General features: G+C 44.9%; 1 protein-coding gene and 1 long non-coding RNA gene across 11 annotated transcripts; both read left to right on the forward strand.

Annotated features, from left to right (window-relative positions):
* The first annotated feature begins 8739 nt into the window (after positions 1-8739).
* On the forward strand, positions 8740-106314 carry UFM1 (ubiquitin fold modifier 1). 10 transcript variants are annotated; one of them, XM_074986936.1, is made up of 8 exons: positions 8740-8854; positions 8942-8998; positions 10472-10529; positions 16918-16957; positions 17719-17751; positions 87410-87430; positions 95174-95278; positions 95501-97312. In XM_074986936.1, coding segments are annotated over exons 1-8 (381 nt in total). In that variant the 5' UTR covers positions 8740-8852; the 3' UTR covers positions 95566-97312. The 10 variants fall into 10 exon arrangements, with proteins under 10 accessions (XP_074843037.1, XP_074843047.1, XP_074843092.1 ...); XM_074986946.1 differs by having other exon boundaries at positions 95513-97311; XM_074986991.1 differs by lacking the exons at positions 95174-95278; positions 95501-97312 and adding an exon at positions 106271-106314.
* Positions 43558-48450, forward strand: LOC142009247 (uncharacterized). Its single transcript, XR_012644393.1, has 4 exons — positions 43558-43711; positions 44449-44624; positions 47689-47833; positions 48166-48450. It is a non-coding gene; the product is annotated as an uncharacterized LOC142009247 (long non-coding RNA).
* Positions 106315-144179: the final 37865 nt, after the last annotated feature.

Here is a 144179-nt window from a genome sequence, read left to right on the forward strand (position 1 = left end):
CCTAACCATGGACGTCAGGGAATTGACGCAGAGATAAATTTAATAGGAAAGGCTTTCTGTATATTTGGATGAAACTACTTTCTTGAATCAAATCATGGAACATCTCAAAAGTGTGATCATACAAGGATAATCTTTTGCATTTGCTGGGAACTGTAAATGACCCACTAGGGCCCCACATACAAATGGTTCCACCAAGTTCCCTCCCAGCAGCCATTCCCAGGGGCCCACCAAACAGCAGTAGCTATCTGTGGAACCTCTAAAGCAGTGCCACTTCCCCCATTAAGATTTAGTGGGGGTATTAATATTACAAGTCATAGGCATGGGCTTGTGTTTTTATTGTCCATAACCTGTCCTTGAATTTTATTAAAAACACCCAAGACAAAATTGTAACCTTTCCAGAAAATAAAAGCAGGTTTTTTAAGAGTAAATATTTACTTAGAAGTGAGAATATGTGATGGGAACAACTGGCAACAAAACAACCATAAAATGTGAACCTGGTTCTAAACTTACCAATAGCTACTCTTCCTATATAACAAAGTAGGCTTTCTTACCAAAATCCAGGGTATTGGCAATTTGGCTGGTTTCACAAGTACTAGGATCCAAACATTCATGAAAGTATTCTCCTCCATCAAGGGGTTTTTCTGCATGAATGTCTCCTTCTTTTGTGGGAAACCTGTCTTCTTGTAATGTTCCTCTTTCACTTTCATAGGCTACGTCTACATGTGCCCCAAACTTCGAAATGGCCATGCAAATGGCCATCTTGAAGTTTACTAATGAAGCGCTGAAATGCATCTTCAGCGCTTCATTAGCGTGTGGGCGGCTGCGGCGCTTCGAAATTGACGCTCCTTGCCGCCGGGCGGCGCGTCCAGATGGGGCTCCTTTTCGAAAGGACCCCGCCTACTTCGAAGTCCCCTTATTCCTATGAGCTCATGGGAATAAGGGGACTTAGAAGTATGGGGGGTCCTTTCGAAAAGGAGCCCCGTCTGGACGTGCCACCTGGTGGCAAGGAGCGTCAATTTCGAAGCGCCGCAGCCACCCGCATGCTAATGAAGCGCTGAATATGCATTTCAGCGCTTCATTAGTAAACTTCGAAATGGCCATTTGCATGGCCATTTTGAAGTTTGGGGCACGTGTAGACACGGCCATAAAGTGTCAATCATTAATGGTTGTTTCTGATATTTTTCAACTGATAATTTTGGAAGTGAGCAGGGCTGGATAACTGAGCCTTGCATCTCTTCATTGGCTACGCAAGGTAGGATGACAACTCTCCCTTGCCCAAATGGACATCAGTGGGACTTTTTTAACGCAAGTTCATAAAAAACACCTTTAATATAAATACATTATTCTTTAAATAGTGCCTGTAATTCCACTTCACAATGGTTATGAACAAAGTTAAAAGTTAATTTTTCTAGATACCTTGCATTTTATTCTTTACGGATAAATATCCTGTAAGATGTTTGGTACAGTGAGTTTGCCAGGAATCAAAAATGAATCAAAATAATTTAAAAATTTGAATTTAAAAATTTAAAAATTTGATTAATCAAAATAATTTAAAAAAATGAATTCAGCCAACCCTAACTGTGCCTGATATGATTAAACATTACAATTATTTTGTTTGATTTAACAAACTATTTTGTACAATATTTCTGAAACAAATGAGAGAACTGTAAGGATAATTTTAATAATGTTTTGCTAAATAAAGATTACTGAAGGTGTATTTATTCATAAATAATGTTCATAATTACACAAATGAAAACGTATTCTTTGGCTGTGTCTACACATGCCCCTCCCTTTTGGAAGAGGCATGTAAATGACACAGATCGGAACTGTTTAATGAGGCGTTTATATGAATATTCAGTGCCTTATTAGCATGACAGCCAGTTGGGCTTCAAAAGTGCTGCTTTTGAAATGTAAACTGGCCATGTAGACTTGGGCACTTCGAAATAAACCCCAGACTTTGAAATTCCCTTATTCCCCAAAACGAATTGGGAATAAGGGACTTTTGAACTCTGTGGTTTATTTTGAAGCGCTTGCGTCTACATGGCCAGTTTGTGTTTCAAAAGTAACACTTTTGAAACATGACTGGCTGTCATTATGCCAATGAGGCACTGAATATTCATATCTACCTCATTAAACAGTTCCAATAAAGGGCATGTGTAGACACAGCCTTATGTTTTATCTTCATTTCTTTTGATTTTGTCTTATTTTGAAGAAACAAACATTTTGTGCAAGGCAAATTTTTAATGTTCATATTTAAACATATACACGCGCTATTTTGTATTTGCTCTGATTTTTCTATGGAAGGTGAAGACAACTTTTTACCCGCCACTTTGTGTTCAGAATACCAGAATACCCTATTGTAAAGAATAACTGGGGAACAAGTTCATAAAACCAAATACTTAATTTAACTTCTCAACATTACAAAAAATGTTACATCACTTTCTTCTTGTCCTTCAAACAACTGAACAGTAATTTTTACAACACATTTAAGGCAACAGAATATGAGGACATGCTGACTTGTACTTTAATCAACATTACTTTGATTACGTTACATTTCTTCTTCCATTAGGAAAAACAGTTCATATAACTGGTCAGTCATTAGATTAGTGTTTTTTTCAAATTGAGGGTTTGCCATATTGTTATTGTTATAAAGAGTAAAAATAAAATTACACTCTTAAAAGTGCGTTTCTCCTCAGCAAAAACATATAGTTTCTAAACCAATGTTATTTCAGATGACATATAAGCTAAAAACTGGGGCTGAAGTTTTCAAATAGAAAGGTACAGCTGCATTTTTGAATCTCCACGCCATGGACCACATTCTTTCCTGTGGCCAGTTAGGGAGCTGATTAGGATTTCATGGTTTTGAAGACTGGTCTCTACTTGTCTTGTCTTGAATTTGATCTTCTCTAACTTTTGCCACTTGTGTAATATTTTAAATGGACATGGTAATGATGGATGATACGTGTTGCAAAACTCTGTTACTCCATGTCTGAAATGACCAACGCACCTAGGTTGTTAAGGGAGGTATTATAGGTGGTGCAAAGCCAAGCCCCACCTGCAGGCCCACCTATAGTGGAAGAGAGCCAACAAAGGGAGCAATTGTGCTGGGCCCCAGTGATTCAAAGAGGTCCGTTGTTCCTTGTTGCTGCCCTGAGCCCTTTAAATTGGCCCCCGGAGTGCAGCACGACATGATCTGTGCAGCTGTGTGTGTGGAGGGGGGGGGTGGGGGAATGCACTATGCTTCAAGCTCGTCATATTACACCCCACCCCAATGTCAGTTTCCTTTTGAACCATGTTTCTTCTGTATGCTTTCTTTCTGCTTAGATCTAGCAAAGACTCCACTACAGCAAGCTATGACAGATTTAAATTTGCAACACTTCTGCTGCAATCAGTTTGGAAAGCAGTTAAGTGATAATAAGCAGCCCAATCTGCAAAGACACAACTCCCAGAAATCAGCCTCACAGTCATAATAAACTTGAAGGCCAGAAGGACTCACTAGTACCAAGGCCAGTGGGCCAGTTACAAACCAGCCAGTCCACACTCCTATTTTGGGGTGGTATGTCGCGCTGCCTTTGCATTCCAATCTCCTCTGATGATCAACACATCTTTCTTCAGTATCTCCTCCACCATCTGTGTCAAGTCTTTATAAAATAGCTCAGTCTCTTCCTCCATACTGTCCAACGTGGGTGCATACACCTGAATAGCTGAGATGTTGAACGGTTTTGCTTCGAATTGTGCAACCATCATTCTTGCACTGACTGGTTTGTAACCTGTCAGCCGATAGCCAGGTGCGGGTGCCCCAAGAGTCTGCTCCACGGAGGCAGCACGACTCAGCGCCCAGCTTTTACTGCACCTTACCACTGACCAGGCTGAACATAGCCAAACCGGCTAAGGTTCTTTGTTTGTGTTTGGCCAAGTTACAGCAACTAGGAGGAGTCAGGCTGAAGCTTAAACATGGTTACTATTTATTACAATGCAGAAATGAAAATCTTAATGGTTACAGAATTATATAAAGTCTTAATGGTTACAGTTGCAGGAGAAGTTAAATAAAATCTTAATGGTTATACTGCTATTGCTTTATTTGCTTAGTTACTATAGTAGGATGATACAAATGCATGTCAATTAGAGAAAGTTACCCATTTGAGGACCAGACGCCTCAGACTAAAGAGCTCTTACTATTAAATGTGCACAAAAAAAAACATTGCAGGTATAATTCTCACCCCTGCATCCTTCAACTCTGGCGTAGCCAAGGTCATTCACTGAATCCCTCAGGAAGAACTGTACGAGGAAGGGGGTCCCCTCGATGCTCGGGAGGCAATAACCTTGCCCGACCGGCAGGCACAGGAAATTGGAGCTCAGTTAGAGTAGGCTGCCAGGCCGCTCTTTATACCCCTTGGGGCACATAGGTTCTTCCTTATCTCAAGGTACCAATTGTACTGGTTCGTCTTTGTGACGCCAGCGCTTACAAGGCAGTTACACTTGTAAGGACAGAGATAACTAAATTTACAGAAACGGGGCAAACTTTCACACAGGCAGTAAAGTTCCCCTCCTGGGACCAAGTGTGGGCAGATCAACTATCGATGCCAGCCAAGGGCAGCTTGAAGCCCCGAGGCCGACAGCTCGCCTGTTAGCCCCCTTATCTGTATTCTTCAGTCCAGGGTCATGCTGACATAGCACATCTGTGTTTGTGAGGCACCGGACAGTGTGCTCTCAAAACGTTCCAAGATTGTGCTGTTTCTTTGTGCTGTGTGCTCTGAGGCACCTAAGAGGGGCAGGCGAGATGGAGTAGAGCAGGGGGATTCTGTCTGGCTACATAACCTAATAAAGCTCTTCTAGCTGTTTTGCTAAGAAGGAATCCAACTCCTGCTTCATGCCTCCTTTCATTTCCCGACCAAATGACTCCACAACCGCATCTCTCTCCTGATCCCATCCAATGCATCTCTGCCAGTCCAAGTATATCACACTGATATCTTTCCATTTCCTTCTGAAGCAGCTCTAATTTTCCAGTTGCCCACAGTGTTCAGACGTTCCATGTTCCAATGGATGGCATATGTGTTACGTGTAATTTTCGTTCGATAGCCAACTTATCAACCCAACCCCGACCGCTCAATTGGTATTGCAGACCTTGTTTATCTGGGCGACGTCTGAGCCAGCATCTTTTAACATTTGGTTTACTGGCATCAGATTTCATTCATACTGTTGTTTGACGGTCAGCGCATCGACACACATGTGCAACCCTCCTCCTTCATCCAGACTTGGGACTGGCATGAAGCTCTCAGTGGGAAGGTGGGAAGATATAATGAAGGTTGGGAGACAGTTATGGGAAGGTTTGGATATGAAGAAATGAACGAGGCGAGAAACTGTTAGACTTTGCTACAGAGCATGAGATGGTGATTTGCAACATGAGATTCCAACAAAAGGACTGTAGGAAGTGAACATGGCGATCGAATGATGGGAAGTCCAAGAACTTGATAGATATGATTTTGATACGAAGATGGATAACATCAGTACAGCAGTGCCAAACTTTCCAAGGAGAGGATATAGACTCAGACCACAGTCTAGTGATCGCAAACATCAAGATAAAACTCAAAAGAAAATGTAAGACACAGTTAAGAAAAGAAGAGATGTGGCAAGGCTATGTGAGGAAGAAACAGGGAATGCCTACAGAACAGCGCTCACAGAGAAGATTAAGAATATCACCACAGAAAAAGACCTAGATAATAGAGTCACAGGAATAGCCATCACTTTTGAAGAGGCAATTGAGCAGACTGTTCCAGAAGAAGAAAAGATCAATAAGAAGTGGATTACCCAGAAGACACTGAAGTTGGTTCAAGAGAAAAGAGCATTGAAGATCAGAAGAGATGTTTCTGAGATGGCAGAACAGTAATATAGGATGAAATGCAATGAGGTAAGGAAAGCAGCCAGAAAGGATAAGGAGAAATGGTTAGAGGAGAAATGTGAATATATTGAGAGGTATTATGGCAAATGTAAGACCAGGGAGGTGTATAAAACAATTAGGAATATTAACAGGAAATAGCAACCAAAGCAGATAGCGATCAAAGATGAGAACAAAGAAGTGCTCATGAACAGGGAGAAGATTGTGCAGCGATGGACAAGATATTGCACTGATCTATAGAAAGCACAGCTGGACCCAAGTGTCTCAGAGAGACTGACTGGAGAATTGAAGGAGATATCTCCCCCAAGCATCGAGAGCAAGACCAATATTCAAAGGAGGAAGTACAAAAAGCAGTGAAACGACTAAAGAATAACTGAAAATGATAAGATCATGGGAGAGATGATCAAATATGGCAGAGAAAGCAAGATTCAGGAAATACACAGACGATGTAATATAGCATGGAAAGAAAGGAAGGTGCCTATGGAATGGACAAGACCTGTGCTATTGACAATACCCAAGAAAGGAAGTACATTGGAGTGCAAGACCTATGGAACGATTGCCCTAACAAGTCATCTAGGTAAGTTGTTGATGATGATCCTGACTGAAAGATTAAGATCGCAGATAGAAGAACATATAGCAGACGAGCAAGCAGGGTTCAGAAAAGACAGAAGTACCATACAGCAGATATTGGCACTAAGACTGATAGCAGAGAAAGCTCGACGAAAGAACAAAACGTATACACTTGCTTTGTCGATTTTCAAAAGGCATTTGACAGTATAGATCAGAAAGTGACTTGGGCAGTGTTGGAGTCATATGGAGTGGATAGCAGACTAATACGGCTGCTGAAAGATATCAATGATAATGCGGAGGCAGCGGTGAGAACATGCGGGGAGTTGGGAAGTTGGTTTAAAACAAGTAGCGATACGAGACAAGGGGATCCAATATCGCCAAGTATCTTCATCGTGCATCTGGAGAGAGCGATGGACAAGATCAAGGAAGAAGTTGAAGGGATATCTGTGCACGGTAAAAGAATTAACAACTTGAGGTTCGCGGATGATATAGTTATCATTGAGGAAGATGAGGAGAAGCTAGCGAAAATGGTGCGGGTGTTAAATGAAAAAGGGAAGCGGCACGGACTGATTATGAACATCGATAAAACAAAAACAATGGTGTTTGGAGATAAGGAAATAGGAAGTGTGGACGGTATTCAACTAGAAAATGTAGGAGCAATGAGGGATCCTGTGGCACCTCATAGACTAACAGAAATGTATGAGCATAAACTTTTGTGGGCAAAGACCCACTTCGTCAGATGCAGGTAATAGAAATTTGCAGAGGCAGGTATAAATAGGCAGGCCAGAGCAAGGCTGGAGATAACGAGGTTAACTCAGTCAGGGAGGATGAGGCCTACTACCAGCAGTTGATCTGAAGGTGTGAACACCAAGAGAGGAGAAACTGCTTTTGTATTTAGCTAGGCATTCACACCTCCAGATCAACTGCTAGTAGTAGGCCTCACCCTCCCTGAGTGAGTTAACCTCATCTCCAGCCTTGCTCTGGACTGCCTATTTATACCTGCCTCTGCACATTTCCACTACCTGCATCTGACAAAGTGGGTCTTTGCCCATGAAAGCTCATGCTCATACATTTCTTTTAGTCTATAAGATGCCACAGGACCCCTCGTTGCTTTTGCAGATCCAGACTAACACGGTTACCCCTCTGATACTAGAAAATGTAGAGAAGTTCACATATCTGGGGAGCAACATCATGTATGATCTAGACTGTAAGAAGGAAATAGCGACTAGAATAGTGAAAGCAAGAGCGAGTTTGAAGGCAATGGATAAGATCTGGAAAAGAAAAGCAAGTAGCTTAAGAACAAGCTGGGCATCTTGAAAACGTGTATGGAGCAGCATGTTGTAGGGATGTTAGACATGGGAAATAACGAAAAATTTGAAAAGAAGAATATTGATGTTTGAAAGGAGTTGTTATAGAAAGATTCTGAGAATAGGATGGATGCAGGTCACCAATGAGGAATTATATAGGAAGATACAGACGAAAAAGAACCTGCTGCAGAAGGCTATAAAAAAGGAAGCTACACCTATTTGGACACATTTGCAGAATGAACGACGAACAAAAAATCAAGACCCTAGTATTCAGCATAATGCATGGTTCGAATAGGAGAGGCAGACCCCCACAAAGAATGGACAGATGTAGTAGATTGGTGCGGAGCTAGTCTATAGAAACCAAGCCACTCCACACTGGACAGGGAAAGATGGAAGGAAATAGTGTGAGAGGCATCTGACGCCAATGGCTGCTGAGCCCACGGTTATTGACCATGACGATGATCACGTGGTACTGCCATGCAACCCCAGGCGGGTTGAGCTATCATCAAACAGGGCCCGCCAGCAAGGAGCCCCACATTATGTGCGAGTAGTGCAAACGGGCCCGTTACGTGCCGGAAAGAACCGGACTGTCTGCTAGTCCCCCCTGGCCCTCCGCGCAGCGAGGCCGCCGCGTGCCCAGCCCCAGCCCCTCCCCACTCCCCTCCGCCACCCAAACGGCCCCGGCGCCTCGCAGCCCCTATACGCTACCAGCCAAGCACAGGCGCCGAGGGGCATCACTGCCCGCCGATGGCGAGGGAGCCCAGGTCACCCCACCCCAGCAAGGGACCCGCAGCGGGCGTGGCAGGTCCCCGCCAGCCTCGGAAAGCTCGTGGCGGCCCCGCCCACGCAGGGCGCCGGGTCAGTGCAAGGGGCGGGGCCGGGCTCCGGGCGGGCCTCGCGGCGGCAGGACCCCCCATAGCTGTCTCCCCAGTGCCTGATGAGCTCCCGCCCAGCGGCAGCGGCGATTCGTGCAGGCGGGCAGCAGGGTAGCTTGGGGCGGGGCGAAGGACCGGCCGGCGCCGCGGCGGCTGACGTGTGCCTGGGGGCGGTGGCGGAGGTACCTGGGCCAGGACCGGATCATGTGAGTGACACAGGGACCCCCCCCCCTCCAACCTTGCCTGCGCCCCCCTGTCAGCCCGCGCTAACGCTCTGCTCCTCTGTTCCCCAGGTCGAAAGTCACCTTTAAAATCACGCTGACCTCGGACCCGCGGCTGCCCTACAAAGTGTGAGTGACCCCCCCCCTCCGCCTTGTACGCATGCGCTGCTACATCCCCTCCCCTCCCCGCCCGCCTCCCAGGCGCACCCCGGCAGTCACCCCTCTTCCGCCCCGGAGCAGCCCCCATACATTCTGTTCTCCCTGTCGCTCTGCCCCAGGTACTGCCCTCCCGCCCGTGAGCATCCTATGTTGCACCCCGACGCCCTGTCTCTTGTGTCTCTGGGCATTGCCCCCACTCTGCCCAGGAGCACCCCACAAACCTTCTCCCCAGTCACCCTGTCCCCGGTCTGCCCTGCACATGAGCGTTCTCACCCCCTCTGTCACCTCCCGAGCCAGCCCGGCCACTGCCATCCCAGCACGCAGCACCCCGTGTCTCTCTTACCCACCCTTCCCTGTTCCAGCGGCCTCTGGGCATTGTCCCCACCCTGCCCAGGAGCACCCCACAAACCTTCTCCCTAACCACTTTGTTCCAGGCACTGTGCCTCCACCCATCAGTCTTTGTGCTACATCTCCATTGCCTTGTTCATGGCACAACACTTCTTTCTACATCAGCCCTTCAAGTCACTTTGCTCACACGCGTTGGTTCCCTACACAGTCTCTGCAATGCCAACACAAACTGCTTACTCCCATTAGTCCCTTGCTATTGACTCATCCTGCCCATAGGTACTGCTCCTTATCCCCCAACTTCCATGGGTGCAATGTCATATATCACTGCCTTGCTCATATATAACGCTACAGATCCACCTGCCTGCTCCTGTCTTCTGATACTGTCTGCAACCTTCCCTGAACTATGTGTCCAATCCACGTGATTTGCATATAGGCACTGCTCTTAAACCTATGAATGCTGCTTCCTCCCACAGTCCTTTCTGTCCATGGAGGCACTGCCTTGTGTCTAGAGTCACAGAGTTTAGTGCAGAAAGAGACCACCAGATCATGTGAAACTTAAGAGACATAGTTAGATCAACGTAGGGTGAACACTGTGTTGCTTACAACATCCTAAGTGGCCTCTGGAAGATATTATCCACAGTGCCCACTGTGACCACACTGGGCATTGTTTTGAATTCTGCTGCACTGCAGTCAGGTACACAGGTGAATGTCTGTTGTCCGTCATCCCCTCCACCCCAGAAAAGCCCTGTGAAGTTTTGATCTTGCTTTTCCTGTTAGTTTGGTGTGGACAGCTCTGATAGCACCTGCCCAGCTTAGGATGGAACCAGCATGCCTATAAATAGTTTATTTCAAAATAAAAACTTGAGCTTTTGTGTGGGTGTGTGCGTCTGTACATGCATGCAATGTACTACTTTCCATTCTGTGTTTCAGGCCCTCATCTACCAGGGTGTGTAAGTACTTGCTTAACTTAAACTACATGAGTGCTCCCAATGATTTGTAATCAATGTGAAATCGTAATCAATAACTTTAGAAACATTGGAATTTGTCTCTGATGTGGTCTAGAAATCATGTTCTCCATTAACTCTTCTTTTTTAGGTTAAGTGTGCCTGAAAATACACCTTTCACAGCTGTCTTGAAGTTTGCTGCAGAAGAAGTAAGTGTTGTTTCACAATGTTAACATCAGTAACTAAAAAGTTAAATTACAAGACTCATAAATTTTTGTGTGAAATTATAGATATTGGATAGTACAAGTTATGTTGAAAATTTGCTCTAATTGAAAAAGCTGCTTGGAATTTCATCTAAGCAGTTATACATTTATTCTTTTTTTAAAGTAATATCTAATCGATAAGTAATTGCATGGATGTAAGTTATGTATGATTTATACAGAGAGAGAGAGAAGGTTGTGGGGAAAGAATAGGAAATAAACATTGAATTAATGAAAAAGAGAAGCCTAAAAGCAGTAGTGCTGAATTCTAGTAGAGACTGTGGACAACAAAATGTCATTAGCTTTTCTCTACAATACATTCAATTTATTTTGGGCTGTATACGAGGAAGCGCCATTTCACAGTTCAGTAGGGAAATAGTGTGTCTACTTGACTTTGATGAATCTATACCTGAACTATTACAATATTTTGAGCATTTTTATTACTCAAGGGAAGGTGGTAGATTGGAGGGATTTCAGAGGAAATAAAAATGATTAAGGGGCTAGAGGAATGTGAAGAGAAAGGTGTGTAAATTGATCAGTAATAGCTAAGGTGGGGGCATAGTTTATAATAAGGATGTTAACAGTTAACTGGTTAATCAGTAAGTCTCACCTTAAATTTATGAGCCTTACTGGTTACAGTTAACTGGTAGGGGCTGGAGCAGCCCCTTGCGCACTGTGAGAAGGGGGTTGTTCCAGCCCTGTGAGGCCACTGCAGGCAGGGGTGCTGTAGTCCTTATGCACACTGGCCCCAAGAGGGAGAAAGTGGGGGATGATGGCTGGATAGGTTGCTAATGGCCCTCCTGCTGCTGACAAGGGCTACTCTGTCTGGGCTGGAGTGCAAGCCCATGGGCAGGGAAGCTCCATCTGGCCTGTGCCTTGGGGGCACCACCAATCCCTCCAGTTTACCACCAGTCCCTCTAATCTACCACCATTCCTCTAGCCCAGCCTGGAGCAGACTCTCCCCGCCTCCGGTAATTGGGTAAACCTACCGTTTAACCAGTGAACCAATAAACAGGATTTTACATCTCTAAATTATAAGTATTTTAAGGATATAAACTCCAAGGAGGCATAGAGAAGGATAGTCCAGGGGGTTAGGATATCAGTTTATGATTTGGTAGACACAGGTTCAGTTCTTTGCCTTGCCAGAGACTCTCAATGTTAATGGTTAACTGGTAAGCCTCACCTTTAATGGGTAAGGCTTACCAGTTATGGTCAACCAATGGGAGCTGGAACAACCCCCTGGCTGCTGCGGGCAGGGGTTGCTCCAACTCAGGAGGGCCTGTTGCAGGTATGGGGGCCCTTCAGCCCAGCCAGAGCAGCTCTCATCTGTGGTGGGGGCGAGTCCCACTAGTTGAAACTAATGTGTATTTATATACTTTGGTTTGTGCCCTTTGGAATCAATGGGAGTCTTTCTATTGACATCATTGGGCTTTGAATCATCCCCTCTGTGTAGGTTTACAACCTAGAGGGATAATTACAACTGTTTTCAAGAGGCTTAAAGGGAAAATGAAGAATAGTCGTCATAGTGGGCTCTTTTGTATCCCACATATCATTACGGTTTAATTATATAAATCCACTTAGCACACATAGAAGAAAGTGTTATATTTTTAAAAAATAGATTTTAAAAGTATATATATATTTTTTTTTTGGAAGCTACTTTTCATACAGTATGATGATATTTAGCTTTCACAGGCTAGTACAAGGATCTCTTGAGAGGAAGAGGAAATAGTGAAATGAAAGAGAGAGAAATAAAGGCAGTGTAGTAAAGGAGGTTGCTGTTTTTAGGAACCCTGCCTCATTTGTTGCGGAAGTTGAAGAGTAATGAATAATACAGGGAACTGTAAGTAGCAAAATGATAGTGTGATGGTTAAAGCAGTTGGACTCTACTGCTTCTGCCACAGAGTTCCTATGTATTGCTATTATGCAAATAATTGAAAACAAACCGTTTTGGAGGTGGTTACTAGGTATCAGTTCATCATTTTTTGCATGCCCAACTTGAGATCTTGGGTCTCTTTCACAAAAATGCCAATCCCTCACAACTGTGGATGAAGTCCAATGGAGCTGTGTTTGAATGTATAAAGTGGTGTAAAATGTACATTCAAAACTGAGGTCCTAGACATCTCAGGTACCTAAAATTGTTGGGCAGTTTTTACCTCTGTATTTCTGTGCCTCAGTTCCCCATCTGTAACATGGAGATAATTCCACTCCATCGCCTCACAGGGATGTTCGTAACGATAAATTAATTTTATGAATCACTCACATATGAAAGTGAGCAGGGGCATAGAACAAATTCATGAAGATCTCTTCAGAGCAGGGTTTCAATATTGTTCATTTAAAGAGGTCTATGGCCATACGTTATATAAAATAAATTAATATAAGGTATTAAATAGCTGTTAATTAACTTAAGCATTGTCCAACCAGTGCATTACATGGTAAAAAAAAAATAAAATGTGATGGTGTAATCAAACGAAATGTAATAATGTGTATGTGCAAGGGAGTTCAGCTAAATTTGCATTGGAAACTTTAACTGACGTATTTCCTCTCTGTTGAATGCTTGTCTTTGCGGTTTGAATAATGCTTTTTAAGTATTTTTTGTGTGTGTGTGTGTGTGTGTGTGTGTGTGTGTGTGTGTGTGTGTGTGTGTGTGTGTGTGTGTGTGTGTGTGTGTGTGTGTGTGTGTGTGTGTGTGTGTGTGTGTGAAAGAGAGAGAGAGAATGAATTTGCCGATAAATTTCTCTCTCATTTTCAGACAGCAGAGTACTGTTGAGATAGGAATTTTGGATTCCATTTCAAGCTCTGGAGGGAAGTCTGCTTTAGCAGGATAAGATTCATCTTGTCTTCTCCCTAATGTGACTCCTTATGTCACTGCGTCTCCAACCTGTCCTGTCTGTTCCCTGTCCCTGACTCATTGCTGCGCTCCCACTTCTGATACTTAATTAATCTATCTGTGCTCCTGCAGCTTCTCATTCCAGGCCCGGTTTCTTGTCCAGCCAATTCTACTCTATCCCTCTGGCTTTTTTACGCCAATTCCAAACTCTCCATCCGCATATCCAGTTCCATTCCCCATGACCCAGTACAGCCCCACCCTCTCCGTTCTGTCTGTCTCTCTCCTTCCCAGTGACATCCAGGTCTAGTTCCCTTCCCTTAAATATGCCTTAAATATTGAGTCTGTTCTGGTATGGCTCTGGTCTGAAGAAGTGGGTCTGTCCCACGAAAGCTCACCTAATAAACTATTTTGTTAGTCTTTAAAGTGCTACTTGACTGTTTTTTTGCTTTGATAGTATATAGACTTGGCACGGGCTCCCTCTCTGTTACTTTCCTTCCTCATGTTCTTCCTCGAATCTCAGTTTCCCACCCTGTCCCTTGTCCCAGAATGCCCGGCTGCCTTATCTCAATTCCTTTACCCAGCCTTTCCAAGTTCTTTCCTCGCAACCCATCTCGTCAGATCTCTCTGTCCTTCCCTCAACATGCACACTCTGGTTCCTACACCCAGCTTCCTTGTCCCACCAGTTCCAGTTCTTCATTGTGTGTTATCTCAGCATCTTCCCACTTCAGTTCCCTGTTCTAATCTTTTTTTTGTTTAATTAGTTACAAACTAGCCTTCCTTTCCTCCCAACTAATTAAAGCTTCTCCCTTCCCCAACTCATCCACCCACCTTCTAGTTCAAACTTCCTGTCCCTCTCATTCCCAGTCTCTCTCTCTCTGTCTCTGTCACACACACACAAACACGCGCACGCGCGCACTCCCTTGCTCAAACAGTTCTGTTTTTCTGTGCCCCTTCCAGTGACAGTCTTGACAGACTACTTATGTGACTCTCATTCACTTCCTTCCCAAGTCAGCCTTCTATGTGCTGCGCTTTTTAATTTGACAGTTTTTCTGCAGATTTTATATTAATATGCTGTAGTTTGAACTCCTTGCTGCTTGTCCTGCTCTCTGTGACAAGAGAGAGCAACTTTTCTCTATTTTTAGTGGCAGACTTTCAGTTATTTGAGAACTGCTGTTATGCTGTGTTCCCCTCCCCTTAATACTTCTTTTCCAAACTAAACATACCTAGTTACTTCAACCTTTGCTCATGAGGCTTGTATTGCATCTTTTTGATAGTGTTTGCTGCTCACCTCTGGATCTTTACTAGTTTCTCCACATCCTTACTCTACATAGGTGACCGAAATTGGACACGGTATTCCAGCTAAGGCCTAAGCAGTACCGTTACTGTCTGTGACTTGCATGTTATATCTCTGTTAATGCAATCTAAAACTGCCTTTTTTTTTTTGTGTGCAACTGCATCTCATTATTTTGGTGAGTCACTCTGTTGTGGTTGTGATTCACTGCAATTCCCAGATTCTTCTCAGCAGTGCTGCTGTCAAACCAGTTATTCCCCATTCTGTATTTGTGTATTTGTTTTAATTCTTTAATTGTAGCACCTTACATTTGTTTTTGTTGATCATTTTGCTGTCTGTAGCCCCGTTCTCCAGTTATTCAAGATCCCTTTGAATTTTAGCTTTATCCTCCAAAGTTTCACAAACCTGCCTAACCCTCTTTTGTGTCGTCTGCAAATTTTATGCTCTCTATACATCCAGGTCATTCCAAGCCCACTTTTCTACTGCTTATTTATTAGGCTGTCGTGTGAGACTGATCAAAAGTCTTGCTAAATTCCAAGTATATTATGTCCACCAAACCAGTTACCGCGTTAAAGAAGGAAAACAAGCTGGTTTGGTATAATCTATTCTTAATATATCCATGCTGGCTGTTAATGATACCCCTTCATTCTCCTATTGTTCACAAATTGAATGTTTTATACATTGCTCTAGTCGCTTCCAAGGTATCGATATCAGGCTGACTGGTCAGTCTGTAGATCCCTCACTCCTTCTTTTCCCCCATTTTAAAGGCAGGGACTATGTTAGCCCTTGTCCAGTCTTCTGGGACCACTCCTGGTATTGATGTGTTTGCATATATTATTGTCTGTGTTTACCCAAATTTTAGATATAGAACAGGACTCAGATTAAAAAGAAAAAAAAAAGGGGGGGGTATGGATGTGACCTGAATTAATATGACTTTCTCTGGTAACTTCTGTTAATCATTTTCCACACCTACTATTTTCTCCTGTACCTTGAAGTTAAGCATGATATGTGGAAGATCACTAGAGTCCAGAAATATTGCTACTGGTTCAGATTCTTCGAAAATTGAAGCTTGTGAATAACTTTATGGACCTATGTGTTTACAGGATCAGGATGTTGAAGTGGAAGCTCTTTGAGGCATTCCATTCTGTCTGGGACCTGTAGAAAGTAATATCTCGGTCTATCAAAATGCCTGTTTTCACTGTATTCTGTTAATATAGCAAAATCAGTTAGCCTAAAGTGAGTGTTGAAATCTGAGAGACTTTTGAAGTACATTGAAAATGCAGAAAATACAGAATAGAGATTATTTTCTGTCAGACCACTTGCAACAGGTTTTTTTTTTTAATTTTTTTAAGGGCTTAACAGTTTGAAAAGGTGTGAAGTCCCCCACATAAATTTTCCCAGTACCAGCCCATCCCTGCCTAGCCCTAGGCCAAGTGAGGCAGGAACTCTGCATTGTGATTCTGCTTATTGTGATCTTAATCAATGTTACTAAATATGCACACAAGTGATTTTACAGTTGCTCATTCATTGAAAAACACCATAGCTCTCAAGACTAGGAATGTGTACCTGTCAGATTTCAGACTTTGGCTATTTTTGCTATAGCCATGTATTTAAAAAACATTACTTTTAGCCACACACTAAAGTCTTACAAATGCTTATGCAGATGCTTAATTTTGTGCACTTGAATGGTACTTGAGTGAATTCAATGAGACCACGTGTGCACATAAGTGTTTCAGGGCTTTATTGGGCCATTTTTATTCCAGAAGGTTCTGGTATCTATATGCTGCTTAATTTAGTTTAAAAGAAAATATAAACCAAAATTGCATATTTTTTCCAGAAGACTATGCAAATTAGTAGTTAATTTTTATCAACATTTTGGTGCTGCTCTATACTGTATTATCAGAAATAATTTTCTGAATTTTTCAGTTAGCATAAATTTGGCATTAGTTCCAGAATTTTTTCCATATTATTGTTTCTAATTTAATGTTTTAACGTGTTGTACTTTATGTTCCTGTGTAACCTTCTAGTGCTTAGTAAGGTTTGATTATAAACAATTATTTTGATAGTCCTATAAAAAGTCAAGAGAATTTTTTTGCATAATTATTCTTCATACAGGTCTCACCAGGTAAAATTTCAACTGACCTTTAAAGTTCACTGTAGTATTTTCCACTTTGTTTTCAGTCTTTCAGATTTATTTGTTGTGCTTTTGTTTCCCTTAGTTCAAAGTTCCTGCAGCAACAAGTGCTATTATAACAAATGGTAAGAATATAATTTTTATATTGTGGGGTCACTTAAAATGTATTTCAGAGAAGTATAAGCGGGTTTTCTCTATAAGCTAACCAGCCTACAAATGATGAGCTACAAATTGATACTGACCATAATATGTCACTGTTCTATGTAATGCTGATGCAGGCAGTTTTGCCGTTGACATTTTATTGCTATATGAGGTTTATTCTACACCAAACCTTGTGGTTCACTATGCTGAAATTTTTATTATCAGCTCTGCGTAATAAAGCTGTAAGTAGTAAAGATGACAATAGGAAATTAATAGACTGATTTAAGAATAATTATAATATATTGCTTAGAACTTTGAAGATTTTAGATTCATTTTAATATAAATTCACACTACAGGTTGAAACTCTCTTATCAGGCACCTTGGGACCTGACTGGTGCCAAAGGAGAAAATTTGCTGGACAACTGGAGGTCATTATTTTCTAACACATCACCAACACTTCCACTGCTTACTGGGCTCTTAGAAGATATTTGGGGTAAATTAGAGCTAAATAACAGCACAGAACACTGAGAGCCAGGGCTAGTGGCTATGAAGAAACTTTAGGGGACCACAGGAAACTTGGCTACACCCATTATAAGTGGTTATCTGGCTAAGTAAAATCCTGCTGGATTACGGAGTTTGCCAGATGAGACAGTTCTGGATTAGAAAGGTTCAGCCTGCACTAGATACTTGAATCTGGTTTCATTTTAGGCCCTAAAATAAATGTCTGCTTTTTACTTTTTCTTAGATGGAATAGGAATAAACCCTTCACAGACTGCGGGTAAGTAATTATTTATGGGGAAAAACAAACAAAAACCTAAGTTATATTTTTATTCAGTTATGATGCACCACTGTGACCCACTTATGTTCTAATCTAGTTATGTTACGTTTTAACAGCTTTTCAAACAGTATGTACCAAAAGTACTAAATCATGGTTGAAAACTGCATCCAAAGCCTCATGTCAGACATTATGAATATCATCTAAATTACCAGTATATTGTTTATTTAGATCTGTGAAAGGAAAGCAGGTGCCTAGCTAATATTCCAGGTCCCTCTCACAAATTTTATATATATATGTATGTATGTATAATTGTACAGGAAGAAAAACTCTTGATTTCCCCTGTAAATCACCCAGCAATATTTACTACTTCAGCGGTTGTGCTCTGAAAGTCAACTGATTTAAAGCTGATTTAGACTGGGCAAGGGAAGCGTTCCGAAGGAAAGGGATTTCACAGATTTCCCTGCCAGCAGTCTGCTCTGATTCATGTGGAGGGGGATCCAGTTCACGAATCTCTTCTGAGATCAACTGTTGCAATGTGCTAGAGAAGGAGAGATGGTTGCTTAAATCGGAAGATTTGAAGTTGTCTTAAAATCAACCCATTAAACTGCACCTGGAAATGCACAGGCAATACGTACAAATTTTGGACCCTTGATTGCATGTGCATGAAAAGACACTCCATTTACAAAGCAGGCTGTTGCATTCTGCTCTGACTTACCCTCCAAATAAATTTAAGGAGTAACCATAAGAGAACATTGCAGTAGTCTAATCTCCAAACGACAAAAGGCACAAACTTTTTTGGTCACGTCCACTTTGGAAGTAACTACTCACAATCTTCTAAACTGACACAAATCATAAAAGTGGTCTTAGCTACTGATGAACAATGATCATCAAATGATAATTAGGAATCAAAGAAGATTTCCATGTTGCATCCATGAGCACCAGGTGGTGGACGCACAGTTTCAGTAGGGAGAACGTGTGAATTGTCGTATCTTCTCATTGCTTTCCCCAGCCTTCCAGTGCCATCTCCTTCTTATCTGAATTGGGCCTCTGCCAGATCTAATTCATCCATGCCCCATTCTTTTCCAAACTTTGTGGAAGATCCCACTCTGTTGGGATCAAAAGACAAAGAGAAAAAATGAAGCTGGGAGTTTTCCTTGTACGAAAGATACAGCAACTCTTTCTTTCTTACTAAGGCCCCAGTCACACAAAAGACTTAAGCACGTTGCTGGTCAGGGTCTAATCCACTAACATCCTCATATATACACTGAACAAGAAGAAGGAGAGATTAAGAAGACTGAGACTTTTCAGCTTGGAAAAGAAACCACTAAGAGGAATATTGTAGAGGTATATGAAGTCTTGACTGGTATGGAGAATGTAGAAAAGGAAGTTTTATTTATCTTTTACTACACCACAACCAAAAATAAATATTTCTTAACACAACACGCAGTCAAACTATGGAAATCTTTGCCAGAGGATAATGTGAAGGCCAAGACTACAACAGGGTTCAAAAATAACTACTTCATGGAGGACAGGTCCATCAATGGCTATTAGTCAGGATGGACTGTGATGGTATCCCTCATCTCTGTTAGAAGCTGGGATTGTGTGACAGGATTGATCACTTGAGGATTATCTGTTTTGTTAATTCCTTATGGGCACCTGACATTGGTCACTGTTGGAAGATCGGATTCTGGGCTATATGGCCTTTAGTCTGACCCAGTATGGCAGTTCTTACGAGTTACATCTTACAGAATCTAAGGTAGCTGGTAAAGATCATAATGCAGTCTGGATTTTTGAACTTCACTCATCACCACTAACTAGTAAGTCATCTTATAATGCTACAAGAGCAATACTATAGTTGACAAGGGGCAAATAAACCAGACGTTTAGATACTGAGAGTTCTCACTACAATTTTCTCATGAATTTAGCTGCAAAAGTAAAATTAAATACAGGGTGCAGAAGCCAGATTGTCAGTCTCAGATGGTGATTTCCTAAATACTCTCTGATGCTGCTGAGCATTGGTGTTACGTTACCTTTACGCGTGTTAAGTCTTTACTAGCATGAGGATCTGGAACATTAACTGATATTTAGTCTCCCATGCTTCAGTTACCATGGGTCATACGTAAACTTAAATGACTATGACAAAACTGGTTATCACTAGATACAGTATCATGTATATACCTCACAGAGAGGGAGCCGTGCTAGTCTATATACTATCCAAACAAAAAAGCAGTCAAGTAGCACTTTAATGACTGAAGAAGTGGGTCTGTCCCACAAAAGCTCATCTAATAAATTATTTTGTTAGTCGTTAAAGTGCTGCTTGACTGCTTTTTTGTTTTGATGTATATACCTATTTATCAACAGCGAGAACTCCTTTTTTTTACTAATTTAATTTAAAAAGCTGTTCGTTTTTAAAAATTTTCTTAGATAGAGCAGTTATTTCAGTCTTCCAAAACTTCAGAATATGAAGATGCATTGGAAAATCTAATGTTATCCTTGTGGGTCTGAGGCATTTCATGAGAAAACAGTCCTTCCATGCATTTTCTTTTCCTCCTGTAATGGAAGGCTGGCTGAGAAGAGTGAGCTAGAGCTCTGCCACGCCACTTGCAGCAGATAGGGTGGTTGGTACTGGCTGAGTAAGCCCAAAATGGAGAGGTAAGTAAGGAACAGCTGCCAGCCTCATTAGTCACTGGGCTACATAAGCCTGGCAAGGAAGGAAGTAGAGAGAGAGGAAGGGGCGGAAACATGGATTGGAAAGCTGTGCTTCCCAGCTAGCTGCAGGAACCAGCAGTCTCTGAATAGACTGTGCAGAGCCTTTGTATATAGCAGGTGGTAGGAAGTGACATGGACAATAAAGGGCACAGGTGAGGATCTCTGACTTGTTTGTGGTTGAAAAGGGAACCAAAACTGAGGGGCCCTGTGTGCAAATTCGTTAAATCTCCCAATCGTAACACCAGTGTTATACATTTTTACCTCTTTAATCCAGCAGCCCTGAAAAACAGGGTATTTGGTGGGCCAGAGAGGGTGCTGTGGGGTCTGGGAGTGAGCGGCACGGAGGTGGAGGGCTCACCTGGCACCCTGCTTCCAGGGCACAGATAGCTCTGCACTCCCTGCTGTTCCCAGGCACTGTCTGCCACTGCTATGGGAGCCATGGATAAAAGCCTGAGGAGATGTGTGTTGCTGCACTGCCATTCTCCTGGCTGGGTGGTGAGCATAATGGCAGCATGCAGAGCCACTTCCTATTCCACCTGTCAGAGTTTGTACCACAGGTATTCCCAGCTGAGGGACTCCGGGAATACGAAGGTTCAAGTGAACTGCCAAAATATAATCCCTCCTCCTTCCCCACATTGATTCTGTGCTGCCTCCATTTTGAGAGGGTTGGTAAAGGATGCAAAGCAGGATTTAAAGCAATCCAAACAGCATTAACTACCATACAGATTTCTGTTTGTAAGACTCTCTGGTTTGGGACAAACAAGCTGCACCTTTATAAAGAAAAAACTATTGTGTTAATGGTAGAGGCAGGGAGAGAGGTGCAGGAGTGAGTGATGTCTGTAAGGGGGCAAATGGGGGCCTATTAAAATAACATTTGTGTAGCTTTTGTGGGATGCAAGGTGGCACAAATACATTTCGTCCAGATTAGCAGGCTAAGTCTTCAGGGTATCTGATTCGTTGTTCAAGCTCTAGTGTGTTTTGTATATACAGTAAGCTACTTTATTTTCCTGTTTACTTTGGCTTTGTGAATAGCATAAAATAATGGTAATAATTGTATAAAATATTACGGGGTTTTTGTGCTTCAGTAGTGTATGCTTCTGGCAAATCTCTTAAAAGTATATGCTTGTGGCAGGACTGTGAAGCTAGACAAATAGAATGTTTTAAATCACAGCTGCTGTGCCTAAGTGTCCCTGAGTTTGAACTTCAAGGGAAAAAGGTAAATTTTGCTCCATTGTAATGATAACTTGGACAAGTGTTAAAGATTTTGATCTGTGTCATAAAAGCAAGCGAGTGATATTGAAGATTCAAGGAGAGGGTTTGTAACAGGCATATTATCACACAAAAGTAACAAGAGATACGTGCCTTAAATATTTGTCACATGTAAGTAGATTTTTTTGGGGGGGAGAATGGAATTGAAATTTGTGCAGAAAGTATCCTGTAAATATTAGATATTGTCTCTTACTTAAAATTGCATTCTTTTACTGAAAAGCATGTCATTATCAGCCTGCTATCCATTTAAATGGTGATTAAGTTTGTAGAAAAGATTGTTTTGTTGCTCCATCATATTAGTAGTTTGTAGTCTCAGTGTACTTGTGGTTGTTTTTTTTTTGTTTTATTGGATTTGAACAGCTACCCAAAGATTGGATGGTGCTTCTGAAACAAGAGACTTACTTTCACCCCTTGTTTTTCAGTGTTTTCTGCCTTGGTGTGTGTGTTTTCTGATCTCCTCACCACTGCTACCACACCACTTTGTGTTCCCTTATCAGTTGCTTCCCCTCCACTCTCCTTTTACTTTTTCATTTTCACTTCTAGCCTCCTGCTGTTATTCTCTGTCATTCCCTGTCCAGACATTACTCTCTGTTTTATTCTCTTTCCCTGCTTTGGTGCATCTTGTCCTGATGTGTGTGAGTCTCAAAATGAAATTTACTGCATTCCTGATCTCTGAAATTTTGTCTGCAAGTTCTGAAAATATTGGAAAGTGGTCTTCCTTTTGCTGCCAGCACAATAGAATTGACTGCTTAGAGAGAAGGGAAGAAAGGAGGAGGAAGAGAAGCAAAAATTGTATCTAATTTTCTGTTTTCTGAGTTATAGATAAGGAACTGCTGAGAGGGCTTGAGGATACATTTTAGATGTAATATATAAACTAGAGGAGGGAATCTGTTTTTCTCTTCAGTATGTTAGTCAGGAAAGAGATTAAAAAGAGTACATATGTAAAAAAATTATCTTATAAATGTTTGTATTCTATTGGTTATGTTTCTTTAGGAGATAGTAGATTTTTCTTTTCATTTACAGTTCGAGCTGGTCATAATTTTTAAATATTAAAAAATGGAAAATGTTTTGACTCAGTTTTCACATTAATTTCTCCCTCTGGGCCAAACAAATATAAAATCAGTCAGAATATTTGGAAAAAGGCAACATTTCAATATTGCCCAATTTCAGCCTCTTGCCTGCAATATTTTTCATAGTTCTGTTTATGAACTAGGAAATTACCATATGATTATGATAAACAAAACTGACTTTTAAGGCACATCAGGCTTTATTTTTTTTTCGCTTTGGTGACATCATTACAGGGCAAAGTTAAGGTTCTTTGGGTGCCTTAACTGCCCAGACACAATTATCCACTCTTACCAAACAGGTATTACTTAACTTTAAAAAAAAAAAAAAAATCTTTCCAAAGAAGTGGCCCATTTTGCATGTTTTAAATAATATAAGCACATACAAATACTCAGAATTATTGAGGTGGAAATGTTCATGTTGTGTGGAAATTAGTGTGTTAATGTCTGAATAAATTTAAATGATGAAGCAGTCAGAGTTGTTATCTGTTGTAGTATTGTGCATCTCATTTGCTTTCACTGATAGCTCTGATATAAAAAAAATGCTTGCTTTATGGAAAAGTGGAAAAATAAACAGGTTATTGGTTCACTAATGTACTGTGGGGGTAGAAAATATTTCACTTAAAACGTGTCCTATTTGAGTAGCAATAAAATATGTTTTTGGAGTGGGGGCTTATACATTCTAAGAAAAGGGAATATTTTCACTGGAATATGCAGATACAGTGTTAATACGACCATGTCAAGAAAACTTTTTTTTCCTTTTTATGTCATAAAAATCTATGAGAACTTTATTTAATTTTTTGACAGCCAGCTAGACAATGCTACTTGTGCTACACTGTTAAATCTCACTGCTGTGCATAATATATAGGATAAAAAAAGCAGACATAGCAGGTAGTATTTTGAGGCCTTGAAAGCATATTGTATTTGCTTTTTATTCTTTCATTGAATTGTTGTTGTCATTTTTAAAATCCATGGTGAAACTGTTAATTTATATTGTTATCTAATGAACTAAATATCTAACCTTGTGCCTGGCATTTTTGTTTTAAATTGCAAAGTGATCATTAGACTGTGTGCATATGTGGGAGGAAGTAGAAAATACGAAGCATACAGTCAGTTTCTCACGCATAAGAAAAATTCTGACTTAGTAATTGAATACTGAAACATGATATTATTTTTCTTAAGACCTTATACTTTTCAGTAACTGATTTTCTGAAAGAGCTCATTGATATTTAACTCCTAGGTGACCAACTTTTTCTTTTCTGTTTAGGCAATGTTTTCCTAAAGCATGGTTCAGAACTAAGGATTATTCCCAGAGACCGAGTTGGGAGCTATTAATATTTACTGAATGGTTTTGGAATAAGTGAAATCAGTATGCTAAAGAATAAAGGGTCATCTTTATTCTGGAATTCTCCAGTAGAACTAATGAATCAGCTTGTTTTAAAGTTACATTCAGTGACTTCGTGGGATTTAAAAATTAATCAAAAACAGAGATTTCATTTTCTTTCTGTGTTAACATTAAATCATAGGGTGACCTGGTTCTTAATCTGCTAGCAGAAGTATGTTCTGGTGTAATTCTGTGTTCGTGAAAGCAATATGGACCTCTTTTCTTTTTAATAACAGAACCTCTCAGGAAATGTTATTGAAAACAAAAAGGCAAATCTTGTTAGTAGAAACTTAAAACTCTTAATTCGTAAATTAATAATAGAATCCTGTGTTTAGAAGTTCATTTTGTCAAAGAAGAAGCTGTATTTGATTTTTAGAAAAGGAAACTATTAGGAGAAAATTCTTTCTTACTGAAACTAAACAAAATAATATAGGCCCTGCATTATATATAATGTACATTGTCAAGGAAACAGTTTTTCCACAGTTAAAATTTTGTGCTCAAATAGAAGGGGTATCTTGAAAACTTGAGACACTTTTGTTTCTGCAGTATGCAGAGAACTTCTAAGAAATGTAAATACTTGGCTACAATCATAGGCTAATTTAAGAAAAATAAGTGTACTTCTGTTAAATCTTCATTTGAGCTTTATTGGTCAAAATAGCTTTTGCAAATTTTCACTAACATTTTAAACAAAGTGTCCTAAAGTGAAAGGTGTTGTAAATCACAGATCATGGGAACCTGATGCACCACGTGACGAGGATTTATTAGTTGAATACTATGTTCCTTTATCAGCAAGCACTGATTTTAGGAAAAAGTCTGTTTGTTGCTACTGTATGTTACTTGGGGAACAGTGTTGGAATCACTTGCATACTTTTATGTTCAGAAATTAAGCAATTTGTTCATAAATTGTCTGAAATTAAATTGTTACATGGACTTTTGTTGGCAAAACCAGTTCGTCTTGTTTTGACACAATGATATACTGTAGTTTTCAGATACTATGCATTTTGTCAAACAACTCATTATTGCATTTTCTGTCCTCTTACATTGTAGTGTATTGAGGTTGAAAAAATTGAACAATAAAGTATAGTGCTTCATAAAAACAAATATTTGTCATGTATGTCTTTATTTTATTCAGAAAACAGACCCCAAGAGGGTTCAAAAGGGTGTCGTGGTAGCTGATACTATGCACAAGCACCTGAGTTCTTTCTTAGTGGAGATAAAGAAAAGTGCATGTGCTGGCCCCCACGTGTTCACAGCTGAAGGAGATATACAGGGTCCTGCATTTTTCAGCTCTATCTTGCCTGCTTATATTTTGCAAAAACAACAAAAAGTCCTATGGCACCTTATAGACTAACAGAATTTTTGGAGCATAAGGTTTCATGAGCAAAGATGAGTGATGTATCTGACGAAGTGGGTCTTTGCTCATGAAAGCTTATGCTCCAAAAAATATGTTCTTCTATATGGAGCCACAGGACTTCTTGTTGAATAGTAACAGAGGGGAAGCCGTGCTAGTCTATACACTATCAAAACAAAAAGCAGTTAAGTAGCACTTTAAAGACTAGCAAAATAGTTTATTATTTTCAGACCCATGATCTGAAGAAGTGGGTCTGTCCCACGAAAGCTCACCTAATAAACTATTTTGCTAGTCTTTAAAGTGCTACTTGATTGCTTTTTGTTTTGATAGGACTTCTTGTTGTTTTTGTGGCTACAGACTAACATGGCTACCCCTTTGATGCTTATCTTTTGGTTTCCCTTTAGCAGAGTAAACAGTGTCCTGGGAGAAGGGGAGGGAGAAAAGATATTTGGAACAACTTGCATTCGTTCATCATTTTCCTAATTAGATTGTGGTAACAAATTGGAAATCATGCACTTAATACCTTGTGATCAATATACGCTGAAATTTATTTTAAACTGGGTGATCCCTATTACAATAAATTTTACAGTAGGTTGATTTAAAGGGCAAAGTGCATAATTTCTATTAATCTATTGCCACAATATAATTAGATTGAACGGAATTAATTGCTTCTAATTTCTATCCTCTTGACTGTTTGGCTGGATAGCTGAAAATCACTTGTTGTCAGGGCATAAAAAACAGTTTTTCTAATTAAGAAGTTTCCTTGTCTGTATGAAGTTCAATGTATCTTAGAGCCTCTCAAATTCCATGGTCACTTAGGAGTCTTCAGGATTTTTTTAATGCATAACATAAAGGGAACTAGGCTAAAATAAATTCAAGTGATATATACCATTTATTTTATTTTAAATACACTCAGGTTATGCCTGACTACTTCAGTATGTGCGAAATGGTTTTGGAATAAATGATCATGCTAAAGAATAGTTGGTCGTATTTACTTTTGGGCTTCTACAGTACAACTAATTAATCAGCTTGTTTTAAAGTTACTTACAAGATTTCGTGGGATTTAAAAGTTAATAAACAGATTTGACATATTTCAAATTGTGAATAAGAAAATTGAGTAAATATTGTGAAAATGATCTCAGCAACTTGAAACAATGAATGGCCACTTAGCATTGCATGTATGTATTATTGCAGTACATTCTTTCAAACCTGAGAATAAATCTCCTTACCATTAAAGCAAACAGTGTGCTTGCTTCAATAGTAAAAGGCTTTTAAATTCTTTCTGGGTGCATAATCTGATTTGATGCAGTTTTTGTTCATTTTTGTTCATTATGGTGGAGTGGAGAAAGATACACAGGGACAAATTTTCAAGGGCTCAGCATTCATAGTTGAAGTAAGATTTTTCAAAAGGAAGTTAGTATACAGTTCAGCACTTTTGGAATCCAGCTATTTCTGGGAGTTGAACTCTTACTAAAATCTGGCTCTCATGGATGTTGAGGTTTTTTTTGAGAATCTGCCCCTTGATCCAAAGCTTACTGAAATACTCTCCTTGACTTTAGTACATGCTAGATCACTCCTTTTGATGAACAGACACAAAGCCAATTCTTGGGTTGGTTGTACTGAGTAGATTTAAATATTCTGGCGACTATACATTTTCAGTGTAAAAGATGTGATTTTTTGTGGCAAGTCAATGTCAGCACCAAAGTTATTTGTAAAGTTATTTGTAAATTGATGCAGAAAATTTATTTCTAGTACCCATGCGTTATTAAAACTCATCAAACAATGTTACTTGGGGATGAACTGTATAAATACAGGTAGGTTATGAAGCAATTGAGCAGTGGTAATCTCTTAAAATTGCTTCTGTCAGTAGTACTTCACTTGCTATTGCCAGTAGTGCTGTCCTTGCTGTTTCTGTCTCTTACTAGTGTTCCCATGCCACAGAGTCAAAATCTCAGTGATTAGAGCACTGGCCTTGTAAACCTCAGGTTGCGAGTTCAGTCTTTGAGTGGCCTTTTACAGGCCTGGGACTTCTGTTAACTTAGTGCAGGCACCTCTACAGTTTGAGCTAAAAGCCAGTTGCCTCTCATCTTAGGCTGTAGAGGATACTCATTCTTTCTCTGTGACGTGGTCTAGGTGCCACTGTATGGGATGGTGAACCACACATAGGTGTGTGGGTTACAATAGGTCCTGCTGTGAGTGCAGGGACCTGGACTCTATCTCTCAAGGTCTCTTCCGGTTCAGTGAGATATGTGTAACCGGCCTATTCAGCCTGTGGAGTGATCTTTGATCTTTGTGGGTGGGGGAAGGGTTTATGCGCTCATTGCTGGGAAAAAAAAAAAAACAATATAAAAATTGGTGATGACCGCTCCCAGTGTTGGACATTTTCTTAGAAGAAAGACAGATTTTTAACACTTGCATCAGTTTTGCCCCTGCCACTGCAAAGGATATGAGCTACAGTCAGGGTGCTAGGAGAGATGCTGTTGGTCTGACTAAAGAGTAGTATTGGCCATCAAAGATTACAGATGCTGCAGCAGCCTTTCATGTGGCAGCTTGTAGGTGGTGAATGAACTCAACAGCTTAATGGGAAAAATTAAACTAAACTCTTGGATCAGCCTAATATTACTGTTGAGGTCACATTTCAACAATCTTGAGAACATGTTCTCTCTGGGTGAAATTCACACATAAGAGTGTCCACACTGGGTCAGACTATACTCCCATCAAGCCTGGTATCATGTCTTCCAATGGTAGCCAATGCCAGGGGCTTCAGAGGGAATGGACAGAACATGTAATCATCAAATGATCCAACCCCCTGTTGTCCATTCCCGGGTTCTGGCAAACAGAGGATAGTAATACCTTGCTGGCCTATCCTGGCTAATAGCCATTGATGGGCTTATTCTCCACATCTACTTCTTTCTTGAACCCTGTTATAGTCTTGGCCTTCACAGCATCCTCTGGCAAAGCATGCCCAGGGGATGGGAGGACAGTTCAAACTCTATGATCTATATTTCATGGCTATAAATAAGACGTGAGTGATGCATACTCCTTATACTAGTGCGTTTTGTACAAGAGTAAACTTGATTGTCTGCTCCCAACTCCCATGAGGCTGAATGAGCATAAACCTGGCACCTGAGAATGGTCAACAGTGGGATGGAACACTTGATGATTAACAATGTTGTTCATTCCCTCTGAAGCATCTAACATAGGCCACTGTTGAAAAAATGGGGTGCTGGGTTAGATGGACCTTTGGTCTGAACCGCTGTGGTCATTCTTATGTTCATAGCATACAGGTATTGTCCTATCTGTTCATTTACAGTTGGATTGGAGTGTGTACAGTGTAACAGAGTACATGGAGCTCTGACAGGTCCAGCTTAAGCCAGAATTATAAGCAGAACTAATTTTGCATGTCATTTCTTCATTCTGTGTCTCTATTCAACCTTACTCTTTTCCATGTTTGCAGTAGGTTTGACAACAGATATCAGCTGTCAAATTTTACATTTGGGTTTGTCAATTAATTTTTTAAAATGTATTGCTACCCAGAAGCAAAAAATAAGTCACTTCAGTAGCAGAAGAGCTACATTCCTTTTACTTTGTTTTTTCTGTGTATATTCAGATGCTTTTTCGACTTTCAGGGTACGTGTACATTTACTGGAAGATCGTCTCTTTCAAGGTTGATCTTCAGGGGTTTGATTTATCTTGCCTAGTGGGTACTCCTCATTTTCGCAAGGAGTGAGGGAGGTCAACAGAAGTGTTTCGCCCATTGACCTCCCTCTGTGTAGATGACCAGAAAAATCGATCTTCAGTACCTCGATTCCAGCTATGCAATTATCATAGCTGGAATTACGTATCTTAGATCAGTTTTTAGGTCTGGTATAGTAGACCTGGCTTCAGTGACTATAAGGGCCCTGAAAAGGAATGTGAAAAGACCGAAATACACATGGATACTTGACACGAGTACAAATAGTGAACCTCATGCATAATGCTATTTTTTTTCCACCAGAGAGCAAATTGTAACCTCAAGTGTGAATAACAGGACAAAGGGAGGAATCCTCTTGCTCATGGCGTGGAAAGATGACAGAGTTGTTCTGTAACCACTGCTCAATCTTTGAGCCAGCCCTAATTTTCCATTTCATATAAGTGGTAGAGGTTGAACCTCTCCAATCTGGAACACTCTCATCCAGCAAATTCCGTAATCCATCGTGATTTTAGTTAGCCGGACAACCACTTATGGGTGTGGCCGAGTTTCCTGTAGTCCCATAAAGTTTGTTTATAGCCACCAGTTCTTCCTCTCAATGTTCTGTGCTGTTATTTAGCTCTGTACCCCTAAATGTCTTCTAAAAGTCCAGAAAGCAGTGGAAATAGTGTTAATATGCTAGAAAATATTGACCTCCTTTTGTATGGCAAATATTCTCATTCAGTATTGGTCAGATCCCAAGGGTGCTGCATAAGAGAGGTTCAACTTGTAGTATATAGATTCAAATGGCAGTGGCTCCATGATCTTGCTCTCAAATAACTGTTTATGGACAAGCCACAAGCCTGTGAACTGAAAAAAGCATGATGGCATGGATGAGCTGTAGACCCAGAAATCTCTAAATGTAGAAAATGGAGCTGCTGTGTTGACTGCACACACAGGAAAAAGAGCAGGATTTGTGCTGATGGGATTTAGCATCAAAGGCTGAATACTAATAATGAATATTACTTGAAGGATGCAGTGCATGTATATCCTAAAGAAGACTCAGACAGACATGGGGACTCTCAGAACTAATGAAAAATAATTGTGCAGAAAGTGCTCTTTACTTGGTTATCCTTTCCCTGTCTGTATTTAATCAAACCTTAATGCTTGAGGAGGAAGGTGAAAGTCTCCATAATGCATCTTGTTAACTGAGCAGTTATGTGTATTTGGGAAAGATTACTTCCTGTTCTCTGTAGGTCATCATCTGCTTAGCTTGCATGACTACAAATATTAATATGGGTCATAAATTTATTCAGCTCTTAAAAAACTGACTATAAACCATGCAGGAGAAAAACTGTGCAAAGAGTGCCTGTCTCAACTGCTTTAATTAAACTTCTTGCATAGGTACCCAGGCAGTAAATTAATTTGGAATCTTATGAACATATCTGTTCAGTCAGTTAATTTCTTGCATTTTGCGTTTCAAGAGTTCAATCTTTATTTGTTAAGGTACTTCCTTTTAGTTTATTAAATGCTGCATTATTCATTATCAGCTCCATTTCATGCCATTTTCTGTCCATTTACCTTTTTATTTACATCTCTTTGGCTTTATATTTTCAGTAGGCTTCCTCTTTGTATTTATTCCCTTTCAGAATCTCCATTATTGGTATAGGCTTTAACTCATTCAATTTTTTTTTGTAGTGCTTTTATGCCCTCTCCATTCCTACCACCCACATGTACCCTCCTTTCACAGCCACCTTTTTATTTCATGCAGCGTAATACAAGTACCGTGTTCTCTCAGGCTTTCCTGAACTTCAGTGTCCTCCTTGTCTGTTTTGTTTTTTACGTTGTTGTTGTTGTCTTAGGCTGCGTCTACATTCTCACTTCCCTGTCAGAGGTGGAATTGTAATGAGGCAATTTGAAGCACCCTAATGAGGCACTAATGTGCATATTCAGCACCTCATTAGCATAATTGTGGCTGTGTAAATTTCAAAGTGCAGACTTCGAATTGTAGATTGGCAGTGAAGATGAGGGCAGCTTTGAAATAGGTGCCCCCCCACCCACATTCCCTTACTCCGATCTAGTTCTGTGGGAGTAAGGGAATGTCAAAGCGGGGCGCTTATTTCGAAGCTGCCCCCACCTTCACTATCAATCTGCAATTTGAAGTCTGCTCTTTAAAATTCGAGTGACTGCCATTATGCTAATGAGGTGTTGAATATGCACATTAGTGCTTCATTACCCTGCTTTGAATTGCCTCATTACCATGCCACCTCTGACTGGAGAGGTGAGTGTGGAGGAGCAGTCTTAATTCCAAATTTCCTGCAGCAGCATTTGTCGTCGCTTTTTGTAATATTTTTTTTCTTTAACGTAGATCTTCTCTTGCATTCTCCAAATTGTTTCATGACAGCCATGATTGTGTTAGTGAAAAGGCTCAGGGTTGAATGGTATTTGTGTTTATGGGGTGGGGGTTAAGGAGAAAAGAGTCTGGGAGACATTTTCCTCACTCTGAGCATTTGGAGCACATTACAGCCGTGTCTACACATGCACGCTACTTCGAAGTAGCATGCACGTGTAGACACGGCTGTAATGTGCTTCAAATGCTCAGAGTGAGGAAAATGTCTCCCAGACTCTTTTCTCCTTAACCCCCACCCCATAAACACAAATACCATTCAACCCTGAGCCTTTTCACTAACACAAGCATGTTGGGCGCTATTTCGACGTTAACATCGACGTTAGGCGGCGAGACGTCAAAGCCGCTAACCCCATGAGGGGATGGGAGTAGCGCCCTACTTCGAAGTTGAACGTCGAAGTAGGGCACGTGTGGACGATCTGCGTCCCGCAACATCAAAATAGCGGGGTCCGCCATGGTGGCCATCAGCTGAGGGGTTGAGAGACGCTCTCTCTCCAGCCCCCGCGGGGCTCTATGGTCACCGTGTACAGCAGCCCTTAGCCCAGGGCTTCTGGGTGCTGCTGCGGCAGCTGGGGATCCATGCTGCATGCACAGGGTCTGCAACCAGTTGTTGGCTCTGTGGATCTTGTGGTGTTTAGTGCAACTGTGTCTGGGAGGGGCCCTTTAAGGGAGCGGCTTGCTGTTGAGTCCGCCCTGTGACCCTGTCTGCAGCTGTTCCTGGCACCCTTATTTCGATGTGTGCTACTTTGGCATGTAGACGTTCCCTCGCAGCGCCTATTTCAATGTGGTGCTGCGCAACGTCGATGTTGAACGTCGACATTGCCAGCCCTGGAGGACGTGTAGACGTTATTCATCGAAATAGCCTATTTCGATGTCTCCACATCGAAATAGGCTACTTCGAAGTAGGCTTCACGTGTAGACATAGCTTACATGTTTTCAAAATGGGAGGTTGGAAACATTTTCCATTAAAATGTTACCATTCTGGGGCCATATGTCTATTTTCCTGTCAGTCTCATTGTTTCAGGTCATTGATCATCCAGTAGTCATTTCAGGTCAGACATATTTATTCAGAAGTGTAGTTCATCTCATATGTGTAACTGAGCTTAATTTATTTTTCAGGCAATCTATCCAATGGGAATAGGGTGTTTTCCATTTGGAGGGTTTAAGGATCAAATCATGGACAGTCAAAGCCCATTGAAGTCAAAGTACAGATTACCAGCGTAGAGCTTTGGCTTAGGCGCTAATATACCATATGTCTTCATTTACAAGCCAAGTAGTAACTACATGTTGTGGGGCAGGATAGCCCAGTGGCTTGAACAGTGGCCTGCTAAACCCAGGTTCATGAGCTCAATGCTTGAGGAGGCTGCTTAGGGGTCAGGGAGAGGGATAGCTCTGTGGTTTGAGCATTGGCTTGCTAAACCCAAGGTTGTGAGTTTAATCTTTAAAGGGGTCTGGGCCAAATAGCTTAAGTCCACTGCTAGAAATTTAGGCACCTTTTTGGGGAACTTTTCTTAAGAAGAGTAAGCAACCATCATTGGATACTACTACTGCATTTTAAATCTTTGATTCTTCAGACACTAGCAGGCAGCAGGCTGCTGCACAATAAAGCAAATGGATAAAATCACAAAAGGACTGTGGCCCATTTGTCATTATTAATGAGTGAGGTAGCTCTGTTCATCATAGGTTTTTTGTTTTTGTTGTTAAACTATGGCTTTATTCTGATCCTAACTAGGGGCTATACTCTGTGTTTACATTCAGATAATTCTGGAGATTTAGCCAAGGATTGTGTTAGATGAGGACAAGCCCAGCTTCCTGGGTAAGAGACAGTTCCAGACACACCAGGTTCAGTGTGATTCTGAAAGCAGGTGGCTTGATTTTGGGGTTTTTAACAAATGTTTGCATTATAATAAAGTGCAATAGACCTAAATATAAAAGATGCAGATACCCTAGGAAGCTCCCAACCACTTTCTCTATTAATATCACACTAGAACAACTTGTGCTCTTATGCCCTCTGATTGCCCACTCACAAATACCATTTCATGCTTAAATTCCACTCTTTTTATAAAGGTATACTTCCCAGCATGCTCTGCTGTGGTAGGTGGCCATTTAAATCCCAAAGAAAGGCTAAATAGTAACTTTTATATTCCTGTAGCTGTATATTGTATGTTCCAGCTCCTTTGCCTCCACCTGTGGGCATAATGGCTCATTTTTGTTTGTTTGGTTTCTTGCTATCTCTTCAGCAGTGCCTATGGCTTTCAAAGTGACGTGTAAGCCGTTTTTAAACCGTATTATTCCATACGTTCACCATACACGATAATCTTCTCACTAATCCCCCATTGTTCATAGCTGGTGAAACAACATGAAGTGAAAGGGAGAGGAAAAGATAATAGAAGAGGTTTCGTGTATCAGAATAAAGAAGTGTGCCCAGCACTTCATAAAATCCGCTTTGACACAGAAGACTCTACAAGAACATCTTGGGTGGGTATTTAGTTCAACTAAATGACACACCCTTAGAGGTAGAGAGCTGGGCTAGTTTCAGCTGGTAGGAAATCCAGAAGAAGAAGGGATGGGTTGTGGAGGGTTCAGCCCTCTCAATCTGCCCATCCACTTGAATCCACAGTGGAAAACCAGCATTATTAGATACAATATAGTAACTATGGAATTATTTGGCTTGTACCAGAGGACTAGACTGTGACACCCAAATATTTATTGCCTCTGTTTCCTTGGTACTGCTTGCAAAGTGAGATACTTCTTACCCTGAGTAAGAGGAGCAGAATATAACCCTCTGACATCACTGAACCTCAACCCACCAGTTTAATGTAGCATAAGATGCAAAGTTGGCAAACCTTCAAAGGTGAGGAAGCTCATACATACAGGAGACCTGTTGAGAGGTTTTCATGGGACAAGAAAAGATCAGACAGTCGTATGTCTTCCACTTCTGTGCCTCACATTCCAGATACTCTTGAAATGAGTGTCTTCGGTGCACGATGGAAGGAGCTCCATGATATCTTTGGGTTTACTTTATCTGCATGCTCATGAGCCATACTTTAAAAGCATGTAAATTTCAAAGATTGTTCTACTGAGGTGGTCCAAAGATAGTGGACCAGTCAGCAGTTTACTTGTGCGGCCATTTAGGAAAAACTCAAATGCCACCCAGCTGATTAGTAGAGAAACCACTGCTAGGTTTTGTGCTTCTACTGCTGGCGTACATTCACACATGGCTTGGTGCACAAAAGCATTCCATACATAGATGCAAAAAATCTGCAGACAGCTGGAAAAGATTAGAGGGAACATTGGTCCAGACAATGTGGATTTGTAGAATATCCATAGACCATCATTTCACGTTAGACATCAATTCACATTGTATGTAGTTGTGCATTGCTGGCTTGCTGAGTGGGTTTTCTGTGGGGTATGGAATCACAAGGGGTGAGTGATACAATATCCCAAGGCTGTTTATGCATATTTCTTCTGCTTGTCTTTGTTTATGCAGAGAAACAAAACTCCAAACAATATAGAAATATTAGCCTAAGATGACAGAGGCTAGGGCTAAGTTTATACTGGGAAAATCAATCCTTTTGAAATATGTAATTCTAGCTACAGCATTTGCATAGCTAGAATTGTCGTATCAGAGTCAACTTACTTCCCAAGAGAAGTCTGAGCCTCTTTAGTCTCACATAGATATTCCTTAGTTGGCACGATAGTGTGGAGTGCAGGAGTTGACGGCCAAGCCCACAAAGGTCAATTTTGCCACATCTTCCCCAGGCACGCAAAATCAAACTGCCAAAGATCGACTGCAGCTTATTGATCGTCCAGCAAGTATAGACAAGCCCTTAGTCTACACTACCAGAGAAAGAAAGTTGACCTAAGATACACAACTCCAGCTATGAGAATAACATAGCTGCAGTCAACATACTTTAGATGAAATTCCTTCAGTAGCCCCACTGTGGGAGGTCTATGGGAGAAACTTTCCTATCTACTTCCTTTACTCCTCACAACCTGGTGGAGTACTGGGGTCAACAGGAACTCCAACAGTTCATTTAGTGGGTCCTTGCTAGACTCATTAAATCAAACCCTGGGAGATCGATCTCTGGATTGTCAATATCCGGGTAAGTGAAGACAAGGCCAAAGGGCTACTCTTCATCTGCAAACTGACATAAACCCTTAATCAAGGGAGATAACGCAGCTTAGAGGAATATAAGGGCTGAAACTTGCGAGGGTCTCCATGTGGAAGATGGTTGACACTGGGTAAACCTAACTTGTTTAGACCTTGTATAGGTTTTCTCTATAAGGTGTTTGTCTTCAGACAAAGATACTTTACTTGTGTGAAAGGTGGTTGGGCTCTGAGCTTCATTGTCAAAGCTGTTGCGAAAGCAAACTTCAGGTGCAGGACTAGGTTCGTGTGTTGGGCTAACCACAGTAAATTTCAGGGGAAATGCTGCCTAAATCCCTAGTAAGGTAGTAGTGGGATGTTGGTTGCTGCTTACAGAGAGTTGAAGCCTGAGATTTAAGTGAGGCATCCCTTGAGTAGACCATAGGGGCTTACCGATACAATTACCCTGAAACTGTAACTATGTACATCACTAAAAACACCTGGAACGCCCTATAAAACCAGTCTGAATTAAAGGAAATTATAATACCAGAAGATATCCTCAGATCTTTCTTGGAACAATTTCCTTCATGGATAAAGCTTCGTTACAGCCAGTCTTTAGGAATGGAACTTGTATCATTCTGGCACAATATCAATCATGACTAATGGGAACACTAAGGAACTCATTAAATAAATAAATGACTGCTGAATTATAAAGCATCTCATATGAAGTACTAGAGACTGGAACAGTTCAAGCATAGATAAAATTATGCTAAGTACAGAAACTAAAAGGAACACTATCTTCATGGAGCCATTATAAATTGGTTTTCTAAGTGAATCAGTCAACAATGGTACAGCCATATTAGACTCATACGTACTTGGTGAGCTCTGTCTTAGCCATTTAGTTAGAAATATTTACCAGTTATATACTGAGGGCATGGCTGGTCTTTTTCATCGAAAAGCAGATGGGAAGGGAAAAAAATCCTTTCTAATACTTAAAATTTTAAAAGAAGACCCCGCTGAGTAAGTGTTCCAAATGTACTAGTTTTTTTTTTCCTTCATAAAAGCAGATGAATGCATAGGTTGCTTGTGCAAGATGCTGTTGGAAAGCGTTAAGATCTTCCATTATTGCCTTGGAAATGTTAGGATTTATTTATACAACGCAGTGTCCCAGTGTAAAATAAAATTACATTCATGGTGTTCCTAAGAAAAAGCGAGGCCAAATAACATAAATCAAAACTTACTGATTTATTAGGTCTATTTTCCATGTATGGCTCTGCGCGTAGCAAAGAGCAGGTGAGGGCTTAAATGAGAGCTTAGTGCTGGAGCTTACTGAGAAGGCAAACGCCTTAAATGGATGCAAAAACAGTACACCTCTATTCATTCACTTGTCTCTTAAAATCATAAATTCTACAGTTCGGTGCTACAGAACAACAGTTATAAGCGGGAAAGACATAGCAAGAAGGAGTAAATCTGCCTTACAGAAAGCAAATGTAACCCCAGAGGCACCGTGACAAGGGAGAACAAAGTCTCTACTCTGAGAGACAGTTGGCTTTTAGCTTGTGTGCTAGAGCACATGCCTTTAGCCCCGAAGGTCATAGGTTCATTCCCTCCTGCACTGATCCAGGTCCGTGGGCCTTACACAAATACAGTAAACTCTATTTTACCTGGTGTTAAGTCAACTGATGCTCTCAAATAACCGGCCCTGCCACCAGGCGCTATCCCGGCACCTAGGTTTCTTCTGGGGGATCTGTGCTGCTCGCAGGTGGCAGACGGATCCTATCCTGCTGGAGCCGTTTATGCCATTTCCTCTCCTTAAGCAGGGGCAAGTGCTGGGACATTGGTGGGGAGCCAAGATGAGGCAGCTGCATCCACCGCTCCCGATATCTCCCTGGGCCTGGGCTGTGGAGGCTCCAGGGCTGCTTGGCAACTGCCACCAGTGGGTGGGTGGGGGTGGGAAGGGGAGAGAGCCACCCCACCATGTGTCAGCCTCCCAACACAGCAGCCCAATCTAGGGCTGAGCCGCTGGGGGCTGCTGGACCCCCGTGAGAGGGCAACAAGACGGGTGGCTGGAGCATGGAGTCAGCACCCCTCCCCCCGACCTCCCCTCTCCACCCCATGGCAGCATAGTCAGGAGCCTGAGTCATTAAGAGCTGCTTCTGTCCAGAGGGGAGTGGGGGGGGATGGGTGGCCAGAGTCCAGACAGTCAGCCCACCCCACCCCACCCAGACCTGGCCTGAGCCCCTGGGGGTGCAGAGTGGGCTGTGTGGATGGAGGTGGTGCTCCAGGGGCCAGGCTGCTGAGGGCTTCAGGGAGGGGAGCAGTGCTGTAGTGCAGACCCCGCTCGGTGAAGGGATCCTCTATGTTATCTGTAATGTTTTAATATCCAGCCACCACCCGGTTCCAAGGCTGATGGATATGGAAGTTTACTGTATCAGGAAAAACCTCCTGGTTCAATGCATTGTTGCTATGAGTGGCTGGCAAGCTCGCTCCATATCAGCAAAACCAGAATGAATGTCGGTTTAGAAACATTAAGGCTTATTAAAAAAATGTTTCCCTGTAACTGAGAGATGCAGAATAGTTCCAGCTGGCATACTGTGCGGCACATCTGAAGCAATACTCATAGGGCTTTCTGCTTCCACTAAAATACTTGTATTCACAGACATATTCATCTGTACCAGGAGCACAATTTTGATTCATTCCCAGAGCAGGTCCACAGAATCATAAAATCCTAGGGCTGGAAGGGACCTTAGAGAGTCATTGTGTCCAGACCCTGCCTAACACCGTATCAACCCCGACCAAGTCATCCCAGCCAGGACTTTGTCAATCTGGGACTTAAAAACCTCTAAGGATGGAGATTTCTCCACATCTCCAGGTAACGCATTCCAGTTCTTTACCACTCTCCTAGCAAAATAGTTTTTCCTTATATCCAATGTACACCTCCCCCTCTGTAACTTAAGACCATAGCTCCTTGTTCTGTCATCCATCACTGCTGAGAACATCCTCTCTCCATCCTCTTTAGAGCCTCCCCGCCTTCAGGAAGCTGAAGGCTGCTATCAAATTGCCCCTCAGTCTCCTCCTCTGAAAACTAGATAAGACCAAATCTCTCAGCCTCTCCTCATAGGACATGTGCTCCAGCCCCCTTAATAATTTTCATTGCCCTCTGCTGAACCCTCTCCAATGCATCCACATCCATGTTGACTACTCTTGATCACTTCCCCTGTTCCAAGTGCATCCCTGAGGCTTCCTTCCATGATTTTTATGGGAATTGAGGTAAAGCTGACTCATCTATAATTCCCTGGATTGTCTTTCTTTCCTTTTTTAAAGATCAGCACTATATTTGCCTTTTACCAAACATTCTGGACCTTTCTGGATTTCCACAAGTTTTCAGAGATAATGGCTAAAGGCTCTGCAATGATAATGGCCAATTCCCTTATGTAATTCATGAGTGCTGAAGGAGTTGGGGAATGTGTCTTCCAGAGATCATCTGCATGAAAATACAAAGGTGTGCATGTGTAATGCCTTGTAAACAAAGCCTGGCAGGAGCAGGCAAAGCAGTGAGGTTTTGTCTATTGTAAACAACATGTTGTAAAGTCACAGTTTATGCTCTCAACCAGTGTAAGAATTGTGGAGTCTCAACAATGCTTGAAGTTTTGTGGGGGTACAGGGCAGTCATCACTACTATGTAAGATATGGATTACAGAGAGCTCCCCCCTCAAAGCATTGTGACAGTGAAAGGGAGGAGGCATAGTGGTTGAACTAACTGGCCTTTTGGCTACACAGCTGTGAGACTGGTTTGACTAGTTCTCTCCTCCCTGTTCAAAGGTAGACCTAAAGATGGGTCTATAGCTATTTGTGCGAATGCACCTTGGTGGACACTGAGCTGCTGTTGGTAGGCCCAGAGTTGAATGCCACTATGAGCTGAAATCACTGAGAGCTGGAATCATAGGGTTTTGCCTACAGCAAAAGCCTGTAAGACAGCAGCAGGCAACCAGCAGAGGACCGGTGGGAGGAGGAGCGGGCGGCTGGTAGGCACAACCGGTGGACGGCCGATAGGAGGAGCAGTGGGAGGCCAGCAGGCAATACCAGTGGACAGCTGGTAGGAGGAGCAGCAGGCAGCCGGCAGGAGTGACCAGCAGGCAGACAGTGGGGCAGCCGGCAGGGAGCAAGTGGAACGCTGGACCAGGATAAAGGTGGCATTACATCAGGTTCAGTGAGGGAATGCATCAGGGTGATGTGTCAGGGCCTGCACGGACTGGACCGAGTTGTAAGTGGGGCATTTGAAAGTGGGGTATGAAGAAAGTTTGGGTGTGTGGATTGGCTAGTTACAGTGTTGGACTGGTGAGCCTGAGAGGCAAAGGACTGTTCAATCCATTTGAGCTGGGACAGTTATGTGATAATTGGTTATGAACTCTGGGTGGGGTATTTTCCCAAGCTTATGCCATCTGACTTTTCTGCCTCTTTCATTAAAAGTTTCTTTTCTACACTCAGAAGGTGCATCTACACTAGCCGGCTACTTCGAAGTAGCCAGCACAACGTCGAAATAGCACGTCGCGTCTACACACGCCGTGTGCTATTTCGACGTTGAAATCGACATTAGGTGGTGAGACGTCGAAATCGCTATTCTCATCCGAAGATGGGAATAGCGCCCTACTTCGACGTTCAGCGTCGAAGTGGGGCGTGTGTAGACGATCCGCGTCCGCTACTTTGAAATAGCAGGATCCTCCATGCCGGCCATCAGCTGAGGGGTTGAGAGACACTCTGTCTAGCCCCTGCGGGGCTCTATGGTCACTGCGTGCAGCAGCCCATAGCCCAGGGCTTCTGGCTGCTGCTGCTGCAGCTGGGGGTCCATGCTGCACGCACAGGGTCTGCAACTGGTTGTCAGCTCTGTGGATCTCGTGCTGTGCAGGGCAAGTGTGTCTGGGAGGGGTCCTTTAAGAGAGTGGCTTAGAATTTTCCTAGCCCCTTATTTTGATGGGGAGCACTTGTGTGTGTGGACGCTCCACATTTCCTCCCGGGGTGGCTCCTTTCGATGTTCCCCATCGCTGCTTCGATGTGGAACATCGACAGTACCAGCCCTGGAGGATGTGTAGACGATACACGTTGAAGTAGCCTATTTCGATGTCCTTACTTCGAAATAGGCTACTTCGACGTAGTGTGCTAGTGTAGACATAGCCAGACTGTGTGCTTGCGAGAGGGGAAACATTGCCTCTCCGAGGCGCCCAGGGGTGTGTGAATTTCCCAGGCTACTGCCTGGGGGCTCGAGCCAGTTCTGTGTGAAATGGATGAAAAGGAACCCCTACATGTTGAACCCAGCCCTAGTTGCTGCTGACTGCTTCTGGCAGAACGGTTACAAATACAACATGAGTTGGTAGATACTGATACAGATACAGTCCGTCTCAGGGGTGTCCTCTTTTTTGATAGTTCAATTACGGTAACTCTAAGCTTGTCCCCTTAGCTCTTGGAGATTGACCCAAAGAGGTCATTTACCTGATAGGAAGCTTTATATGTTATGAGCGTTCAGTCTGTATTTCATCTTGCTTTCTGTTAGTGGAACTAATTCTGCCCGCTTCTAGCTCCACTACATTTCCTAAGGCCTTTCACCTGTTTGGATGGCCTAATGAGATTTTCATTCAGAAGTTCACATTATCCTCTTTATTTTCAACTTCAGTATTCTAGATAGGCTTGAGACCTTTCCTCTCTGCTTTATTATTCTGCTCATGAGCACTGCTCCTTTCCATTCCAGCTGCATTATCTCAGGTTTTTGTCAGCCATTTCCCTTTATTTACTCTCATTTAATTCTCATTTGAGAAAGTTAGAATTTAGGATTATCTAGGTTTTCCTGCATTGTTGCTTTTCACAAAATCGCTCCTTCTTCATTGTCACATACTCATTCCATGCTCTGTTTCCACAATACTTAGTTAAAATCTCATAAAATCTTTTGCAGTGAACTTACCCTTTTCCTCCTCCTAAATCCATTTTGTCAACTTCAATTGTTTTCCTTCTTCCAAACTATTCCCTGTCATATTGAATCTTGCCTGCAGTTGGCACCATTCATTATGATGATATGTGCGTATTTATATTATGGGCAGGTTCTGGTAGCGCCATCTATTATTTAGGTTGCCTGACACTTCCCATTACAAGACCCTGTTTTCAATTGTTTATAACTTTACCAGACTTTAATTGTTTAGTCTGAAAGTTTCTGTACCAGCTGGTTGCCTCCCGCTGTGTTTAGAAAGCTTCAACCAAAATGGTTCTGCTGTTTCTGAGAACAAGGGAAAAATACCTCATATTGCAAAATAATACGCAGGAGAAAAAGCTGTATTTTGTTTTCTTTAAGAGGAGATCAATCATGAAAGAAGATTTAGTGACACCATGCTTTGTAGGAAGGATGTGAAATTTAGCATGATGGTGGCTTTTGTTTCAGACGTGTGGCTTTTGCTGTTCCTGTAAAAATCTGCCCAAATTTGGTCAAGGTATAAGCTTTGGAAAAAATCTGAATTTGCATATGCTCAGAAGATACTTTTTAGGGTAGGTCTACACAGCAAAGTTATTTCAAAATAACAGCTCTTGTTTCGAAATAATTTTGCTAGTGTCTACACAACACAACTGCTATTTTGAAATAATTTCAAATAGTGGTAGGCTTATTTCAAAATTGGTAAACCTCGTTCTACGAAAAATAGCACCTATTTCAAAACAGTTATTTCAAAATAGGTGCTGTTAAGACAGGCCATGTCTACACTAGCAAGTTCTTTCAAAAAATCAGGCCCTTTTTTGAAAGAACATGAGGAATGTCCACACATAAAATGCACTCTTTCGATCCAAAATCAAAAGAACATGGCTCTTCTTCTGGAAGCTGTCTTCTGCTCCTGGGTCAGGAAGAGCACCTGCTTTTGAAAGCTCCTTTCAAAATAAATGTCGGAAGGGTAGCTGTGTTAGTCTGTAGCCACAAAAACTACAAGAAGTCCTGTGGCACCTTATAAAATAACTGATATTTTGGAGCATCAGCTTTTGTGGGCAAAGACCCGCTTTGTCAGACATTGTGTGTGCAGATGCTCCGGGATCTCTTTCTTTGAAAGAGCAGTATTCACTTCACCGGATTTTTCGATCCCGGGCCTGTTCTTCCGAAAGAGCCGGGGACTGTGTGGGCACTCTCTATCGAAAGAGCGGATCAATCTTTCAATCTTCTTTTTTTTGTGTGGACATGATCTTTTGAAAAAAGTTTTTCTGGAAGAGATCTTCCAGAAGAACTTCGTTCAACAGATCGGTATAGTGTAGATGTAACCACAGAGCCTATTTTGAACTACGTGCTATTTTGAAATGCATTTTGTGTGTAGCAGTGTTATTTTAAAAAAACTATTTTGGAATAGCTCTTCTGGAATAGCTTATTTCTAAATAAGATTGCTGTGTAAACATACCCTTTAGACTGTGTCTACACTATCAAGGTTTTTTTTTAAAAGCTGGGCCTTTTCCAAAAAAAACCATGAAGTGTCTACACACAAAAGGCACTCTGTTGATCTGAAATCGAAAGAACATGGCCCTTTTTTGGGTAGCCCTCTTCCTCTCCCAAGTGAGGAAGAGTGACTTTTTCTGAAAGATTCTTTTAAAAAAAAAAGTGTGGGTGCTCTGTGAGCTCATCTTTCGAAAGAGCAGTCCTCATGGCACCAGCTTTTCCAATCCCTGGCCCATTTTATAAGTTTTATTAAATTTACAGTCATCCCAGCATATAGAAATTCTCGACAGACCTATGCACAAGTTACAAATATAGTTATACTCACATCCTTGACAACAATGGTAAGGGTCTGATGGGTTTCTTATGGCTTGATCATCACTAGCGGGATGGTTCCTTCTGGAGTCTTTTAGAGGGAGCTCAATTTTCTCATTTTGGGCACACCCTTTTTTAATGTGCGTCTATCTATACCCACATTCTGTACACGTCCATAACAGTGCCCATCCTTTTTTCTCATAGTGGTCCACATCCACTGGAAATTTAATAGACCCAAATTTTCTATAGGCTGGGTAAGTTCCCTTTATTCTCATTAGTGTTGGCACATAACTTGTACCCTATGATTATGACGCATGTCTGACAGGGAAGTCTTTATGGCATTTTCATGATCTAATATTAATTTTCTGGGTAATTTATTATCACTAGGCACCTCTTTTGCCATAATTTTAGGGCATGAGATTATTTTCTGGTCCCTTGTGTGATCATTTCTTTTCTCCAAGGCCTAAAATAGCTAAGCTAAACTCCTTAAGGCTTTAACCTACAGCTTTTTCCATTTTAGCTTGTCTTACTCATGTTTAAAACATAGTTTCTATAAATAGTAAACTATCTTATACTTTTACTACAGGTTGAACCTCTCTAGTTTGGAACTCTCTCATCTGGCAACCTCTGTAATCCAACATGATTTTAGTTAGCTAGGTGACCACTTATCATGGTGTGGCTACATTTTCTGTGATCCTGTAAAGTTTGTTTACAGCCATCATTCCTGGCTCTCTGTGTTCTGTGCTGTTATGTGGCTATAATGTACCCCTAAATGTCTCCTAAGAGCCCAGTAAGCAGTGGAAGTGTTGGTAATGCTGCTAGACAATATTGACCTCCCATGGTCCAGCAAATGTTCTCATTTGGCACCGGTCAGGTCCTGAGGGTGCCAGACTAGAGAGGTTCAAACTATGTAGAAGATTCTGGTGTTGCTTGTGTCCTTAACTCTATTATTTTTTGTTTTTCTTCATTTAAATCATTACTCTGGTGTGAGGCTGGGGATGAGGGATTCAGTATTCAGGCTGCCCCAAGGAGAGAAGATTACTCCAGCCCTATCTCACCATAGCAGCTTGGGGCCAAGTGAGAAGTACCTCTTCATGGTTGCTGCAGCGCCAGAAGGCAAGCAGAGGGAGGGTGCATGCCCTGAACCAGCCCCTTTTCACCTGCCTGGTGAGTCTTCTCTTTTTCTGTATGGTTTTATGAGAAGCAATCCCATTCCAGGCACATCCCATTTTCCTGGCACAACTAAACCCTTACGTATCTTGCTTCCCCTTGTTGCCTCACTGTGGTCATTATACAGTATAACTGTCTTTGTTTTACAGTTCATATCCCCTGCTGTCCCCATGGGATTATTAGATAGCAGACCCCTCTCTTTCTGTTTTCTGAGATGCAGTCTCATTCCAGGCACTTCCCATTTTCTTGGCACAACCAACCCTTGACCTGGCTCTAAGTTATGGAAGCAGGAAGCTGTATATCATATTTGGTGGTCCTGGCTCTTACCGTTTAGAGCAGGGATGGGCAACCCACATCTCTCAGGACACATGCAGCTCTTTGAGCCATTACATACGGCTCCTCATAGCTGCATGCCAAGAGTGCTTGTCTGCCACTCTACCCATGTGCCACAGCGCTTGGTGGGAAAAGCACGTGGTGGCAGCAGCGGTGGTGGCAACGGTGGTGGCTTTGGTTGGTTGGTGGCATTGAGTTAAAGTTGGGGAAGGGCTGGGGGTGCCTGTCTCTAGGAGAAGGGGAGGGCTTTGAGTTAGATCCAGGGAGGGTGGATCTGGGTGCGCCTGGATCTGGGGGAAGGGGAGGGCATTGTGTCACATACTATATATTTATTTTTATCTATCTGTCGATACATAAATGTATAATACATATCTCTTTACACTCTATCTATGTGGCAGTTTGTCCCTAATTGGTTGACCACCCCTGGTTTAGGAGGAGCTGTTGAACATACAAACCCTCTCAAATATACAGTAGCTGAACCTACAAATTAACTCAAATTAGCATACCATGAATATTTATGATATAACAATCATATCATCACACAATAAGTGAAAAATGACTAAACTCATTGGCTACACTTCACTCCCAGTGTTGGTTGTGTAATTGGTTGTGTATCTGTATATACTTGCCAACTTTCTGCTTTGTGCTTTCTTCCATGCCACCCTTTTTACTTAGAACCTCCTTTCTGTCTGGATGAATCATACACCCTCATCCTAGACACCTTTCTTAAACACACACTTTCTGCAATCCTCCTTAAGCAATAATTCACTCACAAGCTCTGTTAAAAAGAAACCTGGAAAAATGTTTTTAAAAAATAATTGTAAAAATAACAAAAGCCTGACATTCCTTCCCCTTAAATTGTATTGTTAATTTAGGCTGAAGTTACCCATTACATATCCTGGTTTATCCAAATCAGAGGATGTGAGCCATATAATAACTGTGAAGGACCAGACTTGATTTAGGTAACACCACTGGAAAGTCTCAATAATCCAATTATTACATTTTATTTTGCAGAGAAGATTATGTGCCCTGGTTATTTTGTGTAGGAATAGCCTCATTTTGTCTAATTTACGCAGGAATTGTCAATCTGCGCCTGAAAATCCAGATTAGCTCCTATTTCATTGCCTCTTTACCAGACACTTTTAGTCTCTAATGGTCTCTGCAATATAGAGAATAACCTGAATAACTCTGACTCAAATTAGTGGCTGTATGTAGAATACTGTATCAAATTACTAGCTGACATCCATTCTCTGTCACTTTCTCCAGTATGGCAGTTTGCAATAGTCTGATCATAGCAGTAAATAGTAATGCTAGCTGCATTCAGTAGCACTGAGGACTTTTTAACTGAGAGGCCCCACACAAGGATCAACTGACAGAGGAATTCAGTTTGTGTGGGAGGTTTGTACTGACAGGAGTAGGATGCTCAGTGAGTACTGTAGTTAGTGAACTAAAGTAAAAACCATCACAAATATGTAAACCTTACCTGCCAACTTAAAGATGCTTCACTAAAGCTCTGCAGTGTTGCCACCTCGTGATCTTTATTATGCATCTGTGAGGAGGCATCTGGCCCTCTGAGACTGTCTTTTTATTAAATGCTACAGTCCTCAACAGCAACAGTTCTGAGGCAACACAACAAAAACTGAATAAAAAAAAAACCAGACTATTGCTGTACTACATCATACCGCTACAGACCCTTCCAACTTCCAAATTCTGCTGCACTCTCCTCTTCCTCTGTCCTGATTTCTACCAAATAATTTGGCATAATAAATCTGGATCACATCCAGCCTCTGCTCAGGGACTCTGGCATACCTCCGTGATCTTTATCACCAGGCGTGAGAGAGAGGGGGGCCCTCTTGTGCTCCTGTCTTGTACTCCCTAGCTCAGCCTGGTTCCGTTGCTCTTCCTGCCCTTCTGTGGAGTTCATGACAGCCACCATGCTCGGCAGTGGCTGCCTAAATCCTGTGGCTGCTATAGCTGTACATCTCTTGCCTTCTCCTGGGTCATCTTCCCCAACCTCTCCAAACTACTGGTCCTCCTGAACCCCAACGTGCTCTCCATCTTCTAACCCACTTGCCTCTCTCAGAAGTCGTCTGGTTTACAGGCCCCTTTTCTCCCTAGGTCTTCTGGGCTGTCCCAAACATAACCAACTCATAGGGTGTGTCTACACTAGCCCACTTCTTCGAAGAGGGCTTGGTAAGTGTGGTACCCAGAGGCACTGAGACCTCATACTAGGGCGAGTGAAGTCTCTGCTCTACAGCCTTGGCTGAGAGCCAGCTGGCCTTTAGCTCACGCAGTACAACCCAGGGCTAACCCTTTGAATCACAGGTTCAATCCCTGGTGCCGGCAACCTGGGTCTGTCGGCATTACATAAGTACGCAGGTCAGAGGAAGCAAATGAGGTGCTGTGATGTATATGCAGCAACTCATTAGCATAATGGCTGCTGCAGGATCTTCAAAGCTGCTAACTTTGAAGCACTGACAGGCAGTCTAGCCCCAGGTGCTTCAAAGTACCCATGCAACTTTCACGTTCCCTTTATGTGAGTAAGCATAGGCCTTAGAGCTGCAGAATAGTCACAGAAAATCCTGATTCAGCAACCATCTTTTGCCTCTCCTCCGAGTCCACAGCTGGAATTCAGAAGGAGTCAGAGGCCTAGAAATACCTGTGAGAGATTCTGCATAGGGGCGTGAGGCAGTTCAGCTTCATCTGAAAGTAGTCAAATCTTTCCTAGGTGCAGATGCTTCCCTGCCTAATTAACTGCCTCTGAGATATTCAATGACATAAGGACCTGAGTTACAGAGGGATTGACAAGAAAAGGATCCTGTCAAGAGACTGGTGAAAAGCTGCCAGATAATCCGGTCATCCAAAGGAGAACTGTAAGTGGTGATGACTATTGACTAGTGAGTCAAATGTGCTTTGCCATAAAAAAAAAAAAAAAAGAAAGAGGGAGAAGCAGAGGCTGAGGAATCCTACAGAGGTAAGATGTAGCTCCAAGATCAGGAAGGGACTGAGAAGAACTGGCTCTAGTTGGCCCAAATAAGGGCTCTGATGTGGATTCAGTGCATGGGCTGAGGTCCCCTAAAGCTCCCCCAGACCAAGCGTCAAAAAAAAAAAAGAACCAAAGAATGGCAGGTGCTGGAGAGGAGTCTGAAGGCCAGTGGATATTTGAGTTTTATATTATCTGGACTTTTCTTTTAATCCCTGAAAGGCGAGTGGACTGAGCAGTGACCTGGCCAAAAGGATAACTCGCATATGTGCATAGGCTGTTGTGGCACCAGCACAATTAAAGGGGATGCTGGACTGAGAAATCCAAGCAGATGGCAGCACTGGAGAGGCGAAACAGGATCTCATGGTGTTTGGGTTTCTTTTCTCAAAGCCTCAGCTATGACAGTCTTGTGATTATGTGAGACTCCCGGCTTTCATTTTTTTAGGAAGGCTTTCAGCCCTCTTGATTGTAGGGAGACACTTTAAAAAGTGTTCCCAAGAGGCTCAAAAAAACAGCAAGTAAATAAAGATCTCGAATCTATTTGTTTTTTTCTGGTTGGTTGTTTTTGAAACCTCATTTTGGGGAGCATGTTTTCTAGGTTATCATTCCCAATGTATCCACAACAGGAGACATAGACCTCCTGCTTTTGTAAAGAATTGGTCGAACACCACAGATTTATCTGGTGCTATGCATAACTGAGCCAGAGTTAAAGGATTTTGTCACAGAATCACAGAATCATAGGGCTGGAATGGACCTCAGGAGGTCATCCAGTCCAGCCCCCTGGCTCCAAGCAGGATCAATCCCTACCAAGTCATCTCAGCCAGGACCTTGTCCAGCTGGGACTTGAAAACCTCAAGGGATGGACAATCCACCACCTCTCGAGGTAACGCATTCCAATGCTTCACCACCTGCCTGGTGAAGAAGTTTTTCCTAATATCTAACCTACACCTTTCCCTCTTCAACTTCAGACCATTACTCCTTGTTCTGCCATCTGACACCATTGAGAAGAGTTTCTCACCCTCCTCTTTAGAGCTCCCCTTCAGGAAGTTGAAGGCTGCTATGAAATCACCTCTAAGTCATCTCTTCTGTAAACTAAACAAGCCTAAATCCATCAGCCTATCCTCATAGGTCTTGTGCTCCAGACCCTTAATCATTTTTGTTGCCCTTCGCTGAACCTGCTGTAGCAAATCCACATCCTTTTTATACTGGGGGGACCCAAAACTGGACACAATATTCCAGACGTGGCCTCACCAGTGCCGAATAAAAAGGAATAACTACTTCTCTAGATCTGCTTGAAATGCTCCTCCTAATGCACCCCAGTATGCTGTTAGCTTTCTTGGCTACAAGGGCACACTGTTCACTCATATCCAGCCTTTCATTCACCATAACTCCTAGGTCCCTTTCCATCGTACTGCTGCTGAGCCAATTGGTCCCCAGCCTGTAAAAATGTTTGGGATTCTTCCGCCCCAGGTGCAGGACTCTACACTTCTCCTTATTGAGCCGCATCAGATTTCTTTTGGCCCAGTCCTCCAATTTATCGAGGTCTCTCTGGATTCTCTCTCTACCCTCCAACATATCTACCTCTCCCCCTAGTTTTGTGTCATCCGCAAACTTGCTGAGGGTGCAACCCAGTCCCTCATCCAGGTCATTAATAAAGATGTTGACTAACACCGGCCCCAGAACTGAGCCTTGCGGCACTCGGCTTGAAACAGACTGTCATCCAGATATTGAGCCATTGACCACTACCCGTTGGGCCCGACCATCAAGCCAGCTTTCTATCCATCTTATAGTCCAAGGATCCAATCCATATTTCCTTAACTTATGGACAAGAATGTTGTGGGAGACCGTATCAAAAGCCTTGCTGAAGTCAAGGTATATCACATCCTCTGACTTCCTCATGTCCACAGAGCTTGTTACCTTGTCATAAAAGCTAATCGGATTGGTGAGGCAGGACTTGCCCCTGGTGAATCTATGTTGGCTACTTTTGATCACTTTCCCCTCTTCCAAGTGCTTCAAAATGGATTCCTTGAGGATTCCCTCCATTATTTTCCCAGGGATTGAGGTAAGGCTGATGGGTCTATAGTTCCCTGGATTGTCCTTCTTTCCTTTTTTAAAGATGGGCACTACGTTTGCCTTCTTCCAGTCATCCGGTATCTCCCCCGATCTCCAAGAGTCTTCAAGGATAATGGCCAAAGGTGCAGCAATGGCCTCTGCCAATTCCTTCAGTACCCTGAGGTGCATTAAATCCAGACCCATGGACTTGTGCACATCTAGTTTTTAGTTTTATAGATAGCTCAGAACTTCTTCCTTCCCCACAGATGGCTGCCCTCCACCTTCCCATGCTGCATCATCTATCAAAACAAAAAGCAGTCAAGTAGCACTTTAAAGACTAGCAAAATAGTTTATTAGGTGAGCTTTCGTGGGACGGACCCACTTCTTCTGAAGAAGTGGGTCCGTCCCACGAAAGCTCACCTAATAAACTATTTTGCTAGTCTTTAAAGTGCTACTTGACTGCTTTTTGTTTTGATAGTGTATAGACTAGCACGGCTTCCTCTCTGTTACTGCATCATCTAGGACCATCATTGGGAAGTTGACTTTGTCCGTGAAGATTGAGGCAATAAAAGCATTGAGTACTTCAGCTTTTCTTGCATCATCTGTCACTAGGTTACCTCCCTCATCCAGTAATGGCCTCACACCTTCTCTGATAACCCATTTATTGTTCACATGCCTGTAGAAACCCTTCTTGTTACTCTTCACATCCCTTGCCAGCTACAGTTCCAATTGTGCTTTCGCTTTCCTGATTACTGCCCGGCATTCTCCAGCTGTACGTTTATACTCCTCCTTAGTCAACTGTCCACGTTTCCATTTCTTGTATGCATCCTTTTTGAATTAAGCTGACTAAGGATTTCCCTGTTAAGCCAAGCTGGTTGCCTACCATTTTTGCATTTCTTACTACGCAGCGGGATTGTTTGTTCCTGTGCCTTGAGCAAGACTTCTTTAAAATACTTCCAGTTCTCCTCAACTCTTTTCCCCTTCATCTTCATTTCCCAAGGGATCCTGCTCATCTGGTCTCTTAGGGAGTCAAAGTCTGCTCTTCTGAAATCAAGGGTCTGTATGTTACTGCTCACCCTTCTTCCTTTCGCCCGGATCCTGAAATCTACGATCTCATGGTCGCTGCAGCCCAGGTTCCCTCCCACTTCTGTTTCTTCTATTGTTCTTCCCTGTTTGTGAGCAACAGGTCAAGTTGCGCATGGCCCCTGGTCGGTTCCTTCAGCACTTGTACCAAGAAGTTGTCCCCAATAGTCTCCCAAATCTTGCTGGATTGTCTGTGTGCTGATGTATTGGTCTCCCAACAAATGTCTGGATGATTAAAGTCTCCCGTGAGAACCAGGGCCTGTGATTTGGAAGCTTCACTAAGCTGCCTGAAGAAAGCCTCATCTGTCTCCTCTCCCTGATCTGGTGGCCTATAACAGACACCAACTACAACATCACCTCTGGTACTTCCACCTCTAAGCTTAACCCAAAGACACTCAACTGGATTTTCTCCTTCCTCATACTGGAGCTCTGAGCAATCATACTGCTCCCTCACATAGAGCGCAACCCCTCCTCCTTTTCTCCCGTGTCTGTCCTTCCTAAACAATTTATAACCTTCCATGACCGTGCTCCAGTTACGCGAATCGTCCCACCAAGTCTCTGTTATTCCAACCACCTCATACTTTGACTGTGCCAGGGCCTCTGATTCTTCCTGTTTGTTCCCCAGGCTTTTGGCATTAGTGTACAAGCATCTTAGAGAAGGGGCCAATTGGCCCACTTTCTCCTCTTCACCCAGGAAACCCACTTGACTGTTCCTACCTCCTTCCCCACTTACCTCCAGGCTTGTGTCACCTTCCCCCAACAAACCTAGTTTAAAGTCCTCCTCACTAGGTTTGCAAGCCTGCCCGCAAAGATGCTCTTTCCTCTTTTAGTGAGGTGGATCCCGTCTCTTCTCAGCAATCCCTGTTCACAAAACAGAAGCCCATGGTCAAAGAAACCGAATTCTTCCCTGCTATACCACCTACGCAACCACGCATTTACCTCTGTGATTCGACGATCCCTCTGTGGACCCCTTCCTTCCACAGGGAGGATAGACGAGAAGACCACCTGTACTCCGTATTCCTTGATCTTTCTCCCGAGGGTTACATAGTCTGCCGTGATCTCATCAAAGTTGTTTTTGGCTGTATCATTACTTCCTGCATGAAGTAGGAGGAAGGGGTAATAGTCTATTGGTTGAAGAATTTTTGGCAGCGACTCTGTAATATCCCGAATTCTAGCTCCAGGCAAGCAGCAAACTTGCTGGGATTCTAGGTCCAGGCGGCAGATGGATGCCTCCGTCCCTCTTAGGAGGGAGTCCCCAACCACCACCACTCGTCTTTTTCTCTTAGGGGTGGTAGTCATAGAACTCCCATCCCTAGGACTGCGCATCCCAGGCCTTCTAAACTGTGGGGACTCTTTCAGATACCTCCCAGGGATTGTATCAGCCCCAGTTATCTTCTCTGCCATATCACCTGTGGAGAGAGGCTGAAAGCGGTTACTTAACTCCACTGGAATTGGAGCAACTGGAACTGGTCTTCTCCTCCTGGAGGTAACATGCTCCCAGTTCTCCTCCTCGTTTTGGGCAGCCTGGTGTTCCTGCAGTACTATCTGTTGCCTTCTATCCAGAAAGTCTTCACCCTCTCTGATGGCCCTGAGGGTTGATATTTGTGCCTCAAGTCCTTTAACCTTCTCTTCAAAAATGGCTACCAGCTTACACGTGATACAGAGAAAATCCTTTCTATTGTTCGGGAGAAAGACAAACATGGCACATGACATGCAGGTCACAACAACAGACCTCTCACCAGCCATATCGCTCTCCATTTTTTCTCTTTTTCAGAGACCTCTTATTTGTTTCTAGTGCCGCCTTGAAGGGCACAAGAGAAACACCGTATAAGAAAGGTGAAAACAGGTATGGGGCTCCTCCCAAAGGCAAACTCCCAGGCAAACTCCCTGTTACCTGCTCCTGTTCGCTGCTCACAGGGTTCTCTGGGGCTGTCTTCATATAGAGCTGCTAGCTGGTTAGGCCCGGCTCAGAGCCTTTGCCTCCAATCTAATCAGCCCTTAAAGGCCCACCTGGAAGGAAGCTCTCCCAATTCACACATAGAGGAACTGCAGTGAGCTCCAAAAAAGCACAGAAGGAATAATTTCTTCTAGTTAAGTACTCAGCAAGGAATAGTAGAATAAAGAAAACAATGTTAATCCTACACATTATTCTCTGGTCCATTTCACTGCAGAACTCCTGTATCTTACCTGCTGCAAGAATTCCTTTTGTCCTGCCTTCCTGCTACAACTTAGAACAAACAAACAAAAACTCAGTGCACTGAGTCTGGATGGGCAGGGTGATGCTTACCAGTTCCAGTCCAGCTGTACCTCTCATCACATCTTGAACGAGTCCTACCATTTCCAGGGCACAATACCCACCATCCAGAGACACCCATGCTTTTTCCATCATGATGCACTTGCCTGTTTCTTGTGAGAGGAAATGATGGGAGGATTTAGGGGGAGGGCCTATTTGTGATGTTCTTTGTTTTTAGAAACAAGAATGAATATATCATTTTTAATTTAATAATGGCAAGCACATTGGAATCCAGAACCTCCTGTTCACCAAAGCATGAAGTTCACTCGGATCTCTCTGCAATCCAGAGCCTGCCTTTCAAGCTGGATGATCATGTTTAGTCTCTACATCCTTTATATACTAACATACACTCAGTGCACCATTTGAGAAATGACAGAGAAACAGAGTCATAGCCAATTCCCACATCCTGCTGAAAGCAATGCAATTTAGGCCATGTCTTGACTATGGGCAGGATCAATGGGCAGCGATCGATACATCAGGGCTTGATTTATTGTATCTAGTATAGTACCATCGAGTACTCTCCTGTTGACTCAAGTAGTTCACGAAGCGTAATCAGAGTTGATGGGAGACCATCAGCTATCAATTGATCACTGTAGAGATTCTGCAGTGAGAAGTATTTCGACTTCAGATGACGTTGCATATCTTAGGTCAATGACCCATGGTAATATAGACCAGTTGTTCCCAACCTTTTCAATAACGTGGCATGCTTCAATGAGACAAAATATTTCACGGCACACCCATTTTTTTCAACTGCATTTATTGCTCATAAATGTCATATTTACTTACATTTACTCTGGAAACAGTCTTACTACAGAGGTAAGCAGCATACAAGCAGCTAAAAGAAAGATCACATGCATTAATATTTCAAATCCAGCACAGAAAACACCATCTTCGACAGCGAGCACAGACACATTTTCAATATCTGCTCGACACCCTGCTAGGAATGTTATGTAAATTACTAACTACTGAAAACAGGCTCCCCTCACCACCATCCCATTGGAGCTAATGATGTGTCATTTAAACCACTTCCCAGCTCCAACAGGCTCCTGCCCTCCTTCTTGCAGCAGGGAGTAGGGGAGGGCTCACCACCAGCTTGTGTGGGCTGGGAAGTAGCATTTCAGCTGCCTCCCAGTGCAAACAGGGTCCTGCGTGGTTGACATTCCCCTCATGGTGGCTCTGCAAAAAGCCACTGCAGGGGGCGGGGGAAGAATTGACAAACCCCACACCAGCTGGAACTCGTGCCTTGCTGCTTAAGGCCTGGCTGGCACAGGGTTGTCAATTTCACCACCATGGTGGCTCTGCAAAGAGCCAAGGTGAGGGGAAATTGACAAAATTTTTCACGGCCCACTTGGACAGTTCTCACAGCACACCGGTAATATAGACAACAAAGCTAGTTTCAATTGCAAGTCTGAACTGTCCCCCTCCCCCAGAACTGGTGGGAACGTAATGGCTAATACTGTTTCAAAAAGTGAATCCAAAAAAAAAAACTGGCTGGAAAGGCAGTTTAGAATCTAAAGACATTTACAGAAAAAAAAAAATCCTTTCCCCGTTGTTTTCCCAGTTCTTACCCTTCTGATTTAAACCTGTAGCTGTGATGGTGTTTTCTAATCACACTGCAAGTGCGTGCTGTCACACTGTCCTTCTTTTCTGGTGTAGTACAATAATTAAAGGTCTTGCTTGCCCCTTATAACATAAAATAGCAAAAAATGTTGACTCTTTGAGCTGAATGACCACCCAGGAGGAAAAGGTCCCCTTACTCCTGCAGGTTACCTCTACCCCCAGAGACTGTGAGGAGGAGGTGTGGAAGAAGCAGCTGTTGCTGGGCTGCTACTTCTTCCTGTCTTGGTGAGAAACAATTGGGTGAAGTGATAGTTCTTGGGGTACCGAGACTGGTAAGTCCAGCAGGAGGGAATCTTCTCCCTGCTATCAGAGTGTCAGTTCCCTAACGCCACCAGCCTTTCAGGTGCTCAAGTACTCTCCTTCTTGACTATGCGAGCCCTGTCTTTGCCTTGAAGTCAGGCACCACTGCCTTGAAGACAAGAGAGGTGCCACAACCTCCAACTCCCTTTGAATTTTTTTGCCTGATCTATCCGGGCTCTGATGCTGGCTATGCAAAGAAATCCCAGATTCTCTCTTCCCCAAAGAATGTTATATGTTTGCTTTAAATCACCATTTCTGTAAAAAATCACACCACACGTATGATAAAATAAAGCATCATTTAATAAGGTAGAGAGTTTCTACTCAAGAAAGAGATTATAATGCAAACAAAATAAAATACGACCTGGTTCTACAATTGTAATGATACGCTTTTCTAGATAATAAAACAGTTTTCCTTCCAAAATTCAGTCTGCTGCAGAATTGGCTGGCTTCACAGCACCCCTGAATCAATTTTTCAGTATCTCTACTCCACAAGTGTCTCCTCAGTGAAAAGTTGAAAAACTATTTTCTCCACTGTGTTATACAGACAAAGACTTTTGTTTCTATTCTGAGGCACAGCAGAGCCTGATCTTGTTGTAACGGTCCTTTTTTTTAACCTGCAGCTGGTTTTGGGGTTTTCAGACATCAGGAACGGTAATGTACAGAACCCTGTGGGGGAACACTTCATTCTCCCTGGACACTCAGTGGCAGATTTAAGGGTGACAGTTCTGAAGCAAAAAAATTTCAAAAATCAAATGGAGAGAGAAATCTCTGAGCTGCAATTTATTTGCAAATTTGACTCTATTAACCATGGATTAAACAGAGACTGGAAGTGGCTCGCAGCTTTCAAAGGCAGTTTCTCAGCTCTGGGTGCTAATATCTCACCATTAGACTCTGACAAAGGCTCACATCCCCCTGTCTGATCTGACTTGTGTTTTTGTCTTTTCGTAAGTGCTGTTGATACTGGGCCATTTCCACCTTGCTAAATAGACCTTGTCAGCTCTGGCCCTCCCTCTTACTGGGACCCCACTCTTTAAATACCCCTCTGAAACCACGCCACCACTCATGCATCTGGTGAAGCGGGTCTTTGCCCATGAAAGCTTATGCTCCAAAATATCTGTTAGTCTATAAGGTGCCACAAGACTTCTTTTTGTTATGGTTTTGATCGTTTGCAGTTGACTCTGCTGGTTTTCCACTGATAGTCTTATTAAGCAAAATTCAACAATGGAGCCTTGAATTGCATTACCAGCTACACAAGGTACAGTGGCAAGTTCCTCCTTCCTGAATGGGCCATCACTGAAACACATTATACCCTAATGACTTATTTTTACTCCATGTCCATAAAACATATTTACAATATGATTATCTTATTCCTTGAATATTATCCTACACCCAGTCTTGTCAAGTTAAAGTTTTCTGTCAATACCTTATGTTGCATTTTCCTGTAAGATGTTTGGTGTAATGAATTGATTGGGTCGGGGTGAGAGTTGTTTGTGAGGAACAGGGAACCCTTTGCCAAGGGGTCTCGGTGTCACGTAGTTGTGGAGTTCAGTCCACTCTTCCAACATGCCACCCAGATCAGCTGAGCTAAGTTGGTGTAAAGAAGAAGGTAAACTGTGTCAGGCAAAGCACAGATGCAGTTCCCCTTGGAGTAAAGCAGTCCGTGCTCTGTTCCTGGGGCAATGGAGCTTTATGCTGCCACATCATCAGGCTGGATAGCAAGCCCAGGTCTTTATAATTGCCATGTTGGCACACAACATCCATGGTGTTTCCCCTTTTCTCCAAGTTATTAAACCACTTTAGCCCAGATCTGACATCAACTGATGTCAAAATTCCCTTGAAGAGTCTGTGCTTTACCATTACAAAGAGAGCTCTTGATTAAGTAAAGCGTGCAGGATTAGTCCAGTTTTCATTACAGTATCATTTTCTTCAGAATAACCTTCTCTAAAGAAGGTACCATAATCATATGGACAAAGGAAAAAAATGCAAATGGGGGAGGGGAACACAGCAGAAACTGTGGCACAACTGGAACTTTTGTCATGTGTACAAATTAGTTGTGTAAGCCATGTACTTTAAGCTTCCCTTGTGTGGTAGCCTGAGATGGTAAATCAATGTTAGGTGTTACATATACTTACAAAGCCTTCATTTTCTGGACGTGATTATCTAATGAATATTTCCCTAATGCTTCCTTCCTTGAGTCAAACATTTTAGCAAAGAAAGGACAGGCTGGAAGGGGTTCAGGGTATTGCAGAGATGATAGTAAGGCTCAGAAATTGTTAGAACTTCTCCTCTCATCAGCTAAGTTTCAGAATAAGCACCTGAAAGCCAGGAACCTTTTTTCTGATTGAGGCCCCCTTTGGGAATTACCACTTTTCCACTTTTAAAAGCCACATGAAATATTCATCACTTCAAGCAATCGGCTTTGCCAAATAATTTGCATTTTCTGGAGTAGGTTTATTTTCTGCCCATTTGTCAGGGGGAGAAGAAAGGATGAGAGGGAAGCCATATTTCAGTGTAGTTGAAAACAGTTGTGAAAGGAAGAGTCAGTCTGGTTCAGTGAAAATGGCCCTCGGGGAGAAAAGGTGCAAAGGCAATTTACTTCCACATCCACTTTTGCTAAATGACCAACATAATAGAAGTGTCAGTGCAGTGCCATGTGACAGAAATGAAAACAAAGACAACTTAATTGAGACTCCTGTGAGGAAACCCACAGAAAGAGAAGGGAATGCTTCCCTGAAGAGAACAGTTAATGTGTTGACTGGGCTTGGAAAGTACAGTCATGATAAAGGCAGGCAGTACTTGCTGCCAGGGGAGATTGGCTTTGGAGGCTTGGGAGTCAGGGGCAGTAAAACCATTTGCGGAAGGCAGCAAAAATGGGGCTAGGAGCAGGATAAAAATGCCTAATATTTTTTTGTGTAAAAACTCATAGGGAAATAACACTTTGTTTGCAAAGAGTTCTCAGATCTCTAGTTGAAAAATGCAATATAAAAGCTGTCTGAAGTAACCTAATGGTACTTTGAGATAGAAGAACACACCTTTAGGATCAGGTAGTCAGTGCACTGTCATTTTACAAATAATTGTGCCTGCTTTTTATCTTATTTTGTTTCATTTTGCAAATGCTGGGGAAAAAAGGAGGCTGAGTCTGTATCTCCTTGAAATTAAGGAACTCTCCATAGTTTAAAAGCTAATTCAGAGTGTGATTGAAATCCCTGAAACTTCAGAAAGAAGGCTGAAGCTCAGTCCACTGTGTAAGTTAGCATTACAAAGAGCTCTGAGTGGTGGGATAAAGATGGTGATCAAGATAGTCTGACATGTTTAAAAAATCTCCATGCATTTAGACAAAAGCAAAATATAGCTCAGTAGGTGTATAAGGAATCTCTATGTACATAGACTGAATAAAGTTCAAGGAAAAAAAGAAAAGGAATAGGAAGTGCAACATGAAAGGGGCATACATAGGGGTAGATTAAGATCTAAAAGAAACCAGGGATAAAAGAAGACCTATTAGATCATCAGTTTCCTCCGTCTGCAAATGCTGGATCGGTCTTTACAACATATTTATTAATTGTGTGTAGTATGGTGGGCAGTGTCACAAACAGATCCCCTCTCTTGGGAGATGGTTCTGCAGCTTGTCTCCTAAAACTGAAGCCACCCAGCCCACTCGTTCAACAAACATGCTGCTGTTGCATGTGTTGACATATTCATGGGTTTGTCATTACTCAGTTTTGGTATTAAAGGCGCTCATTCGTTTTACATAATTAGGAAGGCAGCACCAGTGTTTCCTATAAGCTGAGTGCTCAGGCAGCCAGCCAGGAGAGATTTGGGTGCTGCCCAGCTGATTAGAAGAGGACCAGCATGTGTTTCTACTGGTGGTGTACATCCACACCTTCCTTGGTGCCCATAACAAAATTCTTCCTGCCCATGGATGGAAAAAATTAGAGGGAACACTGGGCTGCATCACAGGCAGGATAAACCCAGTAAGATACTAATTCTAGCCAGATGTCCAGCAACCTAGCTACAGGGTGATTCCTAAGGAACAGCACCAACACACACTTATGTAGTGATTCTTCTAGACAAAGTTAACAACCCAAGAACACCAGAACGGGGGTCAGCAGGTGCTTGGGAAGGAAACAGTGAAGCAACTTCTGAAACATGATCTAGAGAACAGTCCAAGTGGAGCACTGAACTTGGAATTGTGGTTGCAAAGCTTTGCTATTGCTTTAGGAGACCAGGAACTGTATTCAATACTGTGATTAAAGTATGGTTCGGAAAGACATACTGTATCCTCTTCAGACAATGGTTTCTGACCCAGTGAAGAATAACTCACACTAGAAGACTTTTTTCCCTGAGCACTCCAAAACGGTGAAACGCTAGCTTGATTGCCCATGATTTCAATCCTGGGAGTTTTCTTTTTGTTCAGTTGTGAAAGAACAACCGTAACCTTCTCTTTAGAGTTACAAACATTTCATTCCTAAAGTGTTCAGAGTTCTGAGGTTCTTTTGCCTTTTCGTTGTGATCTGAGGAGAAAACCTGTTATTCATGCAGGCAATTTTGTGCATGGAAAATATTTTTACTGTAGCACTAGCAGAAAGCAATCAGCATATTTTGGGCCTTCAGAAGTGATCTGATTAAAGTGATCTTGTTATGCTTTGACAAATGAGTCTTGATCTCTATCTTAAGCACTGTGCAGTCATTTTCCACTAAGATGACTTTAGGGGCCAGTATGGGGAAAGAAGGGATGGCTCTTGAACAGTGAGCCTGGTGGATGAGATTTGGACTGAGTGATCAAAGAAAGTGAGACTGGGGATAGAAGCCTGAGTAGTATAGCCTGGGACTTTGCCGGCAAGGTGATGAGGACCGGGATAAGGAGTCAGGGGTAGGAAAGATGGAGCGTAGGGTAGGCGGAATCAAGCTTGGTGGGAGGAAATGGGCAGATGAGAGTGTACCCACTAGGGCATGTTGCCCTCCAGAGCCTGGAATGGAATCCACCATTCCTGAGTCTCACCACTGCTCTGCTGTCAGCAAACATCTGTGAGACCCACTGGCAATTATGTGTCTCATCCCTCTCTAGTACTGGTCTACGTAAAGGATGACAACCTATTACTGCAATCAGCTGCCCTTTTGGTATACAAAGTGCTATATAAAAGCCTGCATAGTCTGAAAAATCAGGTCTAATCTCTTCAAACTAGGCACCCAAAATTTCTGGATAGTTTGACTTTTCTCTCTTTATGTCTCAGTACTCCAGTCACTAAATGGAAATAACCTCTCCCTACACCTTGCCAGGTTTAGCATTTGTGAAGCAGTCTGATACAATAATGATGAGCACCACAGAAAAGCCTGTTAGTCTATCTACTCCTTGGCTAAAAGCCTGAATTGAATATCCTGTCTGGGGAAAACCTTTTTATCCATGGAAGCCAAATTTGGGTTCCTTGGGCGTGTAAACTTGTGGAAAACACAGCTTGGAGTACACTGTTATTTTCTTCGTCCTTCAGTTCCAGCACCGTTAAAGCTGAAGGCAATATGCCATCAACTCCCTCTTTCTCAGTTATCTGATCATGCTATTGGGACCAAAAGGGGCAGTGTTTTAACGTTGGCTGTATACAGGCTGGTATTTGCAACCAGTTCTTACTGGTATGCCAAATTGGCCCACCCTACCCCACTTCCATCTCTGACCTAAAAAAAAGTCATAGCTTTCAAACAAGACACACTATTGCTGTAGTAAGTCAGGTTGTAATTGATTGTTCTCATCACCTCGCTGAAGTCATTTCAGCCTGGAGATACAGTAGAAGTAGACCTAATTGCTTTACTACCTCAGAGTGGCCTTCAGCAAGCAGTAGATAGGGTAACAATTACTGAGGTAGATGTATTTCAGCATTTCCAAACCCAGAGTGTAGTCTTCTCTTTTACACCTGGCAGTAACTATTCAGCCCCATCCTTCACACCTCAGCTATATATCTTTTCAGTAATGCAAACATTGCTGACAAACTCAATACGTCCGTGCATTGCATATGCCCAGAAAGCTGTGAATTGGAATAGCAGCCGCTGTTTTGGTTTTCATTGGCTGTGAAATAAAGACTTTAGGATTAGAGTAAGTCTAAAGCATTTCAGTACAGGTCTGTCTCTGCGCCATGAGCTTTGGCATGCCTGAATTTGATTCCAGTCTGGGACAGATGTTTTTCGCTAGCTGCACTGAGTAGCTGCTGTTACCTCCTGCAGCCTTTTCTCCAAGATAAAGGATGGCATTCTCTGCTGTGCAGGCTGGAGAGATCTAGTCCTAAAATATACGCTCTTGTGAGACAGCCCTTTCTCTGGAACTAATCTTCCCGTGCTACCCAGCACATGGAACATGTTGCTGCTTTTGTTGCAGAGTTGTAGTCAGAACTGTACAAATAATTTTTTTTCCAGTTGGCTAAAGGTTCCAAGCAAATCTGAAAAAAAAAATCATTTGAGCTTAAAGTAGCTTTTTTTCACCCAAAACATTTCATTTTGAGTTGTTTTAAATATTTTTAATTCTTAAATAAAGCAAATAGATTTTGAATTAAAAAGTGACTTTTAAATGACGACATGGAATATTTTAATTTTTTGAGAAATTTTAAAAGGTTTTTTTCCCAGCTGAAACAATTCAGTGACATCAACACAAATTCACAAGTTTCAAATGTAAATCTGCATTTTTCAGTGAAACAATTTCCAGATGAAAAATTTTGCTCAGCACCATGTTGTGATGCAGGTGGCGGCCAAACTGAGCCTATAGAGTTGGTTCACCAGACTTAAACACAGCTAAATTGAAGCAAGTACAGATTGATGCATTATCATTAACCTCACTCTATTCAGGATAGTGGGCACTGAAATCACAAATAACTATATGCGCCAGTATCCTAGATACCTTAGTGGTCTACTGGTGTTAGTCACAATTCACCCTGGATCTTTCCATATTCAGACAACATGATTTTTTTTTTATTTGCTATGTTCTCCACGCCCCATATTACAAAGAAGCTAGCAGCAATCTCATAAAGAGTGTTGTGAGAATGATGTCAAGGACATAATTGCTTTAAATTAGCTGCACCCATCTTTGTACTGTGTCGGGGGGAGGAGGAGTTAAATTTCACATTCACATAAATAGTTTTTTTTTTTAAATTTCCATTCCTTGGGAAAACATTGCTTTTAAATCCTTTAGCTTCAGTCTCACACGAATCCCACTAAGCTCAGTTGCTTATCTGTGTTCAGAGTGCATTGTGCTGATTAAATCCTGTGAAACATTGCATGCTTTATAATTACCCTTTGTATCCACATTTCTCCTTCCTTTTATCTCTTGCCCATTTAACAGCATTTTAATCCAGTCCTATGTAAGAAAGGAAAGGTCAACAGAAACTTCAGCTATGGCAACATAAAAGTGATTCAGATAAAGCATCGAGCCACAGAAGCCTCACCGCAATCAAAGGCTGTGTCTACACTGCAACATAAGCCCAAGGTCAGAGGGACTTACATCTGTGAGCATCCACACTCCTTGGTGAACCTACACTTAGAATGTGTGGACGTGGGCTCCATGCTTGGGATCCGGTGTCCACGCTGCAATTCACAGACCTCAGTCAAAGTACCAGATTCCAGGCTTCCTAGCTCCCTGCCCAGCAGTGGCTACTCTAGTCCCTGGTTTGTGGTGCAATGCGGGAAGGTTGAGTGTCCATCCGTCACATTACAGGAAGTTTTGGCAGCCCACCAACACACATCCTACTGAATGCCCCATTGCATTCTGGTCTGCATGCTCCTGGCAACATGGAGGGGTCACCATCTGAAGAGCTTCTCTTGCTTGGGCTTTTACTTGTGTTTCAGGCAGAGTGGACATTTTGGCAGCCATTTCTAGCCTCCTGAAGATGCCTGACAGAGGAGAGGGGCGGGGCTTGAGCAGAATGATGAAACAGACGTGGCAGGCTCAAACTGGCTGATGCTGCTGGCTCTGGAGCCCTGAGTGGCTCCTCAGAAGATAATATGCAGCTTCTGCCAGGAGGCACCTTTGGGGAAAAAATGGTGGGTGCTCGGCCCCCACAGAAGCTCCATCAGACCTCCTTCTCTCTCCCTCTCTCCTCCCACTCACCATCAGCACCGCCCCGTCCCTCCCCAGGCCTCCCACCCATCTCAGTCAGCTAGGTCAAAGCACTGAGGAAGGTCTGAGGGAAAGGGAGGAGGAAGGATGCAGCCAACACGCAACCCCCTCCTTACCCCAATGCTTCCTCTCCAGCACGATCAGCTGTTACGTGGCATTGAGGAGGCCGAGGGGGGAGGGGAAGGAGTGAGGACTCAATGCACAGTCTCCTGGCTCCCTCCTCCATTGTCTTCTCCTCCCTTCCCTCGCATCCTGCCCTCTGAGTTCAGCTGTTTTGTGGCCAGCAGGAGGGTTGGGGTGGGAGAAAGCGAGGAGCGAGGACATGGCTCACTCAAAGAGGGAGCTGAAAGAAGGGAGTTGGGGGTTGGAGACTTGGTGAAAGGACGGGCGTGGGGAGGGGTCTGGGGGAGATCCAGGGGTCCAGAACCCCTTGGCTGGCCTGTGTGTCTCCTTGGATAAAGCACACCGTGACCAGCTGATATGAACATTTTTAATCCAAAAATTTCATACACTATCTAACAATGGAAGGAAAGTGCAAACAGAAAAGAAATATACAAATGGAAGTCAAGGCTTCCAAAAGAAGTGGAAGAATAAGTACTTTTTCACTGTATATAAATATAGGTTGAACCTCTTTAGTCTGTCACTTTCCTGTCTGGCAACATCCATAATCCGGCATGATTTTTAATTAGCCAGACAACCAATTATTATGGGTGTGGCCAAGATTCCCATGGTCCCATAAAGTTGGTTTACAGCCACCTGTCCTGGCTGTCAGTGTTCTGGGCTGTTATTTATCTCTGAATGTCTTCTAAGAGCCAAGTAAGCAGTGGAAGTGTTGGTAATGCTGTTAGGCAGTATTGACCTCCTGTGGTCCAGCAAGGTATCTTGCAAATTGTCAGTACTGCTCAGGATCTGAAGGTGCCAGACAAGAGAGGTTCAGTCTGTCTAAGGCCATGTGTCTTCTTTGCTAGAAGTGTGTATCTCAGTTCAAATCTTCCATCTTGCTGTGTCATTTTGCTTAGAGCCATTCACGTATGGGTCAAGAATTCCCACAAGTTTCTGAACTGCACAATTTCAAACTTGAAAACTTGGAAAAAAACAAACAGATGTTGAAGCCCAGGTCTTCACCAGGTTTGCCAACCCATCACAGACTGTAACGTTAGCCTCCTGTTATAGCCTGGCACATAGCCCACACAAAAACCTCTGCTCTGCAGGCCAGTTTATGAAATTGTGCCACGTTGATTTGATTTAAATCCTCTCATCAGATAATGAGAATCTACAGAAGGAAATGTCTTGCCTACAGCTTCCATGCAACACAATAGAATTCAGAAATTCTGACCTAAATAGTGACTCAAATCATAACTCTACTTGCAACTTCAGTAGTGTATTTGTACATCAATTTTGGCTAGGTTGTGCAATGTACGGGATAAACCTCAGTTATCAGTATTTGTCCACACTGTGTCTGATGACTGTAGAAGGAAAAACTCCACAATATTGTGTCACTGAGGGACAGAATGTTGTTGATCAGCTCTAAAGGAAGCATTGATGTTAATTTTGAAACTTCTCTTCCATTTCCCTTTGTAATAGATGGGGGGAGGGGGGTTGCCCACATGGGGATCTGGAAATGAATTAGTAGGGCTTCATAAATCTGTTGAGCGCTTTCCCAAATTTTGGACATTTCACTGTATCATTCATTGGGAGCAACTGGTATCTAAAAATCTCAGATTTGATCCTGTGATGAAACATGTCTTGCACACTGAATTTCATTCACTCAAATGTACTATATCATAGACAGTTTCAAAATCTCATTGAAGAACTGGGTGAGGACAACCTCCTTGGTGGTTTGCCATTTCACTGTGCAATTTGGTGAGTCTCAAGAGGTAAAGTTATTTCCCATTTTTGAGCTCCTGTAACCAGTGCAATTACTTATGGAGGAGAAACGCAGAATACACGCTAGTCTTACAAATCCTGAGTGAGTTTAGATTTTGCATTTCTTTTCAACATACTGCTGCATTTTGACAAACTGAACTGGATTAGGAAGGAAAATTCCAGTTTCTGTCTGATCTAGTGCAAAACATATTTATGTTCATGAACAAACTGCAGTTGTTTCACAGACTATTGCTTTAGAGCATGGGTGTCCAACCTTTTGGCTTGCCTGGGCCGCATTGAGTGAAGAGGAATTGTCTTGGGCTGCATATAAAATATATAATATAGTTAATGTATGTAAATCACATAATGTTAAAAGTTTACAATCTTGTGGGGCCGCATTACTAGCAGTCCAGGGCCGCATGTGGCCCGTGGGCCGCAGGTTGGACATGCCTGCTTTAGAGAGAGCTGACACACTTCTTCAGTCTCACAGCTTCAAGCCAGCTTAAAACAGATTCAGCAGAGCCCCTGAAAACAAGCACAGCTAAATCTGGGAGCATGATTAAATATCTTAAGAATAGTTTTAAGGAAAGATTCCAAGATTTGCATTTAAAAAGACTTCAAATCAGTTTTCTGGCTGACCGTTTTTGTGCTGAAGCTGATTGTCTGAAGCCTCCTTTAGTCACTGATGAAGCAACATCCCAGGTGGAAATAATAGAACGCTTGGAAGATGATAGATTAAAATCTGTTCAGAAGGCAGAGGGGACCCTTACCTTCTGGAATTCTGTACTGAAGGATAAATACCGCAACAACAGAGGTTAAGCCCTAAAATTAATCTCAGTGTTTGCATCAGCCTGTCTTTGTGAGTCTGTTTTCTCAACATTCAGACGTGTAGTCCAAGCACTGATCAGTTTTGACAGATGGCCACTTAAGAGAACTGCTGCATGTGAGCACAACTGAATACAAACCAAACTTCAAGGGAACCACTGAAAGCGCTGATTGCCAGAAGTAACCCTAAGTAAAAGGCTGTTATTATTAACTATGCACTATAAATGCTTAATAAATATACACCTTATTAAATTACATAACAACTAGGTGTGTATGCATATATACATATGTAATGCTGATAGACCCAGTGGCTGGCCTCAGGGGTAGAACCTGCAAGCATAGGGTCCAAAGCCCTGTACTCTACCACATGAACTAAATGTCAGCTGCTTCTCAGCCAAGGCTGGAGAGCAGAGACTTCACTCACCCCAGATGAGGTCTCGGTGCCTCTGGGTACTACATGTGTCTTTGGGCTGAGGAAGTATGTCCCAAGCTTCTGAGACCCTCCAGCCATTCTTCCCAGCCAATACACCAGTTGTAATGCTGACAGACCCAGGTTGCCGGCCCCAGGGATAACACCTGCGAGCATAGGGTCTGTTGGTGTTACAACTGGTGCATTGGCTGGGAAGAATGGCTGGAAGGTCTCAGAAACTTGGGACAGGCTTCCTCAGCCCAGGGAAGCATGTAGTACCCAGAGGCACTGAGACCTCATCTGGGGTGAGTGAAGTCTCTGCTCTACAGGCCTGGCTGAGTGCTAGTTGGCCTTTAGCTCACGTGGCAGAGTGTAGGGCTGTAGACTCTATACTTGCAGGTTCTATCCCTATGGCTGGCAACCCAGTTCTGTTGATGTTACACATATATCACTATTACATATTACTGTGGCTCTTTGGCAGTGTGCATTGGTAAACTCTGGTTCCTGCTCAGGTTGGCCATTTCTAGCATAACCATTGATGCCTTATGCTGCTACTGATGCATCTGGAGCAGAGCCGCAAGCACTGAGTGATGAGGTTGTGTCATCCTGCAGACCTGGGAGGATCAGCAGTGAGTCCAGAGCTTCGGGATGAAGAAAGATAAGTTTCTAGAGCTTTTCAGGCAGCTTACCCAGACCCTCCAGATTCATGACACAAGCATAAAGGTGGCCATGTTGGTGAAAAAGTGAGCTGTTGTAACTCCCTGGAAACTGGCTAGCCCATTGTGAGCCAGGCTGATGTTGAAAAATCTAACTGGGTTGTAGTGGTTTGAGTGCTCCACTCCTGCAAGGAAGAGGTTAAAGCAGGCTGGAGGGAACCTGTGCAGCTGCTCCAGACAATAAGTAAAGGACTCTTGTGGGGAGCCAATCAGACAGCAGCTTGCTGGAGCTGCTCCAGCAGAGCTGAATCAATTGGGTCCTGGCCAGGGAAGGTGCAGGACCAGCTCCCAGTAAGAGCAAGCACCTGAGTTGGAGCTGTATTGGACTTGGGAGAAGCTCCAGCCTCAGGCCTGCCAGGCTATTGGGCCTGAGAGAGAGGCTGTGAAGGTGCAAGGGACCACAAGGGAAGTGACCCAGGGTGTAAGGCAGTGAAGAGGAGGGAAGAACAAGGCTGCCACCAGAGGGTCCCTGAGTCAGGACTCAGAGAAGCAGGTGGGCCTGAGTCCCTTCCATCCCTGCTGGTACCACTTCTAGTTGCACCAACTGTATCCAATATGGGCAGTGGCCTGCCCCTGAGGTAGGAGGCTAGATAGAGCCTGAAGCAGGCCACATTGGTGGGTGCCCTGGGCAAGGACTGCTGAGACCCCTAGAAGGGGGCAAGAGACTGTAGTGTGCACTCGTGGAAGGCAGTGTCCCGAAGAGGCCCTTGAGAAACTGTGAGTGTTGTGGATTCCAAAAAGAGCACAAGTTAGACTGGGAAATGGCAGCAGACAGCACACCGACCAGGGGGAGGCACCATGCTGGAAAATGAGCTAATTCCATTGTCAACCAACAGGAGGCACAATGGTGGTGAGTTCAAGGAGGTTTCTGAAGCAAGCAAGCACATGGTTTATTCCAAGGTAGTAAACATAACCTATATCCCTGAAGTAAATGCTGGTTTGGAGAAAGGGGGTTTCCAAACTTCATGGGAATCATGAGTGGAACTCATGTGTCCACAGTTTGCCCTCCTCGAGGAGCACGTGAGCACATAAACAGAGGGTGCTGCTCAGTTGTAATGAAGGCTGTTGTACACTGTGGATGAAGATTATGCATGACATGTGGGCTACACTGGAAAAATTCATGAGGCCAGATATTTACACCAATTTGGAGTCTACCTTCATGGACGCACTGGGACACTATTCACAGCAAATGACAGTGTGTCCTGTTGTTTTTTGGGGGCATCCTGCATGCTCCCTTTTGCCCTTAGAAGGTTTTAATTACACACTCTGTAGGTGCAGAATGGAGTTTGGATGTGCCTTTGGCCAACTGAAAATCTGTTGACACTGTCTGCAGACCCATTTGGAGTTCAGACCCATTTGGAGTCCAGTATCGTCCATGCATTATTTTATTTCTTCACAAATAAAGTCTTTCCTTCTATTTGCATGGCTATATGACTACACCATTTTTAAAAAATAAAGCATTGGTCAGCCGCCATTTGCATACCCAAACACCAATAATAAACCAACATCAAAACCACTAATAATACAAAGTGCATCAGCCAGACATTGAACAATGGAAACTCAGTTAAATCAGTACCACCAAATAAATCATGTAATGTTGTGTACCCCATGTCCCTCATTCTTCTCTCCACTTTGATGTTTAGCACGCACTGGTGCCACTAACATGCACAGGTGGCTCACATAGGAGTAGAGGATGCAGTGGGCACTTTTGCATTGTCCAGCTACCCTTAAGTCCAGTTGCAAGGCACAGCCAACCATGGAATTCTCCCAAGTATTCCTGGTCTGCACCATTTGGTAACTGGTGCTATGGAGGAGCCTCAGGCTATGTGTACTCTTGTGACCATAGGCAGCATCTTGAACAGGTCTTTTTGCTGTGCTCTGTCTTGCTCCTTCAGCTGACATGTCTGCTCCAGAAACTAATGATGGCTTGGCCCAATGTGGTGGGGGCAGGCATGCCAGGGCTTCTCTGATGGGAGGTGGTGATGGAGGATCTGGGGCTTTTCTTTTAATGGATGGGGGTGGCTTTGGGGCTCTGCAGGGGCAAGGCCTTGGGTGGAAGGGGCAGGGCTGGCAGGCTTGCGTCCCCAAAGTGGGATTTCACCTGCAGTCCGTGAGAAAGCAGATTACATAAAATAGTAGAACAGCTTGCTAAGCAGCAGAACTATGCAGATGTGTTAAATGCAGAGCCTGAAAGCAGGCAAAATTCACTTAATTTTAAATTTCCTCAAGAATTTAAAACTCAGTTCAAGTTTACAAGCACTACACTCATGGCTGTGTCCCAGATGGTCTGAACCCAAATCCAAAAATATCCTTGAAATTTGCAAGTACTTGAATTTAATGTTCCAGGTCAAGGGTTAAGATGACTGAAAATCAGAAATTGATATAGTGAGAGCATGTGAACTTCTGTTAAATGAAGGCTGTAAGACAAGCTGTGAAGCCCAGTCCTGGTACAAACTATGAGCAGTTACACCACTGCACTCTGGTGTGGATTGTGGTGTTAAGCCTTCTGTTATTTTCAGAAACACTTCTAAGTAACACTGTCCATATATTTGCAATACAAAAACTGTCTCACTTCAGATCTCATTGCACACTTGCAATTCGAACTATCCCCTGCCTTTCTGCAAATTTATGTATGCATTTAACTTCATGCACTGTGGGGAGTCCCAGTGCAGTGAAATCAATGGGATTACACACAGTGTGTAAAATTAAGTTTGGTCATAAATCTTTGCAGAACTGAGGTGTACCTTTGTCAACATGTTAACTTCTTTTTCAACGGGTAAATCTGGATGGGTTTCACAGGGTTTTAATACAGAGTTGTATGCATCAAAGGCTGACACTGAGTTTTGTTTAGAGATTTGGAGATATAAACCCATATGGAGTGACAGCAAAGGAAAACATCTCCAGAAACCATTGGGTGGTTAAGTTGCTAGGTTTTGCAGATCTCAGATGAGATCCTCACCCTTATGTTATCCCATTTATTCTGGGAGAAAGCTGGAGCTACATAGATGGACCCTTAAAGCCCCAAATTTGACAAGGATTTCCCTGATGCAGGCACAACAGAAGACACCACTGAGAACCTGTTTACAAGCCCTAGCCTGTGACATGTCAAGCTCTGTGATTTTTTTCAGTTGCCCGCATCTTCCAGATTTCAGAAGAACTTGATTTCCTAACAGCAACGAAGGGTCCTGTGGCACCTTATAGACTAACAGAAAAGTTTTGAGCATGAGCTTTCGTGAGCACAGACTCACTTCATCAGATGCTGGTCTTGGAAATCTGCAGGGCTAGGTATAAATAAGCCAGAGCAAGGGTGGGGATAACAAGGTTAGCTCAGTTAGCAAGGGTGAGGCTTACTACCAGCAGTTGATCTGCTGGTGTCAATACCAAGGGAGGGGAAGCTGCTTCTGTATTTAGCCAGCCATTCGCAGTCTTTGTTTAAGCCTGAGCTGAGGGCATCGAATTTGCAGATGAATTGTAGCTCAGCAATTTCTCTTTGGAGTCTGGTCCTGAAATTTCCTTGCTGTAGGATAGCTACTTTTAAGTCTGCTACTGTGTGGCCTGGGAGATTGAAGTGCTCTCCTACGGGTTTTTGTATATTGCCATTTCTGATATCTGATTTGTGTGCGTTTATTCTTTTACGTAGAGACTGTCCAGTTTGTCTGATGTGTATATAGCAGAGGGGCATTGCTGGCACATGATGGCATAAATTATATTGGTAGATGTGCAGCTGAATGAACCCACGATGGTGTGGCTGATCTGGTTAGGTCCTGTAATGGTGTTGCTGGTGTAGATATGTGGGCAGAGCTGGCAAAGAGGTTTGTTGCATGGATGGGTCCCTGAGTTAGAATGACTGTGGTGTGGTGTATAGTTGCTGGTTAGGATTTGCTTCAGGTTGGCAGGTAGTCTGTGGGCAAGGACTGGTCTGCCTCCCAAGGCCTGTGAAAGTGGGGGATCATTGTCCAGGATGGGTTGTAAATCCCTGATGATGCGCTGTAGAGGTTTTCGCTGAGGACTGTATGTGATGGCTAGTGGTGTTCCGTTGGTTTCTCTCTTGGGCTTGTCCTGTAGTAAGAGGCTTTGTGGCACACGTCTTGATTTCCTAAGACAGTGAAAGATCCAGTGCTTTCTTCTGTGTGTGTTGGTACTTGCCAGTAGTCAGTACCAGCACCTTAGCAGCCCTAGCTGCAGGATTGGCTGGGGAGTAGGGCAGGTGGGGTGGGGAGTTGCCTGAGTACTGGCTGCTCTTTCTTTTTACAAAAAAAACCATGGGAAATATCTGATTACAGTAGAATGTGAGAGATAATTGCACCTTATTGTCTACTAATGTAATTATATGACCATTAAAACGCACTGCAAAAAACCTGCAATTATGCTCACATAATTGTTAAAATACTTTAGAAACTGATAATACTTTAATATAACATAATTTAATTTAATAACATAATTTAATACAGTGATATTATGTGTTTAATGTTACCTAATTCATAGTCACTATTGGTGGGAAATTCTGAAAAGCAAGATAGCAACAAGACTGACAGTATATTTAAGGTCTACTGGAAATAATCGAATGCGGCAAAACCGAAGCATCAGAATTGCAAATGTCTGAAGTAGATTTAGATGTTTGGGGCTGTGCAATTGCAAGTATATGTTCCAAGAAGATTTCATTTTCTGCAATTTTTAATCATCTGTAGAAAGGTCAAATGCTCTGTGATGAGAATTCAGTGTTAAAGGCGGAGAAGGCAGAATGGCCAATACCTTCAGAAGTTGTTCTGTAACCAGCAGGAATAAGAAACGTGGAGAGTAATAACTACTGAAAGTATGACGCAAATCAGTTTTCTTTTTGCAATAAAATACGACCCAATTTTATAAAATATAGAAAATGTGTCAAAATGTATGAGGACTGGGAAAGAAATTTCCTTCTAAACAGAACTGTGTAGAAGTTTCTTCTTTCATCTGAATTATGAACTACATTTGTGAGATTTTAAAGGAAAGTTACATTCCTTTTGAGCGGTCCAGTGAGGCATTTGGGTGGACTCTTTGGGCTGCTAAGGATGTTAACAGCATCTTTACTTCAAGAGCTTCGTCATTCTTCATCAAGTGATCAATAAGTCAATAGCTACAACCAGATGCCCATATCACTCATTAGTACACAGTGATAATTCAATCACATTATAGATCTTCAGTGTTAAGTCTCTTGGGCTATGGCTACACTTTCAAGTTATAACACAAAATAATTTATGCAATTTGCATTGCACAAATTTTGCAAGTTATTTCAAGTTATCTTATTTTGAAGTTGGTGCCATCAAAACAGCACTTACCTTTGAAATAAGGGACTATTTTGAGGTTTCTGCTACCCCTCTCATGACAAGGAGTAGTGGAAACAGAATACTGCACTCAAAATAGCTCTGGTATTTTGAGCACGGTGTTTAGCCCCAGAATTAGCCATAGTGTAGCCATAGCCTTGGGCTGGGTCTACATGGTGCAGCTTTCCTGGCAGATCCATGCTAATGAGCAGTCTCAAAATTGAAAATAACTGCTCATTGGCATGGTCCTGAGGCTCTTTAGCATAGCCACTCAAGACCTCGGTCTCAGCAGAGGGGCTGCCGGCAGTAAAGAGGCCATGTGGACATGCCCCTGCTGGCAAAAATCTACTTGGTCACCAGACCCTTATGCCAGAGGGGCTTTTTGCTGGCATGGGCATGTCCGCACAGCCTCCTTACTGCTGGCACCCACCTCTGCCAAGACCAAGGTCTGGCGTGGCTATGCTAATGAGCCGGGGATCTTGCTAATGAGCAGCCATTTGCAATTTCAAGGCTGCTCATTAGCATAGATCTGCCAGGAAAGTTGTGCTGTGTAGACCCAGCCTTGGAGTATACTTATGCACTAAAGAAATATAAGATGCTCTCAGAAATTGTTGTGAATCTATTTTTAGCCATGTGAAAACCAAATTTCATCATGTGTATACCTAGATAACCCCAGTTATACAGGCAAAGATTTCCACATTTTTTAAGACTGTAAATGCAACACATCCGAGGCTAGGAATCACAGACCACAGATCAACGAGAAGTCCTCTGGCACCTTGCATCTGATGAAGTGGGTCTTTGCCCATGAAAGCTTACGATCCATTCCATCTGTTGGTCTATAACATGCCACAGGACTTCATGTTGTTTTTGCAGATACAGACTAACACAGCTACATTGTTGATACAGACCACAGATCTTGAAGGGGCCGGGCCGGGAGCGGAGGTCTTTTAAAAAATACCAGACAAATACAATTGTTGTAAGTTGACGACTGCTCTGAAAAAACCCCACAGGTTGGACATGATAGTTCCTGGTCAGATTTATCCCTTTTCAGCAAGAGACACAGCCCCTCCACCAGTCCAATAGCTAATATTGGATAATTAGCTTAGGATCATTTGGGGGCTTTCCCTTCTCATGGGAGCCAGTATTGGCACCTGACAGAAGTAGGATGCTAGACTGGATGTGGACAGATCTGGTAGGGCATATTTCATATTCCTAATGGCAACTCAAATTTGTAGATATTGTGGCAGATCACGGACTGCAGCTGACAGGTGCCTGAGGGAGGGGAAACATTTTGGGCATTGGAGGAGCCCCTCTTTGTTCCCCTTGTAAGTGCAGAAAGGGCACGGTCCTGCAGGCTGCATAGGCTGCTGGCGCTCATCAAGAGTCAGACAGCATCAGGTCATAATTAATGCACCTGGGACCAATAAAGGCCTTCAGGCTTTCTACAAAAGGCTTTCCCCAGGCAGCAGGAGGGAGAGGGGCATGGTTCCTGGAGAGAAGGAGGCTGGAGGTGTGGAGACTAGACCAGACCCGACCCGACCCGAGCACAGCACAGCACAGCACAGCCAGCAGCACAGTACAGAGGGAAGAGACCCATAAGAACATAAGAATGGCCATACTGGGTCAGACCAAAGGTCCATCCAGCCCAGCATCCCATCTGCCGACGGTGGCCAATGCCAGGTGCCCCAGAGAAGGAGAACAGAAGACAATGATCTAGTGATTTATCTCCTGCCATCCATCTCCTGCCCTTGTTCTGAAGAGAGTAGCGGTGGGTAAAGAGATCCAGGGAAGGGGAGCTGTCATGGGGCAGGGCCAAAAAGCTCCAGTGACTCCCTCCTTCCCTAGGGTCCCTTGGTTGGTGTCCAGGGCAGTGAGTGGGATGGGACTCCCCCCACCGCTCTCCCTGGAAGGGCCGGCCAACTGGGGTAAGGCCAGAGCAGCTTGAGGCTGGTGGAGAAGGAACCTGCTCCACCCCAAATTCAGACTGGCCTGTGATGAAAATGGCTTGGTAAAGGGAGAACCTTGCCTTCGGGAAGTCCCAGAACAATAAAGGGGGTCTCCCCCAGTCTCTGAGGCCCACAAGGAGCCGCCCAAAAGCACAGGACCTTTTAGGGATGGTCGAGGGGTCTGTCACAAAATAAAAATAAATATATCAACAGGAAAAAAATACAGCGTAGCTTTCCAAAAGCCAGGAATATGCCATCTTCTTACAGGTCGAAAGAAAAGTTTTCTCCTGATATGCTGTGATATCATATTAAACTATGAATTTACAGCTCATTGTTGCAACCACTGTTATAGGGTTGCAACAAATCACGTACAAAGTGGGCCAAGTGTGGTCTCTTCAAAAAACTTTGAAGTTATGGTTATTGGCTATATATTTGTATTTCAAATATTTGCTCCTGGGAGACATCGACAGGCAGCTTGGCCAGCCTATAATGGGCCCTGGATCGTACCAGTCCACATGTGATTAACTTTTCTGCGAACATTCAGAGCTGCATGTGAACAGTGGCTGCTACCTGCAAAAAGCTGAGTCATGCGTGGACAGGTGACATGTGACAAACTCCATCTTGGGATGTACTTTTACACAGAAAGAACAATGAGAGTCCTTTTGTGTGGCCAAGGACATAAAAAAGGCCCTGGAGGTTTCTCCATTTTATCTTCGAACCATCTTCTCACCTTGGACGTTCTTTTCTATGAACTGAAGTTTGAACATAGTTTATAGATCAATTAAATAAAAAAGTTCTTCCTAATACAGCAATGTGTGTTGGCCTGTCTTATTCACAGTTTGATTATTCTTGGGGTACCCAAGACTAGGAGTCACATTACTAGCCTGCTGACTCCAACGAGAGGGAAACTTCTTGCCCTTAACTGGGTGACAGCTCCCTGACTCTCTGACCTGCTAGCTGTCTGAGCTCTGTCCCTGGGCTAATCCAATCCTTGCTATGCCATCCAGACTAACAGTGGGTATCCCCCTCTTTCCAAGTCCCTCTGTGGTCTCCAGCTCCTTTTCCATGAATCACTTACAGACTAAAGCTACAGGTGCAGACAGATCTAGAGACTGCAGACTAGAACTACGCAGCAGATGATTGACCCTCTCAGGGTCAATCTTGCAGGGTTTCATTTAGTGCATGCACAAAATGATGTTTTCAGGGATTGATGTTGACACTTGTACTCCTGTGAGAGATGAGGAATAAGGAAGGTCCACAGGAGAAATGCTCCTGTTGACTTTCCGCCATGTGGACAGACATGGAAGTTGACCGCAGATAAATCAGTTTTAGCTCCACAATTGGTGTAGCTAAAATTGCGTATCGACAGTTGACTTCTATGTCTAGTGTATACATAGCCACAGAAGTACCTGGTTGATATCCCAGAGGGAGCTGTTTACACACTTTGTTGAATGCATCAACTCGAGATCTGTTCTTTGTACCACAGCACTGAGCTAGATTTATCATGAACAGAGCAACAAGTGTATTATCAAAGGTCTGGGGCTCAAGAGACTGTGAGTAAAGACAGTAAAAACAAAAAGGTTATAAACAAAATCATAATACTATTTCTAGAAATTGGACAAACAGGATTTCCTCTGTCTAAGGAAAATTATCTCACCTCAAATGATTTTTACAGCATTTCAACCAAGCCTGGCTGAGATCCCATTTTCAGGAATGTTAATGTCCTGTCCATTTACCTCCTAGGTGCACGATAAAAACTTGTCTCCCTGTCTTCTACTTATTATCCCTGTTTACAGATGTGGATGTTTAGTTGTAACCAGTGCCTTTGTTTTTGTTTTGTTTTGTTTTGTTTTAACAAAAAAAGAGAACTGGTACTCAGCTACCTCCCTACCCCGGCACCCAACCAATGCCATGACCAGGGCTGCCAAAGTGTGGATGCTCAGTACCAACAGGTACTGGTACAAAAAAAACCACTGGTTGTAACTGGTTTAAAATCAGTGGTGGATCTGGGAACAGGAATTAGATTTCCTTTTTTTTTTTCCTTCTTCTTCTTTTTTTTCTTTTCTGTTTGGGTACTTTTACCTGAAAAAGGTAGAGAGGACTGATCATCTCTGAGCCTTTACTGCCTCCTGTCATAGCGCAGAATGAAGATGGGTGCTAAAGCAACGTAGCTGAGTTAAGGCTGTGAAAAGTTTTCACATTTCAGTCAGTCTACATGCAGTTGTGTTCACTGCCATGGCATTCTGCATACAACTCCTACGACAGCTTTGTAATGATTTTGTCATTTCTTTTTTAGCCTTCGCATAGTGAGGTGGTTTTAGTTTTCTGTGGTTTTTTTTGTTTGTTTGTTTCTACTCAGGACTGGACTGTATCCTTGGTTCTGTGGGGAGGGCTGGGGTAGGTCAGAACTGCAGCTGCAGTACTCTGATGGAACAGCCCACATAGGTTTTTTATAATTGCGCCCATGACCTTATCATCTGAGCACCTCCTAAAAAGAGCAGAGAGCTGAAGCTGGAAATTAATTGAAGATTGTGAGGGCTGGGGGAAGAAGTAAGTTGAGCTGCTAAGAATTAACAGTGAAAGGGAGGAGGAATCAGCTGACCCAAAAGGAAATGCAGAGAGTACTGCAGAGGGAGAAGAGAGATGTCCTATGAGTGAGTTCTGGGAACAGAGGGGGATGTGAGCCAACAGGGGTCACCTGGCCATGAGGAGGACATGGTCAGAAGTGGCTGAACTGGCTGTGTCACAGGTATATTGAGAAGTGTTTCTCTTTATTCACATTTGAAAAATTATTAGATCAAAGCTAAGTACCTATTCAAAACCTAATGTCCATGCCCTTTATAATTCTCGGCATGTGTAAACCTTAGATAGGAGAGTAACAAGCTCCTCAGAAATCTCTGTGAGAGAAAGATAAGGTGGAAGACTTAATTCTACCATCCATTTAACAAGCAGAAAAGTTCAGTGTAACCCACACAAACACATGAGGGCAGAATTTAGCCCCATGAGCATGACATTATCTACTGCCTCTCCTACATACTGCCATGTGCAGAAAGTTGACATTAAAACTTTGATGATTCTGTGATTTTGTTCTTTAACATTAAGACAAGAAAGAGGGCTGAATTTTACATTCCATTAAAATAATCAAAATGTCACTAGACATATTTTGACTAACATAAATATTTAAAGTGTCCTAAACCAACATAATGTTACTTATGGTTTTCATATGCAAATTTGTATCTTCCCCTCCTTACTGCCTCCCCCACCCCACAAAATAAAAACTATTAAAGACGAACATGTATCTCCTCACCCAACACCTTTATTGTAAATGTGAAGTTTTATCCATAACTTTGTAGTTTATGGCTAGGATATATAAATAGCTTAAATTAGAGGAATTTAATGCAAGTTGTTTTACAATCTTAACTACAGCGCCATCTGCTGAAAATCACAGAATCTGAAAGGCTATGAAGTCCCATTTGCAGTTCACTTTCCAAGGGACAGTCTGTCTGTGTTTGCACAACAAAAATAACTTCGAAGTTGCTTACTTCGAAGTACAACTGACAAGTAAGCAACTTCAAAGTAGAGCATCTGGACACACCCTACTTCTAAGTTAGACTTCGAAATAGGGCACTACTCCATTCCTGGGAATGGAGTAAGGACTTTGAAGTTGGGCTCCCTACTCTGAAGTGAATGTCGAAGTAAGAGAAAAATGTGTGTAGATTCTCTGCTGGCTACTTCGATGTAGTGCCTAACTTCGAAGGTAACTTCAGCGTTAGTTCCTAGTGTAGACGCACCCTTTGTGTTCCAGCTGGGGTAACTTTCAGTCACTGGTACTCTGTAGCATCACAACTAGTGTTTTCCATTCAGGAAAGCACTTAAGCATGTGCTTAAGTTCATCCTGCACTAAAGGGCATCCTTTATTTTAAGTGCTAGTGACTTCAGTGGGAGAGCAACAAATGCAATCAAATTTCCTAGTCTAGACATTTCAGTGGGACTAATGCTGTGCTTTAAGTTAATTGTGTGTATAAGTGTTTGTGGGACTGGGGTCTTAGAGATCATTCCACTTATCTGACCTTTAAACAGGTTTTGTCATATTATCGCATGTGTCACATTAGGCTGAAATTAAGACTAGTTCTTTATACAGCTGCACACTTACCTGCTGCCTGCCCGTATTACCAGCCAAACCATTGAACTTTTCTCATGTTTAATATTGAAATTACACTATTATGTGAGAAAAGAGATTACTGGTCCCTCAATCCATTGAAGGCTAAATATTCACAGACACTTTAACAGAGCTTTGATTGCAGTGATGGCAAGGGGGAAACACAGCTTTTCTGATCATAAATCTCCTTTTTAAAACGTTTCAGTTGTCAGTCAGAGAAGAAAAATATGAACTGGTGACTTAGACAACCAACAGCTCGCCACAAACAGTCACAGGAAGTAATGCAGAGTGAATAAACTTGTACAAATCAGGGTCTAAATTGTAAATGACTCACAGGAAATGATTGGCTTTGAATGACGACGAAAGTTTGATCAGCTCTTGCCTCAGCCCATCCTATATATGTGCTGGCACTTGTCTTGCAACAGAGTATTGAGGTTTATCACGGGGTTTGGCAAATGATAGTGCCCAGGTATGCTTGCACCTTTAAAATGTGTGACTTGTACATGAATTTTCTCTCTTGTAAGCCCTAACTCAGCAAAGCACATAAATGTGTCTTTGTTTGTAGGCAACTTGTTGCATTGATCATGTCTCCCTCTGTGTATAGTCCAGTTTACAAATGATATGTAAAAATAGCACTCTGTAACATCAGCTGTGGTTAGATAGCCCTAATTTAAAGCATTCAAACTTTATTAAATAGTTATTGAACTCTAATGCCAACAACCTGCGACCAGAAAGGTACTTAGACACCTATCGATTAGTGGGATTTATCTACCACTTTGAAAATTCCACTAGTAGCCTATCTGTATCTTTAGGTGCCTAAGTACCTTGGAAGATCTGGCCCTCAGAGCTTTGCAAAAGCACATATTGCGTTAGGAAAAGAGGCTGTGCATTTTGCCAAACCCTGCAGTGTTTTCAATATACAGAAGAATGTTCAGCAAAGGATAATGTAACATTAATCTATTTATTGTAGCCAGACTGTTCCTGGTTATTTTAGGGGTTATCAATCGACATAATATTTATTATTCCTTAAAACAGGGCAGTTTGACTGCAAAGGAGGAGCAAGTTAGAATTACTATATTTTCATGAATAGTAACAGAGAGGACGCCGTGCTAGTCTATACACTATCAAAACAAAACGCGGTCAAGTAGCACTTTAAAGACTAGCAAAATAGTTTATTAGGTGAGCTTTCGTGGGACAGACCCACTTCTTCAGACCATAGCCAGACCAGAACAGACTCAATATTTAAGGCACAGAGAACCAAAAACAGTAAGCAAGGAGGACAAATCAGAAAAAGATAATCAAGGTGAGCAAATCAGAGAGTGGAGGGCTGGGGGGGGAAGGTCAAGAATTAGACTGAGCCAAGTATGCAGACGAGCCCCTATAGTGACTCAGAAAGTTCCCATCACGATTTAAACCATGTGTTAATGTGCCGAATTTGAATATAAAAGCCAGCTCGGCTGTTTCTCTTTCCAGAACGGTGCGATAATTCCTTTTCAGTAACACACACACCTTTAGGTCATTGACAGAATGCCCCATTCCATTAAAATGTTGACTAACTGGTTTGTGGATCTGGAGTGTTTTGATGTCTGTTTTGTGCCCATTGCCCCTTTGTCTAAGGAAGTTAGAAGTCTAACATCAAAACACTCCAGATCCACAAACCAGTTAGTCAACATTTTAATGGAATGGGGCATTCTGTCAATGACCTAAAGGTGTGTGTGTTACTGAAAAGGAATTATCGCACCGTTCTGGAAAGAGAAACAGCCGAGCTGGCTTTTATATTCAAATTCGGCACATTAACACATGGTTTAAATCGTGATGGGAACTTTCTGAGTCACTATAGGGGCTCGTCTGCATACTTGGCTCAATCTAATTCTTGACCTTTCCCCCCCTCCCCAGCCCTCCACTCTCTGATTTGCTCACCTTGATTATCTTTTTCTGATTTGTCCTCCTTGCCTACTGTTTTTGGTTCTCTGTGCCTTAAATATTGAGTCTGCTCTGGTCTGGCTATGGTCTGAAGAAGTGGGTCTGTCCCACGAAAGCTCACCTAATAAACTATTTTGCTAGTCTTTAAAGTGCTACTTGACTGCTTTTTGTTTTTATATTTTCATGAAAGCATGTAAAAGGGGAGAGGACAGCTGGTCAAACCTTTTTCAGCCAACATGATGCTGCTGGTTTCTCCCTCTTTTTTCAGAGGTATTACACCTCCAGCTTTATTATGACACATGTCCTAAATACTGTGTTGTTATAGACCAGCAATTACAGCCAGAGAAGCCCAGCTGCTTCTTTTGACTCGGAGAGTCCCTGCAACAACATTGTGAATTCAGCTGGTGGAGACAATGGAAACGTTAGGCCAGCAAGCATAATCATGAGGAAATAGGAGGAACGTGTGATAGTTCATGGAAGAATCAAACAAAATATAACCTATGTATCTTACAAAAAATAGGCCAATTTTTATAATGCAAGCTAAAAAGAAGTGTTTGCTATTGGACTTTAGAGGAAGAGTAGTCAACATGACATATTTTGAAGACTGAATAATGGTTTCTTTCAAATCTATTTTTTATTTTTAATCAGCTTTTTCTATATTGGCTACCAAGAAGTCGTATGGGCTACGTGTACACTAGAAGCATCTGCCGACGGTAGTGTCTGTCGTCAGAGATGTGTCAACAGAAACTCTGTTGACAGAGTGTATCTACACACAAAAGCAGATCCACAGAGCAATCTGCTCTGTCAACAGAATGGGTGACTGAAAGCTCAGCAAACAGGGCTTCCCAGGGAACCAGAAGCCCTCTCTATCTACAGAAGTGTCTACGCTGCACTATGTCTACACTAGAAGCTCTCCCCCCATGCAGACCCTGGCGAGGCCATGGAGGCTTCGCCCCAGCCATGTCTCCCTGTGCTACCGGCCCCAGTCCAGCCCCAACAGGGCCCCCCAGGCACAAGGGGGAAGGAGAAGGGCAATAGGGATCCTGGCCATCAACCCTGTCAAGGGATAAAGCCCTCTACCTTGAGCCTCGGACTTCATGGGGGTCACAGGGTGCCTGCCTGGGGCCACTATGCCCCTGTGTATAATCCCTCCAGCTCCCCCATTTGCAATTCCCCCACCTGCCTGTATATAGTTCCTTCCAACCCCCTGTTTGCAGTTCCCCCACCTGCCTATATATAGTTCCCTGGAGTTGGCAGAGGCACAGACATTTGTAAAGAGCAAGTAAATCGTTTATTGTTATGGTTAACCCCATGTCCCCTGTGCATGCATGGGGGTGTTGGTAGGGGGTACGTGTGTATGGGGGTTGTGGGGTGTGTGTGAGCAGGGTGGTGTGTGTGAGCACCAGTCGCTGCTTGTGGGGAAGCCCCACAAGCGGCAATGACCCAAGGGACTAAGTGGGGGCATCATGCCCTGAGGATGGTCTCCAGCAGGGTGGCTACCAGGGTGGCCATCCAGAGCCACTGGTGCACCATGGCCAGGTCCGCGGCAGTGCACTGGCCATGGCCTCGATGTGGGGGGAGCTGCTCAGGGTCCATGGGGGTCTGGGGTGCCTCCTCCACTTGCTCTTGATCTGTGTGCCTGGGGACAGACAGCTGGCCTTCAGCATGTGCAGGCCGAGGCCCGGGGTGGGGGGCGTGCATCTTTAAAGGGGTGGCAGACGGTGGCCCCAGAAGGGCTTGTCCACCATCTGACCCTGCCCATGGCATTTCCTGCCCCTGTACTTTCAAAAGGATGCCCTGGGACATGTGGGCTACGTCTACACGTGCACCCAACATCGAAATAGTCTATTTCGATGAATAACGTCTACACGTCCTCCAGGGCCGGCAACGTCGATGTTCAACTTCGACGTTGCTCAGCCCAACATCGAAATAGGCGCAGCGAGGGAACGTCTACACGCCCAAGTAGCACACATCGAAATAGGGATGCCAGGCACAGCTGCACACAGGGTCAACGGGCGGACTAGCGCTTCCGGGGCAACAGCTAGCCGCTCCCTTAAAGGGCCCCTCCCACATACACTCAGCCTGCACAACACGCGGTCTGAGGAGCCATATAGGCACACAGACCCCGAGCGCCGCAGTCATGGACCTCCAGCAGCAGCAGCAGCAGCAGCTAGAGGTCCACCCAGCCCTCCCGGCAGGAGCAGGGCTTGCCCTGGCTCATGCCATGTTGGGGGCAGCTGAGCACCTTCTTGCCCCAGGGGAGGAGATGCCCCCAGGGCAGCGGGGCTCAGCCCCTACCCCTGCAGCACCCCGCCCCCCCCGCCTCACACGCCGGTGGCTGTGGAGCTACCCCACCAGCACCGACTGGTGGGAGCGGCTGGTGCTTGGGGAGTGGGACGACGACCACTGGCTCAGGAACTTCAGGATGACCCGCCAGACATTCCTGGAGCTGTGCCAGTGGCTCACCCCCGCACTCAGGCACCGGGACACTGCCATGCGGTGTGCCCTCCCTGTGGAGAAACGGGTCGGCATCGCTGTCTGGAAGCTGGCCACTCCGGACAGCTACCGATCCGTGGGGCAGCAGTTTGGTGTCAGAAAGGCCACCGTCGGGGCTGTCTTCATGGAGGTAAGAGAACCCACAGGGGGAGGCCAGGGCAGGGCAGGGGGGCCAGAGCAGGCCAGGGTAGGGCAGGGCAGGGCAGGGCAGGGCAGGGGGGCCAGGGCAGGCCAGGGCAGGGCAGGGCCACGCACACCCTGCTCACCCCTCATTGGGGCTGTCCCATGTGCTTTCTCTGCAGGTCGTGCGTGCCATCAACGCCATGCTCCTGCACAGGCTCATGAGGCTGGGGGACCCACATGCCACTGTCGCCGCCTTTGCCACCCTGGGCTTCCCCAACTGCTTCGGGGCTCTGGATGGGACTCACATCCCCATCCGCGCCCCGCACCACAGTGGAGGCCGATACCTCAATCGGAAGGGCTACCATTCAGTCGTCCTGCAGGCCTTGGTGGACAGCTGGGGACGGTTCCAGGACATTTACGTGGGCTGGCCTGGCAGCACCCACGACGCCCGGGTTTTCCGGAACTTGGGCCTGTGCCGCCGGCTGGAGGCGGGGACCTACATCCCCCAGCGGGAGATCCCTCTGGGGGACACCACCATGCCCTTCTGCATCATCGCGGATGCGGCCTACCCCCTCCAGCCGTGGCTCATGCGCCCCTACACGGGCCACCTCTCCGCCAGCCAGGAGCGCTTCAACGAGCGCCTGAACCGTGCGCGCCAGGTGGTGGAGCGCTCATTTGGCCGCCTCAAGGGACGCTGGCGATGTCTCCCGACCCGCCTGGATGCCAGCCCCAACAACATCCCCCAGATTGTGGGTGCCTGCTGTGCCCTGCACAACCTCGTGGAGAGCAAGGGGGAGAGCTTTCTTCAGGGCTGGGCCGCCGAGGCCGGCAGGGCACACGTGCAGCCACCTGCTGCCCCCAGTCGGCAGGTGGACCCAGAGGGGACCCGGGTCCAGGAGGCCCTGCGGGCCCACTTCGAGCAACAGGCTGCGGGGTGAACTCTGCCCAGGCCCCCTACTGCCCGCCCCTTCCTCCCCCACACTCCTGCCCCAATGCCCACACCATGGAGCACCCCACCGCCCCCCCCCACTTGTCCAGGAGAAATGACAGCACGAACTTGTGGGTGAACGTTAATTTTTTTTTTTGTCTTAACGAATTTTTTTTTTTTTTTTAAAAATAAATATATATGTGAAACAGAAACCAAAAAGGAGGGACAAACGTTCAACAAAAGCAAGATGTGCACAAATAAAACAATATACAACAACAAATCAAAGAACTGTGCGCCATCAACAAAAAAGAAAAGCAGGGAGGAGAACGGGGAGAACTATTTACACGGGGTGACGGGGCAAACAGGGGCAACAACAACAGAAACAGTCCACAAAAAAATATGTCCAACAAAGGGGGGGGCCACGTCCCGGGCCCCTCGCCCCTACAGCCCGGCAGTGGGCGTGCCCGGCCGGGAGCTCCGCCGGGTCTGCAGTCTGGTCCGTGGCTGGGTGGGAGCGGGCTCCACCGGAAGGTAGCGGCGCCGGCGAGTCTCGGGTGGCTCCAGGGGTCCCTCGGCGCGGTGGCCCTCGCGGGGAGGTGGTGGGGCGACGGCGGACAGCCCGGCGATGGCTGGAGCAGCTGGTGGTGGGGCTGCAGGAGCGGGCATGGCGGGCGGTGGCTCGGCCGGCGTGGCACGGGGGGCCAGGGAGTCAACCAGCCGGTTGATGCTCTCCATATAGGCCCCCCATGCCTCCCTGTGCCAGGCCAGCACCTGCTCCTGCAGCCGGAGGTGCTGCTCCGACACCTCCAGCTGCCGGCGGAGGATGGCCAGCAGCTGGGGGTCCGTGGCCGCCGCCGGTAGCAGGCGCGGGGTCCGCCGTCTGGCCCTCCGCGGGGCCGGTCGTTCCTCGACCGAGGGGCTGCCCTGGAGCGAGGGTCCCGGAGGGCTCTCCGGGACAACCGAGGCCTCGCCGGCGCTCTCTTCCGGTCCTTCGGATGGTGCAGGTGCAGGTGCAGGACACAGGAGAGGAGGGGGGAAAGAAGAATGGAGACAGGCGTTAGTGTGGGCCCCGAGCCGTGGCCTTTGTCCCCCCGACCCTGTGCTGCAGGTTCCCCATCCCCGTCCCCGGGAGATGCTGCTGTGATGGATGGTGTTCAGGGGTCCCCCTGCCCTGCACCCCGTCCCCTGGTGGGAGCAACTCTCACTTCACCCCGCAGGGTCTGAGGGCAGGAGAGCTTTCTTAGGCCACAGATGGCCAGTTTCTGGCAGGAGTGACAGCCCCAGCTGTCGGAAGAGACAGTCCTTCCAACCCGTCGTGGGGAGAAGACCCCAAGGGGGGCCCCTCTGGGATGCAGCTTTCCCCCTCCTCTGGCTGGCTGCCTACCAGCTCTCCCTTCCCCTAGCCTCTACCTGTGGCCCCCGCCCTCGCCCCCCAATTCCAAGCCAGCTCGGCTCCTCCCTCCTGTTTGCTCAGGGCAGAGGTGTCACCTGCCAGTTGTAGCGCCAGGATCCTCCTTTGGCCCTGGGAGCTCCTCGGCTCTGGTGGCTCATATGTAGGCTGAGTCTCCCTTTGGCACTCCCCCCACTCCATCACATGCTGCTGCTGCGGGGTGTCCCACCCCCTCCGCCCGGGGGCCCCTCGAGGTTCTGCTCCCCCCTGGCCCGGGGATGGGGCATGGCACTGTCATGCAGGGTGGCGGGGGGCAGGGGCTGATGGCTGCAGTGCTGTGAGGGCCATGGCCCTGGTGTCCTTGGGGCCATGGCCATGTGAGCGTGTGGGGGGCCCTGGACACATCTCTGTTACCCCTGCCCCTCCAGCCCCGGGGTGTCCACCAGAGAGGGGTACCTACCTGTGGGTCCGCTCCCATGGTCCGGAGATCCCCGGGGGTCGGAGGCCCTGCTGCTGCTCCGGGATGGCAGGAGGAGGATCTGCAGGCTGGATTCTGCGGAGGAGGAGCCCCCCTCCTCCTCCTCCTCCTCCTCCTGGCGCGATGTCCCGGGGATGGCCTCCGGGGGGGGCCCCCGGGGTGCGGGGCTTGCCTCCGGGGCGGAGTCCGGCTGCAGGGCCTGCTCGGGCTCGTCAGCCGAGGTGTCAAGGGTGGCCGGAGGGGAGGAGGTGTGCCGGGAGCCCAGGATGTCCCTGAGCTCCCTGTAAAAGGGGCAAGTGACGGGGGCGGCCCCAGATCGGCTGGCCGCATCCCGGGCCCGGGCATAACCCTGCCGCAGCTACTTGACCTTACTCCTGACGTGGTCAGGAGTGCAGGCAGGGTGACCCCGGGCAGCCAGGCCGTCGGCCAGCCGAGCGAACGCATCCGCGTTCCGCCTCTTGCTCCCCATTACCTGGATCACCTCCTCCTCGCTCCAGAGCCCCAGCAGGTCCCGCATCTCGGCCTCCGTCCAAGAGGGGTCCCGCTGCCGCTTCCCAGACTGCGTGGCCCTCTGGCTGGGCTGGCTGCCCTGGCTGCCCTTGGGGGGGGGTCCCCTGGGGGCGCTGGGGGGGCTGCTGGGCAGCCATGGCCGGTGTCAGGGGCTGAGGGCTGTGCAGGCTCGCCGCGTGTGCAGGCAGGAGCCTGCACTTTCCCTCAGCCTCCTGCAGTCAGGGCGGGGGAGGGGCCCTTTAAGGGGCCGCTCCACGCGGCCACCAGTGAGCTGAGGGGCTGGAGAGAGCGTCTCTCAACCCCCCAGCTGATGGCCGCCATGGAGGACCCGGCAATTTCGACGTTGCGGGACGCGGATCGTCTACACTGTCCCTACTTCGACGTTGAACGTCGAAGTAGGGCGCTATTCCTATCTCCTCATGAGGTTAGCGGCTTCGACGTCTCGCCGCCTAACGTCGAAGTTAACTTCGAAATAGCGCCCGACGCGTGTAGACGTGACGGGCGCTATTTCGAAGTTGGTGCCGCTACTTCGAAGTAGCGTGCACATGTAGACGCAGCTGTGGATGCTCTCTTTAGAAAGTGCAGTGGGGACCATTCAAAGGGCCAGGTCAGACCTTTGTTCCCCATTTGCCCATGTGGACGCTCCCTTTCGAAAGGCCGTATTTCGACATTTATTTTTGAAAGCCATCCTTTTGAAACGGGGCTGTAGAGTAGACACAGCCTCTGAGTTCTGCCCCTTCTGTCGACAGAACTCTCCAGTGTAGAGTTTATTTATAAAAAGGTTTATTTATAAAATGAAAGAGAGATTAAGAGTTAAAATTGTTAAAGGAATCAAATGCATGCAACAATTGCAAAGATCTTGGTTGAGGCTTGTAGCAATGATGGAATAAATTGCTGTCTTAAGTCAAGTGTCTGGAGCACTTCTGCGGCTTGAACAGGTCCTTTGTTTTATTTCAGTTTATAGCAAGACACTCCAAGGTAAGAAGCAGGATTGAAGACAAAATGGAGGGGCTTCCAGGGCTTTTTATACAGTTTTCAATGGGGAGGGAATCCCATTGTTCTTGCTGTGCAGAAGTACAGGAACAAAATCCAGGAAGAAGTCCAGGACAAACTGAAGGATTGGCCAAAAGAAATCTGATGAGGTTCAACAAGGACAAGTGCAGAAGCTGATGGAGTGGACTGCTCTGGGGTGCCTGAAGGAGTTTTATTCTCTTCAATTCAAGCACATGGGTAGAGTCTAAGTACCTAGATAGGATGTTTCTGAGGATCCTGGGTCCCCACTGGCTCAAAGTGATAAGGGAGGGTTTTTATTGCTAGGAAATGCCAACAGAGCTTTGAACATCATTTTGCATGGCTTGTTTGTCACAGAGTACACACATAGATGTGCATTGCTGCAGGGCCAAGTTTCAGAAGTGCTCAGGGTAATTCTCAGTCTATGGAGAGGCCTTTCACAGAAAAGCCTTTCTGGTTTTGCTAAAAGCACTTGAAAAGCTCCTGTTCTCATCTTTGCACTTGAGTGTTTACATTGCATTTATACGCTGGCTTTAAACTGCCAAATATGAAAGTTTTAAAAACATTCTGAAATGGTAAAGTGAGGAGTAATCAGAGATATTGATAATTTCTCTCAAGATACAACACCACTGGGTTGCATTTGTATGTTACAAGTCTCCCTCTGTGCCAATCTGCAGAGGATAAGAGTTTGTTACAGACCCCAGCCACAGATCGGTGGCTCATTAGCCCATGATCTTCATGCTTTTAGCTCTAAAGATCCAGCTACCCAGTGTGGTGACAGAGTCATCACAAAAGTGGAAGTTTAACCCTGCAGCTGGTTGTTGTAACATCTCCTGTCATCAGCAGAGTGGCACATAGGGGAAGCTCTATGATGTGCTCGGCAGTGCATTATACAAACACAAAATCAAGCTCATCCTCAAAGTAACAGCACTAGGATGGCACCAGTTCAGCCCAATCAGTGATTATTCTTTAGACTTGTTCTGTGGACTTCAAGGAAACCTAAGAGCAAGCTTCAATTTAATCATGTGCATAAGTGCTTTGCAGAACTATGACTTCAGCATCAATTACAGAGTCCATGTAGAGCAGCGTGCAAGCTGGAGAGGTTACAAGGTTGCAGAAGAAAAACCACTATCCTTGTTAAATTGAGTGGATATGATCTAACTATTACAGAGGCATAATAAACATGGCATACCACGCCATGGCATTTTACAAAGTCACTTTTTAGGGTCGACTCTCACCTTAGCTAGTTGCTCATATCTCATATTTGCTTCTCAATATCCAACCAAGTAATAATTGTAAATAAAATGCTCCAGCATATACACTTCCAAAAGTATTTTTGTACATGACATGCTACATTTCTTCTATTATTACAGTCCATGTGTACAGCCCATCTCATGCATTTTCGTAATCCTGAGATTTAACACTTACACAATGGGTGTGGCCTTGCAGGTGTGGCCTTGATCAGTCTGTTGACATCTTCATAGAATTGTTCCTTTGAGTTGTCAGGGCATGTTAGAGTGGGTGCATGTGCACTGATGATGGTGGCATGACATTTGGCGTTTAGTGGGAAGTGTAGTTTCAGCAATCTTTCATTGACACCCACTGGAAGGTCTGGGAGTTGACGCATCAATGAGGTTTTTATTGCCAGACCGACTCCATGTAGTCTATCCTCTGTCTCAGTCTTACCCTTCCAGAAGAAGGTATAACCACTTCCTGGTTCACTCAAGAAACCTTCCCCAGCCAATCTTGTTTCACTTAATGCTGCTATATCGATGCTATAGCAGGCTAGTTCATGAGCAAACTACTCCTACTTGGAGATTTCAATGCCCGAGTCAGGGCTGACAACGAGAACTGGAAAGGAGTAGCCAGGCCCCATGGTGTAGGCAAAATGAACAACAATGGACTACTCCTTTTGAGCCTTTGTTCTGAAAACGACCTGACTATTACCAACACGCTGTTCCGACAAGCGGATAAATACAAAAAGACATGGATGCACCCTGGGTCTAAACAATGGCATCTGATAGATTATGCCATTGTCAGAAGGTGAGACATCTGAGACATACTGATCACCAGAGTAATGCAAGGCGCAGAGTGCTGGACAGACCACAGATTAGTCAGGATGTCTCTTCAACTTTACATCGCTCCCTCTCGGCACAAATGCCTTAAGCATGTGCGACCTGCTTTTAACATAGCCAAACTGAAGGATGCCCAATGTTTCAACAATTTTCAGAAGGGTCTCAATAACAAATTAACATCCCATGGTCAACTGGTCGGTACTGTAACTGAAAAGTGGGATCAGTTCAAGCAGATAGTGACTGACACAGCAATAACATCGCTTGGACCAAAGCAAAGAATACATCAGGATTTGTTCGATGAGAACCAAGAAGAAATATGTTCAGCACTGAAGTAAAGAGAAAAGCCTTTATTGAATGGCAGAATGACCCCTCCTCAGCCTCCAAACAGGATCATTTCAAGGACCTTCAGAGCAAAACACAGAAGGACCTCCGTCAGATACCAGACAGCTGGTGGGAGAGCAAAGCCAAAGAAATTGAGCACTATGCTTAGACCCACAACTCAAAGATGTTCTTTAGTGCTATTAAAACTGTCTGTGGACCTTCTAAACCAAGGACTACCCCATTGCTCTCATCAGACAACACAACACTGGTCAAAGAAAAAGAGGGAATCAACAAAAGATGGCGAGAACACTTTAGCAACCTCCTTAACAGACTGTCGACTGTGAATAATACTGTCCTCAATGAAATTCCACAACAACCCGTCCTGACAGATCTTGACTTTCCGCCCACTATAGATGAGATTAAGAAAGCTGTTAGCCAGATGAGTTCAGAAAAAGCTCCTGGAAAAGATGGGATACCAGCAGAGATATATAAAGCGGCAAGTCCAGTAGCGCTAGCAGCGTTCCATAGCGTGATCATCAGCATCTGGGAGGATGAAAACATACCACAGGACCTCTGCGATGCTATTATTGTCTCCCTTTTCAAGAATAAAGGCAGCAAAACAGAATGTGGAAACTACAAAGGCATATCCCTCCTCTCCGTTGGAGGGAAGATCATCACCCGCATCATCTTGAACCTCCTAATAGCCAGTATTTCCGAGGCAAATCTACCTGAAAGTCAACGCAGTTTTCGACCTGGCCAGAGCACAGCCGATATGGTGTTTGCTGTCAGACAAATACAAGAGAAGTGCATTGAACAGAACATGCACCTGTATGCTGTCTTCATAGATCTGACAAAGGCGTTTGATACCGTCAACACGGAAGCCCTTTGGACCATTCTAATACAACTTGGCTGTCCAAGAAAATTTGTCCAGATTATACGCCTTTTCCATGATGACATGACAGGCGAAGTACTGTCTGATGGAGCCACATCAGCCCCCTTCAACATCACCAACGGCGTGAAACAAGGATGTGTTCTCGCTCCTGTCTTATCTAACCTGTTCTTTGCATGCGTCCTTAACCATGCAATGAAAGATCTGGACCGAGGTATATACTTGAAATACCAGCATGATGGTTCACTTTTTGACCTCCGTCGCCTGAACGCAAAGACTAAGACAGTGCAGAAACTACTTTCTGAGGCCATCTTTGCCAACGACTGTGCCCTTATGGCTCACACTGAAAACGATCTTCAGCACATTGTCAACAAGTTTGCTGAGGCCTTGCAACTTTTCAGACTATCTATCAGCCTCGGTGTAGGGTGTGAGAAGACATTGTGATGGTCAAGAGTGCAGTCTGACCCCTCTGTGAACCCTCAGAAGATTTCCAAACAGACCAGTCTGTGCAAGGTGAAAAGCTGCAAAACAAGTAATCCTGCCAAGGCGAACAACTGCAAAACAAAATACAATTGCCAAAACTTCAAGGCTATGCTGGCAGTAGGCCACAAAAGATAGTAGGAGTAGAGCAAGCAATTTTAAGCAATTTTATGTAAATGAGTTCAAGCTTTATTAGTTAGCGTTAGGAGGCCTGTTATAGAGACTGTCCCCCGAGCAAAGCTCCGACGCATCAGGTTTTCCCCCACTGGTGACTGTGGCATTTCCGGGGCTCCCGTCGCAGGTGTCACACTTTCAATAAACCAAATATAGCACTCGCCTTCTGGGTGCAGCCTCATTTCTGGGGAACCCGAGCCTGGTTGGTTACATTTGGCGCAGCGAGCAGGATTCTCCAGGTACGATACCTTTTTGGTCGAAGGCAGGGGAGTCAGGGAAGCCAGAGCTGGCCCTGCAGCACATACCAGGATGGCCCTCGATGGAGCGATGGGGGTCAGTAGTGCGGATGGTGGCCTGTTGGGCAGCCCCAGAAGACTGGCTGGAGTTGTGGGAGGCGGCAGGCATGACACCGGTACAGATAGAAGGGGCGCTGCATTGGCTTCGGCGGAGCCGCTGGCCAGGGATGGAGAAAAGGGCAGTGGGAGAGGTAGCATGGCTTTTTCTAACTGCCCTCTGGGCCCTGGATGACGAGCTTCTCCACTTGCAGAAGGCACTGGCGGGGAAGGAGCAGGAATGTCGCAATTTGGCAGATGCGCGGGCAATAGTGCAGGAGGTGGTTACCTCACAGTCTGAAAGGACACAAGAGTTAACCCATCGTTGTGAGGTATTGGCGGCGCAAGTGGCGAATCGGCGGCGCGTGAAACTAGGGAAAGAACAGGTGTCAACGGCCCAAGTGCATGCACTCCTTGCGCTAGCCACTTGGGACCCTGAGACCTGGGATGGTAACATTTGGAGCTCTTCCTCGTCTGAGGAGGAGGAGGAGCTGAATGGGGTGGCTGTGCAAACCGTCCCGAGACAGGTGTGCCCCATTCGGGAGATGAGGTTAGAAGGAGGCCAATTGCAGCCTGAGGTCTGGCAGACGTTTAAGACAAGTGAGTTGCAGGAGTTGGTGAAGAGTTTTAAGCAGGAGCCAGGGGAAGGGCTTTTGGCCTGGCTGGTGCATGTGTGGGACAATGCGGGCAACACTGTGTTGCTGCTGCTTGAGGAATTCCGCCAGATGGGTGTGTTATCCCAGGATTCACAGGTCCGACAGGCGTTGCAGAACTCACAAGGCTTTACCGATGCACAGGGAAACGCTGTAGAAGCACCGTCCCTGTACTGCTGGTTGACTGTGGTGGTGGACGTGGTCTACCCCTCCCCAGGGGAAGTGGAAGCACTGGCGAGGCCCTGGCATACGATCCCGGAAGGGGTGAGTGCTCTGCGGCATCTGGGCATGGCTTGGGCTGTGGCTCTCGGCGGAGAGACGGGACCGGACGATGTAGGGGTCCACAAATCCATCAAGGCCACTCTGTTACACCTTGCCCACCCCCCCGAGCTGAAGGCCTCCCTTATGGCTGTGGTCATGGCGGTGGATGGGCACACAGGTGGCTTGGTTGGAACGTTGATGCAATTAGAGACTGTCATAGGCACTAAAGCGGTCCGCGCCACAAAAGGAAAAGGTGGTCAGGCAGGAGCACCCGCAGGAAAAAGGGCATGCAAGGGTGACCCAGAGAACCACGTGGATGGACTTGCTCAAGGCAGGGGTCCCCCGTGAGGAGATCAATGGTCTACCAACACCAGACTTGTACAAATGTTGATTACAACTGCACCTACACAGCAGAGTGAGGATGAGAGTGCCTCCAAGAGGGCAAGCGAGACCCAGGCACCACAAAAAGGTATGGGACCCTGGGGGAGGACATAGCCCAGTGCCCCCGTCGACTGGACCCTTCCCCCTAGGAAGTGACAGGGAGGCGGGTCCCCTGCGGTACAGGCTGTGGCTGTGCGACAGGTAGCAGGGGACTGGTGCCCATTTGTCCCGTTAACCATAAAGTGGCCCCAGGGAGGGGAGCAGCATGTGTTAGCTCTGTTAGACACTGGAGCTGAGGTGACCATTCTGCATTCTACCCAGGCTGTGGGTCATGCGGTGGTCATGCAGGGCCTCAGAGGAGCAGAGACCACCGCTTATGCGGTGGAGGTCACCCTAACATTGGGGAAAGCCCCTCCCTTTCAAGTGACAGTGCTGGCTGCACCTTTGGGTGAATACATCATTGGAATGGACGTCTTGCGTGGCCGGTGTGTGGATATGCAGTATAGGCTGTTTGCCTTTGGGCACCCCCGCTACATTTGGGCAATCAGAACTGTGGAACCCCTATTGCGGGGACATCCCAAATGGGACCCTGTGCACCTGCCGGTCCCCCAGACCCTGATGTCAGTCAAGTAATACCACATTCCTGGTGGAGAGCACGAAATTAGTGACACTATTGCTGCGTTGCTACAGGCGGATATTATTCGCCCCACGCTGAGCGCCTTCAACAGCCCTATCTGGCCAGTGAAGAAGCCGGATGGATCGTGGCGCATGATGGTGGACTATCGGGAACTCAGTAAGGTGACCCCGGAGCTTACGGCTGTAGTTCCGGACATGGTTACCATCCTTCAGCGCATCACTGTGGTGGCCTTGCCGGGACATGCTGTCATAGACCTGGCCAATGCATTTTTCTCTATTGACATTCATCCCGAGAGTCAAGAGCAGTTTGCCTTCGCATGGCTAACAAAGCAGTACACGTTTACCGTGTTACCACAGGGCTTTAAGCACTCCCCAGCGATCCGCCATTAGTTAGTGCAGGCCGATCTGGACCTCCTGAACCTCCCCAACCGGATGGCCTGCTACCATTACATTAACGACGTTATGATCTCGGGACCAGATGAACTGACTGTTCAAGCTGCCCTAGACACCATTGTAACAGAAGCTTGTGCGAAAAGCCACCCTGTGGAACTGGACAGAGAAGCACCAACGAGCTTTCAACCTCTGCAAAGAGGCAGTGGTGGCACATGCCTGCCTCACTGCACCGCTGCAGGGCCAACCGTTTGAACTGGAGGTAACAACCGTCGGCGACGTGGCGTCCTGGGGTCTGTGGCAGCAGATTGACACTACGGACCCTGTAACCATGGCCTGGCTGTGGCGCTGGTACCTCTGAACTGCTGTAGCAACAGCCTCAGAGTGGGGCCCCCGTATCAGTAACAGCTCCAACGTATGGGTAACGTTGGCACAAACTTCCATCAACGTGTCTGCCTTTTGTCTGCCCCACAGTATGGCCATGGGACAGCTCATGGACACATGCTTTATAGGTGTCAGTGCTACTCCTGCTCTCTTGCAAAACTATACCCTTTTGCGAAACTTTGCTTTCACTGCTACCTTTGCCAATCTTTATGATATGGGAACTGTGTTAGCAGCCCCAAACAGTCGCACTTATGCATTCTGCGTAGCAAACATAACGCAAGCTACACATTGCATGCTTTTTGTTAATGCATCAGGACCCCAAGTAAACCTTAATAACACCGAGTTGCAATGTACTCAGACCCAGCTTGTCTCGTATGCCCGTAACCCCCTTTGGCTGCCGACAGGGTGGTTCTTGTTATGTGACTGTGTGGCCTGCACATATGTACCTGCAAATAGCTCAGGCGGCCCTTGTACTGTTGGCAAAATTGTGCCTCCTATCTGTCCTTATCCATCGCAACGCAGGGCCTGACGCTGTTTGGCGTGTGACCTATCAACCCTACCCCTACCACCCACTTGCGACCCAAGGGTGACTTTGGCCACTGAAAAAGAGGCAGCAGCCCTAATCTTTGCTTTTGGAGGTTTTTACCGTATCTTGGGCCATAATTATTATGCTATAACCCACCTTGCGTGTGCCCTCGCTAAAACTATCAACCTGACCTCCATTCTCATTGCAGCCCTCAATCAGGAACTCGGGGAGGTGCGCAAAGGAGTGATACAGAATCACATGGCTATAGATTATCTCCTTTTGCGACATGGACATAAGTGCTCTGAGTTTGAAGGTATGTGTTGTTTCAATATCACCGATGTCAGTTACACGGTGGAGACCAATTTAAATAGTTTGGAAGCCCTGGCTCAGGGCATCCAACAAAGCCAGGAAAGTAACTGGCTTTGGTCCTGGTTAGGCTCACTGCGGGGCTGGGCAGCCCATTTGGTGCAACTCCTATTCCTTGGGCTCTTATGCCTCCGCGCCAGGTATATCGGTCTCATATGCTGTTGTCAAGTCTGTTCTACAGGTGCACGCGGTGTTGCCAGAAGAGCATCAACCACCTCACTCGATTCCTACTAGCCTCGGGATTCACAAAGGGGTCGCGGGAAGGAGTGCAGGGTGCGAGAAGACATTGTAATGGTCAAGAGTGCAGTCTGACCCCTCTGTGAACCCTCAGAAGATTTCCAAACAGACCAGTCTGTGCAAGGTGAAAAGCTGCAAAACAAGTAATCCTGCCAAGGCGAACAACTGCAAAACAAAGTATGATTGCCAAAACTTCAAGGCTATGCTGGCAGTAGGCCACAAAAGATAGTAAAAGTAGTGCGTAAGCAATTTTAAGCAATTTTATGTAAATGAGTTCAAGCTTTATTAGTTAGTGTTAGGAGGCCCATTATAGAGCCTCTCCCCGAGCGAAGCTCCGACGCGTCGGGTTTTCCTTCACTGGTGACTGTGGCATTTCCGGGGCTCCCGTCACGGGTGTCATGCTTTCAATAAACCAAATATAGCACTTGCCTTCTGGGTGCAACCTCGTTTCTGGGGAACCCGAGCCTGGTTGGTTACACTCAGAAAGACAGAAGTTCTCCATCAACCTGCACCTGGATCAAATGCTCTTGTCCTGAGTATCTCCATTGACGGCACTCAGCTTAAAGTAGTGGAGAACTTTAAATACCTGGGTAGTGTCATATCCAGTGATGGATCACTGGATAATGAGATCAACGTGCGAATATCCAAAGCGAGCCAGGCACTTGGCTATCTGCGTGTCAAAGTTCTAAACCACCATAACATCCAGATGTCAACAAAACTGCTTGTGTACAGAGCTGTTGTTCTCTCATCTCTTTTGTACGGGTGCGAAACATCGACACTATATAGGCATCACATCAAGCAGCTCGAAGCATTCCACATGCACTGCCTCCGTAACATCATGAAGATCCACTGGCAAGACAAAGTGCCCAATCTTGAGGTCCTCGAGAGACCCCAGATGACAAGCATCGAAATCATGATTATGAAGTCACAACTATGTTGGACCAGTCATGTCAGCCGCATGGATGCCAACAGAATCCCTTGCCAGCTTCTGTATGGTGAACTCTCCCAGGGCATCCAGCGTCCACGGAAACACTACAAGGATACCATCAAAGCCAATCTGCAGTACAGCAGTATCAAACTTAGGGACTTTGAGGACGCCGCCAGTGACAGAACACAGTGGCGTGCAACAGTCAGAAATACCTGCATTGCCTTTGAGGAAGACCGCTGCCGGCATCTACAAGAGGCATGCAAACAGCGTCACAGAGCATCAGCAATACACAACCCACAGATTGCAAACTTCCCATGCACCATCTGTGGCAAAATGTGCACCTCTAGAATTGGCTTATACAGTCACCAGAGGGCACACAATAAGACCAATAATAGATGATCTGCACAGATTTGTCATCATCGGATCGATGGACTACCATTAATGGGTATACTTCCATAGTCACACACCAATTATCAATCTATATTCATCATGTCATAAAATGGAGCCACACATAGTTTTATCACTATGGCTAAAATTCTCTGTGGTCTAATTTCTCCTACATGAAAACTTTGGGATTCTTTGCTTTTCCACATCTTCATTTCTCATTAAAGTTAAATGGATCTGGAATCTATAAATAACTTTGTCAACCCTGAATATTGCATCCAATTACTGAGAATTTGCTGCTGTTCCCATGACACACATGCTGTGCTTTCATGCTGTTTGTCTCAGCAAATCTGACTTTCTAAAGCAGAACCAGTCGTTATCCTTTACTCCATTTAAGGGGATTTTTTTGTTTTTGTTTTTGTTTTTGTTTTTCTTAAATTCATGCCAGTTCTCTGACACACGTCTATTAGGATATTTTAAAGATGATTTGTAGCCGTAATTCTTTTAAACAAGATTCTACATTCTATTAATTCTCTTTTAGAAGGAAGGGTCTTCTTTGGAAGAATAATTGATCACTTGGATGTAACCATTAGAAATGGGGGTAAAAGCCAGCCATCGTAAAAAGGAGCTTGAAATGTAGCTGTGAAATTGTGACAATAAGACTGTGTAGTCACACACGCTCAAGCTGATGGCTCCCAATCGTCTAGGGCCAAATTGTGAACCTCTTTCCCCTGGGCAGCAGGGCCAAGTCTGGCCCTTAGGTCAAAGGCCAGGAAGAAGGACAAGAAACCATTCTTGTTGGAGACTGTTATTGGATACAGACCAGCTTTCTCCAGGTGGGCTGAAGAGGACATTGGCACATGCAACTTAGGCCCACAGAATAAAACCAAAAGGCAAAGCCATTAGAAAATAATCTCACATTGCAAGGAAGTCTGTATAGAACAAGAAGCATAGTAGGCGGTTCAGCTATGCTGAGGGATGACACTTTTAGGGTGTAGTGGGGCAAAGGCCCCACTTCTGCAAGGAAGGGGTTAATGTAAGCTGGAGGGAGCCAGAGCTGTACCCAAGCCAACGAGGAGAGGGCTCCTGGGGGAGCCAATTAGAGGGCAGCTTACTGAAGCATCCCTATATGTTAAGGAGCTGCTCAGCAGAGCAGAGTCCATTGGGTCCTGCCCAGGGAAAGTACAGGACCAGCTCCCAGCAAGAAAGGAAGCACCTGGGGAGAGCAGTGCTGTACAGGCTCAGAGGAACAGGAGAGTGGCTCCAGCCTGACACCTGCCAAAGTGCTGGCCCTGATAATAGGCCAATAAGGTGCAAGGAGTCACTGGGAAGCAGCCCAGGGAAAGGAAGGCAGTTAAGGAAAAGAGGAAGGGGGCAGGACAAGGCTGCCACCAGAGGGTTCCTGGGCTGATACCCAAAGTAGTGGATGGGACTGAGTCCCCTTATACCACCCCTAGCCACTCCTACGAGTGGTCATTATGAGCTCTGGCTTGCCCCTGAAGAAAGGGTTAAACCCTTGGCCAGAGATGGCCAAGAGACTAGTGCACACCGCCAGAGGGCACTGTCCTGCAGATGCTGCAATCCAGGGAGCAACGCAGGTCCAGAGACTGGAGCGTGCCTAGAGCGGGAGCAAGAGATGACACACCAGCCAGGTGAGGGCACCTTGCTGAGTGTCAAGCTAATTCCCAAGTGACCAGCAGGAGGTTCTGTGCTGGTGAGTCATGCTCCATGACACAGGGGCTCTTTCAGTGTCTCCCATTTTCTCCTTTACCTTCACCAATGGTCCCACTTTTATGCACACATCTGTCCACAGCCAGATGTATGTATTTGAAGAGGACATGTGCACTAGAACATATGGCTAGGGTACACTTTAAGATCGACAGATCTGCATGTCTTCAAAGGCAAAGCAGCAATATGAAAGCTGGTGGGAACAGAATAAAAGTCCTCTGAGTGCATTTATTTCAATGAAAATTTTGCCTGAACAGGGACTTCATAAGCAGGCTGGAAAGGCATATCTCACCCTGCTGACATTACCCCAAGTGACTGATGCTCTAAAATCGTGAGCCCCTATTTTGTAGGCTTAAGTGGTGCATAGACCTTAGACTCACAGAATCACAGAAGATTAGGCTTGGAAAAGTTGTTAGGAGATCCAGCTCAAAGCAGGACCAACCCCAACGAAATCATCCTAGCCAAGGCTTTATCAAGCCTGGCCTTAAAATCTTGAAAGATGGAGATTCCACCACCCTCCTGGATGACCTATTCCAGTGCTTCGTCATCATCCTAGTGAAATAGTAGAACAGCTTCACCTTGTACCAGGCTTATCTCAATTTGGCTGCATCTACACTAGTTGGGTACTTTGAAGTAGCCGGCACAACATTGAAATAGCGTGCGCCACATCTACACACGCCGTGCGCTACTTCAACGTTGAAATCGACGTTAGGTGGCGAGACATCAAAATCACTGTTCCTATCAGAAGATAGGAATAACGCCCTACGTTGACGTTAAACGTTGAAGTAGGGCACGTGTAGACGATCCATGTCCCGCTACTTCGAAATAGCGCCTCCGTGGTGGCAATCAGCTGAGGGGTTGAGATGTGCTGTTCAGCCCCTGCAGGGCTCTATGATCACCACATGCAGCAACCCTTAAAGCACCAAGCACCCTGATTTCCTGTGGCAGCAATCTGAGAGTGTGTAGGCAGCAGCACATGCAAGTGCTAGCCCTGCACGCCCTCCACAGACCCCTATCTGTCCATGCAGTGCCACGGCATCCAGCCAACCCACCGAGTGCCCCCAGGAGTCCCCCCAAGGGGACCCAGGGCCCCCCAGCAGCCAAACGGGGCCAAAAAGTGGCAGTCCCTCTCCTGGATGGAGGCCGAGCTCCAAAACCTTCTGGGGTGAACAGGAGGTGCTCCACATGATGGGGAACAAGCGGCAGAAAGCAGAAGCATTTGCCCGACTGGCCGAGGGCCTGGCCACCTGGGGTCAGCCTGCCCACACTTCCAGATCACATCTGGAGCAAGTTGAAGGAGTTGCGGCAGGGTTACAACCAGGCCCATGACTCAGCCAGCCAGTCTGGGGCTGCCCCCACCACTTGTCCCTATTACAGGGAGCTCAGGGCCACCCTGGGACCCCAGAACACCTCCTCCCCCATGGCCACACTGGACATCACAGCCGAGGAGTCCCAGCAGTCCTTGGAGCCGGAGTCTGGCTCGGAGGCCAGCCCTGCACCCCAGGACCCACCCAAGGAGCCAGCCCGTGGGATGGCAGAAGAGGTGTCCAGCAGTGAGGATGGGGTCTCCTCATAGACTTCCCCTCCCAGAACACCAGCTGGGCATCTGCCCACCAGGGTTCTTCTGACTGCAGCAGTGGATGGTCAGGTATGTACCCCAAAGGGCACACAATCCCGGGCCACAGGACAGGGTCACCAGACACAACCAGGGGCTCCACACGCCCCCAGCAGACCCCAACCCACAACTGCCCAGCCATAGCACAGTCCCAGACAGTGGCATGGCCATCAGCACCCACACCCATGGACAGTGCTGTGCCCTAACCCCGGGGGCAAGCAGACCATGCAGTGGGGTCACCAGCAGGGACACCACAACCATGGACAGGGGATGGAGACCCAGCTCCCAAGGGGGGATGCGAGGCATGAGCCAGGGCACAGTACTAGCAGCCTTTCCCTCCCTCTATCTCCATTTTTGCAGCTGCACCATCCGAGGTCCCAGGCAGCCAGGCACCCTCCATAGTCCCTGAGAGCCCACCAGTGGTCAGGCACCACCATCACCCAAGGAACTGCCGAGGCCAGGATGCGCACGCCACTGCCAGACCCAGGGGACGGCCCCCATGAATCCCCAGCTCCTGCCAGCTCTCCGGCAGCAGGCGGAGGTGGCCAAGGAGAGGCTGTGGGTCAACCACGAGGAGTCCACCTTGCACTGGGCAGCACTGCAGGAGTTCATGGGAGGTCTTCTGGGACATAGCCGGGTTGTTCCAGGAGGCCGCGGCCCAGTTCTCACCCGCTCTCTGCCCCCTGCCGCCCGCTCTGCTGCTCCACCCGATGCCCCCCGGCTGTCCTCCTGCCCTGCCTGCTGCCCCACCTGGCATGCCTGCCAGCTGCTCTGCCTGTCACCCTGCCTGCCAGCCGGGCTGAAGACCAGCTGGTGGAGGGATTCTGGCCGTACCTGCCGGTCCTCCTGGCTCCCATCCTGTCGTGCCGGGGACCATGGACAATGGGGTGGGGCCCGCAACCCGAATCTGCTGGGAGTCACACCCCTGTACCCTCACCCCAGATTGATGGGTCAATGGCCGAGCCCTCCACTGGCTCCCCATTTGTACATAGTCATCCCCCTATTTGTATATTAGTTCCAGTTTTTGTTGTACACATACCACCAGACAGTTTTATCAGTATTCAATAATCCTGAGACGTGTGCTTGTTGGGGGAATAGTGTGGGGGCGGTGTGTAGGAGGCCTGCTGGGGATGGCCAGGGAGGTGCTCAGGGGCCCCCTGATCAAAATGGGCCCACTGGGTCTTGCGGACCCCCTCCTGGTGGGCCTGGTGACTGGGTGTGGCAGCTGGCTGAGGGAAGCCCGTGCCAGCGTCGACTGCCCACCCCTGGACAAAGGCCTCCCCCTTGCTCTCAACGATGTTGTGGAGCGTGCAGCATGCATCCACAACCTGGGGGATATTCTGTTTGCTGGCATCCAGGTGAGCGAGGAGGCACTGCCACCAGCCCTTCAGGCAGCCGAAGGTCTTCTCCACCAGCTGGCGGGTGTGTCTCAGGCGACCCTTGAACCACTCCTGGCTGGCAGTAAGGTGGCCAGTGTACGGGCACATGAGCCAGGGCTGGAGGAGGTAGGCTGCATCCACCACGAGTGATGTAGGTCCCCGCCTCCAGCTGGCAGCACAGGCCCGTGTTACAGAAGACATGGGCGTCGTGTGTACAGCCAGGCCAGCCCACGTATACATCCTGGAAGTGGCCCTGGCTGCCCACCATGGGCTGCAGGACCATGGCGTGGTAGCCCCTCTGGTTTATGTATCGTCCTCCACTGTGGTCCGGGGCATGTATAGGAATATGGGTCCTGTCTAGGGCCCCAGAGCAGTTCAGGGACCCCATGGCAGCAAATCTGGCAACAGCTTCGTCCAGGTCCCCTACTCGGATGACCCTCTGGAGCAGCAAGGCATTGAGTGCACAGACCACCTGTGGGGAGGGGACATGAGCACCCAGGAGGATGTGGAGGGTGCGCCAGGCCCCTCCCCCAGACCTCTCCTCCCAGGCAACCCCCCAGCACCCGTCTGCCCAGTCCCTCCCTCCAAGGGCACCCCTCCCTCCCCAGGCCTCCACCCGGGCCCCCCTCCATGGCCCCCCACCCCCCCAGTGGGTGCATGCCCAGGCCTCCTGACGACAGCCCCAACCATGGCCTTTCCCACTCCAAACTGGATCAGTAGCTGTCTGGAGTGGCCAGCTTCCAGACAGCTATTGTGACCCTCTTCTCCACGGGGAGGGCACGCCGCATCCAGGTGTCCTGGTGCCTCAGTGCGGGGGTGAGCCACTGGCAGAGCTCCAGGAAGGTTTGCCGGGGCATGCAGAAGTTCTGCAGCCACATGTTGTCGTCCCATTCCCCCATGACTATCTGCTCCCACCACTCAGAGCTGGTGGGATAGCTCCAGAGGTGGCAGAGCACCTGGTGGGGGAGGAACAGGGGAACCCGGTTGTCAGGGGCATCCTCATCTGCCCCCTGGGAGGACCCCCTTGCCAGAAGCTGCTGTACAGCCTCCCGTGCAGTACCTAGCAGGGCGCTTGCTCCCTAGGTGACAACCTGGAGGGCTTCCAGGGGCTGCTGCTGTTGCTGAGGGTGCATGCGTGCTGTGACTCAGTCTGTGAGAGTGTGGCTAGTACTCTACAGACCTCGTGCTGTGCAGGCGGGGTGTGTCTGGGAGGGGCCCTTTAAAGGAGCGGTTTGCTGTTGCCCCAGAAGGACTAGTCCAGCCTGTGACCCTGTCTGCAGGGTTTCCTGGCCCCTTGTTTTGAAGGAGGGCGCTCGTGTGTGTGGACGCTCTGCTTTTCCTTCCAGGGCAGCCCTTTCGACATTCCCTGTTGCTACTTAGACGTTGAACATCGATGGCACCAGCCCCAGAGGATGTGTGGACGATATGCGTCAAAGTAGCCTATTTCAATGTTTCTACTTCAAAATAGCCTACTCCAACATAGGCTACGTCTACACGTGAAGCCTACATCGAAGTAGCCTATTTCGATGTGGCGACATCGAAATAGGCTATTTCGATGAATAACGTCTACACGTCCTCCAGGGCTGGCAACATCAATGTTCAACATCGACACTGGGCAGCACCACGTCGAAATAGGCGCTGCGAGGGAACGTCTACACGCCAAAGTAGCACACATCGAAATAAGGGTGCCAGGCACAGCTGCAGACAGGGTCACAAGGCGGACTCAACAGCAAGCCGCTCCCTTAAAGGGCCCCTCCCAGACACAGTTGCGCTAAACAACACAAGATCCACAGAGCCGACAACTGGTTCCAGACCCTGTGCATGCAGCATGGATCCCCAGCTGCAGCAGCAGCAGCCAGAAGCCCTGGGCTAAGGGCTGCTGCACACAGTGACCATAGAGCCCCGCAGGGGCTGGAGAGAGAGCGTCTCTCAACCCCTCAGCTGATGGCCACCATGGCGGACCCCGCAATTTCAAAGTTGCGGGACGCGCAACGACTACACAGTCCCTACTTCAACGTTGAACGTCGAAGTAGGGCGCTATTCCCATCCCCTCATGGGGTTAGCGGCTTCGACGTCTCGCCACTTAACGTCGATGTTAACATCGAAATAGCGCCCAACACGTGTAGCCGTGACAGGCGCTATTTCGAAGTTAGTGCTGCTACTTCGAAGTAGCGTGCACGTGTAGACACAGCTTATATAGTGTCCTAGTGTAGACGTAGCCTTTGTGTGAAGTTAATTCACTAAATGCGAAGAGGAGTGAGAATGGGCTAAACCAAAACATTCATTTGTATAACTTCACCACCCAAACAAAAATTGAAACAAGCAGATATGCTGTGAAGGGGATGCTTCTCAAAGGCCCTTTCCTATGATGATTTATGTACCATTGATTAATCAAACCAAGAATAACACATGCCCACTAACAATACATAAAAGATATTTTTGTTTTACATGTTGAACCTCTTTAGACCTGCACCCTCAGGACCTTCCCAGTGTTGAACCAGAGAATTTGCCAGACCACAGGAGATCAATATCTTTTAGCAGCATGACCAACACTTCCACTGCTTACTGGGCTCTGAGAAGACATTTAGGGGTAAACTACAACTGAATAACAGCACAGAACACTGAGGGCCAGGACTGGTGGCTGGAAACAAACTTTATGGAAGCAACACCCCAGATAAGTGGTTGTCCAGTGAACTAAAATCATGCTGGATTACGGATGTTGCCAGATGACAGAGTGCCAGATTAGAGAGATTATAACCTGTAATAGTTCATCACAGTATGAAACAAAACAATGAAAATAACACACACGCAAAAACCCTGTGTCTACACGTGCCCCTTCCTTTCGAAAGGGGCATGATAATGAGCGGGTTCAAAAGATGCTAATGAGGCACTGCAATGAATATGCAGCACCTCATTACCATAACGCCAGCCGCAGCAATTCGAAAGTGCGGCTTTTCGAATCACACACCACACGTGGAGACGGGACCTTCTGAAAGGACCCCCGCAGTTTTCGAAAGCCCTTCTTCCTATCTGGTGAGGGTCCTTTCGGAAGGTCTCATTAGCATCTTTGGAACCCCTCATTAACATGCCCCTTTCGAAAGGAAGGGGCACGTGTAGACCCAGCCAAATAGTCTCTGCTGCTTCAGGTCACTCACACACATGATCAATGAGCACTACAGCTAATAAGTAAACCAAACAAGAAGGGTGGGGGGAGTCAAAATGCAGATGAATTACAAATACCTTCATGTAAAGAGTGGCAAGTGCTTTAAGTCTAAACACACACAAAAGAACACATTGCTGAATAGTCTGTGCTTTTAGAGTTCCAGGATGTGGACACAGCATCTGAGTGCCTTGAGTAGGATTTCTGAAGAGTGCCTCAGTTCAGTGCCTAACTCCCAGTGACTTTCAGCGGGAGCACAGTGCTTAACTCACTTAGACCTTGTCTCCATTCGTAGGAATGTGTAGGGAAGAGGGGGCTATGTGATGCAGTACAAGGGAGGCTGCAACCACGCTCAGCGCAGTGTGGAGCTACACCTGGCACAGAGGTGTTCTGGCAAGGGAAAGGCTACAGGGAAGTGTCAAAGCCTTTCTTAACTGCCTCTGCTCTGCCAGAGTCTTTCCTTGCTGCCAGCATCTCTCAGAGTGGCAGGGAAAGTTTCTGGCAGTGAGGATGCAGTGGAATGCGACACTGAAGTAACAATGCAGGCTGGGAGGGGCACTGCTTGGTCCTGGAGGGACCCCAGTATTCTAGCACAGGCCGTATTACTCCACTCACCTACCTACACGGTGCTTCTCCCCCTCCACTGTTAGCAAGGTGTGCAGTATATGTATTCTACCCCCGGTCATCACTGTAGGTCTGCTCTTAGGCATTATTTTACCCCGAATGATTACTCTGAATGCATGTATACAATTGCAGCACTTCCCATAGCTAACTCGCCCTTTCCTGGTATGGGCATAGCAACACATGGGAAGAGTGATGGCTTCTTGGATAGGGAACAAGGTTGTGTCTTTCATCAGTTTGAAATATTCCTCTTCAGGAAGCACAAGACCAAACTTGGCTAGTTGGACAGACATCCAGGATAGGCCTTTCTGAGTGGGGAGGTCAGGAAGGGGGTCCAAAAAGAGTTATTAAATGATGCCTCACTCCACAGCTTTTTTGAAAAAGCACACTTCTCTCTTTTTGTCTAGGGGCGACCTCGCAGTGCGTTCTTTCCCGCTCTATGTGGCTTTCAGAGTAGACAGCAAACAATAACTCTTCCCCCTTCCAAATATAATGCAACCACACCTTTCCATTTAGCACAGCATATTTCAAATAAATTCCCTTGTATAGCTAGGTCTGTTTTGTGTGACCAGCAGATTTGTTTAAATATAAAACGCAAGATAAATACTCTTCAGTGAAAAGACCAAAAAAAAAAAAGGAGCTTTTTAAAGTGCAACTCAGCTTTTATCCAAAATTGTGTTGAGAAAAGACCACAGGACATTTCCAAGCGTTCCCAAATGCTTCTGTTTGCCCTTGGAGCACAGAGCCCAGTATGCGTAGAAACAATAACCTTCAGCTACAAGAGCATGAGGAATATTAACGTGCAAGTGAGTGCACCATGTCCCACTTCACCTCAAGCTTCTGAGGGGCACCACTGATACAATGTTGAATTGTGGTTTTTGCCCTAGGCACTGGTGCAGATCTTCACATTATGTAGATTGTCATAGCTCCATCGGCTTTGGTAGAGATGACAGCGAACTCACCTGAGGATCTGTCCCCAAGTGCACGGATTATTTATTCTGCCACATACTTCTAAAATTTACTGTACTGTTAACACTGAGCTCCGTTGCTCCATGGGCAGCTGTGAGGCATCCAGTCACCTGCAGAGAAGTGGGACTCAGCTGGCCAGGAGACAGCAGCAAAGGACCAAGTGGTGAGTGCTGGGGAGCAGGGAGGGAGGCGATCACCTGCAGCTGCCACTGCCACATGTCCACTGCCCCAGGTAATCCCCAGCCAGGCTTGTCAGGGAGGGAGCCAGGGGTCAGGGGTGCAGAGTTGGGAAGGGGAGCAGGGCATCCCATGGGGGCAGTGCACCTCACCTCACAGACACACATACAAAGGAGCTGGGTAAATGTGGTAGCTTGAGACTTTTCCAGGCTGCCTGCTAAAAGGCAAGGACAATGGAAATAGCTTAGAAAAGTATCCTAGAAATGGCAAATGCCATGATTTGCTGGTCATTTTTCTATAGAAAAATGCATATGCAATTATGAGAATGGTGTTGTATGGGTTTTCATTAAAATATGCTGTGGGTTAAGAGGACACCCAAATACAAGCTCTATAGAGACCATGATGAAGGAGGTAACAAACCCCAGTGTGGGTGCTGTTGAACAAACATCACCAGCAACCATCCAGGAAGGGAGCTGAAATGCCGTGACTCACCTGCTTGAGGCCACACCAAGGGAATGGTTCAACCTACCTGAAGACTCAGCAGTGGCCACCAGACACCCCTGGACTTGAATTCTCCAAGCACGTGGACTAAGGTTATAAAACCCTCAGGGGGTCTGTGGTTGGTCCTTCTCCTTCACCCACCTTGGCTACACACAGAAAAGAATAAAGGTTCCAACTAAGGGAGCTGTCCCAGATTTTGAGGGTGAAATCGATGTACTATGGACTGTGATATCCACTGAGGTGAGAAAAACTGTTTGGTCTAGCTGCCCATTCTAATAGGGTTTAGAATGTGTGTTTATATTTTATTTTGTTTTTGTGGCTACACTCACTTTTTGCCTAGCACTTAGAGTCACTTAAATTCTCAGTAAACCTGTTTAGCTGTTTATCTTTACCAGGGAGATTGCTTGAAGTGTTTGGTAAATCGGTGCAGGTTTTACAAAAGCTGGTGTATTTCTATTGTCCACTGATGAAATGGTGAACCCATTAATAGATTTACAGTCATCATCTTGATCAGTTCAGAGTCCTATATTCCTAGGATACCATGCTGGGAGCTGGGGCAATGTGGCAGGTGCCTTTCTCTGTGTGGTTCATAGGTGTCTCTGGGAGCATTTGTGTCATCTAGCCAGACATGGGGCACCCCATGTGGTTGTGCTGAGTACTAGCAGCACCTGGAGGGGTTGCTTCTGGGCATTAGCAAGGCATTGTAAGAGACAGCCCAGGCTGGGAAGAATTAAGGGGACACAGCGGTCACACTGCCCCAGGCAGGGTGAGGATCTTGTCAAATGATCCACATCACTGTTATTGATATATTGCATTTCTTCCCACAACTGGTATGTCAGGAAGTTGCAAGCTGTCTAGAAAAGTTTTAGCAAATAGCTCTATGATTTTTTCCCTCCCTTATAAAGAAAATACAACTTGACACATGTAAACCCATAGTCACTGGAGCTGTGGCATGTCATGAGGGAAGGGGGCTGCAGAACTCCCTGCCTTGATGTGGTTTTCATTGTAGATAGGCTTTACTGTTGATTCAGTGGCTCTCAGCACCCCCACTATAATTTTTTTTTCCCAGCACGCCTGTGTAAATGCCTGATAAAATTATTGCTAAAATTATTCACTCTAAATAAGCCCATTTTGGTATGTGAATGTACAAGCTGGGGTACAAAAACTATTGTAGATAATACTGAATAGGATAAGAAAGATCGGAAAAGCTGCACCTACAGACAAGTTCTAGGTACACAGAGACTTTCAGCCACAGCTGAGGATCAGACTTAGGACAATGCCTTGTGACTTAAAGCAAAACAAAATCAAAAACCTCACTTTCCAGGGCTTTTTAAATCAAAACAATATATATTTCCTCTATCACAAACCTTTAAGGTTGGGAGACTGGGCACAAAGTAGAAATGAGACACATATTCTGTGCTCTTATACTACGTTATACCAGAGTAAAAATAAAACGGATATTTATATTCCTATTTCAAGCAACCCTATAGTGCACCTATCATAGACCAAGCAATTAAAACAAAACAAACAAACAAACAAAAAAAACATAAAACAAAACAGCTTATGGCCTACTGGGAAAAAACAGCAAAACCAACAAGCTATAGATTATGGCACAGAAGTTGCAATCTATAAGGCAGATCAACTTAAGAAAACAGCAGGTGGACTTTTAACAAATATGTCAGACTCAGTGATCACAGTGGAAACAGGAACTGCGAGAGGATGCAATGAAAATCTCTGTAATACCTTGAAAGATGATACACACCAGGTTTTGTAAAATCTGAGCAGGTCCCTTTTAATCAGTGTTTCAAGGGGGGATTTGTACCTGAGGGACAGTTGAGGAAGTGAGTTGTATCTCATGAAAGCTTATGCTCAAATAATTTTTTTAGACTTTAAAGTGCCACCGGACTCTTTGTTGTATTTTGCCAAACCTGACTAACATGGCTACCTCTCTGAAACATTTCCCACTTTGTTTTTGCAAAGCAAAAAAAAAAAAAAAAACCCTAAAAAGTGGTCAATAAAAGTGTCCATAACCTTAATACAGAGAAAGAGACTGCAGCAGCAGCCTCCACATTTTTGGCAGCCTGAATCAGAATGGGCCAATAATATAGAAAAGATCACTCTAAACCCCATTGCCAATGTGAAAAGCATAACAGACACACATACACGCAGCATTAATTTTGGCAAACTTGTAATGCCAATTAAACTATTAACAATGATACATTAATTCAGTGGCGTATCCTTTTTAGTATGCCAGGAGCTATGTCCCCTTGAGATGCTGCTCTTTATGTGACCATGTTTTCCAGGTATGCTGTGGCTTTTCTGTTGCTTTTTAGCATTTGCTGTTTAAGCAAGGTCTGTTATCTCCTTGCAACAGACTTGCAATTCCTTACATTCTTAAGCATCTTCAAAAAGTGCTGTAATCCCTTGAGGTACCTTGAATTTCACGTAAGTTGGGGAGGGCTTGGGGGGGTGGGTTGGGGCCCTGGGAGGGGGCAGAGGGGTTAAGCCTGAGGTGGGTTAGGGTGGCTGGGGTGGTGGCAGGGTACAGCTGAGCTGGGGCTTAGACCCTGGCAGCAGGGGGTTGGGTGGGGGTTGAGCCCGTCCAGGGAGTTCGAGCCAGGGCTGCAGTGGTGGTGGGTGGGGGGGTTGGAGCTGGAGCCCTGTGTGCCAAGGATTGGGAGCCCCAGGTGCATGTTGAAGCCGGAGCCCCATGTGTGTGAGCCAGGGCCATGGGGGGCGTTGAACAGGGTGAACCCAGGCAAGAGGGTGTTAGGCACTCATGCGCCTGCAGTGGCTGACAGCTGGAGCCCCACACGCGCTGCTGGCTGACAGCCCAGCACCTGCTGGGGGAGTCAGCTGGGGATGGGGGTGTTGAGCCAGCAGAAGAGGAATTGAACGGGGGTGAACCAGGCAGGGGTGGGTTGAGCTGGCAGTGGGGGTAGAGCCCCTGTGCGTGCCAGCAGAGTCTCACAGCTGGAGCCCCAGGCATGGGGGGTGGGCGCGAGGTGAGGTGAGGCTGCTGGAGGGAGGGATTGACCAGGTGGGGAGGTTGAAGGGGAGTGCACTGGGGCAGGGGGTTGGGGAGGGACAGGTTGGAACCCCTCGCATGCTGAGCCAGCCCCATGGGTAGGGGTGATCTGGAACTACACAAGGCTTGAGGGGCTTGGGACTGCGTTTGTGGGGGTTGGGGCTGGGCGGGAGAGGGCGAGGCCCAGGTGTGCAGTGGGGTGGGGGCATGGGAGTTGAAGACAGGTCCATGGGGGCTGGGACCAGGTGGGGCGGGGGTGCAGGCCCAGGTGTGTGAGAGGGTTGGGGCACCGGGAGGTTGGAGCCAGGTCCATGGGGGTTGGAGGCAAGCCGCAGGTGTGTGACTGCAGGTCCCCACTGGGGGGAGGTGAGCTGGGGCCACAGAGGAAGGGAAGTTGGGGGTCTGAGCCAGTGGGGGGGCTTAATGGGGGTGAACCAACATAGCTGTCAAGCGATGCCACTCTGGGAAGCAGGAGGAAGGGGGTTTTAGCTTCCCCGGCTTCCCGCAGGGGCAGGCAGCTAGGCAAGCTAAAAGCCTTCCCGCTACCTTCCAAGAGTGGTGCATAGCGATTCTCTGGGAAGCAGGGGAAGGGGCTCTTAGCCTGCCGAGCTGCTTGCAGGAAGCTAGGCAGGCTGAGAGCCCAGCACTTTGCATTGCATGAACATGAAGCAGACTAAAGCAAGGGTTACTGTGTGAATCGGGGGTCAGTCTCATAACGGTGGGGGGGGTCGTACTCTGGATTCACATACTCTGAGACCTTACTGTAGCTGACGTTTTTTTCTCAGGCCTACAGTCAACTCTGCCTCATACTGAACATCAAGAATACTGAAGTATTCCATCAACAGGCTTCTGCTCCCATCACTCAAATCAATAAAGATGCCCTGGAAAATGTTGAGTGCTTCCTTTGCCTCAGCAGCCACCTTTCACAGAAACCTGATGTTGACAAAAAATTTAACAATGCCTCCAATGCACCCTGTGCAGTTTTTGGATGCTTGGGAACATGTGTCTTTGAAGATTGGGATATCAAGAGTCAAACCATGCCTCTTGTGTATCAGGTTATTATTATTCATGCTCTCCTGCATGGCGCCAAAGCCTAGGCCATGGGCAGTAGACAACTCAGCGTTCTTGAACAACACAATCAATGGTGCCTGTGTGAGATCTTTTGAATCAGGTGGCATAACCAACACATCAATATTGTGTTCTGTCCCAGGCCAAAACCTCCAGCATTCAAGCTCTGAACATCAGATACTAATTTTATTGGGCTAGCAACATTCTGTGAGCATCAGACAGTTGACTCCTGACATTTATGGAGGGAATGGTGTGATTCTTGGTGATCACTCAATAACAGGTAGTACGTCTTCATATCACCTTCCTATTTGTGAGTCCATTGATGACTGATCAGCCTGATTTTGGAGCCGCAGTTCTGATCACAGAAAGGGCAGGTGTTGGTAGCTGTTGAGGTGTGTAGGTCAGTTTTTGCATCTCTTTTCTCCTTCTCCTCCTCTCCTTGTCTGTGCTCTGGCAGGGCCTCTCAAATTGCTCCACCCCCCTCCCCACAGATTACCACTGTCCACTGGGAACAGTCCTGGGCAAGGTTCTCACAAGTGTGGACAGCAAGGCTGTACTTTTTGATGTGTTCCTTCAACATAGCCTTAAATTGCTTCCTCTGACCCCTGAGACTATTCCTTCCTTCCTCCAACTGAGATAACAGAATCTGTTTTGGAAGGCACTGATCAGACAGCCAAACCACATGACCAGTCCAGCTCAGTGGTTGGTGAGTGATAATGTCTTTAGTGCTGGTCATATTTGACTCTTCCAGGAGGATAGAGTTTGACCCTTCAATTTTTACCACATAGAGGTGAACCCGCTGGGCATAGTTATCCAGTAGGGGGTTGAGGTGAACCATGTTTAGGGCACCTTTCCTAGCCGCCTCACCATGCAGGGTGAGGAGAGTGGATCCCAAATAGGGCTGCTGAGTTGTGGATGCAGCTGCAGGGCCATTCTACCACCTAGGTTTGCAAAACAGAAAGACTGATATATACATCCACCGCCTACATGCTGGTGCGTGACTAAAAGCTCCCAGATTTCACAATCGTGCTCCAATCATTATTTGCCAGTTGCTATCAGGCTAAAGTTTAGGAGAGCAGAGTACATAGAAAGATGCCTGTGTGTGACTTCTTTCAATGTAGGTGGATTGTGGCACTTCAGCCCCCACATGATCCTCAATGGATAGAAGGCCCAGGTCCAATGGCAAGGGATCCACAATGATTGGGAGTCTCTGTCTGCTGCAGCCTTCATCTGCCTTCACAGTTGTTGTAGCATTACACTTGCTATCCTCTGCCTAGTCTGCCCTTGAGGACTTTTAGGATCATTCTGTGTCTGGATCTTCCCCCTTGACCTTTTCACCATGGGTGACCCTCCTGGGAGTACAAGACTCTCAGGTTCATTGGGACACACAAACCCACTCGCCACAACAAGATGACAATGTAGAGAGTGGGAAAGGCATGATCAGACTACCTACAATGGAATCTGGTCCACTGCCCATTGCCAATAGCAAAAATCCACACTGGTCAGAGACAGGATATTTGATGGGAGGGCTCTGAGTTACTACAGAGAAGTCATTAGCGGTCATTAGCTGGATGGGTCTTGCTCATATGCTCAGGATCTAACACAGTGCCTTTTTGTAGAATAAAAAATAGATGCTGGTACACAGATGGCTCCCTCACCCTCACCCCAGCCAATTCCTTATCTAGGGCTGCTGAGGTGCCAGAACTCAGTACTGGCAAAAGCCATCACAATAAAGCATTGGTCAAACTGATCACTATAGCTGGGACCAGCAAGGAATTTTTTTTTTCCTGGTTCAAACAGAAAGACCCTGGGGGGCAAGGTTTGCCTTCCCTTGTAGCATAGAAAGGCACTTGGGTCACTTGCAGGTTTAAACTAGTGTAAATGGTGACTTCTCTGTAACTTGTCATCTTAGAAGCATGATTTAAAGCATCAGTACTCAACCACATGTTAGGGATTTATTGCAGGAGTAGGTAATGAGGTAGCCTGCAATGTGCAGGAGGTCAGACTAGATGATCATGGTGGTCTTCCCTGGTCGTGTTCCCACGACTAAGCCATAGCCAATGAATGGGCTGGGCAAAAAACAAAAGTTCTTCAGACATCCTCAGAACCAACATGAAGCAGTTCAATATTGATATAAACTCACAGGAAACCCAAGCCCTGAACCAATCAAAATGGAAGAGGATCTTGTGGCAAAGGTCACAGTATTTCAAGATCCTACAAAAATAACGAGAAAAAGGGAAGGAGGAAAGAATGAGCCATACCCTGATTTACCACTCCAGATCTACACTTGCTACCAGGAAATGTCAGTCTCAGCTGTGACAAAACCTGTGGCTCCTAGATCAGTCTGGATCAGTCCTAGATTAGCCACTTATGGATCCGCCAGGAAAACTAGCCATCATTTTATGGGGAGCAATTATTCGCAACCACTCCAGGAGTGACAATGTGTGTGAAGTATAGATTTTGAAAAGAAACTCACAGTTTCAGCCATTTGAAATTATTGATGTCTCCTCTTTCTTTAACTTCAGTGGCACAACTTGGAGGTGGATGTTAACATCCATGTAAAAGGATTTGTAATTGGTCAAAAACAAATTCACCCAGAAAACTTCCAGTGGTGCTCGATTATTTTTCTTAGTTCATTGTGTTTTGTGAAAATACTGAAATGTCAAGGAAAATGGACACTTGCAGCAAAATAATCCTGTGTTTGAAAAGGCTATTTTTCATTGAGACCTTTTAGAACACAACATGCTGACTGACTCTAATAAAAACCCAGCACATAGGGAACTGTCCTCAGTGCCCTTGACGAGCACTGAATGCAGTTAAGCCAGTGCAAATGGAAGGCTTTCAGAGTGTGTCCCAGGTGCTCAAAACACCATGTAATGGGGACTTTATGAATGAATTTACTCTCACCCTAGGACTGGCTCCTTGCTTTATCTGTGAAATACATTCTTACGTCCATATGCCCTTCAGCTGCCCTCGATTCATCCTGACATTTTCTGCCCCAATCACCCCCTCTCTGCAACTCTTGATTGACTGTAATCTTTTTCTGGTTTTTTGTCATGTGTTGCCTCCTCCTTTCTAGCTTCAGTGTGTGGTATTTAATTTGACCTTTGAGCAATCATTCATGAATCCATATTAGCTGCTTTTTGTTCTTTTCCTCATCCTTTCTCAGAGAAACTGTCGTTTCTTCAGTCATTTATCATTGCAAGCCAGATCTTTGGTGGCTGTAAATCTGCATAGCTCAATTGACTTCATTCAAGCGGCTCTTAATTATACAGGTTGAACCTCTCCAGTTTAGCACTCTCTTGCCTGGCAACATCCGTAATCTGGCAAAATTTTAGTTAGCTGGACAACCACTTACTATGGGTGTGGCCTACTTTCGCATGGTCCCATAAAGTTTGTTTCCAGCCACCAGGCCTGGCCCTCAGTGTTGTGTGCTGTTATTTAGCTGTAATTTACCTCTAAATGTCTTCTATGAGCCCAGTAAGCAGTGGAAAAGTTAATAATACTGCTAGACAATATTGACTTTCCGTGGTCTGGCAAATTCTCTCATTTGGCACCATTCAGGTCCCCAGGGTGCCAAACTAGAGAGGTTCATCCTGTGCTAGTAAGGGATCTGGCCTGTAATCTGTAGAGGCTTCTGTTTAACCCCTCTGGCTCTATTACCTGCTGTCTTCTTGTTTTCTACACACACTGTACTTACTCACGGGTCTCCATATGTGACTCAAAAATATGTGCTGTAAACAATGAGTCACAGCTCATATTATAGCAGTAAAATGTCTATTTTTACAGAGCTAGTAATTTTGAAAAACAGGGTCTTTTTTAACAAGAGACAAGCAAGTATACAGATATTGTTGTCACCAATCTCTTTGACTCTTGCATTTGTATTTGGGTCAACCCATACAAGCTGTAGACAAGAGATAAAATCAATATTTGTAGTTATTCAAACACTTCTTACAGCTTAGAAAAGCAATAGATGTAACAGATTTGACAGTTCACTGGAGCCTTGATTCTGGAGACAACAGAATGCCCACTGCTGGGTACATTTTGCTGGGATAATTACGGTGGAAATATTAAACACCACTAATAATGAACAATGAGGGCTTTTCACAAATCAGCTGAAAAGCACTTTGAAGCCATAATGGGAAGGGCAATGTTTTTCAAAGATGTTTTGTAATAATCACAGAAGGTTCAATGACTGTACTACCACTGCCCCACTTCTTCTCAGGCATAGAGAGCCAAATTCTTGATTGTATTCAACCCTGGTTCAAAGGCAAAAGCCTTGTGGCTCAAGATAGTATGAAACACCACTCTAGTGCGTATGTTCCTTTAAAAAGACAAAGCCATGCTATAGCTTTGGCTTCAAGACTGCACAGGGTTATAAGTGAAATAAGATTTTTTCTTCGCCCTTATGCATGGGGTTCCTGGGCCATCAGTACATTAGGTCCAGAGACACAGGGTTATGGGGCATTGTACACCCACATAACTTCCCCCATTGTGAGCCGTAGACGGGGAATGCATGACAACTTGACTTTGCCCATTCCATGGATTATCCAGTGGAAATCAGCTGGAACGTGGAGGTGAGGGGTTGCAGTTTGCTGCTGGTATAGGCCACCATAAATTAGGGACAAACCGAGTAGCAGAGAAATGTGGCTTCCTGAGGGGCACAATTTTTTCTCTGGGCTGTCCCCTCTGCACACAGTCTCATCCTGTATGATGATGTGAGACACTGTTGTCTAATGCATAGAGCATGCACTCTATTAGATAGAAGTTTATGCTTGTACTCAGTGCTTTCTTTGTAAAATAAAGATGAGCTGGTACTCAGACGCTCCCCGCCCCCAGCCAATCCTGCAGCTGGGACTGCTGAGGTGCTGGTACTCAGTACAGGCAAGTACTGGCATGAAAAAAGTACTGCTTGTACTTCAAACTGGGCCTGATCCAAAGCCCATTGAAGTGAAATCAAAGATGCCCATTAAATTAATAAGCTTTAGATGAGGCCCAAGTCAGTTACTCAATGGTTATGTCTACTCTAGCACACTACGTCAAAGTAGCCTATTTCGAAGTAAGAACATCGAGATAGGCTACTTTGACGTGTATCGTCTACACATCCTCTGGGGTTGGTGCTATTGATGTTCAAAGTTGAAGTAGCGAAGGGGAACGTCGAAAGGAGCTGCCCAGAAGGAAATGCGGAGCGTCCACGCAAACAAATGCTTCCCGTCGAAATAAGGGGCCAGCAAAGCCTGCAGACAGGGTCACAGGCTGGACTAGCCCTTCTGGGGCAACAGCAGGCCGCTCCCTTAAAGGTCCCCTCCCAGACACACTTGGCCTACATAGCACGAGATCTGCAGAGCCAACAACCGGTTGCAGACCCTGTGCACACAGCATGGACCCCCAGTTGCAAGAAGCAGCAGGAGCAGCAGCCAGAAGCCCTGGGCTAAGGGCTGCTGCACTCAGTGACCACAGAGCCCTGCAGGGGCTGGGCAGAGTGTCTCTCAACCTCTCAGCTGATGGCCACCATGGAGGACCCCACTATTTCGATGTAGCAGGATGTGGATCGTCTACACATGTCCTACTTCGACGTTGAACGTCAAAGTAGGGCGCCATTCTTATCTTCGGATAGGAATAGCGATTTCAACGTCTTCCCACCTAACATCGATTTCAACGTCAAAATAGCACATGGCGCATGTAGACATGACGCATGCTATTTCGACGTTGTGCCAGCTACTTCAAAGTAGCCGGCTAGTGTCGACGCAGCCAATGTGACATTAAATGAACAACTTTCCATCTTGATTTGCTCATTTGTGAGCTTCTGGGTTATTCTTAGAACACTATAGTGTCATGGCCATGCTTCTGTAGTGCTTCAGTGCAGACTCTACCTGTTGTGACAGGAGTGGTTCTCCTTTCAGTATAGGTACTCTGCATCCCTGGGAGGAAGTAGCTTTGGCAATGGAAGAATTCTTCTGTCCACCTTGCACTGTCTACATCAAGGGTTGGGTCGGCTTAACTGTGTCACTCAGTGGGATGGATTTCACCCCGAGTGACACAGATGAATTAATTTAACTTTTTAGGGTAGTCCAGACCTGTAAAATAGTAATGTCACTGTAGGGTAAAAATTCACCCATATTCCATGAAAGGGTTAATGGATGCCAAGAAGAGGGCCAATTAACCAAACAGGCGGCAGCTGAGCAGAATTAGGTGGCTTAAGTAAAGTGGATGAGGGAGCCCAGTGGTGGAGGAACAAGCTGGGCAAGGTTTATAAAAAAGTGAGGAAGTTGATAGTAGAGGGGGCTCTAGGGAAGTAATCTGCTGTCAGTCCCCGGGAGAAGGGTTTTTGGGCTGGCAAATGAAGATTCCAGAGGGAGGAGCCGCGAAGATCGAAAAGGCTCGGAGAAGAACAGCAACGTATAGGATCATGCAGACTGTGGCCATACATCAGAGAGTCCCTCAGATGGACCTGGAGCAGAGGGCAGGCCTGGTTTCCCTGCTGGACACCGCAGAACTGTCACTGGATGGGCAGTGCATGGGAAGACTGCCTGGGACATTTGTGTGGAAATACTCCAATATCCCTGAAAGGGGAACCACATACGTTGACCCGGCTGGACGACAAAGTCATGAAGAGGAAGTTGCAGCTCCTAGACCAAGAGAATCTGCAGGCAACCGAGGATGCTGGTTGGAGAGACTAGCCAAGGAGGGTGCAGTGTCTGGAAGGAGCAGCTCCCCAGGTCATCCAGACAAGGTGCCTACCATTGAGTGAAGCCTGTGACATTGTGATGCACAGCTAAGTCCATAGCTCCTAGACAAGGGAGCCTTTAATTTCTCTTGGGTCTCAGGAGGCAGACTGGTTCTGAGAGGCCTATAAAAAATTTGCTGTTTTCCACAAGGAGTGGGAATTCATCAGTAGTTACTTATGGCTTTGAACTGACCATACCCAAGCCACCACATCCCAAAGTTTTAACTTTTACGTCTTCATTATTTTCAGCCATAATATTATATTGCTAAATTAATAAAATGGCACAATGAACATATTCCTTCTGTCCAAGGGTTCCAAAGTATTTTTTCAAAATATTCAGTATGCCTCGCAACATTCTTTTGAGGTCTTCGTGTGGCTGCTTGCCACTGAGATTAACAGTGCAAAATATCATTTCCTGAAGAAGTATCTGTGTGGAGGATGAGACAACTACATTTATCAGTAGAAATATGTATTTTCCAGAAGTTTTGTGATTAGACTGCAATTAGGTTAATGACTGTGGTTTCTCAGCCATATTTCAGGGCATATTTTAAAACTTCTTAGAAGCTATTACAGGGTTATTTCGGCCATATTGTCTATTGCTCGGATTAAAAGTATGTTGTTCTCTGTGCGGAATGGGAATTGCATCTACAGGAGACAAGTTTGATGACTTACAGAAAAGAGTAATATTGCCTCAGGTTCTGCCCCTGCAAGAGTTAGGCATATGGTTTCCTTTGTGTAGTCTGAAGAGTCTTTTCTACCTCACTGGGACTATTTATGTACACTGTGTAAAGTTAAACATGTGAAAGCCTTTGCTGATTCAGGGCTTATGGTTTAAAAAAACAAGGTCACACTTTCAAAGTTTATTCATCTTACCTGAATAAAGGATCCTGAAAAGTTCCAACTCCTGGCATCAAAGGACATTCATGAATAACCTGTTTTTTGAATAGATAACATATATTTAGGTGCTGAAATAAGGCTATGTATTTTTAGAGACAATTGCTAGAATGTGGGCTAATTAACTAGTTGAGTTTTTTCACATCATCCAAGAGAAATCAAATACTGTACAAAAAGCCAATACAACTTTAAAAATATATAATTAAATACCTTGCCAGAGAAAGGTCAACAGCTGTCTTTTTCATATACTAGATAATGAGCTGAGAAGTAACCTTGGTTGTGCTTGTTTTCTTTGGATAATACTTGTATTCATATGGAAAGGGAACTAAAATGGTAGAGGAATATGCAGGGATATGAATTCTTTCTCTAATCATGGGCGTGCTTTTTTGGGAATTGCCTTACTGAAATAAATGGAAAAAATAAAATAAATGGGTAATTTGAATGCCATGTGCTTTTCACAGCTGTGGATTTAACAGCACAGCACTTCATCAAGCAGAGGAACTACTCTTTGTGGCTACAGCTACTTAAGTGTTATAGAGTGTGTACTCCTGTAGGGTTATCAAGACAAACATCAGTAATGGAAAAAGAGAGCATTCAAAAGCTGGACCTAGAGATGCTGAGGCAGTTTTTACCTCCCCTGACTTGAAGTGGTTTCCATTATATCCATGATTTACAATTTTATTCAATAGTTTTCAGCAGCCCTACTATAAAAATTGTTCCACCACCCCACGTATAGTTCAGCATTCCTTTGAGAGCTATCATGCCCTGCCTAAAATCTTGACCTAAAATTAACATTGACTTTACCATTATATATAAGTAGTTCTCAGTCGCATCTAGTGAAAGAACTGAGTACCTTTAGATTTTCAGAATAATTCCAGTCATGACACCAAGGAAATTAATCACAGAAATCAAAGATATAAAATATTTACTCTGTCACTAGTCTTTCCCCCTACTGGTTCAGGAGCAGTCAGTGTATAATAAGAGAGAGTGCTCTCTGCATGTATTGTATAGATTTCCCAAACTAGATTTCAGTGTGTTTGAAGGTAATATTTAAAAAAACGGGTCTTCTCCGGACTCCAGAATGGCAGTTATCGTGTTGTAATGCCTCCCAAAGAAGTTGCAAGCAACATACTTAAAATTAATAAAAGGAAATAATTACATTACAGAATTTATAATTAGCCTGTAGAATGCTCTGCTGAAAGACGGTCAAAACATTAAGAGGATTTAATTACCTGTAAGGATATTGTTACTGACAATAGCTGCTTATTTTTTGTTTCTGGTTGAATCTAAATGGTATTTTTGTCTTAACAGGCATATTCCTTGCTTGAGTGATTTATACTGTAAAAGACAAAATAAACGCTCAATCATGGGGTGAGGGAAAGAGGTGTAATAGAGAGGCCATAGTGATAGCTGGCCATGTTAAGAAATGTAATTTATAACCACAATGAGCTATTTTGTAAGTTTATCACCAAGTACTTGCACCCTAGACTTAAATCACTGGCTAATTTGACTAATGTGAGTCTTACTGTGGAATTAGGTATTCAAGAGAATAAAACCAAAGAGCAGTTTTGTAAACTGGTTCAGACAAGACATGGGCCAGTGGAGTAGAAGAAGACAGGGAAGTGTTTGTGGGAGCACCAAGCCATTCTGGGTAGAGTGAAGATGTTGTGGCTGACCTGAGAAGTCACATCAGTGGACATGCAGAGATAAGTTACACAAGGAGTTGGAGGACAGGAAGTTTGAATTTAACGGTGTGGAAGAGTGGCCCAGAAGGGGATTCAAAGAAGATTAGGATGTGGTCAAATTGTCAGGCTAGGGCTATGATCTTAGGGCAACTTTTCTCCATTTCTATTATGGCCACCTATCCAGTATGTGGAAATTGCTGTCATGTATCCTTTAATCTCCTCTTTTCCAAACTAAACATACTTGTACCCATGGAGGAAATGGAGGGGGTAGCATGGATATGAGGGAGGCCAGATATGAGGAAGTAACATTGATCATAATTGAAGATGGTGTGTTTTGACAGTCTGGCTGGACACTAACTGACAAATCTTTTAAATGCCAGGACTCAGCTCAAGTACTGTGCCTAGTTTTGATCACAAATGTCTTGAAAAGATGTAGATAAATGGGAAAGTATCAGAGAGGTAGCCGTGTTAGTCTGTTATCTTCAAGAACAAGAAGTCCTGTGGCACCTTATAGACTAACAGATATTTTGGAGCATAAGCTTTGGTGGGCAAAGACCCGCTTCATCTCCCACGAAATCTTATGCTCTAAAATATCTGTTAGTCTACACGGTGCCACAGGACTTCTTGTTGTTTATAAGTGGGAAAGGATTCAAAGCAAGCAACAATGATGCTCAAAGAGATGGAATGTAAGTCATACCAACAAAGCCTAGGGGACCTGGGTATGTTTAGTTTGGAAAAAGGGAGATTAAAGGGGCACATGACAGCAGCCTTCAAATACTTGAAAGGCCGTCGCAGAAGAGATGGAGAAAAGTTGCTCCCTCTTCCCTCAGAGGGCAGTACAACCGGCAATGGGTTCAAATGAGAACACAGCAGATTTAGATTAAATCTCAGGAGGAAACTTCCTTACTGTGAGCGCAGTGGGACAATGGAATTGACTGCCTAGGGAGGTTGTGGAGGCTCCTTCAGTGGAGGTTTCAAAAGGAGGCCGGTTAGCTATCTGTCCAGGGTGGTTTAGACACAACAAATCCTGCATCTTGTCAGGGAATTAGATTCGAAGACCCTTTCAGTCTCCGCTAACCCTGTAGTTCTAGGCTTCTAAGTTTGGGAAGAAGCTGTGGCAAAGTGCAGACACCTCTTGGATTTGTAGAGCAAGGAAGGAGGAGTTAAAGAAGATTCCCCTTTTAAGAGGATGAGTGATGGGAAGGCTAATGCTATTGTCTGCATTGACAGAAAACTGGAGGAGAAAAGGAGTTTCCTTCTGACTATATGCAGCTTGGGCTGATAAGATGTCCAGGAGTTGAGAAATCCACATCTTGGTGCCATAAATACCATTCTAAATCATTGTTTGGATTGAAATGGTATACGCCACTGGAACTGTTGGCACTATAACAGGACAGAACCATGTCTGTCATGCACGAGCTAGTCTTTAGATTGTTACATAATTCCCTCCACCCCTTTGGGGTTTGCCAGCTTCTGGGCCAATTTTGTAATCAGGGTTTCAAGGTTGAGAAATGGAAACTGAGGAACATTTCACACTTCATTTTTCCATCATATATAGATCAATTTTAAAAAAAGAAATATCTTTCCTTTTAATGCACCTACACCTGTGAAAAGCCTTAGTAATCCTGTAGCTGCCCTGTTTTGAGAAATTTCTATTGCATTTCAAGTGTAAACATTTCATCCCTATTACTATTTCTTGCATAGCTTGACTTTGCATTCTACTTGCATTGTCTTTGTCAAGTCTGTTACATTTTGCCTCAGGTCAGTGTTAGGTTGCTAAGAAACCCAGCTTCTCTCAGTGCTCAGGGCTCAGCGCACTTCACAGATCTGTTAGGAATAAATATTTTGCAGGGATTATCTGCCTGATATCAGTGATGCCATGTTTCTGTCCAGCATTTGGGGAATGACAGTAACTGTGATATCCCCACCATCACACAGTGCTGCAAGGTATAAATTCATCAGAATATTAAATCTGCTGAAAGGACCAAAGGATTTCCCTGCCTTGTTAATAGTGGAATCACCTACAGAGAAACTTGTTTTCTTATGTTCGTAAGAAAAAGATTAATCATAATAATGAAAATAAAGGCAGAAGCTGGAAATGGTTCATAGGGAATGGATCACTTGATGATTAGCAGCTCTGTTCATTCCCTCTGGCACATCTGGCATTGGCCACTGTCAGAGGACAGAATGTTAGGCTTTTGGCCCTTTAGTCCGACCCAGTATGTTCATTCTCATTCTTATGCTCTAACCACTTGTGTCACTGGACAGCCAAACTTTATTTCACCTTTGTATCCAATTTAGAGGCTGATGAATTCCTAATACTCAGTACTTTCCATATGCTTTTACAAAATGTATTGAAGTTTGTTTGGGTGCGGGTGTGGAGGGTTTTTGTTTTGTTTGTTAGCATAGGAATCAAATATGCTTTAACATACAAAGTTTGACTTATGGTATGATTGCTAGTATTATAATACAGGTTGAACCTCTCTAGTCTGGCATCCTCAAGACCTGACTGGTGCCAAACAAGAGAATTTGCTGGACCATGGGAGGACAATATTGTCTAGCAGCATTACCAACACTTCCACTGCTTACTGGACCCTTAAGAGACATTAAGGGGTAAATTACAGCTAAATAACAGCAGAGACCACTGAAAGCCAGGACTGGCGGTTGCCAACAAATGAGAAACTTGGCCACACCCATGATAAGTGACTATCCGGCTTACTAAAATCATGCTGGACCACAGATGATGCTGGATGACAGAGTGCCAAACTAGACAGGTTCAACCTGTAATTATATTTGTAATGTACAATGGCAAAAATGTGTAATGACAATGCACCCTTTCTTCCAAAGTATTTTAGTGGCTATTGCCTAGATTCTGGTTGGACTGTTCCGGTGGTGTATTAGGGAAAGAGCGCTTCATCACAGCCTTCGGGAGTCTAGTCTAAAAGCTGACAGTAATATTCCCTGAGTGTCAGAAAGCATGTCTATTGGACTTATCAATGATTCACTGGCCAAAAGATGGTCAGATGTATTGGAATGGACAGGTGCTGGCCTGACAGCATATGGAGGAATAAACCAAGAGTCAGGTATGCACCACAGTGCTTTCATGGAAGCAGGTGTTAGGAGCATTATATTGCCTTTTTCTGTCCTGTACTGGCAGAATGCCTCAGAGCATCTTTGTGAAAATATCTTGCCGCTTCTCTCTGACAGCCTGTCACCACTGGGACAAATGGCACAAGACAATTTTAGTGTTGCTTCTGGGGGAAACAGGGTGCTTCAGAAACTACATGTATGTGCAGTGTGTATTCAGCTGTACTCTTTTTATGCATGTTCTAGTCTCTCTAAGTGGGTGGAGCAGAATAGATTCAAATTCATGTTCAGGTTAACACAAAGTTCACCACACTGGAAGTTGACCTAAACCTGAACTGTTTTGCAACATGATGCAATTGTCTTCACAACCTCTGGTCATGCCAGCTAAGAGGAAGTTCTAGTTTGGTATCTTATCCTGAGATGTCAGAAGAGGGTGGATTGCATTGGGAAGAGCCCTGCTTTCTGGAGTCCATCTCAAGCCTGCAGCCAGCAGGGTGAAACAGCTGTTTATCTATATCTGCCACTTTGCTCTGGGATGACGTGTTCTTCTGGACAAGTATTTAAGATGCTGTGTTTAAAACAGTGTCACAAGATTCACCACATTACAATGCAACTTCTTCACATTAGGCCCCAAAGCAAATAACCATCTGAATTAGTATCAGATGCAGATTGAGTGGAATTAGATAGGACCGGACTTTTCCCTAAAAGGCAAAAAAATTTCCTCCATCCTAATACATATTTAACACTATGCAGTGCATTGCACTGAACCTTTCAAAAATACTTTGATTCTTATTTAAATTTATACCTGTTCATAACTCCAACTAATGCAGCTTATATTATATTATATTATATTATGTTATACATTTGTTTATTTATTTACATTATGAAATTTGTTTTTCATACGATAACCAATACAGTTGTAGCTGAAGCCTTTTCATATGTAAAAAGCTCTGATATATTTGCCTGTTCAGTTTTGATTGGTTAGGAATGGAATATACAGTCACAACGCTGTCTGAGGGGCATGTTTGAGTATACTGATGTTTAAAACAGTGATTTTGGTCAGGAAACCAGTTGTCTTAATAATACAAAAGCAGTAATTGCCCCATATAAATTTCTGTGACGTTTACAATAAAACACTACTATGCAGATTAAGCTCTTCTAGTCCTAGGAGGATAGGATAAAACGCTGTCCTTGTGTTATAACCCATGCGAGGTGTGCCACTGACTTCTGGAAAGCTAAAATTTGACATGGAGACTTCAGGGATGGAAGGGACCTACTAAAGCTTCCTATTCTCCTGAAGCTACAGGACTATTCATTTTCTGTTTCTCCAGACCACTTTTTAAAAGCCCATGGTGATTTGGTTTCCATTTGTTGCCTGAGAAGACTATTCCACAGGCTTATAGGTCTGACAGGCTATTTTCCCAATATTCAGGTTATACAGTCTCCTCATTTGAACCCATGACTCTTGCTTAGAACCCTGCGCACTACACAAGTTATTTCCTGTCCCCTTTGTGTTAATACATCTAAAATGCGCAGCACTTCATTAAGCAAATTCCCACCCCCCCGCAGCAACTTTGAAGAGTTAAACTTCAAAGTGCTGGCTCGCGTCTAGCTGCGGCTCACCTCCTGGTACTTGAAAGTGCCTGGGGTGCCCTTTGCTTCTTGAGTAAAATAACCCCTTTGCTCCTACTAGAGATTCCCCTGTTTACACATCCTAGGATCATGTAAAGGGACTTTGAAGTACCCCGAGCATTTTGAAGTACTGGTGCGTGAGCCACGACTAGACACAAGCCGGCACTTTGAAGTTTAACGGTTTCAAGTTGCTGGGGGGGGAGGGGGAATTTGCTTAATGAAGTGCTGCATATGCACCACAGCACTTCATTAATAAACTCCAACACCCTACTTACCATGCTCCCTTCAAAGTAGGGAGCTCGTGTAGACAAGCCCTCAGTGGAATTGTGGTGGATAATCAGCTGAACAGGAATTCCTAGGGTGTTGTGGCCACATGCGTTAACATGGTCCTAGGATGCATAAACAGGGGAATCTCAAGTAGGAGCAAAGGGGTTATTTTATTGCTGTATTTGGCACTAGTGCTACAGCTGCTGAAACAATGTGTCCACATCTAGTGTTCACAATCCAGAAGGGATATTAATAAATTGGAGAAGGTTCAGAGAAGAGTCACACAAATCACTGAAGGATTAGAAAAATAACATGCTAAGCTTTGTACTGATAGGCTCAAGAAGCCCCATCTGTTTAGTTTGACAAAGATAAGGGGTGACTTGATCACTCTGTATTCTTACATAGGAAACAAAAATTGGCTTTTCAATCTAGCAGCCAAACACACAACACACTCTAATGCCTGGAAGCTGAAGCTAGATGAATTCAGACTGGAGACAAGGTATACTTTTTTAACAGAGGGTAGTTAACCCCTGCAACAATTTGCCTAGAGTCAGGAGAATTCTCCATCACTGGAAATTTTAAAATCAAGATGTGAACTAGTTCAAAAGAAATTATTTTGAGGAAAGTCTCTGGCCTGCATTATATAGGAGGTCAGATGAGAAGATCACAATGGTCCCTTCTGGCCTTGGAATCTACTGGCATGAGTGAAGCCATGATTATCTACATAAAGAACTAGCCCCAAGTTGTGGGTGAAATCTTGGCTCCATTGAAGTCAATGGGAGAACTTAAACTGGGGGTGGGATTTCTTCTGGTGTTGTGTCAATAGCAGAAGAGAAAGAAAAGAGACTCTGCCATGATACAGGATATTTTGGGGCAATATGTAGCCTACTGCAGGCATATCATGTTCTAAACTCATACCTAATTTGCTGGCAATAATTGCTACTAGATCTTTTTCAGCAGTACTGCTTCACAGGCTGCTTTATCTTCCTAAATATATGTGTTGTACTGTTTTGAATTCAATACTAATAGCTAAAATTGTACTCTTGCATGTTATTTTCTTTACAAAATACTTTTCATCTGAAAAATCATTTTCTGAATCTGCTTTTGCAAATGCTGAATATCTTCCATTTGAGACTAGGTATAAGATGTGATTCCACTGAAAATCACCATGGGAACCTTTCATCTTCAAATCTCCTGTGACAGAATTGTTTACACTCAGACACCATGACATAACAAAATATTGCTCATTCCTAACCAATATATACAAATTCCTTCTATTATGTTACCATATAAAATTCAGCTGTGGTTTTAAAATATAGTAAATCACAGGAAATCTACAGGACTGTGTAAGGAAAAGGTAAAATACAATACTGGAAAAGCCACAATGGAAAAAAAAAGAAATCTGAGAACATATAAAACAATTTATAAATACTATTTGTAATATACCATACACAGCGTCCCCTCATGAGATGATGAACCATTCCCTACATTTGTCCAACTCTTTAAAAAGGCTATCTGACAAAATATATGAAATGTGTACAAACAAATGAATCTATAAAATGAAAATGTTTACTGAAGTTTCTAATATTTATGCATGCAGCATAATCTCTGTTTAATGAACAAATATGATAAATTATGGGAAGTTAAGATTACAGATTTTGTGCTTGAAATAGCCTTGTCCCTTTTTGTGTACCTGCCTGACTACATACATATCACATCAATTGAACCAAATCCCCCGCTTCTCTTTCAGTTGATGACCTTACTACAGACAATGGTGTTTCTGTGAGTGCAAATATGAATTTGATTTATATTTTATTACTGATACTGGGCCTGACTCTCCATTGCCTTATTGCCTTGTACCTTATATCATCATTTACACATGTATAGAGCCAACAAAATTCATGACGATGCAAAATGCATCACAGAGTATGAAATCTGGTCTTCACACCATCTTCTCCTCTCCCCTCCCCTAATTAAATTAGGTGGCTTGTGTGCTTTTGTCCTATATTATACAGATTTAATGGGGAAGACCCCCATTTCCCAAACAGGGTATCCAGACCCAAAAGTGGCAGGGAGCAGAGGTCATCAGATTATTTTAGTGGGGATTGCAATATTGCCACCTTACTTCTACACTGCCCTCAGTGCTGGACAATCAAAGAGAGATGGCTGAGGGCCAGGTGCCAACAGCTCAGAGGCAGCATCCATCCAGAATTAGTGCAGGGTGACAATACCATACCATGCTACTCTTACTTCTGTACTCCTGCTGGCATTGGCTCTGCCTTTGGAGCTGGGCTGTCGGCCAGCAGCCACCAGTCTCTAGCTGCCCACCTGTAGATACATCTTTGCTTTAACTATTTTCTTACTGAAGTTTTTAAATATTGTAACAAGTCATTTTATGTACCATTTTATTGTCTTATTATTTAGAAATTTAGTATCCTTTTCATTTAGAATGTAGAAACTTTATGTTGTCTTTTTATATAGAAATTTTATATTTTATAGAACAGTTCCTAGAAGTAGGTAAGGTAAAGAAAAACCTGTTTGTACCCTTTATTTTTGGAGTGCTTAACTGATTGCACTGGTGAGCGAATAAGGTGTGCATGGATAAGGCCTGGAAGGCACCTCCATGTACTTGTAAGGGTTGGAGAAGGGATAGAAGCTAGATCCAAGACCAATGAGAAGAACAATGGAACCTGTGAAGTGGGCTCATTGAAAGAAGATTGGACATATGGGCACCTTGGGAGTCACCAGAAAGTGTCTGCTTGAAGAAGCACCACCCAGAAGAAGGGTGCCGCAGAGGTCTAAATGCATATTCATAAGATTGCTCTTCCAGATTATGCATATGCTTGAGATGGCTAACTGGTGTCAATCTGCATGAGAGAGAGGACACTGTAAATGTAAGGTATATTGCACAGGGACCCCACATTCTGTCTTGTCAGCAATGGAGCATCAATCTGGATCAGCAGAAGCCCAGCTCCACCCTTCTGCCATCTAACACACCTGGCCAGTGCAGTTAGTGGGAGCAACTATTGGCAACAGCTTGTGTGTGTGTGTGTGTGTAGCTGTGTCTACACGTGCACGCTACTTCGAAGTAGCGGCACTAACTTCGAAATAGTGCCCGTCGTGGCTACACGCGTCGGGCGCTATTTCGAAGTTAACTTCGACGTTAGGCGGCGAGACGTCGAAGTCGCTAACCTCATGAGGGGATCAGAATAGCGCCCTACTTCGACGTTCAACGTCGAAGTAGGGACCGTGTAGACGATCAGCGTCCCGCAACGTCGAAATTGCTGGGTCCTCCATGGCGGCCATCAGCTGGGGGGTTGAGAGATGCTCTCTCTCCAGCCCCCTGCGGGGCTCTATGGTCACCGTGGGCAGCAGCCCTTAGCCCAGGGCTTCTGGCTGCTTCTGCGGCAGCTGGGGATCCATGCTGCAGGCACAGGGTCTGCAACCAGTTGTCAGCTCTGTGTATCTTGTGTTGTTTAGTGCAACTGTGTCTGGGAGGGGCCCTTTAAGGGAGCGGCTTGCTGTTGAGTCCGCCCTGTGACCCTGTCTGCAGCTGTGCCTGGCACCCTTATTTCGATGTGTGCTACTTTGGCGTGTAGACGTACCCTCGCAGCGCCTATTTCGATGTGGTGCCGCACAACGTCGAAGTTGAACATCGACGTTGCCAGCCCTGGAGGACGTGTAGACGTTATTCATCGAAATAAGCTATTTCGATGTTGGCTTCACGTATAGACGTAGCCTGTGTGTGCATGCACGCACGCGTGTGTGTATGTGACTGTAATATCTCATGTGTGTATGATAAGTGTTGACTGCTATATGTGTATTACCAATAAATGTGCATTTGGCCTTTTCCCCCTGAAAAGATCCTTTGCAGTACTTTTGAGCACAACACAGCTCTGCAAACAGTGCCACCTCCAGAAGTTGCACAGAAGTAAGGGTAGCAGTACCACACACACCCTGTACAATAACCTTGCAACTTGCCAACAATTCCTTTTAGGGTCAGGACCTCTCCAATCATAATATTGTGAAACTTCAGAGTGAAATACCTGAAATCGTGGAATTCATGATTTTTAAAATTCTGTGACCATGAACTTGATCAAAATGGACTGTGCATTTGGTAGGATCCTCCATATGCACAAGGTGATTGCAAAATCTTAACTTAGAATCATGGAGACCAGATACACAGAGTAGCCTTTTACCTCTGCTTTGCACAGCTGTGACTACACAGAGGTCCACTGACAGGGGGAGGGGAAGGAGGGGTAAACAGTGCATCTGCCCTGGGGCCCAGTGATTCAAAAGGTCCTGGGTCCCCAGGCCATTTAAATCACCACCAGAGTCCCAGGTGGTGCTGAAGAACTGGTGAGGTGGGGAGGCTAGCCCCCCCCCCCCCCCCCCCCCCCGCACCGAGCCCTGCCCCAGACCCTTCCCCTTGCAGGATCATAGAGCCCACCCAGCCCAAGGGCCCAGCAATTCTGTCCTTCCCCTATATGCAAGGCAGTGAACAATCAGACCCCATAGCATGCAGTCAGTTGCCTTTCAAACAGATATGCTACTAAAACATGTCAAAGCACAGCTATGCATTACTATACATTTGTGAGCTCCCTCAGGGTTATTCTGCTTTACTGTATATCATGAATCCTTAGTCAAAAGCATTAAAGCTGACAGATTCAATCTGAAAACAAGTGGTTGTTTACAATACACAATTTTCATCACACAGCAATGCCCATATTACATGAATATAATAGATCTAAGGACAGGCCAGTAAATTGGAAAATATAGCAGTTGGTGTCATTCAGGAGTCCATATATAAAATGCTGTTAAATCCTATCAGCTTCAGTAATGTCAGTGAAAACTCAATTTTTCAACATTTGTCATAAAAAATACCTCCATCTTAAAAGTCATTTGCCCATTAAGGACAGTGCTCTGACATAACTCTGAAATCACCTGGGTCCATGAGTGGAAAGAGTAGCTCTGAACGATAAAAAAGGCATAGTCCAGTGACGCAGTCCCTCAACTTCGGAGGGTAGAGGTTGGGTTTCTCTGAGCTGGAGAATGTATATAGCATTTTACACCATTAATTCCTGTCTGTACAAACAAACTCATTGGCCACGTCCACATGGAGCCGCTCTCCCAGCAGCTCTGTGCTAATGAGCAGTCTCGCAATTGCAAATGGCTACTTATTAACATACACACATGGCTAATTAGCATAGCCACATGAGATTTTCCCCTCTACAGGGGGTGGTGCCAGCAATAAACCTGCCTTGTGGACAGACTCCCTTCTGTCACCAGTCCCTTATTCCTGTCAGGGGGCCTGTGTGTAGTCACAGCTGTGCGAAGCAGAAGGTAAAAGGCTACTATGTGTATCTGGTAGCCATGATTCTAAATTAAGGTTTTGCAATCACCTGGTACAAGTTTTTCAGGGATAAGGGACTGGTGACAAAGGGGGGATTAGCTGGCAGAGGCACGTCCACATGGTCTCTGTACTGCTGGCATGGCCCCCCCTGCTGAGACTGAAATCTTGCACAGCTATGCTAATTAGCCATGTGAGTATGCTAATGAGCAGCCACTTGCAATTGCAAGACGTCTCTTTAGCGTGGAGCTGCCAGGAGAGCAGCTCCATGTAGACGTAGCCATTGTCGTAAGCCTGTTGTCAGGTAGGGATTTGATTCCTATGCTACAGATGTAGAAATTGAGACATGGAGGTTAAGGTCAATCTTTTCCTAGTTGTGTGTTTGAACTTAGGCCTTTAAGGGTAGAAACACAAAAGAATTTAGGACCCTGCCACTTTAAGTGCCTAAATCCCCAAATCAGATCTCACAGATTCACAAAATCTCCACTCAGCTCTCTACAACCCTGTAGGTGCCTAAGCTCAACTGAAGCCTAAATATTTGCAGTAAAGTTGTCCTAGGTGTGACAGTTCTGTATCTATGCGTGAGTACCACAGCCGTACACCGACACTATGGCTGCCTAAGCCCCCCAGAGGGTTGCACAGACTAGAAGGTATGGTGTGTAGTTGTAGCCCCTATCAGTGCCAGGATATTAGAGAGAGAGGATAGGAGAAGCAACTTTTTTTATTGGACCAGCTTCTGCTGGTGAGAGACACAAGCTCATGACAATATAGGCATTCTTCAGCCAAAGTCACCCAACCCAGTAAACTTGCTCAAACCTCAGGGCCCTCTAGATAAGCTTACACAAATTATGAGGAAGTGGACCTCCCGTTCTAACCCTTTTAGGCCAGAGGAACACAACAGTTCAAGTCCTCCCTCTATCTGAGCGGAAGATGGGATTTGAACTCATCTGTAGTATATTCCTAAGTAGGAGGCTCTCTCCTGTTGAAGCTGTTCCACTGTATATAAATGATTTAATATACTTGAAGTATGAAGACTGACTTCTTCATCTCCCACCTCCAGGGAAGTTTTCTAGCCAACAGGCTACAGAGTTATTCTCACACTTGATCATTCTCTCTGGCCAAGTGCTGAAGCAGTTGCATTGCAGAAAAATAAGGAGAGACAGAGACAGCAAATATTCGTGAGAATTATTCTGGAGTTTAGATCACTTACGTGGGAGGTCTAAGACTACACTAATCACTGGGCTAAAAGTTACAAGGAAGTCTTCAGTTTCTCACAGGTTGGCATAGGGACTTACTGCAGCTGAGAATTTCAAGCAGACGGTGGTGCCTACCTCGGAGGCTACATCTATGCTACAGTGATATGTTGACAGACATTTCTGTTGGAAGAGATCTTCCAACAAACCTTCCATCAATAGATTGTGGCCAGACACAAAAATAGATTGTTCTGTTGATCTGTTCTGTTGACAGAGAGTGGCCAACTGCCTGGCTGCCCTCTTGACAGAACGGCCAACCGGAAGCACATCAGACAGGGCTGCCCAGTGTCCCAGAAACCCTGTCTGTCGACTGAGGGCCTCCCCAGAGAGTCCACCCTGGCTTTCTGTTGACACAGTCTGTCAAGAAAGACGTTCTGTCTCCTGGGGGGAGTGGCAGAATGCTGTTGATGGAAGTGCCACGTTCTGTTAATTTACTGTCGACCGAATGCATTTGTAACGTGGACTCCCCATGAGTTTTGTTGACAAAATGCCAGTTTTTCCTACAAAACTCTCTGGTGTAGACATAGCCTGAGATGGTAGGGGCTGAGCACACACTCAGTAGTTTGCCATCTCCCATAGGTTAACTTAGATGAGGAGCCTCCTAGCATGCTGGCTTCTGTGAATCCCATTCTGAGGTAACTGTTTCTCCCCACACATTTTATAGGGTGCCTAGCAGTAAACTCAGGCTTTGTGAGTCTCGCTGGTTGTCTGAGCATCTAAAAGTTAGCTGTGGTGATGCTGAGTGCATCCGTCCCTGCATGTCTTTGTGACTCTATGGCTGTGTCTACACGTGCCCCAAACTTCGAAATGGCCATGCAAATGTCCATTTCGAAGTTTACTAATGAAGCGCTGAAATGCATATTCAGCGCTTCATTAGCATGCGGGCGGCAGCCGCGCTTCGAAATTGACGCTCCTTGCCTCCGCGCGGCACGGCGCGTCCAGACGGGGCTCCTTTTCGAAAGGACGCCGCCTTCTTCGAAGTCCCCTTATTCCCATGAGCTCATGGGAATAAGGGGACTTCGAAGTAGGCAGCGTCCTTTCGAAAAGGAGCCCCGTCTGGACGCGCCGCACGGCGGCAAGGAGCGTCAATTTCGAAGCGCGGCTGCCGCCCGCATGCTAATGAAGCGCTGAATATGCATTTCAGCGCTTCATTAGTAAACTTCGAAATGGCCATTTGCATGGCCATTTCGAAGTTTGGGGCACATGTAGACACAGCCTATCACTGTTATAACTATGAGGGTTAGCCAGCAGCCTGAAAGTAAAAGGGTTAACCTTTTTAGCCAGGTGGGGTTGGCCGATAGGAAAGTAGGTAAGAATTACATTTTTTGGCTTTTCCCTTTTTTTGTTTTATTTTTTTTTTAGTCATGAGGAAAAGAAATACAAAATATTTTTCTTTAAAAACAGGCCCTTTAATTTTTTGTAAGTAGGGTAAAGTTTAAATAAGTTTGTTAGGAATTTATTGTTTTATGGTTTGGGAAGTGGGATTTAATGTTTTGTGCACTTTTTAAAAATGTTTTTTTTACTTTTTTTGTAACTAAGTTTTAGGCCCATGGTGAAGACTTTCCATGTGTTTTACTTTGTAACTCTTCCATCTACCTATATCTGTAACCTCTGAATTCGAATGTTTAATTTTAGGCCAACACAATAAACAGACTTTTGCCTGTGTCTTAGGGCATAAAAGGGAGTTGGTATTAGGGAGGGTCTATTCACTTTCTTTCAAGTGTTGATCTTCCCCCACTCCCAGTCCCCCAGCATGTACTGCAGGGGTAAGCTGCCATGTAAGCGCAGAGCATCTTTGGCTTCCATAGTACTACACATGGACTCAGTAGTTGTCTCATGCAATATTATGTTGCCATGTTGAGGTTTTGAGGGCCCAGAAGCTATGTCTTTTTGCAAGTTTATACAGCACCTCAGAAAATGGGGCTCAGATCCAGACTGAGACCTTCTGGCACCATAAGTTAATAATGAAATGGAAAAAAATGTTCAGTGAACTTTTGGGTTTTTTTGATTTACGTGATTGAATACACCTCTTTTCCTTTGGTTGACCTTTTTTATAAAATTACTATTTTTTCTTTACTTTAGAGGTAACACTATTTTATGACTTCTGTACTTCATCATCAATATAGGCTCAGCTCACATTTTACCACACATACTCTTGGAGGCATTGTTCAAAATATCACTCCGATAATGGATCTGCAAGTTAATGTTTTTTGCCATACTGGTTTCATGATTGCCAATAGATGCTTTATGACCTAAACTAGCACTGAGTTTGTCTGTACACTTACTTGATTATTTTTTCCATCGTGTGAAGTCGTGATTCACCAGTTTGAAATACACTTGGAAAATTCCAGCCTAATACCTGAAACAATGTGTTGCTGGCTTGGGGGGAAAAAAAGCTCTCTTTTTTAATTTCATCTTGAAGAATACTAATGAAATGCAAGGATAATCTACAGCTATGTGTCAGAAGAAAAACAGACAATGCCAGAGCAATATGATTGACCCTTTATATCTAGATTCTTTGAGAGGATGAGATCTGAAAACAGAATATTCCTACCTGATTTTAAAAGAATTGATTTGGTCCAGTATCTAATAGTGGTAAGAGGGTGGGACTGAGAACATCCAGCTGTGTATATAAATAGATTTTAAGATTATCACCAATAAGACCAAAAGCAGCGTTTACAAAGGCTTCTCTCTGATCTTGGTTTTGTTTTGTTTTAACAGAGAAGCAGGATTCAGGGTGACGAGAGGTTTGTGCTGTCATCCAGCCTGAACTCAAAACTGCAGTTGGGCTCTCTCTCACAGCAAATACAGATTCAGAATTCAGAGACCTTGGACATCAGGGAAACGGAGAAAAGGCTCAATCACAGAAGTGAATGATGGCAAGCTAATTTAACTCCACATTTTGGACCCAGCGTCCTACGTATTCCTCAGAGATAGCTCCTATTGACAGCTCTAGGAATTTTGCTGAACTAGGAAGGGCAGAATTGGTTTCCTTATCAGAACTGGTTTTCTGTGATAACCCCCCATCCAACCCTAGAAATCCATGTTTTTTCCACAATTACAGTGAAAAACTGAACTTTAGTTTCCCTAAACACAATATATAGATGTATCAGTTGACCACAGTGTTTTATTTACAAGTTTTAAGCCAACAGTTAGGAGCTCTGCTATCTGGGTCTGACAGCAGGAGCCCAGCCCGTTATCCTGATTATTGATGCCGACCCCTGTCCAGTCAGATCAGAAAATTGGTGTTCCACCATATTAATTTGTATTTTTTCACAGAATATAAAAACCAAAGGCTCTCTGTAGAAATGCTCATTCTGTGCTTAGAATGTCTAGCAAACCTGCTTCACAGTAAGGTGTGTAGGACTTCCTTAACTTTTAATTCAGCCCTGCCTAACTGCCACATCCTGCAAAAGTATTTTTGACTCAGTCCCATTTCCTCCCTTCATATTCGCCTCTTGTCTGAAGACAAGAGGGGAAATGAGCTACTGCCCCGATTGGAAGGATACAGCTTATTCCTTCTCTCATGGTTAGCTGCTCCACTTATTCTGGAGCCCTCAACCAACCATTTGTTCACAGTGCACGGTCTTTGGAGTGTCCATGTAACCCTCAACAGGCAGAACCAAATCTAGGACCTTGGGAACTTAGTGCACGAGCTTCTGCTGTTTGAGCTGAAGCCCAGCAGGCTCTCGGCTGAGGCTATAGAGGAGACTCATTCTTTCTCGCTGTAAGTGGTCTAGGTACCACTACATGGGACAGCGATCCACACGTAGTAGGTGTATGGGTTACACCTGCACCCTGAACCAGCCCTTTGCGCAATATCCAGGTAGGTTGAACAAAGAGATGTGGTCTGGGACTTTGCTCAACCTGTGGTCCAGAACTTTCCCAGATAGAAATGCTATTTCTTTCCCTGCTGACAGAGTTCTCTTCCAAAAGATTTTGCTACAGTTCAAAAGAGCTCCAGACTAATTACTAATTACATGTTGCAAATCATGACATATTTCTCATCAACATCAAAATTGCTATCAAAACTGTCAGTCAGGTAGCAATCAGGATTCTGTGAATACAGCTTTCAGAAATCTGAATAGTCCCTAATGTTAGGATGTAAGGAAATGAAAAGAGTTTATTGGTAATCTCCAAGAGACATGCAAAAACATCTGATTGGCTCAATATATTATGTTGTACATTGCACAAAGGTCCATAAAATTTTGCTAGGATGGAGACAAGAAAAGTTTATTTTATGTTTATTATAATATGGTAAAATAAACAGAGCTGAATACAGAGCCTAATGAGACATGTTGCAATGCAGAGTTGTACAAGGAGATTTTATTTTTCAGACACCCACTGAGCTTTTAGAAGTACGGTATCAAATGCTAAATGAAAATCTGAACTTGTCACTTCCTGGAAGCTGCCCTTTATTACTTGCTACACATAGAAAACAAATCTTGTGATAAATCCTACTTTCCATTAGTGTGTCATTCTACACTTTGCCTTAGAGCTGTCAATAATTTTCTGCCAGTTTTTACCAAGCCATTATTCCTCGAGGAAATGTTCCATGGTGCTGGTGACAGATGTATGTCATGGTAAGTGTAATGAGTGAGTCATAGGAAGTGAAATAAACTAAAAAAAAAAACTGTATTGCGATGTGCATGTACACACACATTTGGGAAATGGGAAATCCCTGAGAAAGGTCAATGAAAATTCCACATTTCTAGTTGTGCAGTCCAAGCCCAAACTCCTGTGCCATAATTTTATAGCCCTGTAGCCCCAGTCCAGGTTAGCTGACAGGCCAGCTTCAGGTTTTTAGTTGCTACATAGATACACTCAGTGAGGTGCAGAGGCACTGCAAACCTAAGCCCCCGAGCTACATCTACACTATAGAGATTTGTCAACAGAAGTTACTGTCAGATGATATCTTCCAACAAACCATCCATTGACAGATCATGGCCAAACAAGAAAGTGGATAGTTCCGTTGATCTGCTGTGTTGACAGAGAGTGTCTGGACTGCCTGACCACTCTCGTGACAGAACGGCCAACCGGAGCCTTCACAAGGCTTTTTTTGTCAACAGATTCTGTTGAGAAAGATATTCTGCCTCATGGGGGAGATGCAGAATGCTGTCGACAAAAGTGCCATGTTCGAATGCATTTTTAGTGTGGATGCACTGTGAGTTTTATTGACAAAACTCTCCCTTGTAGACATAGCTGCACTGTGAAGAGGGCAAGATACAGCCTGTGCTGACAGAAATAACTCTGGAAATCTTAAGAGGGAGCACTGGAGGAAGACAGGAGGAGCAAGAGGGATCACAAGTTCAGTTAAGCCTGAAACTAGCACAATGCCATAACCTGTTGAGACCTTGTGGGCAGGTGCGATTGCTCAGTGTATTATTTTAATTCATACTTTGGGCATCACACCATACTGTAATGTTGTGTCTAATTTAATGTGGATAATACTGCTAACAGTGCTTCTGGCTGACTCATGAAGCTAATTTCATCAGCATTGTTACTTTTTTATGGGATCACTCCTCAAAGGCTCAGGGATAATTAGCAAAAAGATTTTCACGTTGAAATATTAGAGTTTCCTAATCAAGGTGTCTCCTCTTCCCACACCAATAGAATCAATCAGGGGAAACATAACAGAGGGGCTAGTGCTGCAATTGGCATTATAGAGAGGCAGCGGGACTTTTGGAATGCTGACAGGTAAGGAAATGGTGCTTTGCTAGTTTAAAAGATTTGCCTTTTTCTCACTGCAGGGCACACATCACTGCCACCCACCTGTACCCACAGGCTAACGATAGAATGATAAAAGATTAGAGTTGAAAGAGACTTTAGGAGGTCATCTAGTACAACCTCCTGCTCAAAGCAGGATCAACCCCAAATCACTCCAGCCAGAGATTTGTCAAGCCAGGCCTTAAAAACCTCTAAGGATAGAGATTCACCACCTCCCCAGATAACCCATTCTAGAGCTTTCCTGCCCTCCTAATGAAAGAGCTTATCCTAATGTCCAACATAGACCTCCCACAATGCCTCTCTCCAATGCTAACAGCATTGCTAGCACCTTATTATGTTGCCTCTGACTGATTTGCACGGATGATTTGGGGACTCTGTCTGTACAGCTTCTGAACCTTTTCAAGTTATTCTAATAAAATTGCTGTAATTTTCAATACCATTATGTGTGTGTGGATGCCATCTTTGCAGAAAAGGGTTGTGTCTTCTCCTTCCTAGTTTAGGTACAGTGACTGAATCATTAGAATTCTATGGAATTCAATGGTTAAGCTTAGAAGAAACAGAGATGATGTGTTTGGTGTCTGCTATAGACCACCAGATCAGGTACATGAGGTAGACAAGGATTTCTTCAGACAACTTAGAGAAGCTTCCAGATCACAGCTCCTAGTTCTCATGGGAGACTTTAATCACCTAGGCATTTGTTGGGAGACAAATACAGCAGCATACAGACAATCCAGGAAGATTTTGGAGAATGTTGGGGATAACTCCTGGTACAAGTGCTGAAGGACCCAACCCAGGGGCTCGCACAGCTTGCCCTGTTTCTCACAAACAGGGAAGAACTAGAAGGAGAAATAGAAGTGGGTGGCAACCTGGGCAGCAGGGATCATGAGATGGTAGATTTCGGGATTCTGAGAAAAGGAAGAAAGGTGAGCTGTAAAATAGAGACCCTTGTTTTCAGAAGAACAGACTTCAACTTCCTGAAAGAACTGATGCGTAGGCGCCCTCGGGAACCTAATATGAAGGGGAAAGGAGTTCCGAAGGATGGGCAGTATTTTGAAGATGTCTTTTAGAAGGCACAGGAACAAACCATTCCTGTGTACAGTAAGAAAAGTAAATATGGTAGGCAACCAGCTTGTCTTACAAGGTAAATCCTTGGTGAGCTTAAACTCAAAAAGGATGTGTGTTAGAGTGGAAACTTGAACAGATGACAAAAGAGGAGTATAAATGTATGGCTGGGGAATGCCAGGGGGTGGGTAATCAGAAAAGTGAAAACACAGTTGGAATTGCAGCTAGCAAGGAATGTGAAGAGCAACAAGAAGGGTTTCTACAGATGTGTTAACAATAATAGAGTTATCAGGGATGGTGTAGGGCCATTACTGGATGAGGGAAGTAACCTGGTGACAGATGATGTGGGAAAGGCTGAAGTACTCAGTGCTTTTTTTGCCTGAGTCTTCCCGGACAAGCTCAGCTCCCTGACTATAGCACTAGGCAATGCAACATGGGAAAGAGGTGGGTAACAAACATGTGAAGGGATACTTAGAAAAGCTAGACATACATAAATCCATGGGTCCAGATGTAATGCGTCCAAGGGTACTGAGGGAATTGGCAGGTGTCATTGCAGAGCCTTTGGCTATTATCTTAGAAAACTCATAAACATTGGGAAAGGGCCTGGAGGGTTGGAAAAAGGCAAATGCAGTGCCCATCTTTAAAAAAGGAAAGGAGAACAAAGTGGGCAACTAGCCTAGTGAGCCTTACCTCAGTCCCTGGAAAAGTCACGGTGGAGAACCTCACGGAATCCAATTTGAAGCACTTGGAAGAGAAGACTGTGATCAAGAGTAGTCAACATGGATTCACCAAAGGGAAGTCATGCCTCACTAATCTGAGTAGCTTCTATGATAGGGTAACTGGCTCTGTGGACATGGGGAAGTCAATGGATGTGACATACCTTGACTTTAGCAGAGCTTTTGATACCGTCTCCCACAACATTCTTGCCCATAAGTTAAGGAAGTATGGATTGGATACATGGACTGTAAGGTAGATAGAAAGCTGGCTAGATGGTTGGGCCCAATGGTTAGTGATCAATGGGTCAATGTCTGGTTGGTGGTCAGTTTCAAGTGGGGTTCCCCAATGATTAGTTCTAGGGAAAGTATTGTTCAACACCTTTATTAATGACCAGGATGACAGGATGGATTGCACACTCAGCAAATTTGTGGATAACACAAAGCTAGGGGGACAGGTAGACACATTAGAGAGTAGGGATAGGTTCCAGAGTGACCTAGATAAATTGGACGATTGAGCCAGAAGAAATCTAATAAAGTTGAACAAGGACAAATGCAGAGTCCTGCTCTTGGGATGGAAGAATCCCAAGCATTGTTACAGGCCGGGGACTGACTGGCTAAGAAGCAGTGTGGCAGAAAAGGACCTGGGGATTACAGTGGATGAGAGGCCAGATATGAGTCAACAGTCTGGCCTTGTAGCCAAGACAGCTAACGGCATATCGAGGCTGAGGGATTTGGTGTTATTTAGTTTGCAGAAGGGAAGATTGAGGGGCAATTTGATAGCGCCCTTCAACTTCCTGAAAGGAGGCTCTTGAGAGGACAGAGGGAGGCTGTTCTCAGTAGTCACGGACAGCAGAACAAGGAGCAATAGTGTGAAGGTACAGAGGGAGAGGTGTAGGTTGGATATTTGGAAAAATTATTTCACCAGGAGAGTGGTGAAGCACTGGAATGTTTTACCTAGAGAGGTAGTAGAATCTCCATCCCCAGAGATTTTTAAATCCCATCTTGACAAAGTCCTGACTGGGATGATTTAGTTAGTGTTGAAACTGCTTTGGGCAGGGTGCTGGACTAGATGACATCCTAATGTCCCTTCCAGCCATAGGATTCTATGATTCTATTCCGATGGAATTAACTGACTTACAAGGATGAGCTTCTGCACAGCTTTCTCCACCTTCTCCTCCTCTATTCAAAGGAACATATCCAGAAGAGCATGCTAGGAGGAGAAAGAGAAAAACCCCCACACACATGACAAAGGAACCAAGCTGTTAATGCTAGTCTTCAAAAACAACAAAGTCTGGGTGCATCAGAGGACAGGCTTGCAGAGCAACAAGGGAAGTTTTGAGACAAACAAGGGAAGAGACAACCAATCAGCAACATAGCAGACAGGTTAGCTGCAAGGCCAGCCAAGGTCAAAGTATGACCTGCATGGAGACAGGAAGGTTCTGCAACAGAGGACTGCTGCAGGAAAAAGACTCGGGATGTCCCAGCTCAGTGGTGAGGAAACTGAGAGGGGAATGTGTGATTATTATTTTCAACTAGATTTGCTAGTGTAACCATTGCCCTAGATTTGTGTGTTCCTCATGTGATGAGCCAATCTATCAGTGGTTTAGAATGCTGTATGAAGTCTGTGTGTGTTGTGTTCCGGTCAGATGTCCTTGAAGAGTTAACCACATGGCTGGAGTTCTAGAAGAGAATGTGTTTAAGCTATGGAGTAGTGGTCAGCTTGGACCATGGGGTAGCAGCTGAAATGTGGTTTCAGGGCTCAGATGAGTGTGCTAAATAGAGGAGTGTGTCTGACACTGCTTATACTTCAAGACTTAAAAGCACAAAGAAAATTAGTGTTTCACACCCCCTCACACATTCTGGTGAGTGCCTGAAGGGATGTGTTTGATGAGACTCTCTCAGCGTTTGTACAGGGTCCTTAACACTGACACCGTGGCTGATACCAGCCTACTACACAAGCCACCTCAACATATCACCTCAGCTGTGCCGACAAGCCACAAAAGTGGTAACACCGGTGATGAAAGCTGCAATACTAAAGGATGCCTAATGCATCTTATGTCCCATAAGGAGGTATGTCTACAGAGCAAAGTTATTTCAGAATAGCAGCTGTTATTTCTAAATAACTTTCTTAGCAGCTACACAATGGCTATGTCTACATGTGCCATGTCTTCTGGAAGATGCTAGTGAGGTGCGGTTGTAAATTTCCCATGCCTCATTAGCATATGGGCACGTGGTTCGGTGTCCGGAAGAAGCTCTTCTGGACTCCGAAATGCACATGCAGACGTGCAGTCCATGGGGATCTTCCAGAAGGAAACCCTCTTCTAGGAGAAGTGGCATGTGTAGACACAGCCAATGCAACCACTATTTCGAAGTAACAGTTGGCTTGTTTTGAAATTGGTAAACCTCATGCTACATGGAATAGTGCCTATTTCAAAATAGGGGCTGTTTAGATAAGCTGTGTCTACACTTGCACTCTTCTTTCAAAAGAGGAATGAATGCAAATGAGAGAAATCAAAAATGCAAATGAAACACTGATTTACATATCTCATGCTTTATTTGCATAATCTCTTTTGAAAGAGGAGTGCAAGTGTAGACAGAGCCATAGGGAATAGAGCCTATTTCAAAATATGCCAAATTGTGTCCAATGGCTCTGTTTCAAAATAGGCTCTATTGTGTGCAGATGCTGCATTTTGAAATGGCTAAAAGCATTTTGTGTGTAGCAGCATTATTGCAAAATCAGCTATTCCAAAATAATGCTGCTGTGTAGACATACCCAGGCTGAATGTGTAACACAAAGCACTGAATAACTGCTCCTGAATTCATCTTCTCGGGTCCCTTCTCCCACTGTTCTCATGGAGCTATGTATGTGCATTTAAATAATGGGAAACAATTAAGTGGCTACACTGTGAGGATATGTTACAGTCAGGTAACTAATTCTACTTGGATCCCTCATGCATCCCTGTAATGGGGAGTGATTCAGCACCACGACACCTACTGCTGCTCACGCAAGAATTAGCTCTTCCAGCCTTCAGAGTGCCCTCTTCTGGCTGTCTTGCCCACTGTGGCCTGTTTGTTTTCTGTTCTCCCTCATGATCCATGTCCCACCCAGACCATGGTGTCCTGCATTCTGCAGTACACCCCTCCTAGGGAATCTAGAACCCCAATATCCACCTTGCTTTAGTGACCCACTGCCAGTTATCATGTAGCCCCTTACCTTGGGGGCCAATGGCAGCCTGAAATGGCCACTCCTCAGTGGCAAGAGGGTTTTCGACCTGCTGCCCCCTAGTAACCTCTGGCCTTGTCTCAGGCCCTGCAGCCCGGGAGCTTGCCTGGGCAGAACTTCCCAAGCCCTGCTCTGTGTTATGAACCCTCCAGTTTCCCAGGCACTAGATCCCTCCGGCTCTACAGCAAGAGTCTTCTCTCCTCTTCATCTCAAGGAGCCCTCTATTTACCACAGCCCCAGCTGGGGCCTAATTAGCTGCAGCTCTAATTGTCAGGTAATTGCCCAAGCTGCTGGCTTTTTCAGACTTGGCCCTCTCTCAGGGCTGAGTTTAATCCCTTCTCCTCTGGAAGCTGGGTAACCACCCTGCAGTATCACACAAGGCAAAATGTAGACCTTTGAACAAAATTGAGTACCAAGAGATATTTTTATTCTGACTTCTTCAAATTTCATAGAAAAGGTGACTAATTAAAACTAGCTAGAGAAAGAATGGAAATTCACCTTTTATGGAGTGTAGAAAAGTCTGAAATAAATTATCCACTGACTGAGCAAGAGTTGATAGTTTTTTTTTAAGCAAGCACACTTCTACACGAGGAAATTCAAATTGAAAACTTCTCATCTCACTCTTGACTTTTAAATTGTTCAAAGTAAAAGTTCCCTTCACAGTTGATGCAGTCAACTTTAGCAGCGTTCTGTGAACTGAATCGTATCAAATTTAGTCCAATAAACCACAAGAAGATATGGTACATTTTAGGTCTCCCAGAGTAGTCAGGTAAGACCCTGAGGTTCTTGTGCAGTAATTTTTACAAATTTTGTCTGTCGCTCAAGGAATAAAAGTTGCTCTTTGACACATTTTGTATGAGCTTGCAGGCACAGAAAGATTTCCAGTGTGTTCTCCAATCTCTTCTTCCATAGTTTTCTTGTCATTCATTGCCCTTATATCAGGTCAATTTTATTTGAGTGAGTGTTCAAAGAAGACTTCACCTGTATTTTTCTGTGTACTCATTGAAGAACTCCACTTGTTTCTGCAGTATGTTGTTCACATTTCTTCGAAACAAATAGACATTCCACTGGGCTTCAGGATAAATTTACTTGAAATTTGGCTCTGAAAATGAGTTGCAAGTACTGCTTGCCCATAATCCTCTTGGAAAATATTACTGAGAGCCAACTCTTCTCAGCACTTGAGCTAACAATATCAGAAATACTGCTGACATAGAAATACTAAAGACAGAATTATTCTTAGCCACACAAGTGCTACTTTGATCTTCCTTCTTTTGGCAGCAGGTACCACAAATATATAAATTTAGTCTCTCTCTTTCATTGTCTCTTGACCCATGAACATGAGGTGAAAGCAAGACCCTTGATCTCCTGAGGATGGTTTAGCTAGTTCAGATGAGCTATTGGGAGGAGATAATATTTACTCGTCTCCTTCT

Source organism: Carettochelys insculpta, chromosome 1 (assembly GCF_033958435.1).
Source record: "Carettochelys insculpta isolate YL-2023 chromosome 1, ASM3395843v1, whole genome shotgun sequence".
NCBI lineage: Eukaryota > Metazoa > Chordata > Testudines > Carettochelyidae > Carettochelys > Carettochelys insculpta.

What these genes read in the sequence shown, in the direction of transcription:
- UFM1 (XM_074986919.1), top strand. An exon ending in CCGCGGCTGCCCTACAAAGT is followed by an intron (nt 8,999 to 10,471) that starts GTGAGTGACCCC and finishes CTTCTTTTTTAG; the next exon opens with GTTAAGTGTGCCTGAAAATA. An exon ending in TTATAGCAAGACACTCCAAG is followed by an intron (nt 87,431 to 95,173) that starts GTAAGAAGCAGG and finishes TTCTCATTGCAG; the next exon opens with CCCTCAATCAGGAACTCGGG.